The sequence below is a fragment of the Bombina bombina genome, chromosome 3 (genome assembly GCF_027579735.1).
Source record: "Bombina bombina isolate aBomBom1 chromosome 3, aBomBom1.pri, whole genome shotgun sequence".
Lineage (NCBI taxonomy): Eukaryota > Metazoa > Chordata > Amphibia > Anura > Bombinatoridae > Bombina > Bombina bombina.
The window spans coordinates 1,039,696,432-1,039,840,610 of record NC_069501.1 but is presented as its reverse complement, the minus strand read 5'-3'; positions in this window follow the sequence as shown (position 1 = coordinate 1,039,840,610).

The following is a 144,179-nucleotide window of genomic DNA, read 5'->3' as shown; positions in this document are numbered from 1 at the left end:
GGGTCCATTATATGTGAAAGGAAAAACTTTAAAGGGACACTGAACCCAATTTTTTTCATTCGTGATTCAGATAGAGCATGCAATTTTAAGCAACTTTTTAATTACTCCTTTTATCAAATTTTCTTCATTCTCTTGGAATCTTTATTTGAAAAGCAAGAATGTAAGTTTAGATGTTGGCCCAGTTTTGGTGAACAACCTGGGTTGTTCTTGCTGATTGGTGGATAAATTCACCCACCAATAAACATGTGCTGCCCAGTGTACAGAACCAAAAATTGTCTGGCTCATTAGCTTAGATGCCTTCTTTTTCAAATAAAGATAGCAAGAGAACGAAGAAAAAATGATAATAGGAGTAAATTAGAAAGTTGCTTAAAGGGACACTGAACCCAAAATTTTTCTTTCATGATTCAGATAGAGCATGCAATTTTAAGTAACTTTCTAATTTACTTCTATTATCAATTTTTCTTTGTTCTCTTGCTTTTTTTATTTGAAAAATAAGGCATCTCAGCTAAGGAGCCAGAATTTTTTTGGTTCAGCACCATGGACAGCACTTGTTTATTGGTGCTGTCCAATCAGTGAGGACAACCCAGGTTGTTCACCAAAAATGGGCCGGCATTTAAACTTAGATTCTTGCTTTTAAAATAAACATACCAAGAGAATGAAGAAAATTTGATAATAGGAGTAAATTAGAAAGTTGCTTAAAATTGCATACTCTATCTGACTCACGAAAGAAAAAGTTTGGGTTCAGTGTTCCTTTAATAGAAACGAAGATTATGAACAACAGTTCAAACTGTTAAAAATCTAACGGCTAGATTTGGAGTTTGGCGGTAGATGGCCTGCTAACGCTACGCGTGGTTTATGTCTAACGCACGGCATTGTTTGACTCCGGTATTTAGAGTTCAAAAAAGACCATCTAACGATGCTCCTAACGCGTGTATTTCACACGCGGAATCCTGCCCGCGTTAGACAGTCTCCCATAGAGATCAATGGAAAAGCAAAATAAATAGCTTTTTTTACCTAACACTCGATCTAGCGAGAAATACGCACAGCTCGGTCATATGACGCATACCACATCATGCACAACAATAACACGCCGCAAATGTCACAACAATCAATCAATCAACAAAGCACACAAGCATTACACATTCACAAGCGGGGGGATTTTTATTAAAATTTAATACAGGGAATACGCATATACTTTAAGATGCGGAAATACGCTAAATAACAACAAGGAATAAAAAATATATACATACACTAGCAAAATAATCGCATTCAATATCACTATATATTAGGACAAACATACATATACAACACTTCACTAATAACACACCATCGCAAATTCACATTTAAACATAATACTATTGGACAATGTTATAGAAAACGACCACTATGACATCATCGCATTCTACACATTCCACAAATACTAACTCCAAATGAGCATGCGCAAATTCACACAACTAATACACATTGCACTAATATTAATTGCTAATAAAGCACACCTGAACACAATTTACAACGGAAATTGGTACATCATTAAACATTTACACAGGGTATATAAGCACCACACAAGCATGGCTTCTTTGACTGTGTTGCTGGTGGGTCTTTGGAGATTGGAGGTTTAAGATTAGAGAGTTTGTGCATTATTGTGAGTGAGTTAGTGTTAGTGTGAGAGAGTCAGTTGTTAGTGTTATCGTGAGTGAGTTAGTGGGAGTGGGAGTTAGTGGTAGTGGGAGAGAGTCAGTTAGTGGGAGCGTGAGTGAGTTAGTGGTAGTGGGAGTTGTTAGTGAGAGTTAGTGGTAGTGTGAGAGAGTCAGTTAGTGGGAGCGTGAGTTAGTGGTAGTGTGAGTTATTGAGAGTTAGTGGGAGTGTGAGTTAGTGAGAATTAGTAGTAGTGTGAGTTAGCGAGGAAGTGATTTTTCTGTACACTTAACACATTTACACGCAAACACATTCAATACATACATACACTTATCAATAACACTACATACACTCCATACCCCATACCCCCTCATACTACACTCCATACCCCATTCCCTGTAGTCCCATTCCCTTTCATCCCATTTACTCTTATCCCATACCCCATACCCATCCCATACCCATCCCCTAGTTACATTTAGTTTACATATCCTCCTTTTAGTCTTCTTCTTCTTTTGGTTTATTTAAATACTCCTTACCCTCTTTGTTTTTTTAGATCCCTCTCACACTTTCAGCACTTATTTTGTCTTTTTAGTTCTTTATTTTGACCCCCTTTCATTTCATCACACTCACTTTTTGTTTGATTATTTGGGGTTTAGTTTAGGGAACAGATGGAGGGCAGGCAGGGGAGAGGTAGAGGGGGGAGGAGAGGGAGGGGGAGAGGAACAGGGCAGGAAGGGGGGCAGGAAGCGGGGGTGGAAGCGGTGGGTGGACCCAGCCACTTGGTTCAAGATGAACAAGTGGCTGGGCCCAGTGGCGGACAGAGTAGGGCTTCACAGTCCGGGAAACAGAGGGCATCGTCACAGGGGAAGGCCAAGGTGACTAGGGAGGCGAGGTTTTCGATGGAGGAGAAGGAGGCCCTCGTAGAGGCCTATATGGCCAGGTATAGGAGGCTGCAGCACCAGAAGACCACCCCGACTGAGAAGAGGAAGCTCTGGCATGATATAAGGAATGCAGTCAATGCAGTGGGTGGCCAGAACAGAGATATGGACTCTATAAAACATCGCTACCGGGACTGTAAGATGGATCTCAAGAAAAAGTTAAGCCTGGAGGCCCGACATTCCGCAGGAACCGGTGGTGGCCCTGCCCTGGAAATCGAGTACTGCCGATGGGAGGAAATGTTGCGGCCCAGCATCTCCGAGGTGGATGTAGTCGGTATCGGAGGAATTGATACCGGGAACCTGCCATTCTCATCTGACGGTAAGCTCATTTAAGAATAAATTCACATACGAATGTATTTCAAGGGACACTATACGCAAACCTTTACTTTCATGATTGAGGTAGCGAATACAATTTGACAAAACATTCAAATGTACTTATATTACCTAATTTGAATCATTCTTGAGATATATTTTAATGAAGAAATAGCCATGCACACGGTGAACCAATCACAGGAGGCAGCTATATTCAGCTAACAATCAGCATCTTCTAAGCATATTTAGATATGCTTTTCAGCAAAGAATATCCAGAGAATGAAGCTAATTAGATAAGAAAAGTACATTAGAAAGTTGATTATAAATGTATGCTTCTAAATCATGAAAGATAAAACATTGGGTTTCATGTCCCTTTAAGGATCAGATTAATGCTATTACGCTGTTTACACGCATTCACAATTACTTTGCGGTTACATCAGTATCTAGGTTATAGGTTAGGTGTGCATTTAAACAGACTGAAAACAAACGCTAAAACATTCAGATTGACCAGAGATATCACAAACACGGTTTAGAAAATGCGGAAATCGTATTGATTGTTAGATTTCAAAGTGGATTAATGATTCAGCATTTGTAATTGTATCGTAAGCTAAGTCATTTAAAGCTTGATTTGGAAATATGCTAATATATAGAGTCTGGGGAGTAGGCAGCACAACAAATACAGCCTCCTCCATCTCCCCGGGATGAGAGTGGTGGGGAGGAATTTCCACTTCGGAGGGAAGAGGCCCCCGTGACGAAGAGGGCACGGAAGCAGATGAAGAGGCCCCGGAAGCAGAGGAGGAGGCCGCGGAACCAGAGGCCCCTCAAGGACCCGCACCCCGCCGTGCGCCGTAAACATACTTAATAGAATAGAAGAAGGGCAAAACAGAATCATTAATCTACACCAAGAGATGTTTAATTTTTTCCGGGAGGCGCATGCTGGTCTGCCTCCTGGTCCGCCTCCTGCTGCTGGGCCTCCTGCTGCTGGGCCTCCTGCTGCTGGGCCTCCTGCTGCTGGGCCATCTTCTCCTGCCGGGCCATCTTCTCCTGCCGGGCCATCTTCTCCTGCCGGGACATCTCCACCTGCCGAGCCATCTCCTCCTCCTCAGCCATCTTCTCCTCCTCAGCCATCTTCTCCTCCTCAGCCATCTTCTCCTCCTCAGCCATCTTCTCCTCCTCACCTTGGTCGTCCCAGTACTCTTCCTTCCACTCTTCCCACAACATCTCCAAGGAGAACTCGTCAGAGTCGGCAGTTGCCCCTCCCAGAGCCTCAGCCCCGTGGGAAGAGGGGAAGGAAGAGGAAGTAAGTATTTGTTTTCATGTTTAATGTTTTTTTTATTTAATGTGTAATGGATAGGTATGTAATGATGTGGTTTTCATACACTTGTGGACCACACTCTGTATATAATCTACTTCTATGGGACCGGGTCCATGGAGGCAGATTGTTTGCAGAGTGTGGGTTATAAGTGTGTGAAAACCACATCATCACATACCTATCCTTGTTCATGATATTGATTGGTTTCTGTGATGTGATGTCCAAACTGTTTCCCGAATCGCAAACAAAATTACCATTACAATTATCCATGATGGCATATTACTGTTTGAATGCCAATAACACAGCTTAAAGGGACAGTCAGAAAATTATTGATTACAAAGAAAACACTGTATTACGCATTATCAAGTTGGAAACAACAAAACATGGAGAAATACGTGTGACTTATGTGCTTACCCTTGTATCTATGACTATGAAAAATGACCACTTATTTGTTGTTCTGACATAACAACATTTTAGATATCAATGATCAATACATGGTAAATAATATGCTGTATGAGCACAAGGTTTTACATATACAAATGCCTCCTGGTCCGCCTCCTGCTGCTGGGCCTCCTGCTGCTGGGCCTCCTGCTGCTGGGCCTCCTGCTGCTGGGCCTCCTGCTGCTGGGCCATCTTCTCCTGCCGGGCCATCTTCTCCTGCCGGGCCATCTTCTCCTGCCGGGCCATCTTCTCCTGCCGGGACATCTCCACCTGCCGAGCCATCTCCTCCTCCTCAGCCATCTTCTCCTCCTCAGCCATCTTCTCCTCCTCAGCCATCTTCTCCTCCTCAGCCATCTTCTCCTCCTCACTTTGGTCGTCCCAGTACTCTTCCTTCCACTCTTCCCACAACATCTCCAAGGAGAACTCGTCAGAGTCGGCAGTTGCCCCTCCCAGAGCCTCAGCCCCGTGGGAAGAGGGGAAGGAAGAGGAAGTAAGTATTTGTTTTCATGTTTAATGTTTTTTTTATTTAATGTGTAATGGATAGGTATGTGATGATGTGGTTTTCATACACTTGTGGACCACACTCTGTATATAATCTACATGGAGGCAGATTGTTTGCAGAGTGTGGGTTATAAGTGTGTGAAAACCACATCATCACATACCTATCCTTGTTCATGATATTGATTGGTTTCTGTGATGTGATGTCCAAACTGTTTCCCGAATCGCAAACAAAATTACCATTACAATTATCCATGATGGCATATTACTGTTTGAATGCCAATAACACAGCTTAAAGGGACAGTCAGAAAATTATTGATTACAAAGAAAACACTGTATTACGCATTATCAAGTTGGAAACAACAAAACATGGAGAAATACGTGTGACTTATGTGCTTACCCTTGTATCTATGACTATGAAAAATGACCACTTATTTGTTGTTCTGACATAACAACATTTTAGATATCAATGATCAATACATGGTAAATAATATGCTGTATGAGCACAAGGTTTTACATATACAAATGCTATCCAAATGCCCTCTAGTGGTCAAATTGTATAATGATTACATGCACTCTTCAAGCTCTAAGAAATGAGCACACGAACCTCATAGGTTTAGCTAGCAAATTAAAATAAACACAGACAAATGATTAATTGGTGAGAAACCTTTGATATCATTGATATTACAAAATTTACTTTTAGAATAATGCAAAACATTATTTGTTTTCTAAACTGTCCCTTTAACAAAATTACATATGCTAACATATATTTGAAGATTGTTGGTATATCTACATGTACTTGTTCAAACAATAAATATTGAAATCAGATTTATATTGACGTTTTAAATAAAGTCTATTTTCTTAAAGAGACATTATTGTGTTAATTTATTTTTAGAAAGGCATTTGTTTTAACAATGAATATGGTTTAAAGTCCTTTTAGGAGTGGGGGGTGAAAATATGCTAACAATAATATATTTGGAGATTAACCAATGTGGAACTCATACATGATACAAAAATAAACATTTGCATTAAAGGGACAGTATACTATATTTTTAACAGAACTGTATGTAATAGACACTACTAGAAACAACAAGATTAACATATACTGATATCAATATTACAAAGCTTTAAACACTTTCAAAGAAAATCGGGTTATCTCTATTGAAAATATAGATGAACCCCCATTACAACCGTAAAACAAGACAATACCCCATCATTAACATATGAAAAGACCCTTTACACAAACAGGAGAAAGCTGGAGATGGTACTCACATGAAACTCAGAGGCTTGGCGAGGAGTCTGAAAATTACTTACATTTTCTTTGAACAGAAGCAAAATGAAACGTGTATTTGTTAAACAATGGACTATCTAACTAGAGACAAAATAAAAAGTTTTGATTTATAATGTGAGTGTCTAATGAACCTTTAATAAAATATACGACGAAATTACATTTAGAAGAAGTCGGCATCATATATTTAGCATATGATAAAGATAAATGCATATTCATTACTTGATTCTAACACAATAGCGCATATTTATGAATTAGATATCTTTAACATTAAACACAACAGTCATTTTTCATAATAAGGAACATATTGTTGACAAACATATTAAACAACATGGACTATAGAGATTTGCACTTGCCTCGAAATATCTTATGCATGAAAACATTTTGCTTTCGTTCGTTTATTCAACCAGACATCCAGCAAAAGAGAATGTGGTGGTCTTTATCAGCTATGGGTCAACAATGTAACATGATGCAAACAATCCATATTCACAATGTTTTTAAACTTGGCTTCATTCACAAACGTGTTTAACGTGCACAAACAAATATTGCGGGACTACGTAATACAATCAGACGTTTTTTTACCTTTGCATGTGACGTCTTAATTAACATGGCGCTTCCTTGATCACGTAAGAACGCAATCCAATAAAAGGCACATTCCTGATCACGTAAGAACACAAACAAAAAAAAGGCGCATCCTTGATCGCGTAAAAACGCCATCCAATAAAAGGTGCATCCTTGATCGCGTAAAAACGTCAGTCAATACAAGGAATCATTGGACAGCCTGGCAGGTGATGTCTTAAGCAACATGGTGCATCCGCAATCGCAGAAAAACCGCAGCCAATACAAGGACTCAGTTGACAGCTTGGCATATCACTAAGAAACGTATTTATATTTTAGTAACTAGTATGTGTCTAGATTGCTATCTAGGAATGTCACGAAATCATGAATCATCTTTTTGGACTTGACTGTCCCTTTAACTATAGCTATGGTGTATATCTTTAACATTTAAAAGATACACATGAGAAATACATATGCCATTGATGTTTTAAGATATGTTTAGATTGTTTGGGAATAACAATAATGACACATGTATTGATCAAACGGGTCATTTATTCAAGTTGAAATATGGTCAGACTACCTATAGCCATATATGGGAGGAGAAGTATTTTTTAACAATATTTTGAACATATTCCTCATATAAAATATGCGCATTACACACAGAGATTGATTTGGTTACACTTTTACAATAAGATAGAATAGAAAATGAAATACATGTGCTGTCAACATTACAATAAGATTGTTTATTATTAAGATTATATGTCCTTGTTCATGTAAAAAGGACAAAAACACTTTAGAAATGGAAATACATTCATTAACAATTGTGCTCACCATCACTTAAAGGGACATGATTTTTATTTATAAAAAGAGGATACACAGAGACAATACTATTTCAATAAAATGAACACTTTACAGGGATTATATCATTGTATCAATCCTCAGATCATTTGTTAAAGGTGCATCAATTCATGCAGAGTTTATAAATACACACATGGATGTGAAATTTGAAATATACATATATAACAATCTTTATATACATATATAAAACAATTACTATGCTAATCATAATCATGCAATGATAAAGATTTTAGATAACAATATAAAGACAAAAATAAAAATTACATTGGAGATGTTAATCTTAAAGTCATTTCCAAATGTATTACATATATGATTCAGGAAACAACATTATTTTGGGTATGTCCCTTTAAGGATCAACCAGATAAAATAGAGATTTCAATCAATGACATGAATAAGGAGGACAAAGAATCGTGCAATGTCATGTCTTTTATTAGTATGTCAGAAAACAACAACGTTTATAAATAATATGGTAAAGATCTGGAAAATGGAGCCATATGACAAGGTAACAGAGTGCATCACAGTCCATGAAGAGAGTTGCCAAGGGCCACCATAGCCCCATTGGAGCCATATGACAAGGTAACAGAGTGCATCACAGTCCATGAAGAGAGTTGCCAAGGGCCACCATAGCCCCATTGTAGATATATGACAAGGTAACAGAGTGCATCACAGTCCATGAAGAGAGTTGCCAAGGGCCACCATAGCCCCATTGTAGATATATGACAAGGTAACAGAGTGCATCACAGTCCATGAAGAGAGTTGCCAAGGGCCACCATAGCCCCATTGTAGATATATGACAAGGTAACAGAGTGCATCACAGTCCATGAAGAGAGTTGCCAAGGGCCACCATAGCCCCATTGTAGATATATGACAAGGTAACAGAGTGCATCACAGTCCATGAAGAGAGTTGCCAAGGGCCACCATAGCCCCATTGGAGCCATATGACAAGGTAACAGAGTGCATCACAGTCCATGAAGAGAGTTGCCAAGGGCCACCATAGCCCCATTGTAGATATATGACAAGGTAACAGAGTGCATCACAGTCCATGAAGAGAGTTGCCAAGGGCCACCATAGCCCCATTGGAGCCATATGACAAGGTAACAGAGTGCATCACAGTCCATGAAGAGAGTTGCCAAGGGCCAGCATAGCCCCATTGTAGATATATGACAAGGTAACAGAGTGCATCACAGTCCATGAAGAGAGTTGCCAAGGGCCAGCATAGCCCCATTGGAGCCATATGACAAGGTAACAGAGTGCATCACAGTCCATGAAGAGAGTTGCCAAGGGCCAGCATAGCCCCATTGTAGATATATGACAAGGTAACAGAGTGCATCACAGTCCATGAAGAGAGTTGCCAAGGGCCAGCATAGCCCCATTGTAGATATATGACAAGGTAACAGAGTGCATCACAGTCCATGAAGAGAGTTGCCAAGGGCCAGCATAGCCCGATTGGAGCCATATGACAAGGTAACAGAGTGCATCACAGTCCATGAAGAAAGTTGCCAAGGGCCAGCATAGCCCCATTGTAGATATATGACAAGGTAACAGAGTGCATCACAGTCCATGAAGAGAGTTGCCAAGGGCCAGCATAGCCCCATTGGAGCCATATGACAAGGTAAAAGAGTGCAACAGGCACAACAATAAACTGAAAAAAGGCCAAATGGCAACAATAACAAAAACATCAACATGTGGATGGAGGATTCTTATCTGCGCCCTTGGAGCATCTCAAGATCCTCCACTTACTGGTCATCCTCTTCATCGTCCTGTGCATGTCCAGCTCCAGATTCAGGCCTTGAATTTAATTGCATGATTTGACGCAGAGTCAAATGCTGAACCCGGAGCTGGGCCTGCACGGTGTCGTTCATCCCTCTCAGGACAGCTGCGTTCCTCAACACGGCCTGCTCTACTCGTGCTATACCTTCTAGCATGAGCCATGCTGAGTCACAGCCTAAAATAAAGAATAAATAAAATATTAAGGATAATTACACAACAGAAGAAAAAATAAGCAAAGATACATTGTCATCATAAAGACAAATCATTCTTTACATCAATTTGTTGAAATTGATTCTTTAAACATTAAATATGTTATTCAGACAGACCGAAATCATTAAAGGGACAGTTTACTCAAACATGTTGTCCCCTTTAATTGGTTTTCGATGATCCACTTATACAGCTTGAGTGTATAAAATCTTGTTAAAGGATTTACATTGTACTTACATTAGCAATTTAAATATTTTAATTATACTGTGGTAGGCACACCTATCCTTAAACATTTTGGCGTTGAGGACAAGCTGTGTAAACATAGCAACCTGAAGAAATTACATTCCCACTGGGTTAGACAAGAGATAATGTATCAACATTTGTACATAAATTGTTGGATCCAAGTAGTGGTGATTGGTATATGTAGTGATATCAAATTAAAGGGACACTGAACCTAAATATTTAATTGACTGATTCAGATAGAGCATGACATTACAAATATGAAAAAATTACACATATTCTTTAAATGTTAGAATTCTCTAGCTAGATTTTGAATGCAAGAATGTAGGTTTATAGGGCAGGCCATATTTGTTTATCAACTTTGGTTGTCCCTGCTGGTTGATGGATACATTCATCCAACAATAAAGATATGATGTCCACAATTATTTTCTATTTAAAATTAATTCTAGGCATTTCTTTGTTTGAATAAAGATAGCAAGAGAATGAAGAATAATTCATAAGAGTAGTAAATTATAAATTTGATTAACATTGCATGCTCTATTTGAATCACAATAGAAACAATTTGCCTTCAGTGTACCTTTAAGTATCTTATAATGTGGATTTTGAATGATACTTACAGCTGTGCCTGGGAAGGACAATCCGACACCCAGGACAATGAAGGTTGAGACAGGGGGGAGGGATGGGATTGGGTTGGGGAGCGATGGGATTGGGTTGGGGAGGGATGGGATTGGGTTGGGGAGGGATGAGCTGCTGCTCCAGGGTAGGCCGTACAGCTGGGGAGTGGAGAGTTGGGGTCTGGGCAGCTGGGGTAGCTGTACGGGCCATAATACGGGGAGAGCGGCAAAGGGGGGTGAAGGGGCGTTTTTTGGGAGGGACAGGGAAGGGGCGTTTTTTGGGAGGGACAGGAAAGGACAAATGGGAAGGGCCGGCAGGGGTCTGGGCCTGGGCAGGGATCTTGGCCTGGGCAGGAGTCTGGGCCTGGGCAGGGGTCTGGGCCTGGGCAGGGGTCTGGGCCTGGGCAGGGGTCTGGGCCTGGTCAGGGGTCTGGGCCTGGGCAGGGGTCTGGGCTGGGCAGGGGTCTGTGACTGGGCAGGGGTGGAAAGCAGATGACCAGAGGTGGAGGATCCATCTGAAATAAATAATACAAATATATTAACATCTCATACATCATGAAATCAAATCAACGCATTTCAAATTGATTATGTTTTCAATATACTTAGAAGTGTGTTTGAATTTCTAAACAATTATGAAATGAGGATATGGTATGCATATAGGCACTCAGATGAATATCAATGACTGTCTGTACAATTATAACATTATTATTGTGGTTTGGCCTGGAATATGCATGTGACATAATGATGGCATGAATTATAAATAAAATAAAAATAAAAAACATCCAAGCATATTTTCATGCTGCCTGATATAGAAAGGGGGCAGTAGTGTATTTGAACAGACAAATAATATTCCTTTTTAAAGTGCAAAAGCTGTAGACTTTGAATGTCTTCAATAAAATGATTTCCAATAAAGCAACATGTTGTAAACATGATAGATATATTTCACATACCATCAGACTTCAAGGCAGCCTCTTCCTCCTCCGTCACACATGTTAAATCAATCTCTGTAAAACATAACATGTTGTGTACACGTTAAGATCAGATATTATAACATATGTTACTGTTGCTCAAAGACACACATCAATGTTGCATTAAAGATAAACACACACAAAGTTATGATTTACATCATTTTGATGGAGCATACAAATGACATTAGATTTGTTATTCTCAATGATTCAGATTTTATATTTATTGTTTGTATTAATTTTAAAATCATAAAAGCATAGTACATAGAACATTTAAGATTTCTCATGTGTGTATCACTTGATGATTGTTGTCAAAAATGAACATGGAAACAAACATATGCTATACATCTTCTGAATAACAAAGGTGTAGACTAAGAAAGTTTTAATTATTAATCTTTCAATATTCCAAGAAAATTAATATATAATCAGAGGAGTAAATTATATGTTTGTTTCAAATGTTATGCTTCATGAGAATCATGCTCATAATATTGATTACCAATACACCTTCAATGACATATAAATGAGTCAATGGACTTACCAGAAGACCGCAAATGCGGCTCTGTGTCAGTGCTGGATTCCTCAGGGCTCCCCACACCAACTCTCTCTATGAATGATATAGATATATATTAGTGAACACATTTGGGATAGCACTAAATCACATCTGTAGCGATTTTTAAGAATAATCAACTTGAAAATGTGAAGAATAGACCAGTCATTATCCAAAAAAATGCTTGATTGAATCAAGGGGATTCTGTTAAAAATGATGTATTGAACATATGTTTAATTTCTGACTATATTAGACATCAAAATCATCTCATACGATGCTATTGCATATCTAAATATACCCATTGATCAATGTTCTTAAAAGAATACACACAAACCACATTTTGAATAACAGCTGTTGACAAATATAAACAAAGACATGTGGCACATCGAGCCATTTGTGCAATGTACAGTAATCTTGTTTAGGACACAACACATATTTATCACAATACAAAACCAAATTGATTAGTACAAATATGTAATCATGGTGCTGTTAGAGTATGCTGATATCTATAAAGTAACTCCAACAGTGAATATGTGAATTATATATCAATATTGTCTAATCCAAAGAATGTAAAGATGAATGAATCTATTGTTTATTAAAGGGACACTGACATGATTTATTTCAATCATTGATTTCACTGTTCAAACTGTTCCAAATGATTTTACATTGACTCCTATTATAATTGGAATGTTGCTACATTTTAATCTTAAATGCAGATAAGCAATATTGGATTCAATAAATATTGTTTGTTGAAGGTATCCACCAATCATCAATCAAAACCCAGGTTGGTCAACCAAAATTGAGCTGCAGATAAATGTACATTCTTGATTTTAAAATACATTTAGCAATAGAATATTTCACATATGATTATAGTATTATATTTAAATGTTGATTAATATTGCATGCTCTATCTGAATGACAACATTAATAATTTTAGCTCAGTGTCCCTTTAATATAAAAATATATTGATTTGACAATGTTGGTGTTAATGAATTCTCTACTCCATATGTTGATGTAATGAATGGGATTGAGCATGCAATTCCAATCTAATATGTTATTTAAGGATATCCTAAGAATTATTTAATTTTCATCTATTAAAGGGACATGAAGCTCTAAATGTGTAATTGTATACTTTTTGAAACTATGTACTACTTTTATCTGAACACATGATTTTAACTTTTGTAAAAATGCCAATTTATGCATAAAAAAACAGCCGGATAATACCAGTAATGCATTGTTTAACCTAAACCAAAATCCATTTTTTTTAAAAGAACTAAAACAATAGACTGAACCAATGTAGCTCATAAAATGTTTAAACAAAACAATAAAATCACGTTTAAAAATCATTCTATGTAAAATTTAGTTGGCATGTCCCTTAAATGACGTGATCAATTTCAAAAATGGAATCTATATTTTAAAAATCTAAACATATGCAAAAGTGTGTGTATTTTTAAAAAATGTATACAAATATGATTAAGCAATACACAAGGGAAGAATATAAATTGGACATTCAAAGAATCTTACATTAAAATTAAGACATCCAGAATAGATGGGATATCTTACATTCCAAACAAAATCAGAGTAGTCTTACAATGTAATCCTATTTTTTTGTTTTATTTATTCATATTTGCAAAAAGTTTTAAAATCCATTTTGCAGATACATATAAATATTGAACAATGTGGATTTAGTATGTAATGTTCTGTCCATGTTTCTAAGACAAATGTCAATTAAAATGAGACATACCATACTGTGACAAGCCCTGCCTTGAGGATACAGCACCAACATCCAGATCTGTAATATATTAAATGAGGATTGGATATCATTAATACAAATCATGCCATGTTTAAAATCTTTACATTATTAGCAAATCAATTAAAAACTATTAATCCTTTGGTAGTCCCATGAGATAATTGTTTCCTCAATTAAATTCATGATAAATATATCCTGTACTCTTATTTTCAATCAGTTGTGTTGTTTACTGTAGCTTAAATTATTTTTTTGTGTTATTTCATTCTCATCAATTGATGTGCATATGTTATAATTTTTTTGGATTCTGCTTTTTTATTTTTTTATTATGTCTAATATTGAAAATAAGAATACAGTATTCTTCACATATATAATAATTCACATTTCATTTTGACCAACATGTGTAAAGCAATGCCACTTACAGCAAACCCATGTTAACGTGTATGCGCAATTCCATTTTCGCGATCATTGCGCAATGATTCCAAGCGTAATTACGCATCCGTCATTTGACCAACATGTGTAAAGCAATGCCACTTACAGCAAACCCATGTTAACGTGTATACGCCATTCCATTTTCGCGGTCATTGCGCAATGATTCCAAGCGGAATTACGCATCCGTCATTTGACCAACATGTGTAAAGCAATGCCACTTACAGCAAACCCATGTTACCGTGTATGCGCAATTCCATTTTCGCGATCATTGCGCAATGATTCCAAGCGGAATTACGCATCCGTCATTTGACCAACATGTGTAAAGCAATGCCACTTACAGCAAACCCATGTTAACGTGTATGCGCAATTCCATTTTCGCGATCATTGCGCAATGATTCCAAGCGGAATTACACATCCGTCATTTGACCAACATGTGTAAAGCAATGCCACTTACAGCAAACCCATGTTAACGTGTATGCGCAATTCCATTTTCGCTCTGTGACGCATATTCTGTAGAGCGCAAGAAACATCATTCCTATTTCATGTGTCACTAATCTAAAATCAGATATCTAAACATCATATGTAGTGTATGTTGCGAGATCTGTATAGGTTTAGTATCTGACTATATACACATTTTTTTTAAAAATTAAAATATTAAGATATTATATGAAGTTGGATAGTTACCTGGTTCAGATTCTCCATCATCTCCTCCCAGGCCACCGGACGGAGAAGCAGCTGCCCTGGCCCCCGCGTCAGGACTTTCAGATCCCGCAGCTGGGAGGGAAGAAGAGGAGGCCGAGGATGGCGAGGATCTAAATCTTTTGGGGACCCGGAGATTGAGGAGCTCGCATAAAGTCACCTCATAAGGGAGTAGGTATAGTTTCCGCGGGGCCTTTCTTTGGCCCCCTCTTTTACGGGCTTGTACCCAGTCCCTTATGAGGTTGACTTTTTTTGTTAAGCGCAACCTCATATCTCCGAATCTCCTCATGATTTGATCCTGGCTCCTCTGGACATCACACACCAATCTAACCGCATTGGTGATAGACTCCCAGAGGGCCTTCTTAACAGGCGCATCTGTCAACCTCCTCTTGTTCCCAAACAGCTGGGGATAAAAATCCTTGATGGCGTGGACCAGTGCAGCGCTCTCCTGCTTGGTGAACCTGGGAGCTGACATGCCTGCTGGGTTTACGGATATGCTGGATATATATATAAATTATATATACAGTACGCCTGCAGGCATTAGAGAACTGACAAAGATGGCAACGTGTAATGGACTTTTATATGGTGAAGTAAACATGAGATGCACCATGGGATAAGTTATCTGTACATCTGATTGGATAAAAGTTTGAAATATTGTTATAATGTCTGTGAGACCATCCTGACTCAAGTTGTGTTTGTGTGATGAACTCTGATTGGCCGTTCCTTAATGTTTCATATCTTAGTAACTTCCTTACACATACCTCCTGGTGGTGCTGTAACTTCATTTTTCATGTAGACTTATTTGTAACTCATGGGCCTGTCATGCGGATATGTGTGACGCAGATTTAATATCCGTGATCCGTTAAATATTAATGATAAAATTCTATTTAAAATCTAATATTGTCACATTATTAAATGTTGTATACATTTTTCGGTTTAATAACGGTCTGTTTCTTTAATACAAATACACATTTAATATTGTATGTCTTTATTGTTCATAAAATCCATTTCTTTACTTATTGTGAAGTATTGATAATGCTCTATTAAATGTATTTCATAATGCACATTGATTGTGTGCTATTGCGTGACATTAGACTCTAATGTTTAAAGATGCTAATCTGGTGTTTCAAGATGCGTTTCCCACGCAATATTTCTGAATGTTCAAATTCAGGTTATAATGTCATTAACTTGGATAATCTGTTTATAAATGTTAAACTACAGGTTTGTTTGTTATTAGTAAATAAACCTCGAGCTTGTATTTGTCTGAACTGCTCATATATGTTATTGTGCAATGGCGTCTTTATTTTTAAATAGACATTACAAACAAACAATTGTATCAAATGATCTGTAGAGATAGAAAATTGTTTAGACTTTAAAATGTAAATCAATTTATCTTAGTATTTAGATATCCTCAACAGAAGAAATTTAAATGCACATGGTTGAGCCAATCACATAAGGCATCTCTGTGCATCCACCAATCTTCATCTACTGAGCCTATCTCAATATGCTTTTCAAGCAAAGTATGTCAAGATAAGAAGAGAAGTAAATACACTCTTTAAATCTCTTATAGGGACACTGTCCAAACAAATTTAGCGTTCGTGAATCAGATTGAGCATGAAATGTTAAGCAACTTTATAATTTAATCCGATTCTCAAATGTTAAGAATTATCTTGTTATCTTTCTTTGCAAATCAATAATGATATTTTAGATTACAGACAATTGTTGCAAAAAACCTGGGTTGTCCTTGATGATTGTTGGATAAATTAATCCAACCAAAACAACCAAGTTCTGTCCAGAGTACTGAAGCAAATAAATTATCTATTTAATGCCTTATTTTTAAATTAATGATAGCAACATCACAAGGAACATTCATAATATGAGACAATTTTTAAAGTTGCTTAAAATAGAATACTCATTCAGAATGAATAAATCATAAATTTTTTAACTGTCTCCCTTTAAGTATATTTTGAGTTCATGTCCCTTTAAAGAGAAATTTCACAATAATGCTTGAAAAATCTGAAACCTAGGAACCTTCCTTTTGCTAAATTAGTATAACATATGAGTAAAGCATATTTAGATTAACTTCTGGATTGTTTTACACACTGACTGAAATATATATTGTAAAGGATGTATTTCGGAGTCTTCAGCTTAGAGGGACATTAAGTTATATGTTATGTATGCATTTTGGATAAGATTATAATATTTGAACAACTTAATATGTTTTGGTATTCAATCATTAGATTGTAATTATATATATTCTTGGATTAAATACATATCTACATAGGCTATTTTGATGCTGATTGTTGGTTGCACATAGATGCCTTATGTAATTGACTAAGATATGTGCATTGATGTATCTTTTTCGAAGTATATTTAAAGACTGAATGTAATTCTATAGTACTTTCTAAATATGTTTAAATTCTTTTATGAATTTTTAAAAAATCAATACACAATATACTTTGTGAATGTCCCTTTAAGGACCAAAACATTTTGAATGTTGATTTAACATTGTCAAAATAAACTAAAGGGGAATGAAAATTATATATAGATATGTGATGTCTAACCCAAGAGGTAAGATTTTAAAAACTACATAATATTAATAACTATAGTTAAATGACTCCACTAGAAAATGAAATCTATTAACCTGGCATCCAATAACTAGCTTGTGAAAAATATGAAGTTAAATGACCTACCATTTTTAAATGTAAAAATTAAAAAAGTTTTGAAAATAATGTTTTGAGATACCTAAGGAAGATACAAGATCTTATAAAATTAATTTTACATTCAACAACACTGTCACTTTAATGTAATTGAACCACTTCCCCTTCTTAAAAGTGAAACAAAATAATTTTTGTCAAATTTTGACTACATATCCGAAATTATTTTAACATCTAAGAATTTCAAAAGAAAAGCATCGATGGATCTCACTCCCCAATTAATTTTAAAAAGATAGTTTAATATTCTCTGAATCAGTGGCTTTTAAAAAATTAATGCATTATTTTATCTTATGCATGTGCTTGTCAAATAGCCAACTACCAGTCATGGGAGTCAAATTGTTTTTTATTGACAGATTATATGGATATTTATTATAATCTGTTCAAAAGAGTGTATTTAATAATAAAATGTTTATTATTACCATTTAAAAAATTAAAAGTTTCTGAAAAAAAATATATATATATTCCTGGAAGTCATCAGATGACAATCTGAAATTAAAAAAGAAAATTTTAACAAAGTTAATACACACGTTGTCAAATATTCATAAAATACATTTACAATCATCTTGTGTCTATGCTCTAACTTTGTTCAACATTTTATCAAGATATTTATTAATTAAATTTAAAAATAAAGAAAATAAACATACACCATTATATTGTGTAATAAAAATTAAATTTAAATATCTGAATTTCTAATTATACATAATAATGTATATCACATTTCAATAATATATATGTATGCTGAACATAAATGTAATATTTCATGTCCATTCAAATACCTCTATATCAACTATAATATGTATTCCTTTTTCTGATTGTGATCCCTAAATATCTAATTATGAACTAAATATGACTAATGTATGTAAGCTACTAATATTCAACATTCTTCCTGTGATTCTTAACTAGCATGCATTAGTACACCAACCTGGATAATGCATGGTCTTTGAAAGTCAATTCAGGGGTAAACAGTTGATCTTCAATAGGTGTCCTATTCATCAGTTCATAAAATAGAGGACTGAAATACCATCTAAAAAAGTAAAATCATCTAAGTGTCTGATTGTGATCCCTAAATATCTAATTATGAACTAAATATGACTAATGTATGTAAGCTACTAATATTCAACATTCTTCCTGTGATTCTTAACTAGCATGCATTGGTACACCAACCTGGATAATGCATGGTCTTTGAAAGTCAATTCAGGGGTAAACAGTTGATCTTCAATAGGTGTCTTATTCATCAGTTCATAAAATAGAGGACTGAAATACCATCTAAAAAAGTAAAATCATCTAAGTGTCTGATTGTGATCCCTAAATATCTAATTATGAATTAAATATGACTATTGTATGTAAGCTACTAATATTCAACATTCTTCCTGTGATTCTTAACTAGCATGCATTGGTACACCAACCTGGATAATGCATGGTCTTTGAAAGTCAATTCAGGGGTAAACAGTTGATCTTCAATACTGTAGGTGTCTTATTCATCAGTTCATAAAATAGAGGACTGAAATACCATCTAAAAAAGTAAAATCATCTAAGTGTCTGATTGTGATCCCTAAATATCTAATTATGAATTAAATATGACTAATGTATGTAAGCTACTAATATTCAACATTCTTCCTGTGATTCTTAACTAGCATGCATTGGTACACCAACCTGGATAATGCATGGTCTTTGAAAGTCAATTCAGGGGTAAACAGTTGATCTTCAATAGGTGTCTTATTCATCAGTTCATAAAATAGAGGACTGAAATACCATCTAAAAAGTAAAATCATCTAAGTGTCTGATTGTGATCCCTAAATATCTAATTATGAATTAAATATGACTAATGTATGTAAGCTACTAATATTCAACATTCTTCCTGTGATTCTTAACTAGCATGCATTGGTACACCAACCTGGATAATGCATGGTCTTTGAAAGTCAATTCAGGGGTAAACAGTTGATCTTCAATAGGTGTCTTATTCATCAGTTCATAAAATAGAGGACTGAAATACCATCTAAAAAAGTAAAATCATCTAAGTGTCTGATTGTGATCCCTAAATATCTAATTATGAATTAAATATGACTAATGTATGTAAGCTACTAATATTCAACATTCTTCCTGTGATTCTTAACTAGCATGCATTGGCACACCAACCTGGATAATGCATGGTCTTTGAAAGTCAATTCAGGGGTAAACAGTTGATCTTCAATACTGTAGGTGTCTTATTCTTCAGTTCATAAAATAGAGGACTGAAATACCATCTAAAAAAGTAAAATCATCTAAGTGTCTGATTGTGATCCCTAAATATCTAATTATGAATTAAATATGACTAATGTATGTAAGCTACTAATATTCAACATTCTTCGTGTGATTCTTATCTAGCATGCATTGGTACACCAACCTGGATAATGCATGGTCTTTGAAAGTCAATTCAGGGGTAAACAGTTGATCTTCAATAGGTGTCTTATTCATCAGTTCATAAAATAGAGGACTGAAATACCATCTAAAAAAGTAAAATCATCTAAGTGTCTGATTGTGATCCCTAAATATCTAATTATGAATTAAATATGACTAATGTATGTAAGCTACTAATATTCAACATTCTTCCTGTGATTCTTAACTAGCATGCATTGGTACACCAACCTGGATAATGCATGGTCTTTGAAAGTCAATTCAGGGGTAAACAGTTGATCTTCAATAGGTGTCTTATTCATCAGTTCATAAAATAGAGGACTGAAATACCATCTAAAAAAGTAAAATCATCTAAGTGTCTGATTGTGATCCCTAAATATCTAATTATGAATTAAATATGACTAATGTATGTAAGCTACTAATATTCAACATTCTTCCTGTGATTCTTAACTAGCATGCATTGGTACACCAACCTGGATAATGCATGGTCTTTGAAAGTCAATTCAGGGGTAAACAGTTGATCTTCAATAGGTGTCTTATTCATCAGTTCAAAAATAGAGGACTGTGAAATACCATCTAAAAATTAGAAAATAATCTAAGTGTCTCCAATAGGATGCCTCCACAGCCTTATTCTATCAAATAGTTGGCACTTACCATGTGAACATGTCTTTGTATGGTTTTCAAGGTCAGCAGATTTGAAAGATAATGCCAGACATGATCCCATTGGTATACTTCAATTTCAATCTTGGCTTTTTCCACTGTCAGTCTGGGCAATCTTCACTGTCAGGCTTCTTATTCTTCCCTTTCAGTCTTTAGATTAAGTCAGCTCCCTAATGGCAGAAAAAGTTTAATAAAAATTACTACAAGTGTGTGAATCAGTTCTGTACCCCTCTACCACCCCCCATTTCATAATCAATTTCTGTCACTAGCTTACTAAGCGTGTGTAGCATCTTGTGTTATGTTCTATCAAGTGTGAAGATGAGTCATATTGAGCATAACGAACCTCTAATGTGTGACATTGAACCATAGTCATGATAGAGGATAGTTATGCTAGAGGATCCCTTTCTGAGTATTTACATTTTAAGTAATGTGTAAACTAAATACTAGTTTACAAAATGTATGCCATATGATGTATTTGTGTACAATTCATGCCAGCAACAGTCCATACATTTATACTTACCAGCTGAAGTCCTCTTTAAAAACCAGGTGGCAAAGACTAGCTACAGGACCCAATGCCCAGAGCATCACCTATATTAATAAATGAAACACATTTTTAGCATTTGATGAACAATCCTAACATGTTTGCACAATTCTCTACTTGTCATTTCCCTAGAGTTCACATCTATTGACAATACTCCAGTCTAACTTCTATTATTTACCGTCTAAAGTGGCGGTTGATGATGTCTGCTCTGACATTGAGCCCCTCGTCCCGGAATGGCCCCTCTAGAACAGGATCATCCTCCTCATCTCTGAGGAGGTTTCGGTGCGCTGGGACACCCTGCAGCATCCCAGCCCGCTGTGCAATATTATGCAGGACGCTACAGGCTACAACGATCTTAGCCACCTTCTTTGGGTTGTACTGGAGGGCTCCTCCCAACCTGTCCAGGCACCTGAACCTCATCTTCAGGAGCCCGAACATCTGTTCAACCACCGCCCTGGTTCTCTTATGAGCCCTATTGTAGCGCTCCTCAGACACATCAGTCGGGCTACGCAAGGGGGTAATGAGCCAAGGCCGGCTTATGTACCCAGAATCACCTATAAATTATGAACAGAACATAATTCAAACAGAATCCTCAAAATAGTATTTGGAGTCCAATAAAACTTTTTGTACATGATAATCCACTAACAAATGTTTAATTTGTAAAAGAATAATCTAGTTCAATATTATTCTCTATCTTCCCATTTCAGCTAAGACATGCTACATATGCGTATTTCTCCTAAACCAGACCTTGTGTAAAATGGCAACTAAATGGTTACATTGCATTCTCTATCTGAGCATTTAAGGTAAGACATGCTACATATCTGCATTGAACTAAAAGTAGACATTAGCGGAAAGAGACAATGACATGGTTAAATTACATTAGCTAATATCTTCCCATTTCAGCTAAGACATGCTACATATGCGTATTTCTCCTAAACCAGACCTTGTGTAAAATGGCAACTAAATAGTTACATTGCATTCTCTATCTGAGCATTTAAGGTAAGACATGCTACATATCTGCATTGAACTAAAAGACATTAGCGGAAAGAGACAATGACATGGTTAAATTGCATTAGCTAATATCTTGCCATTTCAGCTAAGACATGCTACATATGCATATTTCTACTAAACCAAATCTTGTGTAAAATGCAAACTAAATGGTTACATTGCATTCTCTATCTGAGCATTTAAGGTAAGACATGCTACATATCTGCATTGAACTAAAAGTAGACATTAGCGGGAAAATAAAATAAATGGTTAAATTGCATCCGATAGCTGAACATTACGCTAACATTTTAAAACTACAGTGGCAATTGTCAAACTAATTAACCATGTTGTGCACAAATACTCACCAACGAGATAACCAGGGGGCATTTGTCTTTCCTCAAACGGTCTCCACAGGGACGACAGAGAGAGGATGCGGGCATCATGACTAGCCCAAAATTCGCACACACATGCATAATCCTCATCCGTGCGTCACAAACATACTGCACGTTGAGGCTATGAAAATGTTTGCGATTTCTGAAGGGCAAGTCATCAATTGGAGCACGCAGCGCAATGTGGGTACAATCAATGGCTCCCAAGACATTGGGCAATACAGCAATATCAAAGAATTCCCGCTTCAGGCGCCTCCAATCACCATCATTCTGTGGGAATCCTATGTATTGCTTACTGATACGTACCATGGCGTCCAGAAAGTTATCAAACACCACAGAGAATGTACCTTGAGCCAGGCCATGCATGTACATTTCTCCGGTTTGAAAACTCCCGGAGGCCAGGACGTATAGACAGCTTAGCATCTTACTCATGGCGGGAACAGCAGTCCTTATTCTTATACGTGGCTCCAAATGAGGTTTAAGAAGATCGTAAAGGCCAATGAGCTGTTCGCGATTGAGCCGATACTTATCATAAACCTCAAAGTCGCTCATGTTTTCCAAGGTGGGTCTCACTCTGTAGACACGAGGACCTCGAACCAGTCTCAGTCTGAGCCGCCGAGGCTGCCTGATTCGATCAACAGCTAGTTCGCCAATAGCAGCACCAACAGTGTCTACCATGTCATCGTCATCCATCTTTCAAAACAGCGTAACAAGGTATGCACTTGATCTGATGTGGATCACAAGTGATGCTTTGGCCATGTTGTTTGGTGGATTTATAGTACAATTAGTCCAATGGTATTGAGTTTGTAATGATTGCTAATTGTATTCACTTGTTTGTATGTGAGCGGCGTGAATGCTTTCACAGTGGCCGATTTTTTGTTGTTTGCTGAAATGTTGTTTTCCAACAATGAATCTCAATGTGAAAGTGTCAAATATCACACATACAGTGCATGTTTGTAATGTTTGATCATATGCGTAATCAATATTTCTTAAACGCGATCTTATAGTAACAAACACACGTCCAGGCTAACATGAATGAAAGTGCATAGTTGTCTATAATGTGCATCGAATGTGATTGATCAATGTTGCTGCAATATTGTTTGTAAACGATAAAGTAACATCTGCCATCTGTAGTATTGTATATATATATAAGTGATTGCCGAGCAGTCAATATTGTATGCGTCCCTTTAAAATCGCAATAATAATTCAGAACTTCCCGTCTGCCATCTGTAGTATTGTGTATATAAGTGATTGCCGAGATGTCAATATTGTATGCGTCCCTTTAAAATCGCAATAATAATTCCGAACTTCCCGGCTGCCATCTGTAGTATTGTATATATAAGTGATTGCCGAGCTGTCAATATTGTATGCGTCCCTTTAAAATCGCAATAATAATTCAGAACTTCCCGTCTGCCATCTGTAGTATTGTATATATAAGTGATTGCCGAGCTGTCAATATTGTATGCGTCCCTTTAAAATCGCAATAATAATTCAGAACTTCCCGTCTGCCATCTGTAGTATTGTGTATATAAGTGATTGCCGAGATGTCAATATTGTATGCGTCCCTTTAAAAACGCAATAATAATTCCGAACTTCCTGGCTGCCATCTGTAGTATTGTATATATAAGTGATTGCCGAGCTGTCAATATTGTATGCGTCCCTTTAAAATCGCAATAATAATTCAGAACTTCCTGTCTGCCATCTGTAGTATTGTATATATAAGTGATTGCCGAGCTGTCAATATTGTATGCGTCCCTTTAAAATCGCAATAATAATTCAGAACTTCCCATCTGCCATCTGTAGTATTGTATATATAAGTGATTGCCGAGATGTCAATATTGTATGCGTCCCATTAAAATCGCACTAATGCTGAATAACTTCCGGCTGTCATCTGTAGTATTGTATATATAAGTGATTGCCGAGCTGTCAATATTGTATGCGTCCCATTCAAATGGCACTAATACTGAATAACTTCCGGCTGTCATCTGTAGTATTGTATATATAAGTGATTGCCGAGATGTAAATATTGTATGCGTCCCATTCAAATGGCACTAATACTGAATAACTTCCGGCTGTCATCTGTAGTATTGTATATATAAGTGATTGCCGAGCTGTCAATATTGTATGCGTCCCATTCAAATGGCACTAATACTGAATAACTTCCGGCTGTCATCTGTAGTATTGTATATATAAGTGATTGCCGAGCTGTCAATATTGTATGCGTCCCATTAAAATCGCACTAATACTGAATAACTTCCGGCTGTCATCTGTAGTATTGTATATATAAGTGATTTGCGATCTGACAATATTTATTGATTGTCCCATTCAAATCTCCCTAATAATGCTGTTCCAAACTGTTATTTACGTATATGTTGTATTGTAGTATTGAGTGGTAAATTTCTGAAAGGGGCGGTACAGTCGTGAATCTGTGATGTGTATGGTTGAATCTTCTAATGACGTCATGATATTATTAACCTGCCTATGTAGTTCTGAAATCCTCATTGTGTTGTTGTATTGTGCTACATTGTTATTGTGTGCTGAATAAAATCTAAATGTGTGCTTTGTGGTTGCGTGATGGGTGATGCGTGTTATGTACATGTACGTATATATTGTGATTGTGTCCCAAATATGCTGACTTCTATATAGCGGTCTGGCATTGTTGTTCCTTCCCATAAAGTGACATCTGTAATCTGGTGTAATGATGTTCTTCTTGTACGTAATTCCTAATGGTTTCTGGTGATGGAATCATGATGTTAAAAGTACAGTAAAATCCATATGTTCTGTTTTGTGATTCCTAGAGAGAATGTAATGTGTTTTTCCCCCATCATTTGAATGCACATGTATGAGTGAATGTTAAAAGTAATGTATGTGCATCCATGACTGATCATGTGTTAAGCCTATGTAGATATGCTGTTGCTGCAAGCATATGAGTTGAATAAATGAAATGCAATAATAAAGATAAATGAGAGGTGTTTCCCATTGTGTACTGTTTGTGAATCCTGAAATGTTTTAATTATTGTTGTGTCCGTTTAAATGTTATTTTTTGGATAAAAAAGTTTGTTACTAGTGATTTGTAGTTGATGTAATGTAAAAGTATGAAACAATTTAATGGTGTTGTGAATATTCAATAAGTACAATCCATAAATCCACCATAGGGAAATAGTCATTTCTTGATCTATTTATCATAGCTGGGTCTAACGCATAAAAGCATGTATTTTCTAGTGCTGGTATTTGGAGTTTTTCCGGTCTACGCTATTTGCGTGCGTTAGGGAAATGTGGGTTTCGCGTGCACGAGCACGTCTTCCCAATAGAAGTCAATGGAGGCTCTAAAATTTGGTAAATTTATTTTTCAAAGACTGGTTTTCCTCGTAAAGTGAGTGACGTCATGAGCTTGTGTGAAAAAGTAACTAAATCGTGTTCTTTTTGTAATAAATAAATATTTTTTGTATGTCATGTGGTGTATATTGTTTGTATGCATCGATGAGTGTATATTTGTGATAATCTTATTAGTTAGATGTAGGTATATGAGGGTCTTTTCCCGTGTGTCAATGTAAGTCAATAGGAAAATGGATTTGTGTATTTTTTTTTCTAACACCCGAGATCTCGCAACTTTGATCCTTTGTATTTTGATGAAAAATTAATAAATCTGAAAAATAAATATAGTGTAGTGTTTGTATGAGTGTAAGTGTACTTTGTGTAATATTTGTTTTGTGATTCGTGAATGTTTATTTTGTCGGTATATGTTTACTACTGGGTCTGAGGTGTCGGTAGAAATTTGAGCGTTGGGTGATTTTTGAGTGTCGGTAACTGAACTCTAAATATCAGAGTCCGTAAGAAACCAGCGTTAGGGGCCTCTAACGCTGGTTTTCACGGCTAACGCCAAACTCCAAATCTAGGCCTAATTTTTAGAACAAGGCTATGAAGAGAAACAAGTAGAAAAAATAAGAGAGGAAATGAAAACACTGAATAAAAATGATTAACTCAAATATAAAGACAAAGAAAAGAATAAAATAAATAGTTCTGATACTTTAAATATTCCATTAATTAACCAATACAATGAAAATAAACGCACAATAGAGTATATTATCAAGAAACATTGGAACATTTTAAAAGAAGACTCTAAGTTAGGTCCCTTACAAACGCCTAGATTACGGATTTTGCGTTAGAGGCTATGCAGTGCTAACGAGCAGTTTATGTTCACCGCTCACTTACAGACAGTGCTGGTATTACGGGTTTTTACAAACCCGGCGTTAACCGCAAAAAAGTGATCGTAGAGCAAATTTTTGCTCCACATCTCACCTCAATACCAGTGCTGCTTACGTTAGCGGTGAGCTGGCTGAACGTGCTTGTGCACGATTTCCCCATAGGAATCAATGGGGGAGAGCCGGCTGAAAAAAAACCTAACACCTGCAAAAAAGCAGCGTTTAGCTCCTAACGCAGCCCCATTGATTCCTATGGGGAAATACATTTATGTCTACACCTAACACCCTAACATGAACCCCGAGTCTAAACACTCCTAATCTTACACTTATTAACCCCTAATCTGCCGCCCCCGACATCGCCGACACCTACATTATATTGATTAACCCCTAATCTGCTGCTCCGGACACCGCCGCCACCTACATTATACTTATGAACCCCTAATCTGCTGCCAGCAACATCGCTGACACCTACATTATATTTACTAACCCCTAATCTGCCAACCCCAATGTTGCCGCAACCTACCTACACTTCTTAACCCCTAATCTGCCGCCCCCAACGTCGCTGCCACTATATTAAAGTTATTAACCCCTAAATCTAAGTCTAACCCTAACACCCCCTAACTTAAATATAATTTAAATAAATCGAAATAAAATTACTATTATTACCTAAATAATTCCTATTTAAAACTAAATACTTACCTATAAAATAAACCCTAAGCTAGCTACAATATAACTAAAAGTTACATTGTATCTAGTTTAGGGTTTATTTTTATTTTACAGGCAAGTTTGTATTTATTTTAATTAGGTACAATATTTATTAAATAGTTATTAACAATTTAATAACTACCTAGTTAAAATAAAGACACATTTACCTGTAAAATAAAACCTAACCTAAGTTACACTAACACCTAACACTACACTATAATTAAATTAATTCCCTAAATTAAATACAATTAAATGCAAATAAATCAAATTACCTAAAGTACAAACCCCCCCCACTAAATTACAGAAAATAATAAACAAATTACAAGATTTTTAAACTAATTACACCTAATCTAATCCCCCTAACAAAATAAAAAAGCCCCCCCAAAATAAAAAAAAAGTCCTACCCTACACTAAATTACAAATAGCCCTTAAAAGGGCCTTTTGCGGGGCATTGCCCCAAAGTAATCAGCTCTTTTACCTGTAAAAAAAAGTACAAATCCCCTCCCCAAAATTAAAACCCACCACCCACACAACCAACCCTACTCTAAAACCCACCCAATACCCCCTTAAAAAAACCTAACACTAATCAGCCAATAGGATTGAGCTGGCATTCTATTGGCTGATTGGAATAGGATTTTTTCTACCTTAATTCCGATTGGCTGATAGAATTCTATCAGCCAATCGGAATTGAAGGGACGCCATCTTGGATGACGTCACTTAATGGAACCGTCATTTATTAAGAAAACTTCGATGGAAGAGGATGCTCCGCGCCGGATGTCTTGAAGATGGACCCGCTCCGCGCCGGATGGATGAAGATAGAAGATGCCGTCTGGATGAAGACTTCTGCCCGTCTGGAGGACCACTTCGCCCGGCATGGATGAAGACTTCTCCCGGCTTCGTTGAGGACTTCGGCCCGGTTGGGTGAAGACTTCTCCCGGTAAAGTGATCTTCAAAGGGTTAGTGTTAGGTTTTTTTAAGGGGTTATTGGATGGGTTTTAGAGTAGGGTTGGTTGTGTGGGTGATGGGTTTTAATGTTGGGGGGGAATTTTTACTTTTTTTTACAGGTAAAAGAGCTGACTACTTTGGGGCAATGCCCCGCAAAAGGTCCTTTTAAGGGCTATTTGTAATTTAGTGTAGGGTAGGGCTTTTTTTATTGGGGGGGCTTTTTTATTTTGTTAAGGGGGATTAGATTTGGTGTAATTTGTTTATTATTTTCTGTAATTTAGTGGGGGGGGTTTTGTACTTTAGATAATTTTTTTTAATTGTATTTAATTGTATTTAATTTAGGGTATTAATTTAATTATAGTGTAGTGTTACGTGTAATTGTAACTTAGGTTAGGTTTTATTTTACAGGTAAATTTGTCTTTATTTTAACTAGGTAGTTATTAAATAGTTAATAACTATTTAATAACTATTCTAACTTGCCTGTAAAATAAAAATAAACCCTAAGATAGCTACAATATAACTATTAGTTATATTGTAGCTATCTTAGGGTTTATTTTATAGGTAAGTATTTAGTTTTAAATAGGAATAATTTAGTTAATGATAGTTATTTTTATTTAGATTTATTTAAATTATATTAGGGGGTGTTAGGGTTAGATTTAGATTTAGGGGTTAATAACTTTTATATAGTGGCGGTGACATTGGGGGCGGCAGATTAGGGGTTAATAAATGTAGGTAGGTTGCGGCGATGTTAGGAACGGCAGATTAGAGGTTAATAAAATTTAACTAGTGTTTGCGAGGCGGGAGTGCGGCGGTTTAGGGGTTAATATATTTATTATAGTGGCGGCAATGTCCGGTTCGGCAGATTAGGGGTTAACATTTTTATTATAGTGTTTGCGATGTGGGAGGGCCTCGGTTTAGGGGTTAATAGGTAGTTTATGAGTGTTAGTGTACTTTTTAGCACTTTAGTTAAGAGTTTTATGCTACGGCGTTGTGGTGTAAAATTCTTAACTACTGACTTTTAAATGCGGTACCAGTGTTGACAGGAGAGGGTCTACCGCTCACTTTTTGACAGAATCGTAATACTGGTGCTATGCAAGTCCCATTGAAAAAATAGGATACGCAATTGACGTAAGTGGATTTGCGGTATTTCCAACTCTGGCCAAAAAAGTGAGCGGTACACCTGTACCTGCAAGTTTTGTAATACCAGCGGGCATTAAAAAGCAGCGTTGGGACTGGCCAATGCTGATTTTTAAGCCTAACCCAAGACTCGTAATCTAGCCGAAAGTATCCACATTTTTGTATATTCAAGAGCAAAAAAATCTAAAGAACATCCTAGCACCTACAACACATAAAAAGATGTTTCAGGGAATGTTTTGAAAGGATTTTTCCCCTGCAAAATTTGCAAGGCATGCAGACATGCAGAAAAAAATGACATTTCCTGTTTTTTAAAGGGACTTATATCTTTAAATAGTACATAATATCTTCACTGGTTGATACCTACACAGTACTAAATCTTTTAAGCAAAGTTGTAGGTTGGCCAACCATGTTCTAATATTGTTTATATATTAATAAAGTAAATTAAATGTTGGTTTCTAAACCATATATAGGTGTGTTTTATATCTATTTTTGTTAATCTGTATTGAGGTAATATATGCCACCAGAAATTGAACCACTAATTATCATATATAGGTTTTATTAGTATGTATCATCTGTGAGTATTTATCACTATTCTTTTTCCTTCATTATTTAGTTCCCAAGGTATTGCTTTTTTCTAGCGCTTTCTGAAAACCCTGCCTGTTTTGTCCAACGATAGTTAAATAGCAGCAGTCTTAAAGTGGCAAATTGAAATCGGGATGATTGACAGCCCCTGCTAGTGGCCGATTGCAATGCATGTACAATGTTAAATGCGGACTGGACTGCACATGCTGTCTGCTCACAGCGAGATTAGGCGGACATCATTCATCCACCCAACCTTTTTTTTTTTTTTTTTTTTTTTTTTAAAGTTTTTATTGAGGTTAAAATGATACAAGAACAAGCATTATTTGCCTTTGAAAATCAAATACAGACTCTCAAGCAAGATATAGTGAACAATGGCATAACTATTCTGTATACACACACATATATCACAAATATTACGTTGCCAAATGGTGAGACCACAATATATAACTATTTAACACACAATGATTGACTAGGTAACATAAAGCAAATAATTCATACCATAACCTCATTTTTAACATTATAAACGTATATATTTATAATAGACTGTACGCCCTCTAAATGTTCTCTGAGGCCACTCTTGGACCTCTCAATACTACACTGCGCCGTTACAGAGGGTATGCATGGTCCCAGGGAGGCCACTCTTGGACCTCAAACAATGAATCTCAGTTTTTTCTTTTTAGAATATAGTTCTTAAATGTATAGATGCTTAATAAATGAGACAACACTTTAAACTCTTACTAGAATTATAAGAAGTTAATAACAAAAAAAAGGATAAACAGACACCAAATAGAAATGTCATGCTAGATAGAAGGGGGGCACCACCATACACCAAGTTGGAAGTCAGTATAGGTTTTATATGGCATAGCTTCTATGCATATAGAAACAGGAAAAGTCCCATAACTCTTTAATTTATATAAAAGGGTGGTGGGCATGATATCTTAGGGACGCTGGTTGGCACTTTAGTGAGGGAAAGTGTATTAAGATTATCTCTCTTGACACATGTAACTGATTATATAACTCAAAGATCATTTGCGCCTGCAAGGTGGTACATGAAGATACATAGTGTATAGCTAAACTGTATATTGGGCAGCAAGTTAAATTATAGAATAATGTTTTTTGTGGGAGGACAGGTAGTTGGGACTGAATATGATGACAAGATTTTATACAATGATGAGAACAGTTTAGTGTCACTTGTAAAGTGCAGAGCCAACAATGGAACATTATATCAAACATTAACATAAACCCAAACCACCTAATACTGATTATATAAGCAATAACAGAAGAATGGCTGTCAACCACCCTCAGCTTTGGGTAAAACTTTACACTAGTGACTATATTACAGTAATGAAGACTATTAGTGTAGAGGGATATGTAAAACCAGAAATGCACAGCAGGGTAGAGTCAAACAGGATGGTTTAGCCTTAGCTGAGATCTAATCAGAAGGGTATTGCACAGGCAATTGACAAGACAATTATGCTATAATAGCTAACTACCAATATGCAGGAATAATAGCTAACTACCAATTGCTGTGTATTAAAAAAAAAAAAATATATATATATATATATATATATATATATAAAAGGGGGGGGGGTGTAGCCAGCTACCATATAGAATATAATGTAAACATGCTAGAAGACTGACAAAACCGACTTTCTTGAGCTGGGAGGGATAATGACAGCATTAAATCGGTACTAATTGAAGGTGGGGCTGGCACATGATAGCTGTTAACATATTACAAACAATGGGTGGCAACATAAAACTTAATGAATAATGTTAAAATGCTAAGTATAAAGCATGAGAATCCACAAAAACAAATATAGACCAGCAATATGTACAGTACTCTGTAAGTTTATCCGATGCCGAAGCATCCCAGCTACTGTATGAAGCATTCTAAAAATATTACGTTCCAGTATGTTTGTGAATTATGAAGGATCAGTTCAGCTTGCCGCTCCAGAGATAACGCAGCATAGTAAAGGGGGCTTCCACTGCAGTCTGCATTAGTTAGAAAACTTATTTATATATAAACCCTAAACATAATAAAAAATTCCCAGCACACAGAACAAATGCCATAACCTGAGGTTTTCCATCATGTTTGCTCAAATAGTGATAATAATATATCATGCCCCAACAAATGGACACCTCGCTAGCTTTCTCCCCCAGTGATAACTATTTTATATCGCCCCGGTCTCTGCTTAAAGATGTAACCTAATCAAAAGAGCAGCGTTGCGGCTAAATATACCATCAAGTCTTTTCTGAGGGAAATTCTATACATACGTTTTGGTCCAAGCTGTCAAAAGTAGAGCGTATGATAGCAAAAAGTTCCATATGCTGCAACTCTGTCTTGTCAGCCCACAGCATGCTCTTTCTGTTCCCCCATTTTTACTCAGCGTTCTATCCCACTCCAAGTCGTGGGAGGAGGTGGGCACAAGATGGGCTAAGGAGCTCATTAAATCGCTGTAGTGTGGAGTCTGGTACAAACCCTGATGTGCCAGTGTACCTGTAACTTCCAACAGGTCGGACATTTCGGAGATCACGGTGAGAGAGAGAGATCCGGCTTGCTGCTGCTCCCCCTGGCTGGGCCGGTCGCCTATTCTGCAGCCCCTTGAGTCAGTCCGTGACTGCACGAGATACGGGAACCACCAGGGCCCACTGTCTCAGCCTCCGTCTGCTGCGCCTAGTCCATCGAGGTGCCAGATCAACCCCTGGCCACAGCATCACAGGCGGTACGTTTCCATCGGCGGCCTGGATATCAGGTAAATGAGCCGCAGTACCGGGGTGTACTGAGGAAGCTTCTGCATTCTGTGGGACCTCCGGAGGAGCTATAAAGGGTTGGGTGCTATTATCCAGCGTTATGGGCTGAGGCTTGAGTCCCCTGATAGATAGATAGGTTGGCTCCTTTATCGAATCCGGCATTCTTGTAGTTTGGCCGGTGTAGGTAGGCTTTGGATTTAGGAATATGATACTTAGCTCGAGTTCTAGGTTTTTATAATGGTCTTCGATAAGCTGCGTCATCTCAGCTTCCCACCTGGCCAGGGCCTCCATTGTCCTTAGGAGCTACTCCACTATATGTATATTTGTTTACAGGCTTGGTGGCTCCCACAATAAATCTGCTCTAGTTGGCGTCTTCGTACAAAATGACAGTGATGTAACACTGCTATACCCCGTTTACCGGGGGGGGGGGTGTTGAGACCTCTCCTAGAAAGGGCCGCTGTAGGCCTCAACCCTCCGGATCAGTAAGATGATGCAGTCTCACAATAAACTTGACAACACTCAGTTGTGCCCAGTCTCCTGAGGTACAAACTAAAGGTTTTAGGGATAAAAGTAAAGAAATGCTGCTGGTAAAAAGCGAATTTCAACAGCAGTCTGCACGCAGCTTCCAATATTGCATCCATTCAAGATGCTGCCCAGAGACACGCCCCCACCCAACCTTTAATACAGTGCTTTCCAAACTGTGTGTCGGGACACACTAGTGTGTCGGCAGCAGTGTGTAGGTGTGTCCCTGCTTCAGCACAATTTTTTTTTAAATTTAATTTTTACATTTTTTTTTTTTTTGGTTTCTGACTCTCCGTCTGCCTGCTACGCATATCACATGGTTGACACATGATTGATACCTAGTGGGTCACAGATCATCTTAACCAATTGGCGCAGCTCAGTGGGAACTGAAACTATTCCCATTGGCGGCTTTGGCGGGACATTGGCTCCTGACTGCACGTGTAGTCTCCTTAATTGGCATGTGACTGCACGTGTAGTCAGTGAGTGGGACAGCAGTGTGTTTGCAGCATGGGCAGTAGTCAGTAGGGCTCACGGAACTCTGAGGGCGGCAGCTTAAATGCTGAGCTGAAGTCAGAGGGGTTTTTTTGCAGCTAGCTCCCAGTAGTGCATTGCTGCTCCTGCTCTTGATATATGGATAGGAAGGGGAAGCTTAAAAATGCTTGATGATGAAATGCAAGTGTCTTTATCTAATATTCCACCAAATATTCAGAAACTGTGTTCATCCCATCAACCTCATACATCCCATTAAAATAGTAAGTAGCTATTGGTGTTATTAAACTTTTTTTTTAATTCTTGCACATACATACTGTTACTTGTAAATACATATTATTATTACATAATTTATGTATGTGTCCGTATATTTTAAAACAAGTTAGTTTAACCTCCTTTTTGCTAGTACAACTGAATTAATTACCGTGTCGCGAAATGATTTAGGTCTAAAAAGTGTGTCACCAACATGAAAAGTTTGGAAAGCTCTGCTTTAATAAATGGAGCCCATTGTCTTAAATTTGATGACTTCTCCAGTGAAACAAACATCCATAATTCAAATGTTCCTCTTTGTATTAATGCTACAGAGCAATCTATTTCTCAAGATTCTTAGTAGATCTGGGCAAGTGCTTGCAAAAGAATTATTAAATTATATATATATATATATATATATATATATATATATATATATATATAAAACAGCAAGAATAAAATGAGCTAAAATGTTTTTGAACTTTTTTGTAGAAAAATATTTGAATCTTACTTGGAAGTTTACACAATGTATTAATATTACTAGTTGCTAAAACAAACAAAAAAATATCAATACATACAGTGATCTTTTGTTAAAACGTTGTCATTTTAATCGCGTAATTTTCTAACCGTTTATAGTGCATCAGACACTATTTATAGTATTGCATAAGAGAAAATGGGTCAAATAATTTGCTGCAGAAGGAGTGGGCATAGCTTTGCTCTGCAAGACTCTGCAGATTTCTCCAAAAGTAACGGCATTAAAAGTACATTAGCTGAATGAACTGCTTTTGTCAGTAAGTTGAGTCTGGCTAACAACCAGTAAAAACATCTGCTTAAGAATCAACAATCCCTATGTTTAAGTCCCTCCGCCTCAAATTTTGGCAATGCTGGTTAGAATGCCACCCTGCCCCAGGACATTCACACCCTGAGCACTTGCCTTGTTCTGACGCAGGCCGTAGGCCTCCTGGTGAGGTTTCAGGCGTCGATCTGGCTTGCTGCGTCATTGCTAAACCCAGTGGAAAAACTTGTTTCTGCTAATATTTGGACCACAAGTATATAAACTGCCTCTGTAATGACAAAACTATAAAAATATTGTATTTAGTTATAAGCTCTGCTTTGTTTGGTGCCGCATGTCTTACAAAACTATGATGCACAAAAAGCCATTATTTTACTATCTGTATCAATTAGCATTTTAATGCTAATTCAGTCAAAAGGGTAAAACTACTATCCCGTCCCTGTTGTTATTAATAAGCAAATAAGGAAGAGAGAAAAAATACAATGCTATGAACATTGGGGTGTTACATCCATTCCGTAGAAACCAATGTTTGTAAAGGATTTAAAAATATATAAAGTTACACTATAGGGTATAAGTAGCTTTTATAATTCCTATCTTGTTCTCTGCATACAATCCACAAATGTGTGCAGAGGTTTGTTCACTTGTTATGAAAACACATTTGAGTATTATAATTAATTGTATTTACTTAATTGAATGAGTTATCAAGAAGAGACAGAAACTTACATTTGAAAAAAAAAGCTACTATAGAGAGAATATTACTGGGAAGCTATTGTTTTTCTTTCCAAGTGATGCCTCTAGAAAGCACAATTATCTAATATATCCGGGAAATCAAGGACTTCCTTCGTTCCCAGGGTTTAACATGATTAAAAAAAACTTGATGATAAACAAAAATCATCAAAATGCTACAGTAAGTTAATAAAATTAGCAAATACTGAGATAGTAACTCAGTTAAATTAAATTTAGTATTATTTATACATTACAAGGGCTACATTACAAGTGGTGTGCTATTGTTTGCGCGAGCCGTGATAAGTGATATTGTGACCATGCTAACTTGCGCCCGTATTACAAGTTACAAATAAACGCGTTCACTTTAACACAAAAGAAAAACTATAAACATGTTGCATAATGGCTAAGTGTTAAAAAAAAATGTGCACCAAACACAAGAATCGGAGATTCGCTCTTGTATTACGAGTTGAAAGTAAAAGTTGCGCTCTTGCATTGTAACATCGCGGTAACAAATAGACTTTGAGAAGTCGTGAACACAAAATCGCATTCCCCATAGTCTTTAATGTCTGAGTCAAAAAAGTTGAAACCCACAAGCTGTGCAAACACGACCGCGGTTATTTAAAAGCGCAATATAAGAAGATAATATTGCATATTTCATAATCCAATGTTCTGCACATAATATTCTTCACAGAATATGTTCTATTTTTTCTTAAAGATATATTTAAATATATGTCTGATGGATTTTTGCACAAATATACATTTATACCTATATATTTATACATATATATATATATATATATATATATATAAATACATGATTATATATAGGTATAGATATATACAGATATATTTATTTATTTATAAAATATTTTACCAGGAAGGATACATTGAGATTTCTCTCGTTTTCAAGTATGTCCTGGGTCCACAAAACATTGCATTGATACAACAGGGTACAATAAAATACAAAAACAATATTAATACATCATATATGCAAAATTTAACATAGAACAGGTAGGAAATATTTAATCAACCATGACAGGTGCGTGCATTCTGTTTTGAGATATGCAGAGAGGGATCTCTTAAAGGATTTTAGACTTGGGGAAGGTTTTAAAGTGTACGGGAGGTCGTTTCATAATTGTGGTGCTCTGTAGGAAAAGGAGGATCGAGCTGCTTTCTTTTTGTATGGAGGCAGACTAAATAATGTGCTGGTACTGGATCAGAGGTTATAGGAGGTGGGAACAGCCGGGGAGAGCATTCTGCTCAGGTAGGGTGGGAGCTTCTCAGAAAAGCTCTTAAACACAAGGCTGTAAAGATGGAGGGTGCGTCTGGATTCCAGCGACAGCCAGTTTAGTTCTTTTAGCATGTCACAATGGTGGGTCCTGTAGTTACATTGTAGCACAAAGCGGCAGAATGAGTTATACAATGTATTAAGTTTATTAAGGTGAGTTTGCGGTGCAGGTGCGTATACTACATCTCCATAATCCATGATTGGCATCAGCATTTGCTGTACAATCTTTTCTTTTACTGTAGGGCTGAGGCAGTACAGGGAGTGCAGAATTATTAGGCAAATGAGTATTTTGACCACATCATCCTCTTTATGCATGTTGTCTTACTCCAAGCTGTATAGGCTCGAAAGCCTACTACCAATTAAGCATATTAGGTGATGTGCATCTCTGTAATGAGAAGGGGTGTGGTCTAATGACATTAACACCCTATATCAGGTGTGCATAATTATTAGGCAACTTCCTTTCCTTTGGCAAAATGGGTCAAAAGAAGGACTTGACAGGTTCAGAAAAGTCAAAAATAGTGAGATATCTTACAGAGGGATGCAGCACTCTTAAAATTGCAAAGCTTCTGAAGCGTGATCATCGAACAATCAAGCGTTTCATTCAAAATAGTCAACAGGGTCGCAAGAAGCGTGTGGAAAAACCAAGGCGCAAAATAACTGCCCATGAACTGAGAAAAGTCAAGCGTGCAGCTGCCAAGATGCCACTTGCCACCAGTTTGGCCATATTTCATAGCTGCAACATCACTGGAGTGCCCAAAAGCACAAGGTGTGCAATACTCAGAGACATGGCCAAGGTAAGAAAGGCTGAAAGACGACCACCACTGAACAAGACACACAAGCTGAAACGTGAAGACTGGGCCAAGAAATATCTCAAGACTGATTTTTCTAAGGTTTTATGGACTGATGAAATGAGAGTGAGTCTTGATGGGCCAGATGGATGGGCCCGTGGCTGGATTGGTAAAGGGCAGAGAGCTCCAGTCCGACTCAGACGCCAGCAAGGTGGAGGTGGAGTACTGGTTTGGGCTGGTATCATCAAAGATGAGCTTGTGGGGCCTTTTCGGGTTGAGGATGGAGTCAAGCTCAACTCCCAGTCCTACTGCCAGTTTCTGGAAGACACCTTCTTCAAGCAGTCGTACAGGAAGAAGTCTGCATCCTTCAAGAAAAACATGATTTTCATGCAGGACAATGCTCCATCACACGCGTCCAAGTACTCCACAGCGTGGCTGGCAAGAAAGAGTATAAAAGAAGAAAATCTAATGACATGGCCTCCTTGTTCACCTGATCTGAACCCCATTGAGAACCTGTGGTCCATCATCAAATGTGAGATTTACAAGGAGGGAAAACAGTACACCTCTCTGAACAGTGTCTGGGAGGCTGTGGTTGCTGCTGCACGCAATGTTGATGGTGAATAGATCAAAACACTGACAGAATCCATGGATGGCAGGCTTTTGAGTGTCTTTGCAAAGAAAGGTGGCTATATTGGTCACTGATTTGTTTTTGTTTTGTTTTTGAATGTCAGAAATGTATATTTGTGAATGTTGAGATGTTATATTGGTTTCACTGGTAAAAATAAATAATTGAAATGGGTATATATTTGTTTTTTGTTAAGTTGCCTAATAATTATGCACAGTAATAGTCACCTGCACACACAGATATCCCCCTAAAATAGCTATAACTAAAAACAAACTAAAAACGACTTCCAAAACTATTCAGCTTTGATATTAATTATTTTTTTGGGTTCATTGAGAACATGATTGTTGTTCAATAATAAAATTAATCCTCAAAAATACAACTTGCCTAATAATTCTGCACTCCCTGTATTTGTTTCTGTACAGGGCACCTAGTTTTGGATAAAGTTTAGATGCAATTATTTCTATGTGGAGGCCAAAAGATAGATTGGGGTCTAACAACAAGTATTTGAAAGAGTGGACTGTGGTCAGTGTGCAATTTGATTTTGTTTTGATGCGTAGATGGGAATTTTGTAGTTTGTGTAATTTAGGTACCGTTCCAAAGATCATTGTGACAGTTTTGTCAGTGTTTAGGAAGAGTTTGTTTTTTGAGATCCAATTTTCTACCTCTGTGAACTGGTCTTGGAGCACTGCCTCAAGCTGCGGCTGATCGAATTTGTTTGCATAGATTACTGTGTCATCTGCGTACATGTGTACAGTTGAGGATTTGCAGACATTTGGCAGATCATTTATAAATAATGTGAATAGTAGGGGGCCAAGAATGGAACCTTGGGGAACACCACACGTGACTGGGAGAGGGAGGGAGTCGCTGTCAGAAATGGAGACATACTGTGATCGATCCGATACATATGATCAAAACCAGGTTAGCAGACGATCACCAATACCTGAGCTTTTTAGTTTGAGCAGTAGTATGTCATGGTCTACTGTGTCAAAGCCCTTTGCAAAATCAAGAAAAATAGCTCCAGTTAGGTTTCCTTGTTCCATGCCAGTTTGGATGTCGTTGCAAACTTTTAGGAGGGCAGTTGTAGTGGAGTGATTCGGGCGAAAACCCGATTGAACAGGGGTCATATAGCTAGATTGTTGGTAATACTCACATAGTTGCGTATGGACGCATTTTTCTAAGATTTTTGACAATACTGGGAGCAATGATATTGGGCGATAGTTAGTAACCATGGTAACTCACCACTTTTATGGATAGGTACTACTCTTGCAGTCTTCCAAAGTTTGGGTATGTATCCAGACACCAGGGATTCGTTAATTAGGGTTGTGACAGGTTTAGCAATTTCCGGCGCACTTAGCTTCAACAGCATTGCTGGGATTTGATCAGGTCGAGACTGGCTTTTCATTTTTAGATCATTAAGGTGTTTCTTAACGACATATATGTAGGAATATCTATTTACAAAATACTCAAAGAACATATTCTGCTATGTGCAGAACATTGGAATATAAAATATTTACAGTAAATACATAGTTAAACACTTTATTAAATATTAATATTGCATGAATATGATTTTTCATGTTTTCATCAATAAACATATATATATATATATATATATATATATGTGTGTGTGTGTGTGTGTGTGTACACATATGTATTTATATGTTTATCTAGTCTGTAAATAGATGTATGCACATATAAATACATAAATACATATGTACACACATATAAACATGTATATGTACATACATGTACATATTTAGACATGTGTATGTATGTATCTCTAAGTTAAAGCCCTTTGCCTGCCTTTTGTTTTTTTAAACACCTGAGACCTCATATCTTTGAGCCCTCATAACTTTTTATTGCAATATGTTTATTTAATCATTTTTATTAGGTAGTGATATTATGGGTGTAACTAATTTAAAAGTATTTTTTATGTGTTTTGTGACACTTTTTTGACGAGCGTAACAGTTAACCAGAGATATGAGGTTGCGGTAATCCTTCTAGTATTATGCTCACATGTTCACATTTACTTTCAACTTGTAATACGAGTGGAATTTTACTTGCGCACAAATGGCCATGAAAACCCGATATGACTCTTGCGCTAAAGATAGCGTGCCACTTGTAATCTAGCCCTATGTGTATATGTATTTATTTGTTTATATATGAATATATATATATATATATATATATATATATACGTATATACACATACACATCTGTCCATAGAAAAACACTCACAGGATTTTAATAACACGTTTCCAACCATCTTTATTCTTCCATCCACACAAGTATGCACTTTATAACCTTGTTGTCTTGAAAAAGGCTGGAACTACAGCTGAAATGTTGACATGGTATTTAAAAATATGGAAAAATAAAGATTGTTGATGATTTTTTATTAAAATCCTGTGAGTGCTGGGGTCAGAGCTAACTACTACACCAGACGGTCGCATTGTACCAGAGCTCCGTGCATTTGAGATTAATTGGGTCAAATAAGATTAAAAAAAAAACAGCCTATAGCTCATATACAACTTGGCTACTAATTAGTTAAGGTACTTTGAAGGTCTGGCGATATAACTTGCAGCAGCGATCACCCATAGCAAGCAGCTACCGCTATCAACACCAAGATACCTGTTGCTCCGCTACGACGCAAGAGAGCCTGAGAGAGGAAGACGATTCACTGCCTTCTACACTTGGACACCGGAGGGTCGGGGCTCCGCTCTGGGTCTAGCTACTAAGCAGCTGCAGTGAAGGAATGCTACTTATGACCACCACACTTACTAAGAGCCTTGTCTCTCAAGAGGTTTTCCGAGTTCCAGTGCAGTTACCTACTGGATCCCCTACCAGTAGTAGCAGAAAGAGATCAAGGGGGCTAAACTGTCAGCATCTTTCCTGGGTAGAGAGAAGTCCCAGAATTTAGCGCAGTGGCAAGAACAGATGCCATCTTGCTTAGCCCTGCAGCTTAACTTTGCTCCAGCTGTGAGTGTTCACAATCATAAATAGCTACTCCGAATAAATAAATATCTTAATTAGAAGTGGGTAGAGTACACTAAGGTCTCCAAGAATCTTTCTTCCCTGCAATTTACCCCACAGACTTATGGGGTCTATATAATCCTGAGAGGTGACACACACAGAAGATATAATACTTGCAAAAGAAGCCACATGGGAAACAATCTTACCTGCCTAAAGGGCATCTAGCCCAGTATTGCGTTAAGGGGCCCAGAAAAACTCTTGGTTTGAAAATATAGTTAGGTGACTCCTTTCCATACAGCCCACGAGTAAGTTTTACTGACAGCTTTGCCTGTATTAAAGGGACATACACGGGGGCAGGCAGCCTACTCCTATACCTAATTTTCAGAGACCAGAGAATCCACTCATAAACTTGAGAAATATTACCAGACCTCCCAGTAGCAAACCAACACAAGTATCCTTAGGCACACTATATATTAAAGCACCTGGGACTTTTGCAAGAGTGATTTAGGGGACTTCCCTCCATTGCTCTCCCAACTTTATTATTGCATGCACTGAGTGTTATCAAAATTGATATATCTGGGTTATTTAGCACTATTTCTTAGCTAATTCCTGAGTCAGGCTGCCTAGGCACTTGAGGAGATCTGTGAATATTATACCTGGCCTATCATCCTGCAAATTTTACACATGTAGGCACTGAGACGTATTCACGCACTTGTAGACATACTCCTAAACAAGATGTCCGCAGATCTAATCTTCTCTCATAGGCTGATATAGAATACAATTTTCAAACAAGACTTTAACCTTATAATGTGGGGTTAAAATGCTCCAATAGGAGTGGGAGAACGCCCCAATTCAAGCACACTAAATAAGCTTATTTAAATGTTACTTTTAACTATTTTAATACTGGTTGCAAACTGAGAAACCTATAGAAATGTCCCATTCTAACACAGGGGAAAAACCAATCCAAAAAGGATTGTAGCAGATCATTTCCACAGTAAATTCATGTCTGAAAGAGATCTGTCCGATGAAGATTCCAGAGACTCTCCATCTAGACGGGGGGAAGATGAAGCACATAACATACGTAAACACACCCTGGACAACTCAGAAAATGTCTCTCTTAAAGAGCTCATTAACTCTATGTCAGCCAAAATGGACTCTCATCATACATACTTAAAACAGGAAATTAAATCTTCAGTGGCAGAACTTAAGAGGGACATTGCTACCCTAGGAGAAAGGACGGACATCCTTGATCGAAAGCACGAAGACCTAGTGACTGACCACTCTAACCTCCTATCTTACACCTAATAATTGGCTGAAATGATCTCAGACCTGGAGTTGAAGTTACTTGGAGGATAGGTCGAGATGTAATAATATACGTATCCGGGGCATACCCAAAAGTGTCTCTGCTAATGAGCTCCCTACATACCTCACTAAGCTGTTTGAAGCACTGCTGGACACACCACATGATCCGGACTCAAAGATCGATAGAGCTCATAGAGCACTTTGAGCCAGAAACTCCAATGAAGCGCAACCCCAAGAGATGTCATAATCAGGCTTCACTATTTTACTTTCAAAGAAAAAGTCCTGAAGGCAGCATACCTCAATAAGAATTTACCAGAACCTTATAAGTAGATCTTTATTTGTCGTCTCATTCTTTGTCCAAATGGATGTCTATTCACCCAATTACTCACACCTATCCTCAAAAATCCTTCCCTTGATCCAACCTCCCCATCCAACTACTGCCCTATTTCCTGCCTCCCTCTTGCCTCAAAGCTTCTCGAAAAGCTAGTATATGCATGCCTATCCCATTTTCTTACATTAAACTCCCTCCTTGACTCACTGCAATCTGGATTTCGTCCCCATCACTCCACAGACAGCAATCCTTAAGGTTACCAACGACCTACTTACAGCAAATCAAAAGGCCACTTCTCTCTGCTTATCCGCCTTGATCTGTCCACAGCCTTTGATACTGTTGACCACCCTCTTTTGCTCCAAACCCTCCAATCCTTCAGCATTAGTGACACAGCCCTCTCGTGCTTTACTTCCTACCTGTCAAACTGTACCTTTAGTGTAGCCTTCTCTGGGGCCTCCTCTGCCCTGACACCACTTTCTGTTGGGGTACCGCAAGGCTCTGTCCTCGGTCCCCTTCTATTCTCAATCTACACATCATCATTAAGTTCCCTAATAAAGTCCCACGGGTCCCAATATCATTTGTATGCTTACAACATCCAAATCTACTTCTATGCACCAGACCTATGTCCTTCCTTGCTAACGAGTGTCACTACCTGTCTTTTTCACATCTCTTCCTGTATGTCCTCTCACTACCCCAAGTTAAATCTCTTCAAAACTGAGCTCCTTATTTTCCCCCCTTCTTCCAAAATCTCCACCCCTAATCTCTCTATAACTGTCGAGAACTCCATCATTACCCCTACCCTGCATGCCCGATGTCTTGGGTCTTGGGATGTCTTTCACTCCTCACATTCATTCCATGGCTTAAGCCTGCCGTTTTCACCTTAAAAACATCTTTAAAATTAGGTATTTCCTTACACAAGACACAGCCAAGATTTTAATCCACTCTCTCATGCTTTCCCGCCTCGATTACTGCAACTCTGTCCACTCTGGTTTCACCAGCTGCCACATAGCTCCTTTACAATCCGTAATGAATGCCTCTTCCAGGCTTATCTTCCTTACACGTCGCTTTTCATCTGCTGCACCTCTCTGCCAATCCCTTCACTGGTGTCAGGGTTTTATGCCTGTTTTGTTTGCCATGTATTGCTGGCAGCCATTATACTCACCTCTCTTCCTGACTATGGTGCATTGTGGGGGATGCTGCTCATTTCCTGCACTTCCTTTTATGGCCAGACTGCTGTGCATCATCCGTGTGAGACAGGATGCAGTCTCAGAATTGTGATGTCATCACTTATTATTTAAAGGGCCCCTGTTCAGTATGCTTTGCCTTTGCATTGTCTCAGACCTGTTTGTGAGAGTTCCTGTGTATTACCTGGCTGCCTGATGTCCTTCCTGGTTCCTGATCCCTGGCTTGTTCCTGACTCTGCTGTTTTCCTTGTTCCTGATTCCAGCTCGTCTGACTATTTGCTTTGGCTCCTGACTCGGCTCATCTGACTACCAGCTCTGGTTTTGACTCCTGGCTTGTTATTTGACTTTTTATTATTTTTTGCTATTAATAAAGGTGTGATTATTTTTGCACTTCTCGTCTCAGTCTGATTCCTGGCACCCTGACATTACGCAAAGGCCATGAATCCTGATGGTGCTAATAATCCACCTTTACCTGCCATCATTTCCAGGATGGATGTACAGGATCACCGCTTGGATCAATTTGCACTAGCCCTGCAAACCCTGCTGACTCGCACTGCACATTTGGACCAAAAAGTCCCCCAAGTTATTGCTGCTCCTGTTTCCGCTGCTGCACCTATGCCTACCAGGAGCATGTCCGGTTCTGCACCTCTACATCAGCGATATGGAGGCAATCCTATTCAGTGCAGAGGGTTTTTGAACCAGGTGGGCATTTACTTTGAGATGTTACCTCAGACGTTTCCCTCTGACAGAGGTAAGGTGGGATTTCTCATCTCGTTACTCTCTGGCACAGCTCTTGCCTGGGCTAATCCCTTGTGGGAGACAAATAAATATGTGATTTCAAATTACCCTGAATTTGTGGCCTCCTTTCTAAGGGTATTTGATGTTCCGGCTCGCTCCTCCTCTGCTGCTAAATGACTCATGTCCAGTGGCGTCGCTACAGGGGGACTAGGGGGGCATTTGCCCCCCCAGAATTTGGCTGCCCCCCCCGCCAGCCCCCCCACCAGCCCCGGCACTTCTATAATGCTGGAGGAGGAGTATGAGTAGTATTTTGTGTTTGTGTATATTTTTTTACTCTGGTAACAGTTGCTTTTTATTTTGAGACAAGACAGATGCTAGATCAACAAAAATCATGTTTAGAAATTAGAATTAGTACTGTAGTAGCTAGTAGCAGTCACTCTGAGGTCAGATGAGGAGGGCTGAGGCTAAGGCGGGTAAATTGCGCAGCGGCAGCGCGCCTCCCAGTCACAGACCCCTGTGTTCAATTTAGATTCTGGAAGAAGTTGGAAACAACCCACATGCCACGACCGAGCATGTGCCTCATGCCGGCTCTCCACACAGCACTCCTACCCAGCCATGAAATAGCAAAATATGGCATGCATGCTGGCAATTGCTCCTCCTCCTCCAGATCAGTTCCAGACGGTCATGTTCCTTTACAGGCTCCACAGCACAAGGAATATGACCGGACTCCAGAGACTCTGGAGAGGAAGAGGGAGGAGGAGCCAGCAGGTGATGTGTCTGTGTGTGCAGATTCTGCAGTGTGGGGGAAAGAGCAGGCACTGGCTGAATGTGGACTGCTGTGGCGGCGCAGACAGTGTGGCACTGTCAGAAAGACCAGTCCCGGTCCGTGACGACGTCCAAAGAGAAGAGAGCTGATTTGGGGTAAGAGTAAGGATCATACTCAGATAGACAGAGTGTAAACCGTCATGACAATTTCTAAACGTTAAAAAAAATCCCCAAATTTGTAAATTTACTTTTTACCATACCATTACCAGGCATCAACTAACTGTATATCTACTTCCTTCTTGCCAATTGTGTGTAAGTTGACTTCAGAAGCAGGTCAATCTCATTCTCAAATTCTCAATCATTAAAAAAAATGTAAAAGCATAACCAGATGGGGGTAAGAACCGTAAGAACTAAGAAGAGAATAATACATGATGAATGAATGATTCACTCTGTTGATACAGCACTTTATTTCCTAAGCAGTAATCAATATTTATTATAACAAATTAGTTTGCATTCATATTATGGTAGACACAGAAGTGTGCATATGTATTGTGCACTATATGTATCATATTGCTACAAACATTTGAAAATATTGCTGCTATAGTGCTCAAGACACATTTACACTTCTGAGTCTTCTTCAGTATGCTCTCTTGGATACCAAGAGAAGAAATAGGTAAATAGAAGTAAGCAATTAGTTTATTTATTTTGTATTGTATCTGCTGTTCTTTTACTCCCATGATGCCTCTAAATAATCAAACTATGAGCAATCAGATCTTTTCTTATTCAAACCTTATTCAGTAAGACACCCTCATATGATGGCATGGCTCTGCACCCTTAAAAGGAATAGACTAGTCCAAATTAAAAATTCATGATTCAGATAGAGCAGCAATTTTTCTAATTTAATACTTTGATCATTTTTTTCTTCATTCTCTTGGTATCTTTTTTTTTTTTTTTTTTTAAAGTAAATATGTAAGCTTAGGACCTGGTCCATTTTTGGTTCAACACCAGGGTAGCGCTTGCTAATTGGTGACTACATTTAGACACCAATCAGAAATCCCTACCCAGGTTCTGAACCAAAAATTGGCTAGCTCCTAAGCTTACATTCTTGCTTTTTCCTCTAAAGATACCAAGAGAATGAAGAAAAAATTATATCAGGAGTAAATTAGAAAGTTGCTTAAAATTGCATGCTCTATCTGAATCATGAAAGTCTAATTTTGAATAGACTATCCGTTTAACATCCTGATTGTGAATTAGCTTGTCTTTTAAGTATTTGGTTGGTAGAATTAAAAGGTATCATTGCATATCGCATTACTCTGGTATTTTGGAATCTTATTTATATATTTTTATTTAGTTTATTTTCAGTGGTATGATTTAGTGGTGAAAATTATTAGTGTCCGCCCCCCAGTTTGACTGTGGTTTCTAATGTGCCCCCCCTATATATTTTTCCTAGAGTCGCCACTGCTCATGTCCATTCAGCAAGGTACAAGATCTCTTGCTCAGTATGCTATTGAGTTCTGTACACTTGCGCAGAGGAAGGTTGAAACAATTAAGCCCTTGTTGCTGCCTTCTTTCATGGGCACTCTGATGCGATTAAAGATGAAGTTGCTGCCAGAGATTTACCAGAGGATCTCGAGGCATTGGTGTCTTTTTTGATCCTAATTGACATCAGACTCAGAGAGAGGCCCTCTTTCAAGGAGTGCTTACGGAAGCCTCCTGTTCCGTTGTCTCCTACGTGTTCATTCCCACCCATGCCTCCCTTTCCTCCCATGCCTCCTTGTCCCGAGTCACCAGGTACTGCTGAGCCGATGCAGTTGGGATTCACGCATCTCTCCATGGCGGAGAGGGCCTTTAGGTGGGTTACAGGGCCACCTTTTGAAGTCTTGTCCTACACGGCCGGGAAACGCTAACACCTAAGGCCCTTTCGGGGGCAGACCTTGGGTGGTTTATCCTTGTCCCCGGAACCGCTTAAGGAGAAACCTTTGGTCACAGTTGTCCTTTCCTGGGTGGACTCCTCCATAGTCACTCAGGCTCTTGTTTACTCCGGTGCTGCGGGCTATTTCATTGACAGTGCTTTTGTATCAAAGCACTCCAATCCTGTTTTGCCTCGGTCCGTTCCGCTTGCTATTGAGGCCATTGATGGCAGGCTCCTTCAGCCCGTACTCGTTACTCAAAAAACTGCTCCATTGCCCATGGCTGTTGGGGCTCTCCATTTTGAAACTCTCCAGTTCCAGGTGATAAACTCTCCGCATTTTCCGGTTGTTCTGGGTTATCCCTGGCTCCAAAAGCACATTTCCAGTCTCAACTGGCGCAGGTCCGAAATTTTGTTGTGGTCCCCGCAATGTATTTCCACTTGTCTTCGGAAACCAGTTAAAATCTTGTGCACTTCTTCTGTATCTCAATTGCCAGAGCGGTACCGAGAGTTCCTAGACGTTTTTGACAAGATGCGTGCCGGTTCGTGGCCTCCTCACTGGTTTTACGATTGTGCCATAGACCTGCAACTGGAGCCATTCCTCCTCGGGGCCGGGTGTACCCTCTGTCTGTTGCAGAGAATTGTGCTATGGAGGAGTATGTTGCTGATGCTCTGTTGTGGGGGATCATCCGCAAATCCTGCTCTCCTGCAGGGGCTGGCTTCTTCTTTGTGAAGAAAAAGGGTGGCGAGTTAAGACCATGCATCGATTATAGGGGTCTTAATCGTCTTACCATTAAGAATGCTTACCCTATTTCGCTCATTACGGAACCCTTTGACCACCTCAAGGGAGCTACGGTCTTTACTAAACTTGATTTGAGAGGAGCGTAACATCTCGTTAGGATTAAGGAGGGCCACGAATGGAAAACAGCATTTAACACCAGGAGCGGGAATTATGAGTATCTTGTAATGCCCTTTGTCCTATGTAATGCTCCTGCTATTTTTCAGGAATTTATTAATGATGTTCTACGAGATATGTTGCAACAGTGTGTTGTGGTGTACTTAGACGACATCCTCAAACACTCACCCACACTTGAGGCTCATCATTCTGATGTTACACGGGTTCTTCAGAGACTACGTGAGAACGGCCTGTTTTGTAAACTCGAGAAATGTGAGTTCCATCAGACTCAAGTAACCTTCCTAGGTTATGTTATCTCCGTTGAAGGGTTCTCCATGGATCCTGACAAGTTATCTACAGTTCTGCAGTGGCCTCACCCAGTTGGTCTTCAGTCTATTCAACTTTTTTGGGGTTCGCCATTTACTATAGAAAGTTTATTAAAAACTTTCTTCCTTGGTCAAACCTATCACAGACATGACCCGTAAAGAGAATGATCCACTCCATTGGTCACCTACTGCCATTAAGGCCTTTGATAGTCTTAAGACTGCCTTTGCTGCCGCTCCAGTTCTGGCTCATCCTAACCCTGGAAAAGGTATAGTAGGCAGTAATATCCTGTCAAAAAATCCCCATAAGAAAATGTACTGTGTGGGGATAAAGTTGGCTGGTACAAAACGAATGTTCAAAATGTGGATGTAACACAAATAGTTAATGAGTCGGCAAAATACAAAAACATTTATTGCTTCACTCCACAGTTTATGTCCCGCCTGTGTGTGTATGCCAATGTGAGTAGAGTTAGAACAACGATACACAGTACAATCTGTGCAGAAAGATGCAAATGGTGCTGGGCTAGAACTGTTGTGATGCAGTATAATGCAGTAAATAATTCACAGCCTACTAGATGTTGCTTTACTCACAATAATGCTGGAGGGTATCAACGACTCCGGTGATCCTAGGCTGCCTCGCCTCCCTTACTTTGGGGTAAACCGCAGGTCCGCCTAACACCGCTCGCTGCAAGCTCCTCTCCTGGGTTCCTGTCCGGCTACACACAGGCTCTGATGTAGCTCACTCCTGATGATGCAATCTGTGAATGGCTTAATGGTGCACACCAACCTGTCTCCTATTAGATAGTGTGTACCAGCACTCGCTCCTTGGCTCTGACCCCCGTGAAAATGGCAATGAAATATCAAATGAAGAGCAAATCCGCGGTCAGAGTAAAAAATATAAATCTTTAATCAAAAATTGTTAAAAATAGAGAACCAACATGGGTACAGAAAAATTGAAAAAAAACCCTAATGCTGTAGCTTACGCTTTTCAGCCGTAGCCTTACTCATAGCTAATACTACACACACTAAGCTGTTTAATTTAAAAAGACCTCCCTGGGCTGTGATTGGTGTAGAAAGCAGTAGGCGTTTTTTAACTCTTTGTTAGTTTTGCAATAAAACGTTCACTTACTACTATACAAGTCGAGCTGGATATTGCAATTAGAAAATACAAAAAGGAGAAAGCGGTGTCTGAACTCTTAACTTTGTGTATATTTAAACAAAGTGATGGGGACTAATATTGTTAATAATAATATGTATTTATTTTAAAAACTCACATTACCCGGAGTTATATAGTTACCAATTGGTAAATATTTATAATTATACACAGTCCCTTTGGGTTCAAAAATCGCCTTGATGTTATTATGAACCTAGGTTTTATCATATGTACAGGAAACACTCATCCTATTAATGGCCTAATATTGGAAGGAAGTTCTATGATGTATCCTAAATATGTGAGGAAAGTATGTTTTTGCCTCATACATATTTGTGTGTGTATGTCTATACACATGTATGCAAAAAGAACCCTATAACAGGTTAATAATATAAAGTAAACCATTTATTGGGATGTCTCTTAGAGTCTATTCCCAAAAATTTATTAAGTCGTACTGGGAGTTTAGACCTCTAGGATGTCTGGTTTCCAGATGGAAATCCAGAACATTTCCCTTTTACTTAGCAATTTCTCCCTGTCACCACCTCTTTTATGGGTCACTACTTGTTCAATTGCTTTCCACCTTAGTGTTAATAGGCTTTTGTTATGTTTATTCACAAAATGTTGCACAATTGAGGTAGTTACTTTACCCACATTAATAGAGCTGAAATGTTCCCTCATGCGGGACCTTACGTCCCTAGTGGTAAGTCCTATGTACTGGATCTGACATTGTACGCATTCCAACATATAAACTACATTGCTTGATGAACAGTTAAGACATCTCTCAATGTCATATGTGTTACAGTTGACAGCGGAAGAAAAGGTTGATGTACTCACAAGGTTTATTATATCCACATTTGAACATACCCTTGTGTTGTAGCCATGAACTAGTGGACTTTTTCTCTGATTTTAATTTAGAAGGGGACAGAATGTTACCAAGTGTACAAGCCGTCTATAGGAGCACCTTAGCCCATTGTAAACGGTCTTGATCAATTTGTCATCTGCTCTCAACATGCTATAGTGTTTTCGTACTATGCTACATATTTGTTGGTATTGGGCACTAAAGGTAGTTACAAATGTGGCCCCCTTGTGTTCAGTAATAGAAGTTTTTCCTTTTTTGCCAGCAAGTAAAGTACTTCTATCTATGTGTTTGACCTCATTTAGAGCTTTGGTTATGTCTGAATTTTTATATCCCCTTTCTTTGAAATGTGTCACTAGGTCCTTTGACTGATTTTCATACGTCATTGCGTCTGAGAAATTCTGTTTCAAACGTATCAGTTGGCCCTTGGCTATTGCGTAAGGGACATGTTTTGGGTGACAACTTCTACCTTGCAACAAAGTGTTGCCCGAAATTGGTTTCCTGTAACTGTTAATCACAATGTTGCCATCCCCCAAGCCCCTCCTCATGATGTCAAGAAAATTTGTTTCATGGGGTTGAACCTCAAAAGTAAAAACAAGATTTAGGTCATTGTCATTGATCCAATTTATGAAATTAGGAACCATGTCAACATCCCCTTTCCAGATCAATAGAAGGTCATCAATGAAAAGTTTATAAAAAACGATTTCATTGATGTATGGATTATATTGTGTATAGACGTGGGACAGCTCCCACCAACATAAATATAGGTTCGCATAGGATGGTGCAAATTTAGCACCCATAGCTGTCCCACGTCTCTGCAAGAAAAAGTCCCCTTCAAATTCAAAATAGTTGTGGGTTAAAGAAATAGTGTTACCCTCAAAATATATTCCTGAAACTGTATGGAAAAATTAGACTGTTCTCTCAGAAAAAATCTTAATGCCTGTATCCCCTTGTTATGTGGGATGGTGGAATAGAAAGATGTCACATCTATGGTTAACCATAAGTAATTAATACTCCATTCCACAGATTCAAGTACCTGTAAAACATGTGAGGCATCTTTGAGATAACTTGGTAGCTGTAATACAATTGATTTGCAGTATCGCATCTAACCATTGAGAGACATTTTCGATGTATGACCCTATGCCACTCACAATGGGTCTACCTTTCACCCCTCCAAAGACTTGTGGACCTTTGGAAGGTGGTGAAAGATAGGGGTGACCGGGTGGTTGACCAAGAGATAGTCATATGTGTTCCTGTCCAGGAAACCACCCTCCAGGCCTTCGTCAAGAAGATCTTTTAGATCTTTGAAAAAAACAGATGGGGTTATGGTCAAGTTTTGTGTAACTCTCAATGTCTAATAGTTGCCTATTGGCTTCCTTTATGTAATCAGATCTGTTTAGAACTACTACCGACCCTCCTTTGTCGGCTGCCTTCACCACCAAGGTTTTATTATTCTGAATGGTTTTTAAAGCTACTCTCTCCTCTCTAGTCAGGTTACTGGTTGAACGTTTGTTAGTAGTTTTCAATTTCACAAGATCTTGTTCCACCCTTTTGTAAAATGTTTCTAAGATATTACCTCGTGAGTGGATGGGGTAAAAATTGGATATCTTCTTAAATCTGACATTTTTGTCCACAACTTGACTGGGGGACGTGGAGCCCTCATTTAGAAGACTATTGAGACTAATAACATCACACTGTTCTGAAAAAGATAACAATTGACCAAAATCAGCTGTTGAATTGCCTGTTTGAGTAGTGAGAGTCTCTGAGTCATGGAAGTGCTTGCGTAGGGTGAGATTCCTTATTAATCTGTTAAAATCTATAATAGTCCCAAAGAGATAAAAATCGCTTGTGGGAGCAAAGCCCAAACCATAGCTCAGTACTCTCATTTGCATATGTGTTAGTTCTGTATCTGACAGATTTATTACCTGAAAGGTCAATGTCTCTGTTGGGACCTGTTTGATCTCTGGGGGTATCTGGGTTCAGTTATGCCTGTTGCCCCTGTTCCCCTCCCCGGGTCTTGTGAGGGGATTGAAAAAACCTGTTCTATGGCTCTAGAATCTTGTGTGGTTCTATTCCCTGTGCCCATAACTCCCATGTTGGTATGTGTGTTTATAATGGGAGGTGGAAGATGGTAATTCTGATGTGACTGGCCACTCTGATACGTGATGGGTGCCATGGCCTGAGGTGCATAATCATATTGTATCTGTCTAGGCTGTTGAAAAGGTTTAACTGCTGAATACATAGTCTGTTGAACATGCTCACCATAGGGACCTGACCTATTGTAATTACCATTAGATGTTGCTTCTGCAATAGATCTATATGATGGTGTTTGTGTATTTTCTTCCGCTGTCAATGGTAACACATATGACATTGAGAGATGTCTTAACTGCTCATCAAGCAATGTAGTTTATATGTTGGAATGCGCACAATGTCAGGTCCAGTACATAGGACTTACCACTAGGGACGTAAGGTCCCGCATGAGGGAACATTTCAGCTCCATTAATGTGGGTAAAGCAACTACCCCAATTGTGCAACATTTTGTGATTAAACATAACAAAAGCCTATTAACACTAAGGTGGAAAGCAATTGAACAAGTAGTGACCCCTAAAAGAGGTGGTGACAGGGAGAAATTGCTAAGTAAAAGGGAAATGTTCTGGATTTTCCATCTGGAAATCAGACATCCTAGAGGTCTAAACTCCCAGTACGACTTAATAAATTATTGGGAATAGTCTCTAAGAGACATCCCAATAAATGGTTTACTTTATATTATTAACCTGTTATAGTTTTTTTTTTGCATACATGTGTATAGACATACACACACAAATATGTATGAGGCAAAAACATACTTTCCTCACATATTTAGGATATTTCATAGAACTTCCTTCCAATATTAGGCCATTAATAGGATGAGTATATCCTGTACATATGATAAAACCTAGGTTCATAATAACATCAAGGCGATTTTTGAACCCAAAGGGACTGTGTATAATTATAAGTATTTACCAATTGGTAACTATTAGTGATGTCGCAAATAGTTAGCCGGCGAATAGTTCCCGGTGAACATAGCATGTTCGCGTTCACCACGGCGGGCTAACATATGCGATGTTCGATCCGCCACCTATTCGTCATCATTGAGTAATACTTTGACCCTGTACCTCACAGTCAGAAGACACATTCCAGCCAGTCAGCAGCAGACACTCCCTCCCAGAACCTCCTACCTCCTGGACAGCATCCATTTTAGATTCATTTGGAAGCTGCATTCTTAGTGAGAGGAGGGACAGTGTAGCTGCTGCTGATTTAATAGGGAAATTGATAGCTAGGTTAGTGTATTCAGTGTCCACTACAGTCCTGAAGGACTCATCTGATCTCTGCTGTAAGGACAGCACCCCAAAAAGCCCTTTTTAGGGCTAGAACATCAGTCTGCTTTTCTTTTTTTTTTCCTGTGTAATCTAATTGCAGTTGCCTGCCTGTCAGCGTGTGTGTCAGGCTCACAGCGTATACTGTACCCACTTGCCCAGTGCCACCACTCATATCTGGTGTAACAGTAGTGTAGATTTAAAAAAAACCAAAACACTTTTTTGACTGTGTTAAATAATAGCAGTCAGTTTCCTTCACACGTGTGCCTTTCAGAGCCTGCCTGCCAGGGCACAGTGTCACCCCAGTGCAACCCATATCTGGTGTAACAGTAGTGTAGATTTAAAAAAAAAACAACAACACTTTTTTGACTGTGTTAAATAATAGCAGTCAGTTTCCTTCACACGTGTGCGTTTCAGGGCCTGCCTGCCTGCCACGGCACAGTGTCACCCCAGTGCCACTCATATCTGGTGTAACAGTAGTGTGGATTTAAAAAAACAACAACAACACTTTTTTGACTGTGTTAAATAATAGCAGTCAGTTTCCTTCACACGTGTGCATTTCAGGGCCTGCCTGCCAGGGCACAGTGTCACCCCAGTGCAACTCATATCTGGTGTAACAGTAGTGTAGATTTTAAAAAAACAACACTTTTTTGACTGTGTTAAATAATAGCAGTCAGTTTCCTTCACACGTGTGCGTTTCAGGGCCTGCCTGCCAGGGTACAATGTCACCCCAGTGCAACTCATATCTGGTGTAACAGTAGTGTAAATTTAAAAAAAACAACACTTTTTTGACTGTGTTAAATAATAGCAGTCAGTTTCCTTCACACGTGTGCGTTTCAGGGCCTGCCTGCCAGAGCACAGTGTCACCCCAGTGCAACTCATATCTGGTGTAACAGTAGTGTAGATTTAAAAAAAAAAAAAAACACTTTTTTGACTGTGTTAAATAATAGCAGTCAGTTTCCTGCACACATGTGCGTTTCAGTGCCTGCCTGCCAGGGCACAGTGTCACCCCAGTGCAACTCATAACTGGTGTAACAGTAGTGTAGATTTAAAAAAAAAAACACTTTTTTGACTGTGTTATATAATAGCAGTCAGTTTCCTTCACACGTGTGCGTTTCAGGGCCTGCCTGCCAGGGCACAGTGTCACCCCAGTGCAACTCATATCTGGTGTAACAGTAGTGTAGATTTAAAAAAAAAACACTTTTTTTGACTGTGTTAAATAATAGCAGTCAGTTTCCTTCACACGTGTGCGTTTCAGGGCCTGCCTCCCAGTGCACAGTGTCACCCCAGTGCAACTCATATCTGGTGTAACAGTAGTGTAGATTTAAAAAAAACAACACTTTTTTGACTGTGTTAAATAATAGCAGTCAGTTTCCTTCACACGTGTGCGTTTCAGGGCCTGCCTTCCAGGGCACAGTGTCACCCCAGTGCAACTCATATCTGGTGTAACAGTAGTGTAGATTTTAAAAAAACAACACTTTTTTGACTGTGTTAAATAATAGCAGTCAGTTTCCTTCACACGTGTGCGTTTCAGGGCCTGCCTGCCAGGGTACAATGTCACCCCAGTGCAACTCATATCTGGTGTAACAGTAGTGTAGATTTAAAAAAAACAACACTTTTTTGACTGTGTTAAATAATAGCAGTCAGTTTCCTTCACACGTGTGCGTTTCAGGGCCTGTCTGCCAGGGCACAGTGTCACCCCAGTGCAACTCATATCTAGTGTAACAGTAGTGTAGATTTAAAAAAAACAACACTTTATTGACTGTGTTAAATAATAGCAGTCAGTTTCCTTCACACGTGTGCGTTTCAGGGCCTGCCTGCCAGGGCACAGTGTCACCCCAGTGCAACTCATATCTGGTGTAACAGTAGTGTAGATTTAAAAAACCCATGATGTTTTAAAGCACGTTATTCTAAACAATTTAGGAATGTTAGGTGATTTATGCCCTTTATGTCTTAAAACCAGACTCTGCATCAACTATGTAATTTTCCATGGGAGTTTTGCCATGGATCCCCCTCCGGCATGCCACAGTCCAGGTGTTAGTCCCCTTGAAACAACTTTTCCATCACTATTGGGGCCAGAAAGAGTCCCTGTGGGTTTTAAAATTCGCCTGCCCATTGAAGTCAATGGGGGTTCGCCCGGTTCGCAAACTTTTGGGGAAGTTCGCGTTCGCTGTTCGTGAACCCAAATTTTTAGGTTCGCGACATCACTAGTAACTATATAACTCCGGGTAATGTGAGTTTTTAAAATAAATACATATTATTATTAACAATATTAGTCCCCATCACTTTGTTTAAATATACACAAAGTTAAGAGTTCAGACACCGCTTTCTCCTTTTTGTATTTTCTAATTGCAATTTCCAGCTCGACTTGTATAGTAGTAAGTGAACGTTTTATTGCAAAACTAACAAAGAGTTAAAAAACGCCTACTGATTTCTACACCAATCACAGCCCAGGGAGGTCTTTTTAAATTAAACAGCTTAGTGTGTGTAGTATTAGCTATGAGTAAGGCTACGGCTGAAACGCGTAAGCTACAGCATTAGGCATTTTTTTCGATTTTTCTGGTTCTCTATTTTTAACAATTTTTGATTAAAGATTTATATTTTTTACTCTGACCCCAGATTTACTCTTCATTTGATCATACTAACCCTGTCCTGCCTTTCGTTCTTGAGGTCGATGCGTCTGAGACTGGACTAGGTGCACTCTTGTCTCAACGTCCTACGCCTGACGGTTCCTTACATCCATGTGGTTTCTTCTCTAAGAAATTGTCTCCAGCAGAGTGCAATTATGAAATTGGTGACAGGGAATTACTGGCCATAATTTTGGCACTCAAGGAATGGAGGTATCTTCTCGAGGGTACTAGCGTGCCAGTGCTCATTCTTACTGACCACAAGAATTTAACTTATCTATCTGAAGCAAAACGTTTGTCGCCCTGACAGGCCAGATGGGCGCTATTTTTGTCTTGGTTTAATTATGTGGTCTCCTACCTGCCTGGTAGTAAGAATGTTAGGGCTGATGCCCTCTCTCGACAATTTTCGCCTCTGTCCAAGGAGGAGTCTGTACCTACTCCTGTTATACCTCCTGACCATATTTTCGCTACCATACGTACTAATTTGACTTCTCCCTTGGGGGAGGAGATCCTGGCTGCACAAACCAATGCACCTCCTGAGAAACCTAGTGGTAAGTGTTTTGTTCCTGAGAATCTTCTAACTAAACTTTTGCACACTTACCACTATCCTAAAGCCGCAGGTCACCCAGGCAAGAACCAAATGATTTGGTCTGTCACTCGACAATTCTGGTGGCCAGGTCTTCTTTCTGATGTTGCTGCGTATGTTGCCTCCTGCTCAGTTTGTACACAGAATAAGACTCCTCGACGTCTTCCTGTGGGTCTTCTTCAACCTATTGCTAATGGTGAGCGTCCTTGGACACATCTTTCCATGGACTTAATTGTCAAGCTCCCTGTTCCAATGGCAATACTGTTATCCTTATGGTGGTTGATCGTTTTTCTAAAATGTCACATTGCATTCCCTTGATGAAGCTGCCTACCGCTCAGGAGCTTGCTTCAATTTTTGCCCAGGAGGTCTTCCGTTTACATGGGTTACCCAAGGAGATAGTGTCGGACCGGGGTAGCCAGTTTGTCTCCAGATTTTGGCATTCCTTTTGTGCTCAAATGGGGATCCAGCTTTCCTTCTCCTTGGCATATCACCCTCAATCCAATGGGGCTGCAGAATGGTTTAATCAAGCTCTGGAACAGTTCCTCCATTGCTATGTCTCAGATCACCACAATAATTGGTCTGAACTGTTACCTTGGGCAGAGTTTGCTTGTAATAGTGCTATTAATGCTTCCTCCAAGTTATCTCCGTTCATGGGGAATTATGGGTTTCAACCATCCTTGTTGCCCGATTCATTCATGTCTCAGGGTTTTCCGGCTTTGGAGGAGCATCTCCGGCAACTCAGTTCCACGTGGGTGCAGATTCAGGATTGCCTTCATCGTTCTATGCAGCGCCAATAGTTCCAGGCTGATCGTAGGCGTCTGCCCGCGCCTTCCTACCAGGTTGGTGAGAGAGTTTGTCTGTCCTCCCGCAACTTGAGCCTTTGTGTACCTTCCAATAAATTGGCTCCCCGTTATGTTGGTCCTTTTCTAATACTCCGACGAGTTAATCCTGTGGCCTAAGCTCTTGACCTTCCTCCTGCTATGCGCATCTCCAATGTTTTTCATGTCTCCCTCTTGAAACCATTGGTTTGTAATCGTCTGTTGCCTCGTCCCCGTCCTATCTTTGTTGACAACCATGAGGAGTATGAGGTCAGCAGCATTATTCACTCTCGTATGTCCAGGGGCCATGTACAGTATTTGGTTCACTGGAGGGGCTACGGTCCTGAGGAGCGTTCTTGGGTTCCCTCCTCTGATGTTCATGCTCCCGCCATCCTCCATGCCTTCCATGCCCGTTTCCCCAATAAGCCTTTTTTCCTCCCACGGGAGGGGTCGTTGAGGGGAGGGTACTGTCAGGGTTTCATCCCTGTTTTGTTTGCCATGTGCTGCTGGCAGCCATTTTACTCACCTCTCTTCCTGACTATGGTGCATTGTGGGGGATGCTGCTCATTTCCTGCACTTCCTTTTATGGCCAGACTGCTGTGCATCATCCGTGTGAGACAGGATGCAGTCTCAGAATTGTGATGTCATCTGTTCAGTATGCTTTACCCTTTGCGTTCCTGGTTCCTGATCCCTGGCTTGTTCCTGACTCCAGCTGTTTTCCTTGCTCCTGATTCCAGCTCATCTGACTATTCGCTTTGGCTCCTGACTCGGCTCGTCTGACTACCAGCTCTGGTTTTGACTCCTGGCTTGTTATTTGACTTGTGGACTTTTTATTATTTTTTGCTATTAATAAAGGTGTGATTATTTTTCACTTCTCATCTGATTCCTGGCACCCTGACTACTGGCTTCCACTTGCCTCTAGGATTAAACACAAAATTCTCACTCTGACATACAAAGCCCTCAACTGCACTGCTCCCCCCTATATCTTAGACCTTGTCTCTAGATTCTCTCCCTCCATCCCCTTCGCTCTGCTCATGACCTCTTACTCTCCTCCTCTCTTGTTCCCTCCTCACACTCCCGTTTACAGGACTTCTCCAGACTGGCTCCCATCTTGTGGAACTCTCTGCCTTGCTCCACAAGAGTTTCCCTTAGTTTTAAAAACTTTAAGCCCTTCTTAAAGACTTTAGTGTTCAGGGATGCATACAACCTACACTAACCTTTCTTAATACCAGTTCCTCTCCTCCATTGCTATCCCATGAACCCCCTTAAAATGTAAGCCTAAGAGACCAGCTGTTTGTAGACCACCTTCTTAAGAACTGACTACAACAGAGCGACTATTGTCAGGGCCCTCTACCTGTTTAATACCTATAAATGTTTTGTTGTACTCCACCTTTGTATAGCGCTGCGGAATCTGTTGGCGCTCTACAAATAACTGATAATAATAATAATAATAATAATAAATAATAATGGGTCTGTAAGTCCCCTCCTTATTTGGAACTATGAACAGATTTTAATTAAACCCTTGATTTCTTTCCATCTCAGGATTGATTACTCCCAAATTTTTCAGGTCTTGAGTTGTTAACATTGGAAAAAGGCTAGTGCCTTTGACTGAAGTTTGGGTACATGTGACAGGAAGAACCTTTCCCAAGGAGGCCTGGACCAAAGCCCTATTCTGTATCCCTGAGATACAATGTTGAGTACCCAAGCTGACTGAAAAAGGCTTTATGTGCCCCCTACCAGGTCTGAGCCTGGTATATGGGTTGCATCTTCATTCAGATTTTGATACAGAGTAAAGTGCTTGGATTTGTTCCTAATATGGCTTGGAAGTCTCAGCTTTCAGGCCAGATGAGGAAGATTTCTAATTACTGGACCAGTGAAAAGAAAGAAAATGATAACCAAATCTAGTTTTTTCTTTGGACTTTTTGTCCTGAAGTCAATAAGCACCCTTAGCATCAGACACTGTGTCAATAATCCAAGCTAGGACTGAATAAAAATGTATCCTTAGAGAGGGAGAAATAAAAGTCTGCCCATTGATACCATATTTACAGACGAAGGGTCAAACTATCAAGCTCCGAATGGAGCTTGATGCCCCTGTTTCTGCACGGAAAAAGCAATTATGAAGCAGCGGTCTAAAGACCGCTGCTCCACATCTGATCCGCTTGCTCTTAGGCTGCACTCCGCCCGATCCTATACAATCATGCTGATTGACAACCCTGAATCTGCAGGGGGGCAGCTTTGCACAAGCAGTTCACAAGAACTGCTTGTGCAATGATAAATGCCAACAGCATATGCTATCGGCATTTATCGATGTGCGGCGGACATGATACGCTACATATTATCATGTCCACTCACACTGTAATAAATCGGCCCCCAAGATTTGAGCCACAAAACTCTTGTGAGAACCACTTTGCGGGATTTGCAATCGCATTTAGGGCTTCTGAATTTCGCTTGCAGGCTGATTCCCATGGGTCGGGTCTTCAACCGACGCTTGGAAGAACCATTGAAAGGTGGAGGTAGGAAAGGCAGGCAGATCAGAATCACGTCTGATATGAGGGAGGATTTGGGCGTGTGGCAACATTTTCTAGTGGAGTTCAATGGGGTGCTATTGTGGAGAGAAGGCCCCATATCCAGCCAGGCATTACACCTTTACACGGATGCAGCTGGCGCCTTTGGCTATGGGGCATACTTAGAGGGTGAGTGGAGTGCAGAACCGTGGCCAGCCAGCTGGGCCTAGCAAGGTTTCACAAAAAAACCTTACTCTGTTGGAACTTTTTCCAATAGCGGTGGCGGTGGAATTGTGGGGCGACAGGTTGAAGGACCATTCCATTATTTTCTGGTCTGACAACTTAAGCGCTGTCTTTGCCATAAACAGGTTGTCTGCCTCTTCTCAGATAGTGATTAAGTATTTGCGATACTTAGTACTGAAATACCTGCTGCTGAATATTAACTTCAAGGCGCGACACATGCTTGGAGTTAAGAACGTAGTAGCAGACGCCTTGCCCAGATTTCAGTGGGCGCAATTTAGGAGATTGGTGCCAGCAACTGTGATTAACGCCCTTCCATGTCCCCCTCTCATATGGCAGATCACAGGAGGTGGGATGAGGTGCTCCCTTTAGTGCAGGCGTCGCTAGCACCAGCAACATGGAAGGCATATACGCATCATTGGGAAGAGTGGGTACATTTCTGTCAAGAGAAGTCAGTCTTCCCCAATAATGGATCTCCGGTATTGTTGTTAGACTGGCTGTTGGCTTACGGAAGGAAGGAGTTAGGAAAGGTGGAGTGCATGGGAGATTGGCTGCCATGGCATTCTTTAATAGGATGTATGGCTGGCCGGATTTCTCAAGTACGTTTCTAGTATGCCAGCTTGTATAAGGTTTGGGTCGGCTAGAGCCATGTCAGCAGGATGTAAGGGAACCGATTACGGCGCAACGTTTGCGCGACTTAATACATATTCTTCAGCGAGTTTGTTCAATCAATTTTGAAACACGTTTGTTTAGCCTAGCATTTGGCCTTTTTCTGGGCCCTGCAGGTCGGGGAGCTAGAGTCTCCTTCCAGGCAGGCTTGTGGTAAAGGGTTTCCGGTGGAACATGTTCGGGTCTCTAATGAATCTCCTTTGGTTTTCTTACCTAAGTCCAAGACTGACCAGGAGGCAAGGGGTACGTGGCTGACGCTCCCTGCCCAAGCAGTTACTGAGATTTGTCTGATGGCACTAGCTAGATCATATCTTTAAGTTCGCCCTATGGGGTTTAGACAGATGCTCATTCATGAGGATCAGATGTGTTTGTCCAAATACCATTTTTACAGAGTGCTGGCTAGGGTGGCTGACTTAGCTGGGTTAGACTCTAAGAGGATTGCTCGGCACTCGTTCTCCTTTGGCATGGCTACTAGCACAGCAGCTTTAGTTTGGCCGGTTGAGTCAATGTTATAAGGTTTATATCCGCCCTTCTGAGCTGACTTAATGGTGTGCATGATTCTTTGCTTTCCCGTCCAGGTTGAATTCACCTTCCCCTCTTTACTATTGCATGGTGTAGTTCATAGTATAAGGAGTATGATTTAACTGCCCCTTTATCTGTTTTAGATGTTTCCCGACGCCCTTTCAGGGTATGGATAGTGTGGCATTTCTTTAATCACTGGGTCTCCATCAGAGCCATAGCCCTCCCAGATGGACAGCAGTTAGGATTTTCCCTATCTCAGGCTTCCTTGCGATGGCTGGGTCGCAGGGGACTGCAATGGAATGAACTTCCCCAGTTGCTGCAAGAAGCTCAGCGTAGGTGGGGGAAACCCCACTAAATCTTTCTGCATTTAGGAAGCAATGACCTAGGTTTGGCCCCAGCGTTAGATCTCATCACGGTTATGAAATCTCACATTCCATGGCTGGCTACTGCCTTCCAGGGAGTGAAGTTGGGCTGGTCTAATATAATAGCTAGACTTCAGTGGAGGAATTTCACACCAAGAGCTGCATATAGGGTGAGGAAGAAAGTGAATAGGGAGGTGGGGAAGGTGGTCATGGCCACTGGGGGGTTTATAGTGAGGCACGAGAACTTTTCGGCTGATGAGAGACACTTGTACAGACCGGATGGCGTGCATTTGTCTAATGAAGGGCTGGGAATTTTCCTATCAAATCTTAAAAGGGCCTTGCTTACCAAAGTTTAAGGGTTGTGGCAGCAAGAGCTTTCCTTATTTGATAAGGTAGTCTCTTGTTGCGGGAGGTCAAGTCTTAATCTGAGGGTGGAGCCCCTTAAAGGGGGGGACGGTCAAGCTAATGGGTGGAGCAATGTCCCTAGGCGTGGCCCTAGGGGTGTTCCACTCCACGGGCCTGCTGACCGTGCTCCTCTAGAGCGTTAGCAGCTCCTTGTAGGCGGGGCCTAACAGAGGTCCTGCATTTCGCTCAAAGCCTTGTCCTCTTGATGTTTGGGGTTAGCTAGAATGCTCAGATGCAGCCACTTATGTTGAAGACTTTGAGAAAGTTTACAGTTAATTGTTTTAAGTTATAATAAAAGTGACCATGACCGGTCTTAACCCAACCTGGTGTCAGTGTTTTTGTTCCAGGGGAAGTTAAGTATTTAATGGGGTATTAAGACAGGAATGTCCAATGGGGGTTCAAGCCCTTATGATAGTGTAGGGCTGCCTGTCAGCATGTAACGTATTATGGGCCTTACCCCCTGCCTGACATGGATCTAGCAAAGTGAGTGTGTCATTTGCAAAATTGTTGCAGTGTGGTGGGTCGGACTTAGTACTTACTATTTAACAGCTTGCAGGCCTGTCTTCAGCCTCTTTGGGTCCTGTTGGTTCAAGGTGTTTTTCCCCTCCCTCTCAAATTGTTAATGTTGTTGTTTTTTTGCAGATGCTGGGTCGTGGCGGCAAAGTAGATGTTTATTTGTTAGCTTTAATGTCTGATGTCATTTCCCTTGTAGGGTAGTATTAGTTGTCCCCTGATAGCGGGAAGTCAAGTCTTAATCGAAGGGGGGAGCCCCTTAAAGGGGGGAACAGTTGAGCTAATGCGTGGAGCGATGTCCCTAGGCGCGGCCCTAGATGTGCTCCTCTAGGGCGTTCGCTGCTCCTCGTAGGCGGGGCCTAGCAGAGGTCCCGCATATCACTCAAAGCCTTGTCCTCTTGATATTTGGGGTTAGCTAGAATGATCAGATGCTGCCACTTATGTTGAAGACTTTGAGAAAGTCTACAGTTAATTGTTTTAAGTTATAATAAAAGTGACCATGACCGGTCTTAACCCAACCTGGTGTCAGAGTTTTTGTTTGGGGGGAAGTTAAGTATTTAATGGGGTATTAAGATAGGAATGTCCAATGGGGCTTCAAGTCCTTAAAGTTTTACAGAATACAAATTAATATAGCTAATAGTTTTAGATTTTATCACAGAAAATAAGTTTTACATACACAGCATCCATTTTAGACTTTAAAAATGTTGAGAGGGGCTTGGAAAATAACTCACTGACATTTCATTGACATATTATATAAATATGTTAATTTTACACAGATTGTTTTTCTTGTTTGCAACAGTTTCTTCAGGAACGGAATGGTGGTGTAAACTAAGGGCAAGCTGTTCTGCTATTTGTTTTGATGAAAGCATCTGTTATTAATGATAAAGGCCAAAATGAAACAGATAAGCAATCCAGGAAGGGCTATAAAGCTTCCTGTAAAGACTAAGCTATCAAATACTCAAGATGGGCTAAATCATAGAAATTGTTTAGATGCATTTCTGTCTAGAAACAGAATTCAGGGATATGATTACTTGTGTTAAATTAACTGGAGCTTTTATTGTAAGTATATTAAAGGACCAGTCAACACTGTAGATTTGCATAATCAACAAATGCATGATAAGAAGACAATGCAATAGCACTTAGTCTGAACTTCAAATGAGTAGTAGATTTTTGTTAAATAGATTGCAAAGTTATGCCTATTTCCACTCCCCCTGTATCACGTGACAGCCATCAGCCAATCACAAATGCATATACGTATATGCTGTGAATTCTTGCACATGCTCAGTAGGAGTTGGTGACTCAAAAAGTGTAAATATAAAAAGACTGTGCACATTTTGTTAATGTAAGTAAATTGGAAAGTTGTTTAAAATTGCATGCTCTATCTGAATCATGAAGTTTCATTTTGACTTGAGTGTCCCTTTAATAGTTATACCAATAACTAGCCAATAGAATCAGCCAATAGAATGTGAGGTCCTACCTTAATTCCGATTGGCTGATAGAATCCTATCAGCCAATCGGAATTCGAGGGACGCCATCTTGGATGACATCATTTAAAGGAATCTTCATTCTTCGTTAGGACTTCAATTGAAGAGGATGGCTCTGCGTCGGCTGGATAGAAGATGGCTCCGCTCCGTTCCGGAAGGATGAAGATAGAAGATGCCGCATGGATGAAGATGTCTGCTGGTCTGGATGTCCTCTTCTGCCCGGATAGGATGAAGACTTCTGCCGTCGGTGACAGGCTGGGTGAACACGGCTCAAGGTAGGGTGATCTTCAATGGGGTAGTGTTAGGTTTTTTTAAGGGGGGATCGGGTGGGTTTTAGAGTAGGGGTGTGTGGGTGGTGGGTTGTAATGTTGGGGGGGTATTGTATTTCTTTTTTTTACAGGTAAAAGAGCTGATTACTTTGGGGCAATGCCCCGCAAAAAGCCCTTTTAAGGGCTGGTAAAAGAGCTGATTACTTTGTAATTTAGTTTAGGGTAGGGAATTTTATTATTTTGGGGGACTTTTTTATTTTATTAGGGGTCTTAGATTAGGTGTAATTAAATTAAACTTCTTGTAATATTTTTTTATTTTTTATAATTTAGTGTTTTTTTTTTTGTAATATAGTTTAGTTTATTTAATTGTATTTTATTTTAGATAATTGTAGTTAATTTATTTAATTAATTTATTGATAGTGTAGTATTAGGTGTATGTGTAACTTAGGTTAGGATTTATTTTACAGGTAATTTTGTAGTTATTTTAACTAGGTAGCTATTAAATAGTTATTAAAGGGACAGTCTACACCAGAATTTTTATTGTCTTAAAAGATAGATAATCCCTTTATTACCCATTCCCCAGTTTTGCATAACCAACACAGTTAAATTAATATACTTTTAACCTCTGTGATTATCTTGTATCTAAGCCTCTGCAAACTGCCCCTTTATTTCAGTACTTTTGACAGACTTGCAGTCTAGCCAATCTGTGCCTGCTCCCAGATAACTTCACGAGCACGAGCACAGTGTTATCTATATGAAATACGTGAACACCCTCTAGTGGTGAAAACTGTTAAAATGCATTCTGAAACCAAGATTTTCAATTTGGGTTCTCAACAGACGTTGGCTCAAGGTGGGAAGAACATGGACTAACTAGGGTGACACAAATGATAAATAGGGAACAAAATAGTCCAAAGGTTATAGACTTCGAGATGGCCCAAGAACAATTTCAATGCAGGAATACAAACTTTTACGCATATATACAACTAAGAGACTATTGCTCAAAACTTATAAATCTGTATGGGACAGACTGGGACTACTCAGTCCTACTACCAGTTTTTAACGCATATAAAAATAAGAAATATTCTATCTCACTTTTATATGAAGATCCAGTAGCTAAACTCACACTTAAATGGAAGGCCATGCACTTTCCTAATCTCACATCAGACACGATATTAAAAAGTATCAGAGTAGTAGAAAGAGCTACACTAGCAATGTCCCTACGTGAACAACATATTAAAATGCATTCTGAAAAGAGGTGGCCTTCAAGGTCTAAGAAATTAGCATATGAACCTCCTAGGTTAAGCTTTCAACTAAGAATACCAAGAGAACAAAGCAAAATTGGTGATAAAAGTAAATTGGAAAATTGTTTAAAATTACATGCTCTATCTGAATCATGAAAGTTTATTTTGGCCTAGACTGTCCCTTTAACTATTTAATAGCTATTGTACCTAGTTAAAATAAATACAAAGTTGCCTGTAAAATAAATAAAAATCCTAAAATAACTACAATGTAACTATTAGTTATATTGTAGCCATATTAGGGGTTATTTTATAGGTAAGTATCTAGTTTTAAATAGGATTAATTTAGTTAATTGTAGTAATTTTATCTAGATTTATTAAAAATAGATTTAAGTTAGGGGTTGTTAGGGTTAGACTTAGGTTTAGGGTTTAATAATTTTATTATAGTAGCAGCGACGTTGGGGGTCGGAAGATTAGGAGTTAATAATTGTAGGTAGGTGGCGGTGGCGGTGACGTTGTGCGGGGCATATTAGGGGTTAATAAAATTTACTATAGTGTTTGCGAGGCGGGAGTGCGGTGGTTATGGGGTTAATACATTTATTATAGTGGCGGCAATGTCTGGTCGGCAGATTAGGGGTTAATAATTGTAGGTAGGTGGCGGCGACATTGGGGGCGGCAGAATAGGGGTTAATAAATATAATATAGGTGTCGGCGATGTTAGGGGCAGCAGATTAGGGGTTCATAGGTATAATGTAGGTGGCGACGGTGTCCGGAGCGCAGATTAGGGGTGAATAGTATAATGCAGGTGGCGATGATGTTGGGGGCGGCAGATTAGGGGTTAATAAGTGTAAGGTTAGGGGTGTTTAGACTCGGGGTTCATGTTAGGGTGTTAGGTGTAGACTTAGAAAGTGTTTTCACATAGGAAACAATGGGGCTGCGTTAGAAGCTGGACGCTGCTTTTTTAAACGTGTTAGGTTTTTTTTCAGCCATCTCAGCCCCATTGTTTCCTATGGGGAAATCGTGCACAAGCACGTTTTTCTCAGCCCCATTGTTTCCTATGGGGAAATCGTGCACAAGCACGTTTTAGCCAGCTTACCGCTACCGTAAGCAACGCTAGTATTACAGGTAGAAGTGGAGCTAAATTTGCTCAATGATCACTTTTCTGAGGCTAACACAGCCATTCAGAAAACTTGTAATACCAGCGTTGTTTAAAGTGTGCGCTGGAAAAAAAAGGCTTGTTAGCCCCGCAGGTCTTTACCGACAAAACTCGTAATCTAGGCGTTTGTGTTTATGACCCTTTGACAATTGTGAAAGTTTTCACTGTACCAAGCTTCCATTTTTTGGGGATTAGTTGTAACCTCAATGCAAAAAAAAATAAACTCATAGATAAAGCACAGTACTTTTCAAACTCAAACATGTCTTTAATATAATTGGTTCACTGATTCAAAAGTGGTTCTCAATGTTTTTAATAGTATGTAAAAAATATGGATTTTCTTTGTGTATATGTTCCTAAGCGCCGAAACATGTAAGCCCATAGGTGTCTCGCCTGTCTTACACCTGCTTTCTTGACTGTTGCCCCACTTGCAACTTTTAATTACTTGTCGAAATAAAGAACTTTTTATCTTACTATATGGGCATCCGTTCCTCCTTGTTTTCATCATGGCTTAACACCAGATTACGGATACCCATTCTACTATAGCCCTGCTTACGTTGTCATCCCGGGTGAAGACTACCATGCCCCCCGACACTCACGCACGCACACGCTGAATGCCGAAGAGAGCAATTTGGATTATTGCCAATTCGTACGGATTGCCGTCTGTCCTTTTACTCAGCCTTTCCACAGGGACACCAGCGCAGATGCGGATGCGTTTGCATATGCTGAAGATAGGTTCCGGCTAGCACGCATTTTGGAGTTTCCCAGGTGGTTATTGGAGTTTCCTACACAAACGGACGGCTCACCCCCGGGTGGGTGAAGAGAATTAGCCTATCAGCTGAGCGGTGAGTGGGGGGCATTTGGACTGAAGTCCCGGGACCAACATTTCTTTGCATATTTTATGAGATATTTCAACTCTTTATGTGAACTGTTACCTTTCTAGCATAGACACATATCTGCGAGTGTACAAACCCTCCCTCCTTACTATGTTCCTTTGAGTGCATACTGTGGTACCTAATTAAGAAAGTGCAAGCGAACATGATCCGATATTGCGGATCATGTCCGATGCACATTGATAAATGCCAACAGCGTATTTATCATTGTACCAGCAGTTCTTGTGAACTGCTGGTGCAACGCAGCACCTGCAGATTCGTGGCCTATCGGCTGCTAGCAGGGGATGTCAATCGACCCGATCGTATTGGATCGGGTTGATTTCCGGCAATGTCTGTCCGCCACCTCAAAGCAGACGGACAGGTTATGGAGCAGTCTTTAGACCGCTGCTTCATAACTCGTGTTTCTGGCTCCATACGGAGCGTGATAAATATGCCCCTATACCTCTTCTTTAATTATGAAAAGCAGTATGTTATGATGGTACAAACAGTTTTATTACTTATTATTGACATTGTTTTTGTCTTCTAAATATTGTACAACTGGCATGTCAATTGTCAAAGTTTTCACTGTACAAAAAAGAGAAGTGCTTGATCTGGGAATGAACATTAGCATAATAGCTTGTTCTATGGCTAGTTACCACCCTAGGAGAAGCCTCTTTTTGCTCAACATGTGCCTTTCACAAAGAACTTTCCTGTAGTATATCAGTCTGGTCCTGACTAAACAGTACAGTACAGTCTCGAAAAATGCAAGCAATCCTAGTGCTAGCAGTGTAATAATGCACTTCTATGGTATAAGTTAACCAGGTTGCCTCAAATAATTCTTATGTTTAAACTTAAATGGAAGAATATAGAGTTTCAGCAGGTAGAGTCTCAAAGTTGAGTATTCATGCGTGGTGATTTAAGCTTATCCCCTCTGGGTACACATCACATCCACAAATTTGCCTTATCGTATAAGGTTGTAAAATACAAGTGGCAGGTCTCAAACCAACAGTGGTCACCAGGTATCCTAGTGTGGTGTAGATGATCTCACCTCTTTCACTTGTTGCTCCCAGTGCCGTTGTTCTAAAATAAGTTGTATACCATAAGAATGTGGGTACTACGTCACTTCCGGTGGTGTGAAATCAGTTGTTGGAGGTATGTGGTGCTCACTGTGCATGCGCAAGAGGTCCAACCTCCTCCAAACAGCTGTTTAAGGTGATTTATTTTAGAACAACGGGTCAAGGAATTCTATGGCCCGTAATCTTTATTGCACATGCCTTGGTTGTCAAGACAGTGACTACACGGACCAATCAGATAATGCAGTAACTCTTTTTTCCTATGTATTATCTGATCAGTCGTAGTCCGTTTGAATTGCCCACCTCCATTCAATTTACAAATTGGTCCATCTCGCACCGCCGACTTGCCGTGCCTGGGGGGGGGGGTAGGGGGGTGCTTATGGGGGTTACGTAAGTTACACAGGGGGTGCTTATAGGGGATACAGGGGGTACTGATGGGGCTTACGTAAGTTACACAGGGGGTGCTTATAGGGGATACAGGGGGTGCTGATTGGGCTTATGTCGGTTACACAGGGAGTGCTTATGGGGGTTACAGGGTGTGCTGATGGGGCTTATGTAGGTACCCCCTGTGTAACCCCTATAAGCACCCCCCTCTGGCACGGAAAGTCGGCGGCATGAGATGGGCCAATTTGAAAATTAAATGGAGGTGGGCAAATCAAATGGACTACAGACCGATCAGATAATACAAAAAAAAGTGTTACTGCATTATCTGATTGGTTCATGTGTCCATGAAGTCAGTGGCTGTACAACGAATAGAGTCATGTTGCCTGCCAGTGTGCCGCCTACGCCTTGTCTCTGATGAGTGAGGAGTAGGGCCGTGTGCGCATGCGCGGCATTGTTCACACCTGCGCAAACTGCGCAATGAAGATTACGGGCCATATAATTCCTCGACCCGTTGCATAGTTTAATCAGCTATTTTGAGGAGGTTGGGCCTCTTGCGCATGCGCAGTGAGCGCCACACACCTCCAGCAGCTGATTCACGTCACCGGAAGTGACTTAGGTCACGCATTCTTATGCGGTATACAACTTATTTTAGAACACCGTCTGATCCAGCGTGCTCACTGAGGTTGTGCAAGGGGGGCGTTGGCTGGTAACGGCCAATCAGAGTCCTCCTGTTTCCTCCACTGCCGTCTGCTGATCAAGCCCTGTAAAACTTCCAACTCTAGTGTAGCAGCGTCGGTCACCTGGAGGCACCTCCTCCAAAAAGATATACAATCCTGTACCAATGACTATCCTGTAGCAACAGCTACAAATGTTGGCGAAAAGCAATGGTTGCAAGGTGAAAGTCTGTTCCTGTAACCTGGCAGGCAAATAATTTACAGGCGAAAGAAGAAAGGAGCGACTTCCAAAGTTAAATACTTCGGTTAAAAGTAACAGAGAGTACACAAACAAGCGTAGCATGTGGACTGTCTGTAACTTTTAACTGGATGATGCAATAAATGCTAAGTTTTAAAGTATTTTACTTTGGAAGTCGCTCCTTTCTTCTTTCTCCTGTGAATCATTGCTTAAATATGTCATGTACAAAATTTGTAGCTGGGCTATATTTACTATACATTACTTGGAGACCTAGACAGATGGGGTATTCCTAAAATTAGGATACAATCATTAGGTATTTCTCTATAGCTACACTAGTTTTGTACGATAATAAAGAAAACTGTGAATTCTTTTTTCCTCCCATTTTCAGTATTTATTGTTATTTAATGTACAGATAATTATTGTAAAACCAATACAGAATAAAAATACCAAAATTGCCTCTATTTTCAAAGAAACTGGAAAAACCTTTAACCTTAAGTGATAAATGTAAAATCATTAAACATTTTACAGGAATATTAAACATTTCAAATTTCCTGTAGTGAAAAGAGGAGTATGATTTTCACTGTGATTGCTTGTAGCATCTTAAATGAAAATGTAGGGTTTAAGTTTCGATTTTCCTTAAAGGCACACAAAACCTCTTCTTGTTCCATTGAGTGAGGACAAAGGGGCGGATTTATCATCAGTCTGTCCGACATGATCCGCTCAGTGGATCATGTCCGACAGACATCGATGAATGCCGACAGCATACACTGTCCGCATTTATTATTGCACAAGCAGTTCTTGGGAACTGCTTGTTCAATGCCGCCCCCTTCAGATTTGCGGTCAATCGGCCGCTAGCAGGGGGTGTCAATCAGCCCGATCGTATAGGATTGGGCGAATTGAAGACGGCAGCCTCAGAGGCAGCGGATCAGTTATGAAGCAGCAGTCTTTAGACCGCTGCTTCATAACTGCTGTTTCTGGCGAGCCTGAAGGCTCGCGCAGAAACAGAGGCATCAAGCTCTATTTGGAGCTTGATAATTCGGGCCCCACAGTCTCTAGAATTAAAAACTCTTTGCCTTTGATTATGTAAAATATATGGGAGTATATTATCAACATAAAAGTACTAACAAGTCTTTTCTGATCCATTTTGTCCTGTCCTCTGGGTGTCCAATTTCCCTAAGGGGTCCAGTTTTCCTAACTTAGAATCATCAGTCTAAGTGAATCTATCTACTTCTTTAGGTAAATTATTCTTTAATCTCTTAAACTATGGCATTTCAATGTTTTAATTATGTTTTCAAACTTATATATCTTTCAATGACATGTGATTTAGTTTATCAGACTTGGCAGGCACAGTGTAATAAAGTGAAGGATTTAGGTACCAAAAACATGGCAAAAGTAAGTGGTTATATGTTAAAGGTGTAGTGTTTCCTGTCAACAGATTATATTTCCATATTACCTTTATATATCATTTGTAGTCATTGAGAAAAAACCCTCATAAATGTAAACACTTTTCCTGTAACATGTGCATCTAGCTTGTAAAATCAATTTATGGGTTCTTCCACTTCAAGAACTATATTACCATACTGAATTATTTTTGCTTGCACACTGGTAAAAAATATATATATTTTTAAAATGTTCTTTATTAGTTTGTTTAATAATATTTCTTATTTTTTTATTCTATTGACGTACATTACATAGCTCCAATACAATATTTCCTTTCTTAAACTTGTAATAAACCTGTAAACAAAGCACGGACACATAGCAGTATAAATACACACTGTGTTCACAATCTTTAAACATGGAATCAGTTGCTTGGCCTTCAAGGACGTTCATCAGGAACTTAAAACTAGTCTTGAGAAAGGCCTATATGCGAAGGCCGAAACGCGTTGACTTTAAACTGGTAACCCTTATTTCAATGTTCATTGACTTATAGAATCAATCTGCACTATTTTGTTCTACTTTTTCACATAAGGAGTCACAAGGAATTTTCATAGACCTCAGGAACGCTGAACTCGGATCCACATCACCAAGAACACAAGTTTGATATTTTTCTATTTTTATTTTATTTTTGTGTACACATTTTTTCAAGATTTTAACATTTTAAGTTTTTCCACACCAGAAGTGTTTACATTGTATTTTTGGACACGATTTTTGGACACTGTTTTGGACACTATCTCTAGTCAGCAAAATTTTTCAGCATATTTGGACAGTTAAAGGGACAGTCAAGTATAAATTAAACTTTCATTATTCAGATAGGACTTTTAATTTTAATCGACTTTGCAATTTACTTTTATCATCAAATTTGCTTTTTTCTCTTGGTATTCTTAGTTTAAACTAAACATAGGTAGGCTCATATGCTAATTTCTAAGCCTTTGAGGGCTGCCTCTTATCACATGCTTTTTAAATATCTTTTCAACACAAAGAGACAGAAAGTACACGTGGGCCATAGATAACACTGTGTTCAGGCACAGAAAGTTATTTAAAATCTAGCACAATACAATGCTAAATTTAAGACAATAGATAATAAACAGTCACAGTCATGTGATCAGGGGGCTGGAAGAAGGTACAAGGTAATCACAAAGGTATAAAGTATATTAATATAACTGTGTTGGTTATGCAAAACTGGGGAATGAGTAATAAAGGGATTATCTATCTTTTAAAACAATAACAATTCTATGGTTGACTGTCCCTTTAAGTCTAGCGCAGACCTTTAGAAGTATATCTCTCTGGGTACAGCTTTTTAGAATCCATATCAGATTAGAGCTGTTATTGCTTTTATTGTTGATATTAGACATATATATGTTTGTTATATACATGGATCCATGTTTTTAATTGTTTATATTGTTTGATTGCAATTTTAATATTTACATATTGTATTTCTCATCGGAATAAACACTAACACTGCCAATTTTATATTCCTATTCCCATTTTAACCTTCACACTCATATAGATTTGTATAGATCTTGTATAGCATTTGGATTTCTCTCTAAGTACCTTAGCCTTCTCTGGGTAGGCGCTCTGAACTTCATTCCCAATTTGTTCCCTAATAAAGTGAAGGATTTAGGTACAAAGAAAATGGCAAAAGTAAGTGCTTATATGTTAAAGGTGTAGGGTTTCCAGTATATTTCCATATTACCTTTATATGTCATTTGTAATCATTGAGAAAAAAAAGCTCATAAATGTAAACACTTTTCCTGTCTAAGTAACATGTGCATCTATCTTGCATATAAATCAATTTATGAGTTCTTCCTCTTCAAGAACTATATTACCATACTGAATTTTTGTTTGCTTGTACACTGGAAAAATATATATATTTTTAAAATGTTCTTTATTAGTGTGTTTCATAATATTTCTTATTTTGTTATTCTATTGACGTACATTACATAGCTCCAATAAAATATTTCCTTTCTTAAACTTGTAATAAACTTGTAAACAAAGCACGGACACATAACAGTATAAATACACACTGTGTTCACAATCTTTAAACATGTAATCAGTTGCGTGGCCTTCGGGGATGTTCATCAGGAACTTAAAACTAAACAGTTCAGTGTAGCTTTTTTTTTTGCCACACACACTTCCCCAAAACATATTTATTGTTGTCTCTAAAATATCTTCAGACTAATACCAAAAGCAAGAAATGATAAAATAAAGTTAAAGTTTATTGTCATAAAAGTAAAACTCAATATGTTTTTCCAGCCCAAAAGACCAGACTCTTAAGATATTGTGAGATTGTATAATGTAAATTTAGATATGGCTCTTTATAATAAATTGTATTTTATTTTTATATTTTAAATGAAAGTAAAGCAATTCTGGGTATCTGCATTTTATCTCATAAATCCAATTTATTTGATAGCATTTTATAACAGTCATTATGCTATCAACATTGGTGGAATGTGGGTGAGAGAGTGAGCGCTAAAAGCTAAAAAGGCTAAAATGACTAAAAGCAGTACAATTTATTAAAACAATTCCAATCTGCAAAATTAATAAAATATAGTTACAATGGCTAAAAACTACATGGATCCATGCTAAGTCTATACAATTACAATACACGTGTTGTACCAAGGTGATAGCGTACAAGATAGTATGCACAGCAAAGATAAAATAATACAAAGGTTAAATACAAATAGTGGGTTAATAACCAATCCTGTGGTATATGTAGCAAAAAAATGACTAGATGTGAGTAAAAAATAGTGACACAATAAAAAAGGGAGTGTGTCAAATATCAACAAAAAAGTGTCCAAATAAATGAAGTCCAAAGTGTCCAATGGTAAATATCCAAAGCGCTGCTACATAATGATCAGTCCACCTTCAATGTGTCGTGGAGGAGTGGAAAATACACTGTAAAAGATAAAAAATGCAAATATCAAAACAAATAACCAAAACAGTCAATGCAAAAGTCTAGTTCCAAATAGTGAATCCTATCAGTGCGGTGATATGAAAAGCAAAAAGTGGAAAAATATAAAATATAAAAATAAAATACAAAAATAAAAATACAAAAACAAGGAATATTCTTAACCTGCAATTAAACAAGAAAAAACAATAGTGCAATAACGTTTATACACTATAGAAAATAATTTGAAATAAGCTCACCAGTAGGTCAACGCATTTTGGCCTTTTCCATGCCTTTTTTAAGACTATCATATTATTTTCTATAGTGTATAAACGTTATTGCACTATTGTTTTTTCTTGTTTAATTGCAGGTTAAGAATATTCCTTGTTTTGGATTTTTATTTTTATTTTTGTATTTTATTTTTATCACGCATGAGCTTCTCAAAATCGTTGCTCAAGCATCTCCGCAGCTTCCAAATAACACAGATAGCTATAACGTTCGACAGGAGCAGCTAGAATGTAATAGTAGTAGTAACATATATTTCACATTATGTGCAGCCCAGAGCGCTCTTGTAGACCTTTTTTTTTTAGAGATGCTTAAAATAGTTATTGTTCTCAATCAATAGCTTTCAATTAGGCTAAAAAGAATGCTAAGGATAAAAAAAAACAATCCTCCACATACAGTTAAACCTCACATCAATAAACCTCAACAACCTTACCCATATCCCAAACTGCAAATAACCTTTTCCATAACAATTAACAGGGCAGTTAACACTAACCGTGGACTAAACGCTGTGCTCTGAACTGCTTTCAAGGCTTCCTCCTATATGACATTAACAAATTAGAATTTAAGGAAGGCAGTCTTGTCCATAAAGTATAGATTTTCTGTGTGTTTTTTTCCCCCTAGAATTAATTCTTTGTCCCAGATCCATTATAGCATTTTAATTGTATTCTAGTTCTAAGTACCCATTCACTGATTAATAAATTTGACTTTAATTATAACAACCTTCTCACATAAGAGCCTTCAATGGAAATTTTAACTTATATGGATTCAATTAAGTAGATCTTTTTTAAACAAACTTGTATTGCATCTAGTCTATAGTATTGATTTGAAGTCTCATTTTGATTTTTGATTAATTATGATTTTGTTTGTGTACCTTGCTTAAATATTGTCAGCAGTAAAAAAATTGTAGATGTTCCAATACTTATTAACGATATTCTTGAAAAGTTTTACAGTATGATTAAATTGTGTAGCTGGTGGATTCAAATATGTAAAGGTAATGCTTCAAGAAAAAATTGTTTCAAAGTCCAGAAATTTAAATGATGTTAGTAAAGAAAAAAATAATAATAGTATTGATATAAGATTGATAAATTCAATAATGTATAATAACATTTTTGAAAAATACTTCTCTAAATAAGTTTAAAAATGGCATTTTTAGCAAATTAGCTGATCCAAATGTTTGTAGCAGAAATGGCTATTTAGAGAACAATGATTTTAAGATCTGCTTTATTAAAATAGACTTCCAGTTTTTTGCAATTTTTAGAAGTTATTTTAAGTAGCTATTACTAGACAACTTTTGTGCTGCTGACAGTACAGAGGCATTGTTTATTGTAAGGAGAATTTAATACAAACTTAGAAGTCCCTACTTACCAGGAATATTTGAGGTGAAGGAGAAATTGCTTGAGGAAAAATTGATTTTTGAAAGATGTTTACAGAAAGATTAAATGGCTATTAAGCGCTGAATACATTTCCTTCACCCCCCTCTAATAATAGGTGCTGCCATTTTAGAACCTACACTGGTTACACTGCGGGGCCTATTTATTATGTGTCTGTCCGACATTATCCGATCAGCGGATCATGTCCGACAGACATTGCTGAATGCGGAGAACAATTTTATTTTAATTTTAACTTAGTGATTTTTTATTTTATGTAACTGGGGTTAATTTAGGGGGTGATAGTTTAGGGGGTTTAGTAATTAAATTAGTTATTTGCGTTGTGGGGGGATGGTGGTTTAGAGGGTTAATAGTTTAATTAGGTTTATCGCGTTGTGGGGATGGTGGTTTAGGGGTTAATAGGTTTATTTTATTAGTAGCGATGGGGGGGGCAGCGGTTTAGGCAATAATAGGTTTATTATAGTAGTAGCGATGTGGGGGGCCGGCGGTTTAGGGGTTAGTAGGTTTATTATAGTAGTAACGATGTGGGGGGCCGATGGTTAGGGGTTAATAGTTTTATTTAGTGTTGGCTATGTGGGGGGTCAGCGGATTAGGGGTTTAATATAGTATTTGCGATGCGGGGGATGGCGGTTTAGGGTTTAATACGTAGTTTATAGGTGTTAGTGTACTTTGTAACATTTTAGTTATGAGTTTTGTGAAACACTTTTTTTCGCAAAATCCATAACTACTGGTCTCAGATAGCGGAATGGATCGTGGCAGTATAAGCTATAACGCTAGTGCTATTGCCGGACCGCACAACCCGTAATACAGCCGCAATGAAAATCCGCACTCAAAATTTTTTTGGAGTGCAGAATGGAGAGTTGCATAAAGGCTAAAATGCTAGCGGTATAGACGTACTGCCACGACTTGTAATACGGGAGACTTGCATATTCCGCGTGCAATGGCCAATTTTTCAGCGTTATAGCCGTACCGCGCAACTTGTAATTTTGCTGTAAGAACCTTAGTTGAGCTCAGGAGCAGGCGAACAGCATACAATCCTTTGAGTTGAACAAGCAATGAATCAGGTGTTAATAATCCTTTTATAGGAAGTGGATAGGAGACTGCAGAAAACTTAAAGGGATAGTGAATGAATATGACATGTAACTATGGTATGATTAGTGGTCTGTTTCTTTTGGAAATACCTGAAAACTAATTGTATCTTCAGAATAAAAAGAAACATACATTACTCATGATCTAATATCAAGCAAATATAATGCTTTAGTGTATGTTTTGGAAATGTACAGAGTCAATCTTGCATAAACCTGCGACTCTAGTTAAAAAACAGCTGGTGACAGAGTTAAATCATCCTGATTAGATCTAACCAGGATGATTGACAAGCCCTGCTCTCACTTGATTGATTACATGACAGTAGGGGATGTGGCTGCATGAGCATTAACTGTGGGAGCTGGCCATTTGCTACAATGCTGATAGGACAGGTTCCTGGGAACAGACTTTCTCTGCCCATCATTTCATAAATTTCGTGTCTTGTTTCTGTTTTAAAAGTTTCAGAACTTGTTTTAGAGTTGGTGTTCCCCTTCTATTTATATTAAGTCAGAACCCTAATATCTTAAACAGACTCTAGAACAAGTTTGTCAGTGCAGTTTGTTCCTGTGTCACTCTTTATTGTGTAAGATCAAACAACTCAATAAATTAATTAAATGTATCTATTATTCCACTATTCCTCTAGATGTGATATGTGTGCGAGTATTTATGGTTGTACTGCTTCTGATGTCATAGAATCTTGCTTCCATCATAACAGTTTACACTAATTAATTTAGAATTGCTGTGCCACTCTACATACTGAGTTTTCATATCTGTAACTTCTACTTAAAGGGATAGGAAAGTGAAACTTAAACTTGCATGATTCAGATAGAGCATGTCATTTTAAGACACTTTAAAATTCACTTCTATTTTCAAATGTGCTTCGTTCTCTTAGTATCCCTTGTTAAAAAATGAATACGCACATATCATACACTAGTGGGAGCTGCAGCTAATTGGTGCCTGCACACATTTGTCTCTTGTGATTGGCTAAATAGATCATTTCAGCTTCCTGTCAGTATTGCAATGCTGTCCCTTCAGCATTGGACAATAAGATAATGAAGAAAATGTTATAATAGATTTAAATTAGAAAGTTGTTGAAAATTGTATGTTCTATCTGAATCCTAAAAGAACATTTTGGGGTTAACTATCCCTTTAAATGCCTATTCCAAAACCAATATATATTTCACAATATAGATGAATTTGAAAATGTACTTCACAAATCAAACATTACTGAAAAGTGATTGCTTACTTGAATCAATGTCCTTAACGCTATAGTTCTCAACCCATTACAAGATGCTTTTTACTTGACGACCATTCTCCATTCCTTCTTTGTGGCAAGCAAGGGCCCCTCTGGAAGAATGTTTCAGCACATTAATTTAAAACAACAAATATTGGCTGTATTAATCTGTTTTAAGTGATTGCTGAATGTTTGCAGAACATTCTGACATCCGTTACTGCAAACAAATGTTACATTCCCTGTTTTAAATGTAATATATGAAGAAAAAAAAAACATTAGGAATGTATCAAATGTAACATTAGAATGTTGATTCTCATAGTGGAAGTTCATTTCAAAATAAGCAAATCTAATATTTAAAACATGTTTTACCACTCAAGTGTAAAAAACGTTGCCATCTTTAGTAAAATCTTGGGTGATGTCTTGGTGTTGCAACCAAGCCTAGCACTCCTTCCCTGGCCTCTACTTCCCAGTATCCTGTATGGTTCCATGCCATGGGGTCACCTCATATGTGGGTGGGAGCAACAGCATCAAATTAAGATAAATACTTCCTATCTAAGGTGTTATGAAACTTATTACGGGACGGATTTTGAGTGGAGCGCTGTTGAGGAAGAATAAAGAGGCAAGTGAAAGATAGTTAGCTATAGACAAAGAAACTATAATATAAATATGGTAATTAAATATAAATATAGAGATGAAAAGATGAGGAAAGCTTCAGAGAATAAGAAGCAAACCAAAGAGCCAAAAGTAGTGACCCATAGACAAGATTAGAATGTACTGTATATGGAGTTGCAAAAATGTTAATGTCAGATACATCTGCTAGCTGATAACTTACATGATAGTTTTGCAGACCACATACTTCAAGAGAGTCCAGCATACACCTATGTAAAACACGGGGAAAAAGTATTTTGTGATGGGCAAAAATTGTGGTTATGACAGTTTTCAATTTTGACCGTCAAGAAACTGAGGATAATGAAGGAGAATGTGAGGTAATTAACATAATTCTATATATTGGCACGATGGCCCCTATTTAACAAAGTCTGGTGCAACGCCGCCATCAGCAGGGGGGTGTCAATCAACCCGATTGTACTCGATCGGGTTGAATTTCGGCGATGTCTGTCCACCTGCTCAGAGCAGGCGGACAGGTTATGGAGCAGCGGTCTCTAGACCGCTGCTTAATAACTGCTGTTTCTGACGAGCCTGCAGGCTCACCAGAAACACGGGGCCTCAAGCTCTATCCGGAGCTTGATAGATATGCCCCATTGTCTTTCTATTACAAAATGGTTTGTAGATAGCGTTACTAAACTACATAGAAGGCAAAATTCCTAAAGCTAACATGATGTGTTATAATTGAACTAATTGCAATAAAATGTATTCCTGGAACTTAAATCTCATTAAAAAAATGAAACATAGCAACTTGAATATTGTAGAATTCAAAAATATTTGTAATTAAACAGCTGTGAGTTTCAGATCAGAACCATTACAATTAATGGCATCTATCTCGCAACAATTACCTTTTCACCTTTACAATTAATGGCATCTATCTCGCAACAATTATTATTTCACCTTGTAGAACAAGTTCTACTTGTCAAGGATACTGGCATCACAAAAACACTTTTAAAACGTAAACATTTTTTTGAAAACGGTCTATAAAACCACCATCACTAACATATGCAAAAAAACAAAACAAACAAACACAAGGTTAAAAAAAGTTCAAGAGAATTCAAATACAAATAAAAATGGGACAACCTTGTCAGGTTTGAAATGGCAAGTCTCAACAATGGGATGGCACTAAACTCTTTATGAATTACCCACAATTAAACCAGGTTTAGGTAAAAAAAAGAAGGGGTGGAAAAGGAAGCGCTAAAGCTAAATTCTCAAAGGATGGGGGCGGAGCTAGCCACGATAGTGAGAAGACGCAACTGAACAGAGCTCTCCCGTTCTGAGAGAGAAAACAGGATTTATCTACCTAAAATACTACCTGCATATACTTGGTGGATATCATCCACTTCTTAACGGTCTCCTACAACTACCTAAGCAGTCCGGTGATCACAATCGGAGGAACAGGGACCCAGTACCTTAGGAGCCGCAACTCTGTGGTTGCCAGGCAGATCGGAGCTCTGGCTGGGCCTTGTAAACGACCGGACGAGTGGTGTCAAACGGCGTCTACCGAAGTTAAGAGTTGCAAAGAAACTCTGGATCCAGTAAACGGCTCCTTACCATTGCACTTTCATAGTGCTTTGGCTGCGAAAATCCACCATCTTGCCGTCAGGGACAAGACTTCAGGGATCGCCGCAAGCCCACTCCTGGGCCACCACCGGAACCTCCAGGCCATTATAGTAAGCAGTCTGCAGCTGTAAGTTAACCCCTACTCACATTTACATTTGGGGACACTACTGAGAGTTTGGATTTAGACCCTAACTATGCGACTGCACTATATAACGCCTCAGCCTTTTGGAGGCCTTCCCTAATGGCTGGATACTACTCAGTGGGGATTGATGTGCTATTAAGTTCAGCAGTATACCAAGTTAATAAAAACATCCAATTCTAGGGAAATGCAATGATATCCTGGTCATCCATGTTACTGGCCTTACTATCAGGAGGCAGTCACTTGCACTAAATACCGGTCTCAATTATTAGCGCTCTTCCTGGCCTATAATTTACACACAGACTAACACATAGCAGGGAATCTGAGATAACTTAATACATTATTACTGTTCCTGTGCACTTATTTTGAACAGTCTCTCATGTTTCCATGCGCTCTCTAATTAAGGCCTAGACACAGTGGGGAGGTTGAAGGCCTACTCTGCACCACTGTTCTATTAAAGCTCTGAACTTTAAGTACAAATAAATCGCTTAACTCTCTCGCAAACAGCACACCTAGGAGGACTCTGTTAAAGTAACTTATCGTTTCTAAAACATCTACAAAGACAAAGTGAATATAAGTACAGCATCTATCTCGCAACAATTATTTTTTCACCTTGTAGAACAAGTTCTACTTGTCAAGGATACTAGCATCACAAAAACACTTTTAAAACGTAAACATTTTTTTGAAAACGGTCTATGAAACCACCATCACTAACATATGCAAAACAACAAAACAAACAAACACAAGGTTAAAAAAAGTTCAAGAGAATTAAAATACAAAAAAAAATGGGACAACCTTGTCAGGTTTGAAATGGCAAGTCTCAACAATGGGATGGCACTAAACTCTTTATGAATTACCCACAATTAAACCAGGTTTAGGTAAAAAAAAAGAAGGGGTGGAAAAAGGAAGCTCTAAAGCTAAATTCTCAAAGGATGGGGGCGGAGCTAGCCACGATAGTGAGAAGACGCAACTGAACAGAGCTCTCCCGTTCTGAGAGAGAAAACAGGATTTATCTACCTAAAATACTACCTGCATATACTTGGTGGATATCATCCACTTCTTAACGGTCTCCTACAACTACCTAAGCAGTCCGGTGATCACAATCGGAGGAACAGGGACCCAGTACCTTAGGAACCGCAACTCTGTGGTTGCCAGGCAGATTGGAGCTCTGGCTGGACCTTGTAAACGACCGGACGAGTGGTGTCAAACGGCGTCTACCGAAGTTAAGAGTCGCAAAGAAACTCTGGATCCAGTAAACGTCTCCTTAACATTGCACTTTCATAATGCTTTGGGTGCGAAAATCCACCATCTTGCCGTCAGGGACAAGACTTCAGGGATCGCCACAAGCCCACTCCTGGGCCGCCACCGGAACCTCCAGGCCATTATAGTAAGCAGTCTGCAGCTGTAAGTTAACCCATACTCACATTTACATTTGGGGACACTACTGAGGGTTTGGATTTAGACCCTAACTATACGACTGCACTATATAACGCCTCAGCCTTTTGGAGGCCTTCCCTAATAGCTGGATACTACTCAGTGGGGATTGATGTGCTATTAAGTTCAGCAGTATACCAAGTTAATAAAAGCATCATTGCATTTCCCTAGAATTGGAAATTCTAGGGAAATGCAATGATATCCTGGTCATCCATGCTACTGGCCTTACTATCAGGAGGCAGTCACTTGCACTAAATACCGGTCTCAATTATTAGCGCTCTTCCTGGCCTATAATTTACACACAGACTAACACATAGCAGGGAATCTGAGATAACTTAATACATTATTACTGTTCCTGTGCACTTATTTTGAACAGTCTCTCATGTTTCCATGCGCTCTCTAATTAAGGCCTAGACACAGTGGGGAGGTTGAAGGCCTACTCTGCACCACTGTTCTATTAAAGCTCTGAACTTTAAGTACAAATAAATCGCTTAACTCTCTCGCAAACAGCACACCTAGGAGGACTCTGTTGAAGTAACTTATCGTTTCTAAAACATCTACAAAGACAAAGTGAATATAAGTACAGCATCTATCTCGCAACAATTATTTTTTCACCTTGTAGAACAAGTTCTACTTGTCAAGGATACTAGCATCACAAAAACACTTTTAAAACGTAAACATTTTTTTGAAAACGGTCTATGAAACCACCATCACTAACATATGCAAAAAAACAAAACAAACAAACACAAGGTTAAAAAAAGTTCAAGAGAATTCAAATACAAATAAAAATGGGACAACCTTGTCAGGTTTGAAATGGCAAGTCTCAACAATGGGATGGCACTAAACTCTTTATGAATTACCCACAATTAAACCAGGTTTAGGTAAAAAAAAAGAAGGGGTGGAAAAGGAAGCGCTAAAGCTAAATTCTCAAAGGATGGGGGCGGAGCTAGCCACGATAGTGAGAAGACGCAACTGAACAGAGCTCTCCCGTTCTGAGAGAGAAAACAGGATTTATCTACCTAAAATACTACCTGCATATACTTGGTGGATATCATCCACTTCTTAACGGTCTCCTACAACTACCTAAGCAGTCCGGTGATCACAATCGGAGGAACAGGGACCCAGTACCTTAGGAGCCGCAACTCTGTGGTTGCCAGGCAGATCGGAGCTCTGGCTGGCCCTTGTAAATGACCGGACGAGTGGTGTCAAACGGCGTCTACCGAAGTTAAGAGTCGCAAAGAAACTCTGGATCCAGTAAACGGCTCCTTACCATTGCACTTTCATAGTGCTTTGGCTGCGAAAATCCACCATCTTGCCGTCAGGGACAAGACTTCAGGGATCGCCACAAGCCCACTCCTGGGCCACCACCGGAACCTCCAGGCCATTATAGTAAGCAGTCTGCAGCTGTAAGTTAACCCCTACTCACATGTATATTTGGGGACACTACTGAGAGTTTGGATTTAGACCCTAACTATACGACTGCACTATATAACGCCTCAGCCTTTTGGAGGCCTTCCCTAATGGCTGGATACTACTCAGTGGGGATTGATGTGCTATTAAGTTCAGCAGTATACCAAGTTAATAAAAACATCCAATTCTAGGGAAATGCAATGATATCCTGGTCATCCATGCTACTGGCCTTACTATCAGGAGGCAGTCACTTGCACTAAATACCGGTCTCAATTATTAGCGCTCTTCCTGGCCTATAATTTACACACAGACTAACACATAGCAGGGAATCTGAGATAACTTAATACATTATTACTGTTCCTGTGCACTTATTTTGAACAGTCTCTCATGTTTCCATGAGCTCTCTAATTAAGGCCTAGACACAGTGGGGAGGTTGAAGGCCTACTCTGCACCACTGTTCTATTAAAGCTCTGAACTATAAGTACAAATAAATCGCTTAACTCTCTCGCAAACAGCACACCTATTAGGACTCTGTTAAAGTAACTTATCGTTTCTAAAACATCTACAAAGACAAAGTGAATATAAGTACAGCAGGCTCCATCTTCTCTGTTCTAATTTTGTGACTAATTTCTTCCCACTAAAGATGCTGGCATAATATACTTAAAGGGACACTCAAGTCAAAATTAAACTTCATGCTTCAGATAAAGCATGCAATTTTAAACAACTTTCCAATTTACTTCCATTAACAAAATGTGCACAGTCTTTTTATATTTACACTTTTTGAGTCACCAGCTCCTACTGAGCATGTGCAAGAATTCACAGCATATACGTATATGCATTTGTGATTGGCTGATGGCTTTCACATGATACTAGGGGAGTGGAAATAGACATAACTTTGCAATTTATTTTAAAAAAATCTACTACTCCTTTGAAGTTCAGACTAAGTACTATTTCATTGTCTTCTTACAATGCATTTGTTAATTATGCAAATCTACTGTATTGACTGGTCCCATTAACTGGCACCTGGGGGGACTGTGTGTTTATTATATTTATGCCTACTTTATTTGCTGTGAAAAGAGGACACTGTGTATATATTTAAAATCTATGTGACAGTACTTTGACATCTCCGTTGTTCATATACTATGTCCCAGGCTGCCAAAAGGGAACCTAAGGCAGTGCCCCACCCAAAAAAAAACAGTGGTGGACCACTTCAGAGATCATCCCATATCAAAGCCTTTTTCGCCCAGACACATTCATTCCTCACAAGATATGAACTACTCAGATAGTAGTATGGAATCTCAACATCTCTCAACAGATAGTATGGCCTCTAATATAGTGGAAATTTTGACTCATCACATGAATAAGCTGCAGGACAGTTTAACCAGAGAGATAAAAGGCTCAACGGCCGAACATAGCTGCTCTTTGTGAGCGTACGGAGGCCTTGGAGAGGAAGCATGAGGATCTGGCCATTGATCGCGAAAATCTCCTTTCATACTCACAGAATCTATCTACTCAAATATCTGATTTGGACCTTAAATTAGCTGATATGGAGGATAGGTCAAGGCGAAATAACCTAAGATTCAGAGGAGTACCAGAGGAAATTGTCTATGCCGACCTAGAAAAATTCATATCAGAATTGTGTCAACAGCTCCTACCCACTTTGGACCCTTCTAGTCTCATTCTGGGCAGAGTCCACCGAGTCCCAAGACCACGGAATGTCTCACAGGACAAACAAAGAGACAATCTGACTAGAGTCCATTTTTTCACGCCTAATGAAAAGATCCTCCGTGAAATGGCAGTATTGTCTTTCTTTTCTACTGCTTATCTCACTAGACTATAGCTTATATATGGTCTGTATTGTACTGTTTTTGCAAATGTCCTATATGCATTGGTTTAGCACTGTTATTTATTTGTTTAATTAAGATGGGCTATGACCCCTTCCTATATTAGTACATAGAGTGTAGTTCTGTATTGTTTTCACTAGAAGTTCTAGACCTATTAGTCTAGCACTTGTGCTTCTCTTAAAAAGAATGATTAACTGATAGGATTATAGCCCCTACTCCTATTTGTATCTAGACACAGAGAAGCTATCCTTGATAGGTACGTTCTACAGTTCCCACTGTTAGTTTTGTGAATTTTAGAATGCATTGAAAGTTATCCTATACAATACAACTTATAAACATAATAAGGTATAAAGGGACACTCAATCAAAATTAAACTTTCATTATTCAGATAGAGCATGCCATTTTAAACAATCATGTTTTCTAATTGTTACAGTTGTAATTATTTATTTTCCGTATTGATATTTACTTTCATTTTCTATGTAAGATATCATGTATTAGGGTGGTTAGGGACAGTACACAAACAAAGGAAAGCTCTCCTTTTCCATACACTTATCATATGTAAGCTACTTGACAAACAACCCACTTCTGAAGCCTAGCTTTTTAAATGTTAAAATCCATATTTTATTGTTGAGTTTTACATAGCACACAAACACTCATCCAGAACAGCTATTTTTTTTCTTTCTTTTTTTTTGTGTCAGCGGGCAGTATAACTATCAGAAGCATACTGCTTTCACTATAGAGACTGCACAATGGGGGGTAGTTATCAAGCCGTCAACCTCAAATGCGCTGGAATTCCGCAGCGTATTTGTGGCGAGGCTGATTCGCCTTAGTTATCAAGCCCTAGATACCGGCAAAAGTAGAATTTTGTGACGTAAGCTTTGATCCGCCGGACTCAGTTTGACACAGCTCGATTCTTACGTCACTCCAGATGTTCCGCACACAAGTGCGGCACAATCTGACTACTTTTGCTAGTTATAAAAAAACTAGCAGGTACGCTCGGCACTTTTCCGGCCCAGCGTACCTGGTTTTCAAACTTCTGCCCTGGAGTTGGCGGATCCCATAGGAATCAATGGGAGTCTGACCATAGCGAAAGTTCATGTTCGCTGCTGCCCGACATCCCATTGATTCCTATGGGAGCTGTCTACACCTAACACCCTAACATGTACCCCGAGTCTAAACACCCCTAATCTGCCCCCCTACTTCGCCGCAACTAAATAAAGTGTTTACCCCCTAAACCGCCGCTCCCAGAGCCCGCCGCAACTATATTAAACATGTTAACCCCCTATACCAGCGCCCCCGGAGCCCCCAGCAACTAAATAAAGTTAGTAACCCCTAAACCGCCACTCCTAGACCCCGCCGCAACTCTTATAAATGTATTAACCCCTAAACCGCCGCTCCCGGACTCTGCCGCAACCTATCTTAAACTTATTAACCCCTAATCTGCCCCCCCTACACTGTCGCCACCTATAATAAATTTATTAACCCCTATCCTGCCCCCCCCTACACCACCACCACTGTAATAAAATTATTAACCCCTATCCTGCCCCCCCTACACCGCCGCAACTCTAATAAAATTATTAACCCCTATCCTGCCCCCCCTACACCGCCGCAACTCTAATAAAATTATTAACCCCTATCCTGCCCCCCCCTACACCGCCGCAACTCTAATAAAATTATTAACCCCTAAACCTAAGTCTAACACTAACCCTAACACCCCCCTAACTTAAATATTAATTAAATACATCTAAATAATATTTATCTTATTAACTAAATGAATCCTATTTAAAACTAAATACTTACCTTTAAAATAAACCCTAATATAGCTACAATATAAATAATAATTATATTGTAGCTATCTTAGGATTTATTTTTATTTTACAGGCAACTTTCAATTTATTTTAACTAGGTACAATAGCTATTAAATAGTTATTAACTATTTAATAGCTACCTAGCTAAAATAAAGAGAAATTTACCTGTAAAATAAAAACTAACCTAAGTTACAATTACACCTAACACTACACTATCATTAAATAAATTATTCCTATTTAAAACTAAATACTTACCTGTAAAATAAACCCTAAGATAGCTACAATGTAATTAATAATTACATTGTAGCTATTTTAGGATTTATATTTATTTTACAGGTAACTTTGTATTTATTTTAGCTAGTTAGAATAGTTATTAAACAAAGCCCCCCAAAATAAAAAAAATCCCTACCCTATTCTACATTAAGTAAACAGCTCTTTTGCCTTACCAGCCCTTAAAAGGGCCTTTTGCGGGGCATGCCCCAAATAAAACAGCTCTTTTGCCTGTAAAAGAAAAATACAACCCCCCCCAACATTAAAACCCACCACCCACATACCCCTAATCTAACCCAAACCCCCCTTAAATAAACCTAACACTACCCCCCTGAAGATCATCCTACCTTGAGTCGTCTTCACTCAGCCAAGCACCGATGGAACTGAAGAGGAGATCCGGGCGCTGAAGAAATCTTCCATCCAATGAAGTCATCATCCAGGCGGCGCTGAAGAGGTCTTCGATCCGATAGAAGTCATCATCCAGGCGGCGTCTTCAATCTTCATCCATCTGGAGCGGAGCGGAGCCATCTTCAGAAGAGCCTACGCGGATCCATCCTCTTCTTCCCGACGACTAACGATGAATGACGGTACCTTTAAGTGACGTCATCCAAGATGGCGTCCCTCGAATTCCGATTGGCTGATAGGATTCTATCAGCCAATCGGAATTAAGGTAGAAAAATCTGATTGGCTGATTCAATCAGCCAATCAGATTCAAGTTCAATCCGATTGGCTGAACCAATCAGCCAATCGGATTGAACTTGAATCTGATTGGCTGATTGAATCAGCCAATCAGATTTTTCTACCTTAATTCCGATTGGCTGATAGAATCCTATCAGCCAATCGGAATTCGAGGGACGCCATCTTGGATGACATCACTTAAAGGTACCGTCATTCGTCGTTAGTCATCAGGAAGAAAAGGATGGATCCGTGTAGGCTCTTCTGAAGATGGCTCCGCTCCGGATGGATGAAGATTGAAGACGCCGCCTGGATAATGACTTCTATCGGATCGAAGACCTCTTCAGCGCCGCCTGGATGATGACTTCATCGGATGGAAGCAACGCCCCTTGGGAATGACTTCTGACGCTCCGGATCTCCTCTTCAGTTCCATCGGTGCTTGGCTGAGTGAAGACGACTCAAGGTAGGATGATCTTGAGGGGGGTAGTGTTAGGTTTATTTAAGGGGACTTTGGGTTAGATTAGGGGTATGTGGGTGGTAGGTTTTAATGTTGGGGGGGGTTGTATATTTCTTTTACAGGCAAAATAGCTGTTTTATTTGGGGCATGCCCCGCAAAAGGCCCTTTTAAGGGCTGGTAAGGCATAAGAGCTGTTTACTTTTTAATGTAGAATAGGGTAGGGATTTGTTTTATTTTGGGGGGGCTTTGTTATTTTATTAGGGGGCTTAGATTAGGTGTAAGTAGCTTAAAATTGTTGTAATATTTTTTAAATGTTTGTAACTTATTTTTTTTATTTTTTGTAACTTAGCTTTTTTATTTTTTGTACTTTAGTTAGTTTATTGAATTGTATTTAATTGTAGTTATTTGTAGGTAATTAATTTAATTAATTTAATGATAGTGTAGTGTTAGGTTTAATTGTAACTTAGGTTAGGATTTATTTTACAGGTAATTTTGTATTTCTTTTAGCTAGGTAGTTAGTAAATAGTTAATAACTATTTAATAACTATTCTAACTAGCTAAAATAAATACAAAGTTACCTGTAAAATAAATATAAATCCTAAAATAGCTACAATGTAATTATTAATTACATTGTAGCTATCTTAGGGTTTATTTTACAGGTAAGTATTTAGTTTTAAATAGGAATAATTTATTTAATGCTAGTGTAGTGTTAGGTGTAATTGTAACTTAGGTTAGTTTTTATTTTACAGGTAAATTTCTCTTTATTTTATCTAGGTAGCTATTAAATAGTTAATAACTATTTAATAGCTATTGTACCTAGTTAAAATAAATTGAAAGTTGCCTGTAAAATAAAAATAAATCCTAAAATAGCTACAATATAATTATTATTGTAGCTATATTAGGGTTTATTTTAAAGGTATTTAGTTTTAAATAGGATTCATTTAGTTAATAAGATAAATATTATTTAGATGTATTTAATTAATATTTAAGTTAGGGGGGTGTTAGGGTTAGTGTTAGACTTAGGTTTAGGGGTTAATAATTTTATTAGAGTTGCGGCGGTGTAGGGGGGGGCAGGATAGGGGTTAATAATTTTATTAGAGTTGCGGCGGTGTAGGGGGGGGCAGGATAGGGGTTAATAATTTTATTAGAGTTGCAGCGGTGTAGGGGGGGGCAGGATAGGGGTTAATAAATTTATTATATGTGGCGACGGTGTAGGGGGCAGATTAGGGGTTAATAAGTTTAATATAGGTTGCGGCGGAGTCCGGGAGCAGCGGTTTAGGGGTTAAACTATTTATTTAGTTGCGGCGGGGTCCGGGATACGCAGGATAGGGGTTAATAAATTTATTCTAGGTGGCGGCGGTATAGGGGGGGCAGGATAGGGGTTAGTAGGTATAATGTAGGTGGCGGCGGTATCCGGGAGCGGCAGTTTAGGGGTTAATACATTTATAAGAGTTGCGGCGGGGTCTAGGAGCGGCGGTTTAGGGGTTAGTAACTTTATTTAGTTGCGGGGGGCTCCGGGAGCGCCGGTATAGGGGGTAGAACAGTGTAGTTAGTGTGAGTGCTTAGTGACAGGCTAGCAATAAAGCTGTGAAAAAGCCGAAGAGCAGCAAGATCGGATGAGTGATAACTATCACAGTCCGCTGCTCATCGCCTAGTACTTGGTGCGCGGCTTTTTGACAGCTTTTTTGATAACTTAGGTGAACGTATTCAGGTCCACGGTGGCGATGGTAGGCGAGCTTAGGCGGGCGTATTGGGCCGGCGAAGGCAGGTAAAGTAGACGACTTCATAACTACCCCCCAATGTGTGCTTCTATATTCTCTGGTGAATCAAGGTAGCCTTACACATGTGCTTTTATGCTATCCATACTTAGCAGAGATAATAATGAACCTGGGGGGCAGTTGGAGGTTATTTTTAAATTCAACAGCACAATATTAAAAAAAGCTGGGTGTACTTCAGGTAGTTTATCGGGATAAGTGTATGAAAGGCAGGATTTTTGTTTCCTTCCTTTACTGTCCCTTAAATGTCAGGAACATCCACTAACAAAATACTACAAAAGAAAGGTCATTCAAGCCTTTTGAACATGATCTTAAAGGGACAATCTAGTCAAAATTAAACGTTCATGGTTCAGATAGTGCATGTGATTTTAAACAACTTTCCATGACTTTTATCATCAAATTTGCTTTGTTCTCCTAGTATTCTTTGGTGAAAGCTAAACCTAGGAGGAGCAAACTGATTTCTAAACTGTTAACAACGCCTCTTATCTCAGTGCATTTTGACAGTTTTTAACAGTTAGACAGTGCTAGTTCAGATTTTTCCTATATTCACATAACATTGTGCTCACTCCCGTGGAGTTATTTAAGAGTCAGCACTGATTGGCTAAAATGCAAGTCTGTCAAAATAACTGAAATAAGGGGGCTGTCTGCAGAGGCTTAGATAAAAGGTAATCACAGATGTAAAAGGTGTATTAATATAACCGTGTTGGTAATGCAAAACTGGGGAATGGGTAATAAAGGGATTATCTATCTTTTAAAAAAATAAAATTCGGGAGTAGACTGTCCCTTTAACAACAGAACCACTCAGCTGCTTAACAAGCATCTATAAATTTAGCCCATGATCTCTTCCTAAATATGTTTCACACAACTGAACAGTTTATTTCATAATTAAACTGTATGCAAAGAGTGGCATTATAAATCTTGTAATGATCGGCCATATTTTCAAGGGGAATATAACATATGGCTTGTTGATTCCATTATGTATTTATGTAACTAGAAGAGCAAGTTTACAACTGTCTTTTCTTTGACTTGTTTGATTTATTTGTGGCTTGGATAGATGACTTTTACGTTATGTTATGTAACACTACATCAATGATTTACAACTAAGAAACTGTTTATTACATATTCTTGCTTTTATAGTTTTCCCTGTGCAAGTAACAAGATCTCTTGCACTAACTGAACATTTTGTCTTATAAAAATATCAGAATGTTTTAAATGGATACATCTTTATATGTATTGAAGAGTTTAACCAGCACAGACTAGTGTTGCAATTCTCCTAATTATACAGTATCCAGCATAAGGAGTATAAGGTACAGCAAGACTATTCTAAGAAGCCTGAGAGAATTTAAGTTCTGATCTTTATATTTTGCATTATTAGCCTATTTCTATATACAAGCACATTTTTTTTTTTACCTATTTATGTATTTAGGACCACTCTCTTGGCTTCTAAGAATATGTGGGGGGTTCCTAAATATTTGTAACAATGCCAAAGTTAATCCTGGCTGGACCCTATGGCTAAGTAGTAGTAGTTTGTACACAGGCTGGGCACACAGGAAACAGTCCAGGGCATGACCCACAGAATGATGATATTGGTGGTGGTATGAGCAGAGGGCAAAGTTAATAACCTGACAGACTATGCTCAGGTTCAAAGGATACAGCAGAATGGAGACAAAATGTGCTGTAATTAGACAGAATCAAAGTCCAAAGAATCAAACAAGAGTGAGGTCACAGTTCAGGCAGGAGATCACAACTCATAGACAGTGTCAGGCAAAATCATCAGATAAAAGAGGAGGTCACAACTCATGGGCAGTATCAAGGAAAATCAACAGGTGGAGGTCACAACCCAGAAGAGTTGAGTCACAAACAAGAAGTGCATCAAGAATGAACAAAGTACACAAACGGGCACTAAGAGGCTGTATTGCATCAATAAAAAGCATAAAGGGTAAGTAAAAACATGTGATGATTCTTGATGGCCCCTAGTTGTTTTAAGATAAATTGCTAATTCTTAAAAAATAATGAAACATTTTTCGTTGTAATTATGCTTTGTTTCAGGCTCGCCGGAAACATAAGTTAAGAAGCAGCGGTTTTAAGACCGCTGCTCCTTAACTTATCCGCCACCTCTTAGGCGGCAGACAGCAATCAGCCGCAAATCTGCAGGGGGCGGCATTGCAGAAGCATTTCACTAGAAATGCTTGTGCAATGTTAAATGCTGACAGTGTATGCTGATCATGTCCGTCCGACAGTTAATAAATCGGTCACTGTGTGTCTTTCATTTTTATCTTATTTTTTACCATTCTTAGGACTGTAGTCATTACTTGCAAAATCATCAAATGAATTAAACTTCAACACAAAAAGTAGTTTTTTTTCCAAATGTTATTTTGAAAAATAAAATAAAAAACTTATTTGTGTTTTAAACTGGCCTGAGCAAAGTAGATAACACACTTTTAAAGCTAGGAATACTTAGGTTACAACAAGGTGATGTCCTTTACTTATACAGACTAAACTTTATTTATTTATTTTATTATTATTCTATGTTTGAAAAACTAATATAAGTTTAAAAACACATCTTGCCACAGCCTTATAATAATACTTCCAATAGGAGACATCTCTCCACTTGCTGGCACTGCTCCTGTTTTTTACAATAATTCCACCAGGGCAGCACCTGCGAGGGTCGGTGTGAAAAACCACATCTGTAATTGCAGGTTTAGATCATTGGGCCTCTAGTCTCATTATCTTTGTCTCATTATCAGAGGTGTGATATGAATGACATCTGCATAATGTTCAGACAGTGCTTAAATCTCTTTTGGCTCAATGTAGTATTCTTCTATGTTTATAAGTAATACTATATTGCTGATCTTAGATGCAGATGCAACAGTTTTTTTCACCATTATGTTCATCACATTTACTGAAATGATAGATTAGCATTAGTTCTACAATGGTTAAGTTATATTATTACTTGTGATATCTGAATTGGATCAACTGCCCGTGCTTGCATTTAATTTTTTACTTGTAATACTGCGCTAACTAGTGCGTTTGTGATACTGATATTGCGATTTGCGCTAACTTAGCTTGCCACTTGTATTCTAGCCCCATATCGCTCGTCAAATTGTTAATTTTATTCAGTTAGAACCAAACCTACGTGTATTTTGTGAGCTTAATAAAATATCATTCCAATCAGTATAGAAATAATTAAAAACATAATAATGTTTTTTCTACTCAACAAGTTGAGCTGTCTACCTTATTCACTCAAAGAAGGATCGCTGCTTCTTTTGATATGGATTTACATGAAGTGTAGGACCTCAATCAGTTCTTTTTTCCAGACCTGTAGACTCATTTTCTTCATAACAGCACCTTTATACAGTTAAAAATAAAACCCCTGCAATGTATGAAAGCATTCAGCATCATAAGTAATGTACGTAACATATTTGTATACTACTAATAAGGTACTTATTATATCCCTATTATCTCCTTTGCTAAAAAAAAAAAAAATAGATCTCATCATCATTTCAGCTCCTTAAAAAGAAAAAGAATGATGATCATTTTTCCTTTGCAGATGCAATGATAAGATATTTATTGTCATTTTTATGCAGAATGGGAAGTTTAAGAAAAACTGTCTACCCTCTGATGCATAGTTTTATATTTTGTCTCCTTAGATAGATTTCCAACAGTTATTTTTTTTTAACAGTGCTCTCTTTCATCTTTCCTTGTCGTTCATTTTTTTGGTTTTTCCTGTGGCACATGGTCAACCACACTTAAGTATATTATAGGAAGCATCCTTTTAACTGATTTGTAAACTGAATCAACCTTTCTCATCTTATTTTCATTATAAAGAACCACTAAAATATTCATGGATGAACGACGTATTGGAATATATACAACATACTCAGACATCTGTTAATTTTGAAATGTTAACAACAAATGAGCATCTTTTTCCAAGAAAAGCAAAGCTTATTTTATAAAGAAACTAGTTGCCAGATTACCAGATGAGACATACGTAGTGACGGCTGCTTTCCTTTTTGTGAATGTTTAGTTAATAAATTTGTTTTAATTTAAAAAGAGATTTTTGGGGATTCATCTTCTTGGGGTTTTTTTGTTGTTTTTTTTTTTTTTTTTGTCCCATTCCAAAATCTTTTTTTGGAACATGTCTATTTTTCTAGTCATGTGATAACTTGGGGTCAACTAAAAGTTTAAACTCAAAACTTTTTTTTCTCTAAATATACTTAAAGGGACATTAAACCCACATTTTTTCTTTCGTGATTTAGATAGAGCATGCCATTTTAAAAAACTTTCTAATTTACTTCTATTATCTATTTTGCTTCATTCTCTTGATATTCTTTGCTGAATAGCATATCTAGATAGGCTCAGTAGCTGCTGATTGGTGCCTGCACATAGATGCCTCGTGTTATTGGCTCACCCATGTGCATTGCTATTTCTTTAACAAAGGATATCTAAAAAATAAAGCATATTAGATAATAGAAGTAAATTGTAAAGTTGTTTAAAATTGAATTATCTTTCTGAATCACGAAAGAAAATTTTGGGGTTTAGTGTCCCTTTAACAGTTAGGGGTATAGTTGCTTGATGATGTTATACAATAGTGTAACTAAAAAAAAAACTGTACAATTAAGATATTGCAGATTATAATATAATTCCCTTTGTAAGTTACATAAACAAACAGACATTTTTAGAAATATCTAGAGCTGTGAAAAATTACAACTGGCTTCTATAAATTTTACTAAGAAGGGGGGACAATTAGGTATTGCAACTAATCACTGTACAAATAGAATACAATTTATATGTGTCTAAAGAAGACAAGAAAAAAGCTCAACTAATACAATCTCGAACTAGCTGAAAGCAACGGATGATGATGGGTGTTTTCCAAGTACGTTTTGATCCCAGCTGAGGTTCTGCCCAGCTAACATTAGGCTGAACACTGAGAAACAGCTATTTTGTGTTCTCCAGCTGTTCCATTTCACAAAGAAATATTTTATATCAATACTTCTACATGCCAACAAATAAAGGGAATTTTATAATGAAATCTTTAAACAAATGTCAAATAAACAGAAATGAATGATTTGACTAAATGTAAAACTAACATGCTTAGTGGGTGTTTGCAGCTCTATTAGTTTTAAATAAAAGAAACTGATTCTTTATTCTTCTTCAATTGTGCATTGTCATCAGATGTGATCTTAGTCCATCAAAGAATATTTTTTACAGCATTAAGGGCTGTATTATGAGTGGCACGCAATTTAGCACAAACTACCCTAGATTGAGAATATCTGAGTGCGTTGGGATGCACTTGTATTATGAGTTTAAAGTTAAAAGCTAGCGGCAAGCGAAAACCTGATGCTTGCAAAAAGTTGGACTTACAATATCGCAACCACGTTATCGTATTCCCCCATATACTTCAATGGAGCTTAAAAACTGCACCCATATTCTCTCGCTAACCCGACCGTGTATATTTAAGAGGAGTAAACCAACATGTAATAATATTATTTCACATTCCAATGTTCTTCACATAGAAGAATATGTTCTATTTATTCTTAAATAAATATTTCTATATTTATTATGAGTTTTTTTGGTAAACTATATATCTATATTTGGAACAGAGATCCAAAAAAGACAGCACTCACTGGACTTGAAAGTAAAAATTAACTTTTCATGCCTATCCCCAGAGTTAAAAATGGGGGATAGGCATGAAGTTTCGATGCTGTACTAGCACCTTTATCAAATGTCCCAAGGTGAAAAGGGTGTTGCTTCAGGGTAGGTGCACCATCAGCCTGATGTCCCAAGGAAGGTGTGTTTGAACTGGTGATACTGCCGTAATTTATAGCCCCTCCTGTCAGAAATTAGGATAATTTGTAGCTGTTTGCATATCCTCTTCACGCTATATTGTGAGGTATGCACAACGTTGATAGTTACAGCTGATTGGAGTATTGGATCTTGGGCACCGCCAATTGTTGCAGCATAGATACCTCATGGCTAATTAGCATATGCTACCTTGCGATCCTAGGTATACGCCCCTCAGGTGTGCGTCAGATGAATTAGAGAATCAAACGTCCATATCTATCACTAGGGATGTGTAAGTATATGCCCCTCCGTCGTGTGCCAGATGAATTAGATATCCACATCGGTCAATGGGGATGTGTACAGATACTACACATGGGCTCTTACGTCATTGTCATTATTGGAAGACGGTATTCAGAGGTCGTGTTCCACATATAGCGGAATGTTCCATTTCTTGTTACACCATCCTCTCCATTGGTCTGGTGTCAGTATGTATATAAACAGCTTGATTTTATCTGTCTGCGGTAAGTACAACAAAAGATAGAGGTGATACACAAAAGAAATCTAATGATCCTGTAATTCATCCTTAGATATATTTCCAGTTCGTGCCCCACATATAGCAGGTTCAACCGTAGGTTTAATCCCATAATCCCTAATTGATGTTTGGATGGTGGATGTCAAACTATATAAAGCGCAGTGTCAATGATACTGTGTACAAAAAACAGGTAAAAACACATGTAGTATGAGTTTCCCCCTGCACCTAATAGGAGAAAGCGAATCTTCAGGAGATAAAGTGATCTTATTATCTATGACAAGTATTTTTTAAATAGGCATCCATATTTTAGCCAATAAATGGCCCAAAATCAAGTTTTATATAGGAATATATATTTAAAAATACTTATAACATATTCCCCTATGCGAAGAACATTGGAATGTGAAATATTTACAGTACATACACAGTTAAACACTTTATTAAAAAAAATAATATTGCATAAATATGTTTTGTCTTGTTGTCATCTATTTGACTGCAAAGGGCTCCTATGCACACACACACACACACATATATATACAGTATATATATATATATATATATATATATATATATATATATTTCTATATATGTAAACATAGGTTTGTATGTGTTTATAAATACATATATACACATATAAATACATAAATACATATATATATTTACTGTATATATATATATACATATATATACACACACACACACCTGAGACTTCATCTCTTTGAGCCCTTATACCTTTTTAAGGCAATTTAAAAAAAAAAAAAAAAATAGAATCAGTGTTTTTATGAGTGTAACTGTACTATTAAATGTATTTGTGATTTTTTTTTGTACCATTTTTTGTCTCGCGTAACAGTTAACCCGAGCTCTGAAGTCGCACTAACCTAACATGCTTTAAATTCGACTGCGCTCAAGCGAAAGAGTTTACTTTCAACTCATAATATGCAGCTATATCCGTTGTGAGCAAAGAGCTGAGAAATAAATTATAATACATTGTATAGGGAGAATTAATACAAGAAGTTAGTAATTAAATGCCCGTAACATGACAAGCTCTAAGTATATTGTAGAGACCATTATTCTGTGTTATACGTATTTTGATTGTACCTCTTGTGCACAGGAATAACTTACTTCTACTATCAAATGTTCTTAGTTTTTGGTATTCTTAGTTGAAATGCAGGTAGGTAAGCTCAGGAACATTCATGTGTCTGCAGCACTATATAGCAAAAGTTGTGCAAGAAAGTTATACATTTTTAAGAGCACTAGCTGGTGGCACTTCTTCCTGCCATGCAGTGTCATAGACATGAGCAAGCTACCTAATTAGGTATCTCTTCAACAAAGAATACCATAAGGACAAAGCAAATTTGATAATAAAAGTGAATTGTAAATATTGTAAAAAATTGTTTGCATTGTCTGAATCATGAAAGAAAAATGATTACGAGAACAGCACAAATGTTTGCGCCTGAACGATAAGGGGTTTATCGCGGGGGTTGGTGCTCATCAGGCTTACCGCAGGTATTACAAATTGAAAGTAAACACGATCGATTGAGCGCAGTCGAGATTTATGCTAGAATGATTACCACAACTTCAGGGCTCTGGTTAACTGTATTGCAAAACATAAAATTTGCACAAAACTCATCAAAAATACATTACACAGTATAGTTACACTCATAATAACATCATCTAATAAAAAATATATAAAAAAAGTTATGAGACAGGTAAAGGGTTTTTAACATACCTGTCTAAAGAGGTATATAAGGTCGTATGCAAAAGTTTAGGCACCCCTGACAATTTCCATGATTTTCATTTATAAATAATTGGGTGTTTGGATCAGCAATTTCAGTTTGAGCTATCAAATAACTGAAGGACACAATTATATCTCAGTAGTGAAAATGTGCAGTATGCATCAAAACAAAATTAGACAGGTGCATACATTTGGGCACCCCAACAGAAATATTGCATCAATATTTAGTAGAGCCTCCTTTAGCAGAAATAACAGCCTCTAGACGCTTCCTTTAACCTGTAATGAGTGTTTGGATTCTGGATGAAGGTATTTTGGACCATTCCTCCTTGCAAAACATCTCCAGTTCAGTTAGGTTTGATGGTTGCCGAGCATGGACAGCCCGCTTCAAATCACCCCACAGATTTTCAATGGTATTCAGGTCTGGGGACTGGGATGGCCATTCCAGAACATTGTGCTTGTTCCTCTGCATAAATGCCAGAGTAGATTTTGAGCAGTGTTTTGGGTCATTGTCTTGTTGAAATATCCAGCACCGGCCTAACTTCAACTTTGTGACTGATTCCTCAACATTATTCTCAAGTATCTGCTGATATTGAGTGGAATCCATGCAACCGTCAACTTTAACAAGATTCCCAGTACCAGCACTGGCCACACAGCCCAACAGCATGATGGAACATCCACCAAATTTTACTGTGGCTGGCAAGTGTTTGTCTTGGAACACTGTGTTCTTTTGCTGCCAGGCATAACGCCCCTTGTTATGACCAAATAACTCAATCTTTGTTTCATCAGTCCACAGCACCTTCTTCCAAAATGAAGCCCGCTTGTCCAAATGTGTGTTTGCATACCTCAAACGACTCTGTTTGTGCGTGTGTGCAGAAAAGGCTTCTTCCGCATCACTCTCCCACATCTTTGGAGGTGGTCTGTGGGCTGTTTTTGACCGTTTTCACCCTCCTTTGCCTTTGCCTCTCCGATATTTTACTTCTGGCCTTAACAAGAACTGTGCCTGTGGTCTTCCATTTCCTCACTATGTTCATCACAGTGGACACTGACATCTTAAATCTCTGCAATAGCTTTTTGTAGCCTTCCCCTAAACCATAATGTTGAACAAACTTTGTTTTCAGGTCATTTGAGAGTTGTTTTGAGGCCCCCATGTTGCCACTCTTCAGAGGAGAGTAAAAGAGAACAACAACTTGCAATTGGCCATCTTAAATACCTTTTCTCATGATTGGATGCACCTGTTTATGAAGTTCAAGGCTTAATGGGCTCACCAAACTAATTGTGTGTTCAATTAATCAGTGATATGTAGTTACAGGTATTCAAATCAACAAAATGACAAGGGTGCCCAAATTTATGCACCTGTCTAATTTCGTTTTAATGCACATTGCACATTTTCTGTTAATCCAATAATCCTCATTTCACTACTGAAATATTACTGTGTCCTTCAGTTATTTGATAGATCAAAATGAAATTGCTGATCCAAACACCCAATTATTTATAAATTAAAATCATGGAAATTGTCAGGGGTGCCTAAACTTTTGCATTCGACTGTATATATATATATATATATATATATATATATATATATATATATATATATGTGTGTGTGTGTGTGTACAGATGTATGTATTTATATGTTTATATATGTATTTACAGACATATATACACATATAAACACATAAATACATATGTACACATATATAGACAGTTATGTATTATTATTATTATCAGGTATTTGTAGAGCACCAACAGATTCTGCAGCACTAAGTAGATGAAAACATGTTAAAGCATATTTATGTAATATTTATTTTTAATAAAGGTTTTAACTATGTATTTACTGTCAATATTTCACTTTCTAATGCACATAGCAGATTATGTTCTATGTATTTCTAAATAGATATATATATATATATATATATATATATACATATATCTGTAAATATCTATACATATATAGGTATAGATAGATATATATTGTACCAAAAAACATCAGATATATGTAGAAATATGTTTTTATATGAATAAGTGATTAGGTTTGCGCGAGAGTGTGGTGTTTTTCTACTTTTTTTCTACATTGACTTCAATGGGGGAATACATGAACGTGCATGTGATATTCTAACATTGGTTGGCTTGTCGGGTTAGCGCGAGAGTAGAAACAGTTTACTTTCAACTCATAATATGAGCACAACCAGGCAAGCGCAAAAAGCTTACTTCTAGGGCAATTAACGCTCAAGCAGAAGCGTTAATTTGCACTCCACTCGTAATCTGGCCCTATGTGTAGTTTTTTTTTTTAAGTTGGTCTCAAACTTTGCGACCCCTAAAGGACCTCCTGCCACCTGGGTATTTGGAGTTATAGGGTATTCCAGTTCATCGACTAACAGCAACACAAACCCCTTTTCAGGCACTCTATGAAATTCAGTTCAGACTCAATGTGGAAACCAGTGCAAAATGATCTCACTGTTTCTTTACATGTGAACACACCTTCAAATTATAATGAGCACACTGAGCCGCTGATAGAAATATCCGTTTTCAGCAGGATGTCAATCACAAATGCATCTTTTTCAGCCACTCACACCATGTGTGTGGCTTCCACTGGTTCTTCTGCAAACTGCCCCAATCTTCAGCCTGTGACACAATAACGATGTGACCTAGGCTCCAATGTATAGTTATGACTCCTTAGAAACCAGGGGCAAGATCTCTCTTCTTATGCATTGCAAAGTCTTCCCACAATGGCTCAATGTGCTCAATGGAAAATGAACAAGTGAAGGGGAGCCGTATATCAATTAATAAAAATGTTTTTTGGTTTTAAAAATTAGAGAATTGAAAAAAATATATATATATATTAAAAAAGTGCTTTTAATCGTATTACAACGTGATAGCTAAACTGATATTGAAAATACAGAATTTGTATATGTTAACTGATGAGTGTGGTGGTAAGAAAATAGAATTGTGGAGGTTAATATATGTAATAAAAAGAAAGGTAAGACATGGGTAGTGTACAAAATGTGACAATTTTTATATTGTACAATGTAGCAGATACAAGTTGAAACAATTACAAGTTGCAAAAAATACAGGAATACAAGAAATATGCTGGTTTAAAAAATGACAAATTAAAAAGGCATAAAATACATATTTACACACTGTATATGTGGCTTGTGTGTATCTCACTGCAGTGGATAAAAAATGGATAAAAAGGTTTTTTATAAAAAAGCTTTTGTAAAAAATTGTATAATACAGCCAAAGTAAGGTAAGGTAGTATTTATAAGGGCGGTTGATTATTAGGACAGTGCCTTTTAAACACTTTTGGTTCCCAAAACTACTTAGTGGTATAGTGGGATCCGTTGAAAGACATTCATGTGGATATGCTATTAGTAATAGCTAAAAAGGGTTCTTTTGTAGATGGTGGTGGTCTCAATACTATTTATCAGTATGGACTCCGGTCTGGTAGCAGGTATCTAATTCCAAATGGAGTTTTCTTTGTTAAAAAGTCTTGTGGGTTTTTCTGTAGCTTGCGGTGTCCCAATACTCTCTGTCAGTATGGACTGTAGTTTGCAGATGAAGTAGAAAATTCTTTAGGTGTTCCTGTGTCCCAATACTCTCTGTCAGTATGGACTTCTGGATCCTTAGCTGAACTAGTATATAGCAGCACCAGTATGTAGTAGCAGTTGGATTTCTTAGGTGAACCTGTGTATAGCAGCACCAGTAATGTAGCAGCAGTTGGATTTCTTACGATCCGTTTGGCGGCAAAAACGGGTTCAAATTTCAAAGTACCGGCTTTTTTTCAGATGTGACCGGCTATTTATAACTGAACGGTTTTTGCAAATAACTGTTTTTTTCAAAAACACCCGGTTAAAGGTACAATGTTTCAGAGTGTAGGCAGCTCTACGCGTTTCGGCCGTAGCCTTTATCAAGATGCCATTAAACACTCTGTGGGGCATTTATAAAGGGCAGTGTAGATTGCTATTGGATATCATTGGTGGGCAATCTGTGTTACTATTGGGTGCTTGTGACCACTGTCAGCCAATAGAACAGGCTATAGAAAAATTATACTGAAAAGGAAATTTGAAAATTGTAAGGTGATAAACCTGTGATGAGATTCACATTTTGTGTAGTAAAAAATGATGTGAAGTTTGTATCAGGCAAAGATTTTTATAACTATTTATGTTAGAGTACGGTATTTTGTAAAATGTAATATAAAGGTCCAAATGTCAAAAGTAAAAAATGGTATGAGAAAAACAATGGTATGAAAAAAACAATTAAATTCTTCATGCCTAAAAAAGGTTTCTACTAATATGGATCTAGATGCTCAATTATTAAGGCATTAGTGATTTTAGATAAAGCGTACTGTTGAGGGAAGTATTTTATTCTTAAAAAAGGTTTGTGATTGTTGTTCGTCTTTTTTATCAATCTATATTTGGGATGGTTGTTCTTTGTGTTTGATCGGTGTTAATAATATTGATTTTTATATAAAAAATTGAGATTTTTTTGGATAAGTGAAAAAGGGGCAAAATAAACTATTTGGTTAAACTAAGTATTAATGATTAGTTTTATATCCAAAAAATTATAGGATTTAGAATGGGCTGATTTTATGTAATATTTGATTCGTGGATCTTAAAATGGAGAAAGGGGGGCAGAGTAAACTATATTTTAATTAAATAATGTAAATATCGTTGTGTATAAGTTTATTTATTATTTGTTTTAATTAGATGAGAATTGATATTTCTAGGACGGTGTTATTAAATATTTACATTTATGTTTTCATTTATATTTTAATAGAGAATCTTCTTTAGACTTTATGAATTTTGTTTATAATTTGACTTTTATTTTGGTTTTAAATTAGAAAGTTTAGATCAAATTCCATGTTTAATCCATATGGATGGAGGGTTTTAAATGCATAGATATATTCTGCTTCTTTTCTTAGTAAAAAGTGTTCCATATTACCTCCTCTGGGGCTAATAAATACTTTTTTAATTCCCCAATATTTGAATTTGTTGACGTTTCCGTTGTGACATTCTGTGAAGTGTTTGTATAGTTCAGTATTGGTGGCTTTGTGTTCTATATGGTGTAAGTGTTCTCTAATTCTGTCCCTTAACATGCGGCTCGTTTGGCCAAAATATTGTAGGCCGCATGAACACTGTATACAGTAAATTACATTTTGATCTGAACAGCGTATGATTTCTTTGATATTTATGTATTGTTCATTATTATTTGATTTTATTGTTTTAATTTTTGAACTATGTTTACATGATTTGCATGCAATGCATGGAAAAAATCCCTCTATTTTTTCTTTTTTGAGATTTGTGTCTATTAAATTGTTGGTTGTTTTATTTTTAAATTCACTAGGTGACAGAATGTTTTTTAAATTTTTTGCTCTTTTAAAAATGATGTCCGGATGATTTTTTATTCTAGGTCCTAATATCTGATCTTGTTTGATGTAATGCCAATGTCTGTTGAGGATCTTTTTTATTTCATGATGTTGGGAGCTATATTGTGTGATGAATGGTATAAAGAATGGGTCTTCGGTTTTTTGTTTTTGTTTATGTTTTGTCAAATATTGTGTAGTTAGTATTAGCTCTCTGTTTTTTTCTTCTGCTTCTTTTTTGGCTTTATTAATAATGTGGGACTTATACCCTTTCTCTTGAAATCTCTGTGTGAGAATTTCGGATTGTTTGGAAAATTGATTGATATCTGAACAGTTTTTACGGATTCTTAGGTACTGACCCTTGGGTATATTTGTTTTCCATCTTGTTAGGTGGCAACTATCATTGTGGATATAATTGTTTGCGTCTGTTTGTTTGAAATAAGTTCTTGTTTTTATTTCTGTGTTAATGATTTCGATTTCTATGTCTAAAAAGTGGATTAGATTACTGCTGTACTCGTGTGTGAATTTGAGATTCATTGGGTTAGTGTTCATATCCTCTATGAATAGGTCTAGAAGTTCATGTTCACCCTTCCAGATGATGAATAGATCATCTATGTATCTATAGTAGTGCACAAGGTTCGCCCCCCATTGTCCTTCATATATAAAGTTTTTTTCGAAGAGACCCATAAACAGGTTCGCATAACTAGGGGCGAACCTTGTGCCCATAGCTGTTCCTTTGACTTGGAGATATATATTTCCATTAAAGAGAAAAGAATTATTGTTGAGTATGAAATTTATGCATTCAAGTAGAAATTGATTTTGATCTGAGTTTAAAAGGGGATCTTTGTCAAGAAAATATTTTATTGCTCCTAAACCTTTTTGGTGGTCTATATTTGTGTATAGCGAATTGACATCGCAAGTGACTAATAGAAAATTTTCTTTCCAAGAGAGATCTTTTAAAATATTGAGTAATTGGGTTGAGTCTTTCAGATAGGATGGTAGGGATGTAACATAATTTTGTAAGAAGAAGTCTACATATTGGGAAAGATTAGATGTGAGTGATCCTATGCCTGATATGATGGGTCGGCCTGGGGGTCTAGTGAGGTGTTAATGGATTTTAGGTAAAATGTAGAAAGTCGGAGTGATGGGATTTTTTATGTTTAGGAATTCATATTCATATTTCGTTAATAACCCAGTGTTAAATGCTTTGTCTAATAGTTGTTCTAGTTTTATTGTCTGATTTTTGATGGGATTATTTTTCAGTTGTTTGTAAGTGGTTTCGTCGTGAAGGAGTCTATTTGATTTGATTCAATGTGCTCAATGGAACGATGCGTTCGCCACTCCATTAAAGACAGAAAGCCAGCTGACTGCTTCTTCCCTAAATAGTTCTTGCATAATTTGGAGCTGTACTTTGGGTCATTGTCCTGTTGTAGGAGTGATGGCGTTCCTTCTTCAAGGACCCTTTTTTCCTGTATAAATCTCCCACTTAACCCCTACCAAAGCACCCTCAGACCAAAACATTGAGATCCATTTATCAAGCTCCGAACGGAGCTTGAGGGCCCGTGTTTCTGGCGAGTCTTCAAAAACACAGACCGCTGCTCCATAACCCTGTCCGCCTGCTCTGATGAGGCGGACAGGAATCACCACAATTCAACCCGATCGAGTACGATCGGGTTGATTGACACCTCTCTGCTGACGGCCCATTGGCCGCGAGTCTGCAGGGGGCGGCGTTGCACCATCAGCTCTTGTGAGCTGCTGGTGCAATGCTGAATACGGAGAGCGTATTGCTCTCCACATTCAGCGATGTCTGTCGGACCTGATCCACATTGTCGGATCAGGTCCGACAGACATTTGATAATTTGGCCTCATTGCCTTAACCATGCTTGACAGATGGGGTCAAGCACTCCTCCAGCATCTTTTCATTTAGTCTGCATTACACAAATGTTCTTCTTTGTGATCCAAAAACTTCAAACTTTTATTCATCTTTAACCCCTTAGTGACCAGAGCACTTTTCCATTTGTTGACCGTTTGGGACCAAGGCTATTTTTACATTTCTGCGGTGTTTGTGTTTAGCTGTAATTTTCCTCTTACTCATTTACTGTACCCACACATATTATATACCGTTTTTCTCGCCATTAAATGGAATTTCTAAAGATACCATTATTTTCATCATATCTTATAATTTACTATTAAAAAAATTATAAAATATGAGGAAAAAATGGAAAAAAAAACAATTTTTTCAAACTTTGACCCCCAAAATCTGTTGCACATCTACAACCACCAAAAAACACCCATGCTAAATAGTTTCTAAATTTTGTCCTGAGTTTAGAAATACCCAATGTTTACATGTTCTTTGCTTTTTTTGCAAGTTATAGGGCACTAAATAAAAGTAGCACTTTGCTATTTCCAAACCACTTTTTTTCAAAATTAGCGCTAGATACATTGGGACACTGATATCTGTCAGGAATCCCTGAATATCCTTTAACATGTATATATATATTTTTAGAAGACATCCCAAAGTATTGATCTAGGCCCATTTTGGTATATTTCATGCCACCATTTCACCGCCAAATGCAATCAAATAAAAAAAAATGTTCACTTTTTCACAAATTTTTTCACAAACTTTAGGTTTCTCACTGAAATTATTTACAAACAGCTTGTGCAATTATTGCACAAATGGTTTTAAATGCTTCTCTGGGATCCCCTTTGTTCAGAAATAGCAGACATATATGGCTTTTACGTTGCTTTTTGGTAATTAGAAGGCCGCTAAATGCCACTGCGCACCACACGTGTATTATGTGCAGCAGTGAAGGGGTTAACTAGGGAGCATGTAGGGAGCTTGTAGGGTTAATTTTAGCTTTAGTGTAGTGTAGTAAACAACCCCAAGTATTGATCTAGGCCCATTTTGGTATATTTCATGCCACCATTTCACCGCCAAATGCGATCAAATTAAAAAAAACTTTAAATATTTCACAATTTTAGGTTTCTCACTGAAATTATTTACAAACAGCTTGTGCAATTATGGCACAAATTGTTGTAAATGCTTCTCTGGGATCCCCTTTGTTCAGAAATAGCAGACATATATGGCTTTGGCATTGCTTTTTGGTAGTTAGAAGGTCGCTAAATGCCGCTGCGCATCACACGTATATTATGTCTAGCAGTGAAGGAGTTAATTAGGTAGCTTGTAGGGAGCTTGCAGGGTTAATTTTAGCTTTAGTGTAGAGATCAGCCTCCCACCTGACACATCCCACCCCCTGATCCCTCCCAAACTGCTCACTTCCCTCCCCCACCCCACAATTGTCCCTGCCATCTTAAGTACTGGCAGAAAATCTGCCAGTACTAAAATAAAAGTTTTAGGTTTTTAAAAAAATATAAAAAATAATTCTTCTGCTGTGTAGGACCCCCCTTAGCCCCCAACCTCCCTCATCCCCCCTCAAACAGCTCTTTAACCCCCCCCCCTCTGCCTTTGTTGAGCACCATATTGGGTACTGGCAGCTGTCTGCCAGTACCCAGTTTGAAAAATAATAATGTATTTTTTTTTTTATTTTTTTTAAATATTTAATTTATTTCTGTAGTGTAGCTGCCCCCCCCTCAACATCCAACCCCCCACCCTCTCCCTGATGCCTTGATTTCAAAATCCCACCCTCCCCAGTCCTCTCTCCCACCCTCCAGATCTACAGCATATTGATGCTGTTTTGATAGACATCACGTGCACGCGCGCGCCCGTGCATGCGCGTGCACGACTCTCGACCCGCACTAGATCCCTCCCCCCTCCTCCACCAATAACTGCCCACCCGCCTCCCTGGATGAGCTCCCACCCACCAACCATAACGGCCATCGGTAGTCGATGCAGAGAGGGCCACAGAGTGGCTCTCTCTGCATCGGATGGCTAAAAACAGTTATTGCAGGATGCCTCAATATTGAGGCATCACTGCAATAACATGAAAGCAGCTGGAAGCTATCAGGATCGCTTCCACTGCTTTCAAAGACCAACGACGTATGGGGTACGTCCTTGGTCATTAACTGCATTTTTTTGCAGGACGTACCCCATACGTCGTTGGTCACTAAGGGGTTAAATAACAATTATTTTCCAGTCTTCCTCTGTCCAGTGTTTTTGTTTCCTTTTTACGATCTTATGGCCAGATTATGAATGGTACACTATAGTTAGCGCAACAAGCGTAAATGCATTCACAATATCACAGTGTTCTTTATGCTCAAATACATATTACATGTGGCACTCTGTTTAAATTACAGCAAATTTGTTTGCATCCCACATATTTTCTATGGGCAGCATTGAGCGGCAATGTCCGCTAGTATTGCAAGTTATAAGTAAATGTGATCACTCGAATGCAATCACATTTAACGCTCAAACTTTTTAGAGTGTTTGGCCGGAGGAAACAGTTGCACTAAACTATTCAATTAACCCCTAAACCCCCACCCTCCACACCCCCATCGCAAAGTAACTCACTACACTATTAACCCCTAAAACACCACACACCCCATAGTAAAGTAACCCACTATACTATTAACCCCTAAACTGCCACACACCCCATTGGAAAGTAGCCAACTACACTATTAACCCTTAAACCACCACTTCCCCATCACAAAGTAACCCACTAACTTCTAAACCCTTTAACCTAACATCCCCTAAGTTACCCCAAAACAGACTAACTTTAACTGTAAAAAAATTTAAAAAATGAACCATTACCTTTAAAAATAAAAAAACTAACCTAACAAACTGGAGAAAAAAAAATACCATTACAAAAACAAAAAAACAAATGACCAAAAATTAATTAATTATATCCATAAAAGAGCCTTTTAACCATTACCCCCCCACACACACACAAAAAGCCTATCTAAACAAAACCAATCTTAAAATTGCTGACCTTTAAAAAAAAAACAAAAAAACCTTAATCTAAAATAAAATTCCCCAACCAAAAAAAAACTAACCCCAAAGATAGTACTCACCAAAGATGAATCCAGGCGGCGCTCCATCTTCATCCTGGCGGTGGTCCATCTTCATCTATCTTCTTATCTTCTGTTGCTGACGTCCTCTTCATGCGGTCACCAGCCGCACACTGAATTTTGAATGTGAGGTACCCCTTTATATAAGGGTACCCTTGCATTCCTATTAGATGATTTTCAATTTCAAATTCAAATCAGCCAATAGAAAAAGCTTTCATTCTATTGGCTGATTTGAATTTGAAATTAGAAACTCAGTAAATAGGAATGCAAGGATACATAAAGGGGGTACCTTGCATTTAAAAGTTCAGTGTGTGGCTGTTCACTGCAGGAAAAGGACGTTGGCTGTGGCTGTTCACCGGGATGAAGATAAGAAGATCGCTGCTGGGATAAAGATGTACTACTGCCGGGATGAAGGTGGAACCCACCGCCTGGATTAATCTTTGGTGAGTACCATCTTTGCAATTTAGTGTTAGGGTGTATTTTTTTAGATTAGGGTTTTGTTTTTAGTTTTTATTGGGTAGCAAAAGAGCTAAATGCCCAGCCAAATGCCCTTTTCAGGGCAGTTTTTAGAGTATTTTTTTATAGATAGCCTTTTTTTAGGGGGTAATTGTAGAGTTTTGTAGATTGATTTTTTTATGAAAAAGTGTTAACACTTTAAAAAAGACCCTTTTAAGGGCTATTTCCTTAGCTTAGTGTTAGTATAGGTTTTTATTTTGTGATGTTTTATTTTTAAGCAGTGTTTTAGAATAGGCATAACATTTTTTATTTTTAGTAATTTCTTTGCTGTTTTTGTAATGGTATTTTTTTTGTATTGGTAGTTTTTTTCAGTGATGTCAAGTTTGTAACTTTTAAGCTAAGGTTATTTTTTTATTTTTTAATGGTTTTTAATTTTAAAGGTAAGGTTAGAGTTTTTTTACAGGTAAGTTTTTTTTTATTTTTAAAGGTTTCCTTTTTGGTTCCTGATTCCGGCTTGTTCTCTGACTACCCTTTTGAATCTCCCTTGGATTTCATATAAGATTGAACTGATTTTCTGTTTACCGAACTTGGCCTTGTACCCTGCTTATTCTATTGGATACTTCCTGGATTTGGTGAATTTTCTCACTGCTCTCAAGTATCTGACCCTCAGCTTGTCAGTACCAGCCTGTCTTCTTCTCTTCTGTGCCATCATTCTGCTTCTCTGGGATCCTTTTCCTGTATCCAAGTCCTGCAGAGGACTGTCAAGTGCTTGTTTCCTGTTTCAGTGCCTAGAGGGCACTTGCCAAGTTCCCACTCTCTGCAGAGGGTATCTGCCAAGTACCAATCATCCGCTTCTGCATTCTGCAGAGTATCTGCCAAGTGCCAGTTTCTCTGTCAATCATCTGTGTCCTGCACCTGTCTTGGCCCCTAGTGGACATTCCTGTCTTGGCCTCCAGTGGGCATTCCTGTCTCAGCCTCCAGTGGGTATTCTTGTCCTGGCATCCAGTAGGCATTCCTGTCTCTGCCTCAAGTGGGAAATTCAGTCTTAGCCTTAGAGTGGGCAACTCCTGTCTCAGCCTTCAGTGGGCATTCCTGTCTCGGCTTCCAGTGGGCATTCCTGTCTTAAGCCTAAGTTGGCACTTTGTTTTTGGCCTTACAGTGGGCACTCCTGTTCCTGTCCTATTGTGAGAATTACCTCAGACTCCAGTTCTAGTGTGAACGCACCTGCTCGCCTATCCTATTTCCAATCTCCAAGTCTCCAGTTCCAGTACAATAAACTTGCTTGCTTGTCTGTTACTAAACTATGCCTAAAAAGGGTAATTCCATAACTAAGCACATACCGGTGGCCCCTTTCAGCATTCAAGACAGTCCTATACTTGCCACCACCTTGTAAATGCTCCTTACCCCAGGACCTGCTCCTCAGAGCTTGACAACATAATTTAACATGTGATGAATATACAGCCTTGAAAACTTTGAAAAATAATTTTAATCTGATTTTGAAACCGTCTGATAATGGACAGGCTACTGTTATTCTGGATAAAAGAACTGACAATAAAGTGTATGCTACTATAAATAAGGGTTTGGCAAGTGAAAATAATTAATTAATTAATTAGGTATGTGATAATGCAGTCAAACATGGGCTTGTCACTAAGAATGAAATACATTTTCTGATACCACAAGAATTTAAGACCCCTGTATTATAGACCGTACCTAAATTCATAAAAGTATGCAAGAACTGCTGGCCTCCCAGCTGTATCTAAAAATCATTATATTCTGATGAATGTATCTATATATTTAGACAGAATATTGAGGACATTTGAAAGACATAATGCCTCATATATTAAAGATACAGGTGGAAAAAATTAAATCAGTTATGATTCCTAATGGCACATTTATATTGTTTTCCCTCAATATAGTGAGTTCATATACATTGATTACTCACAGGAGTGGTATAGGATCTGTTGAGTATGTGCTATCCATTAGTGGCCAATATAGTCCTATGCAAATCCAGTTTATTTTACATTTGTTGTAGTTGGTTTTAAATTGCAAATATTTTCTATTTCAAGATCAGTATTATTTTAAAAAACAAAAAACAGTGAACTGCCATGGATTCTAATATTGCTCCCTCATATATGTGAATATTTTTATGAATTGTCAGTATATGGCAGGGTTATAACACAATATATTTAATAATTATCCTTTAATCTGAACCCCAATAAAATATGCATATACTAGAAACCATAAAATTAATATAAATTCCTGAATTCTTTTTATTAGTTGATATCTATAAACACATTGAAATATATTTGTAGGAACCAGAGTATGAGTCAATACTATACACGTTTAAGACTATTAAAATATGCTATGCAAAGTTCATAAAAGTTTACCTTTAAAACTAGCCTTATTCACAATAGCCTTTCAAATCAGAGTTGCATTTAAAATATCACAATGAGACTAAAGATAGCAGCTACTAACATTCAGCAATACAATTTTAACAGTGCTAAGTTAAAACTATAGGACAATATACACTCTAATTGAAATACCAGAGATTATATATATATATATTATATATGTGAACAGTTAGTTTAAACTACACAGACTATGAATACAAGGTTAAAATACAATTTATTTCTTTAAGTCTGCTACATACAGTAACAATGGATGTTTGTTTTAAATGTTTTGCATATAAAAAGGCAAGCTTAAAACTACACAGGACTATGAATGTAAACAAAAATATAAATATGCTCTTTAAATTTATTTACTACAGCAACAAGGAATGCTTATCTTAAATGTTTACCTATATCTTCAGCAATCTTTATATATATATATATATATATATATATATATATACTTTACCAAAAAGATATTCAGCTTCAAAACTTGTCCCACCTCATATAAAAATAAGTGTATTTGCAATAGATAAGGAAGGTATAGCCAAAATTTGCTTAGAGTCTTGACTGTCTCCCACGCAACCAGTTATCAGTCAGTTTAGCAAAAATCAGCTCCCAGTCCCATCCTGCATTCCAGCTTATATTGTTTAATCATAGGTGAGAAATATGGGTGGCCCTTCGGAAACTTGTCCCTTCTGATTGGACAACCTGGGATATATGGTTGCTAGGGAAAATGCATCTTTGTTAACAGCCAATTGTTTTTTGGTTGTAATTTCTTGCATCGCAACACCGGGTTTTGGCCATTGGGGGGCAGCATGACAAACAAACAGATTAATTCCTAACATTTTTAGCAATTTAATACATTTTTATAAAGTGATCATTTATCAGACCATAACTTTTTGCATCAATCACTTACAACCTAAATTCCAGATAGGGTAGCATCATGTCAATTTCTTGATTATTTTAATATGAAACATCAAATTCTTTTTAATATCATATTACATTAAAGTAATTTATATTACTAACTATTCCAAAATTAATAGTATTTAAAATCCTGATATATATATATATATATATATATATATATATATATATATATATATATATATATATATATATATACAAATACAGCATGTCTTATATTCAGTACTGCACTGTATCTCAACATGAATATAATATATTTCATATTTTTAATAACCTTGAATGCATGAATCTTGTCTATGCATAATCTGAAACAAAAATAATAGGGTTATTAATCATTGCTTCTTAGGTCCACAGATATTCATATTCATATGCTTAAAAACACAGAGGCTAAGACATTTTATGCTTTTTGTCTGAAGTATGTTTTACTGAAATCTAAGTACAGTTTGTTTTTTTTAAACAGTGAACTTTTAAATTATAATGCAAGCCATGTGCTTTTGCTTTATGTTATCCTCCCCCAGATGTATGTCTGCATTACGTATACTCAAGTGTCAGTAGTCATGGGTCTCTGCATCTCATTTGGCTTCAAACGCTTCAGTGAGCCATTGCATTGTTATCACATGTGTCTGTTAGCATTTGTTTCTTTTCAGATTAGAAAGATTTAGTGAAGAATTCTATGTTTATCTTTGTTTGACAAGATAATTGAGTTGCAAAACACAATCCAGCTATTTCTTTGACATAGTGTCAATATATATCCCTGCATGGGGTTATCTCTCTTATAATCTGGTTCTCCTATGTCCTGTTCATCAGGAAGGGGAATCATTATGTTTGATCCAGGATTTATAATGTACCAAAATAAACATGGCCATTCCTTTTGAGCAAGTTGCCTTTCTTTGAAATGACTGTTTAAATAGACCAAATGTCTCCTCTAAGATTACTTTGAAAACATTTCTTTGTTCTGCAAGTAATTTATTTGATGAGTGATAGAGGGGGCTGGTTTACATACAGTGTCCTTTTTGGTCCCATAAACAAAAATAAATTATTTGGTGTACACAGACATATTATTATTTATAAGCATACATGTGTATATTATTTTATGATATTCTTACCCTGACAGAATGTTTTTGAAGAAAAATGTATTTATGCATAAGTTGTTTTTTCAATGACCTCACATGGTGGCACTATTTTAATACTATTTTTAGTGTGTGGGGGATGACATTGACTCATTGGTAAAGTTTATAAAGGATCTTAATGCTGTATCATAGCACATATAGTTTGAGTTGGTTCATAGTAAAATTAAGATTGATTTTCTTGAAACTAAGATATGTAAACAGAAGGATGGTTTCATTACCAATGTTTATAAAACAAATTATTACAATTTGATAGTGCCCATCCTTCCATCTAGTGAAGAATTTACCATAAAATCAACTCCTATGGGTAAAAAACAATCAACTAGATTTAGAGTTTGGCGTTAGCCGTCAAAAGCAGCGCTAAGGGGTCCTAACGCTGCTTTTTACCGCCCGCTGGTATTTAGAGTCAGGCAGGAAAGGGTCTACCGCTCACTTTCTTTCTGCGACTCCAGGCTACCGCAGATCCCCTTACGTCAATTGCGTATCCTATCTTGGAAGAAGTGAGCGGTAGACCCTCTACCGACAAGACTCCTACCGCCAAAAAAAGTCAGTAGTTAAGAGCTTTATGGGCTAATGCCAGAACATAAAGCTCTTAACTACTGTGCTATAAAGTACACTAACACCCATAAACTACCTATGTACCCTAAACTGAGGCCCCCCCCCCCACATCGCAAACCCTTTAATAAAATTTTTTAACCCCTAATCTGCCGACCGGACACCGCTGCCACCTACATTATAGCTATGAACCCCTAATCTGCTGCCTCTAACATCGCCGACACCTACATTATATTTATTAACCCCTAATCTGCCCCCCACAACGTCGCCGCTACCTAACTACAATTATCAACCCCTAATCTGCCGCCCGGACCTCGCCGCCACTATAATAAATGTATTAACCCCTAAACCGCCAAACTCCCGTCTCGCAAACACTATAATAAATTGTATTAACCCCTAATCTGCCCTCCCTAACATCGCCGCCACCTACCTACAATTATTAACCCCCAATCTCCCGCCCCCAAAGTCGCCGCTACTATAATAAAATAAATAAAAGTTATTAACCCCTAAACCTAAGTCTAACCCTAACCCTAACACCCCCCTAACATAAATATAATTTAAAAAAAAACGAAATAATATTCCTATAATTAAATAAATTAATCCTATTTAAAACTAAATACTTGCCTATAAATAAACCCTAATATAGCTACAATATAACTAATAATTACATTGTATCTATTTTAGGATTTATATTTATTTTACAGGCAACTTTGCATTTATTTTAACTAGGTACAATAGCTATTAAATAGTTAGTAACTATTTAATAGCTACCTAGTTAAAATAATTACAAAATTACCTGTGAAATAAATCCTAACCTAAGTTACAATTAAACCTAACACTACACTATCATTAAATTAAAGGGCCATAATACCCAAATGTTTAAACACTTGAAAGTGATGCAGCATAGCTGTAAAAAGCTGACTAGAAAATATCACCTGAACATCTCTATGTAAAAAAGAAAGATATTTTACCTCAAAAGTTCCTCAGTAGCCACCTCCCATTGTAAAGGATTTCTAAGCAGCATTTTAGTGTGTCTGTCCTAGAACATCTTAGGGGATGAGCCTCGTGCACTCTCATATTAGTTCACCAATCAGGTAAAGGAATCTTACTATGAAATCTCATGAGAGTTAAGTCAAATCTCATGAGATCACAGTAAGAGTTCATGACCTCAGCACTGCTGATGCTGATTGGCTGCTTTTCATTTCTTCATTTTTTTTTTTTTTTACCTGCAGCTGGGAGCAGGTGAAGTATAACTTTTTACACTGAACTTACTCTGCTGAGCTGAGGAGATTGTGAGGTAAAATATCTTCCTTTTTTACATAGAGATGCTCAGGTGATATTTTCCTGTCAGCTTTTTACAGTTATACTGCATCAGTTTCAAGTGATTTAGCATATGAGTATTATGTCCCTTTAATTAAATAAATTAACTACAATTACCTACAATTACATTTAATTAAATAAACTAATCTATAATACAAAAAAACCCCACTAAATTACAGAAAATAAAAAAATATTACAAGAAGTTTAAACTAATTACACCTAATCTAAGCCCCCTAATAAAATAAAAAAGCCCCCCAAAATAATAAAATGCCCTACCCTTTTCTAAATTACAAAAGTAATCAGCTCTTTTACCAGCCCTTAAAAGGGCTTTATGCGGGGCATTGCCCCAAAGTAATCAGTTCTTTTACCTGTAAAAAAAAAATACAACCCCCCCAACATTAAAACCCACCACCCACATACCCCTACTCTAACCCACCCAAACCCCCCTTAAAAAAACCTAACACTAACCCCCTGAAGATCTCCCTACCTTGAGTCGTCTTCACCCAACCGGGCCGAAATCTTCATCCAAGGTGCGCAGAAGAGGTCCTTCATCCGGTAGAAGTCTTCATCCAGGCAGCGTCTTCAAACTTCATCCATCCGGAGCGGAGTGGAGCCATCTTCCAAGGAGCCGACGCGGAGCCATCCTCTTCTTCCGGAGTCTTCTAACACAATGACGCCAATCGGAATTGAGGTAGGAAAAATCTGATTGGCTGATTCAATCAGCCAATCAGATTGAAGTTCAATCCGATTGGCTGATCCCATCAGCCAATCAGATTGAGCTCGCATTCTATTGGCTGTTTCCCCATAGGAAACAATGGGGCTGCGTTAGGAGCTGAACGCTGCTTTTTTGCAAGTGTTAGGTTTTTTTTGCAGCCAGCTCAGCCCCATTGTTTCCTATGGGGATATCGTGCATGAGCATGTTTTTCCAGCTTACCACTACCGTAGGCAACGCTGGTATTGAGAATTGAAGTGGAGCTAAATTATGCTCAACGCTCCCTTTTCTGAGCCTAACGCAGCCACTCAGACAACTCTAAATACCAGCGTTGTCTTAAGGGTGCACTGGGAAAAAAGCAGCAATTGTTTCTGATGAGGAGGTATTACCCCTATGATTATAAGATATTGGAGAGATGTTTATTGATAAAAGGTACACTAAATATTTGATTGTTGAACAAATTAATAAAGTTTCTAGTATCCACAGACAACAGTTAATTTGTGTTAAGGAGAAGGAAAACACTAAGGCTAATAAGTGTATTGTTTTGTCTCTTAATATTACAAATAAAGTAATATGATCATTAGTATAATTAATAGACATTGAGTGATTTAAAAAAAAAATGTCTTCTGAATAACTCTATCTTTCATTCCTCTCCTATGCCAGCTTTTAAGAGATCTAAAAACATTAAAGGATTAATTAGAACATGTGGATATTGGTTCATTGAAATGAGTAAACAAACTTTTTTTGGCTAAACCTAAGCTTAACTGCTATTCTTGTTCTGGATGTAGAAATTGTAATAATATGATTAAGGGATGATTTTTTTAATGATCCGAAAAGTGGTAAGAAGTATGAAATATCAAGATATTTTACTTGTAACACTGAGTTCGTTATATATTTGATTAAGCCCCTGTAGAAAAATCTATATAGGGGAAACCACTAGGAGAGAGATCGTATTATAGAACATAAATGTAACATCAATAATAAAGATGTATCAGCTTTAGTAGCTTTTAATTTTGTATGTATCTTTGAGATTACAGGTTATTGATGATTTATCAAGACCGCACAGAGGAGGTGACAGACAGAAGTTTCTTAAATGTAGGGAGAACTTCTGGATTTATACCTTGAATACTCTACAACTTATTGGTATAAATAGAGACATTGATTGCTCTCCTTTTCTTTAAGTACCTTGTTTTGAGACATGCAATAATAGAAGTCTGTTTGTTAAAAAAATGATTATATTTTTTTAAATTTATGTTTAAACCTGATGTGTTTAAAATATATGTGGATAGCAGAGGAGAATTTTATTCTTATTAATTGTTGTCCTCTAGATCAGCGGTCGCCAACCAGGGTTTTTACCTGTTTTGTTTGCCATGTGCTGCTGGCAGCCATTGTACTCACCTCTCTAGCAGACTATGGTGCATTGTGGGGGATGCTGCTCATTTCCTGCACTTCCTTTTATGGCCAGACTGGTGGGCATCATCCATGTGAGATGTCTCAAAATTGTGATGTCATCACGTATTATTTAAAGGGCCTCTGTTCAGTATGCTTTGCGTTTGCGTTGTCTCAGACCTGTTTGTGAGAGCTCCTGTATATTACCTGGCTGTCTGACGTCCCTCCTGGTTCCTGATCCCTGGCTTGTTTTTGACTCTGCTGTTTTCCTTGTTCCTGATTCCGGCTCGTCTGACTACTCGCTTTGGCTCCTGACTCAGCTCGTCTGACTATTCGCTTTGGCTCCTGACTCATCTCGTCTGACTACCAGCTCTGGTTTTTGATTCCTGGCTTGTTATTTGACTTGTGGACTTTTTATTATTTTTTGCTATTAATAAAGGTGTGATTATTTTTGCACTTCTCGTCTCAGTATGATTCCTGGCACCCTGACATTACGCAAATGCCATGAATCCTGATGGTGCTGATAATCCACCTTTACCTGCCATAATTTCCAGGATGGATGAACAGGATCATCGCTTAGATCAATTTGCACTAGCCCTGCAAACCCTGCTGACTCGCACTGCACATTTGGACCAAAATGTCCCGCAAGTTATGGCTGCTCCTGTTTGCGCTGCTGCACCTAGTCCTACCAGGAGCATGCCTGGTTCTGCACCTCTACCTCAGCGATATGGAGTCGATCCTAATCAGTGCAGAGGGTTTTTGAACCAGGTAATATACAGGAGCTCTCACAGGTCTGAGATAACGCAAAGGCAAAGCATACTGAACAGAGGCCCTTTAAATAATAAGTGATGACATCACAATTCTGAGACTGCATCCTGTCTCACATGGATGATGCACACCAGTCTGGCCATAAAAGGAAGTGCAGGAAATGAGCAGCATCCCCCACCATGCACCATAGTCTACAAGAGAGGTGAGTAAAATGGCTGCCAGCAGCACATGGCAAACAAAACAGGTAAAAACCCTGACAGTGGTCCATTAACCACTGGTGGTCCATGAGAAGATGTTGGTGGTCCTTGACACCATGAAGCAGGAATAAATCTCCTCTGATTGTGTCACCCCCCGTTGCACCGCAACTCCCTACAGTGCCTGGCTGGACATCAGTGAAAACCGACGGAGGAGTTAAATTACAATCTCCCTATGCACGTTGCGTAGTACTGCGCACCTTGTTTAGCTAGATTGTATTTTTAAATCTTACCGCCTGGCGCGCTGCTCAGAGGAAGATGCTTCCATTCTAAAGCCAGCAGAGGTTGGTATAGTCTTGGCTTGAAATAGTGGAATTAAAGTATATAAAAAAGATTTTTTTTCTCATATTTCATTTATTTTCTTCCCTTTACCTGTCTTTTTGTGGTAGTTTTCCTAATTCCTTCAGATGGACTTACATCAATGTTTGTCTTCCTTCCCTCCATCTTCTTTTTTGTATTAAATATTCATTCTAATAATTTTCCCATGCACAAAACCATTTCACCTGAATCCCAGTAAATTGCCATCCAGCAGATCAGCAATATACCACCAGTATTATAGTAATTGCCAGTAACATCAGTCGTTATTACTAGCTCACATCCATATTGAGAGCTTTCTGATATAAACTTAATTTATGACTCCAATGTCTGTCCATGATCATAAGTAGTTTTGAATATTTCCTAACTGGGGAGGTAACTTGGAAGTCTTGTGGTCCTTTTAAACATAATTATTTTTTCCCACTTTCTGCCTCTCTGTTTCCAGCTAAAATGTTGTCACTCACCCTGCATCTGTCATTTGGAAGTATTCTCTTAGTTCTGTCATTCAGTTAGTTAATTCCAAAAAATAATTCTTAAAAATGTGTAAATATATACATAATGTAAACTTAGCTATGGTTATACTAGTTATGTACAGTGTGTGTGTGTGTGTGTGTATATATATATATATATATATATATATATATATATATATATATATATATATATATATATATATATATATAGCATTTCTACATTTGGATGGGCACCCTGGCAATCATTTGATTTAAGAAGGACTGTGCTTATCCTGTTGGGACTTTGATACTATATATATCTATTTATAGATAGTCTCCCACTCAACTTTCATTCTCCTGAAATGACAGGTGAAATCACTGATCAGCACATCCTTCCATTCACTTAACCCTATAGAATACATACCCTCTCTCCCTACAAGTAACTATATATCACACCTCAATGTTATATACTTTTTTTATTTTTTTTATTTTTTACTATTTGTGTTTTTGTTTTCATCTACACACCTCATACCACTAACATGAATCCAAATATGGCCATACTGTTATTCGTAATAAACCTTTTCTCACTCCAATTATGTTCACATCACTACCGCCATAAGCACACGCCTCAAACTGGAAAACAAATTATCATACACCATGACCTGCTCTGTTGCCATAACGTATCTGCCGAGTGCTGGTGGAGAGTTATAAAAAACAGTCCCCCTACCCCCACCTCACAAAATTATAAAGTATCCCATTCACTTTATGGTCAATCAAAAATGATGTCCAAATTCCTATTCCTTATGTTACTTGCTTTTGCAAATGATGTAGAGTCTAACCCTGGTCCTCCAACAAATTCCATTCCTAGCCTTCCAACTAAAAAAGGCCTCTCCTTTGTGCACTGTAATATCCGCAGCTTACTACCAAAAATCAATGCACTGCAAGCATGGTGTTCACATTACAAGCTCAAAATCATTGTGATCTCTGAATCGTGGCTAACCGTAAAAATACCTAACTCTGCCATTGCTATACATGGGTATTCATGCTATAGAAATGACAGAGCAAAAAGAGGAGGCAGCATTGTAATTTATGTTGACAATTCCATAAAGTTTACCCCCTTACAAAAATCTAGCTCTCCTGCCACCTTTGATTTCCTTTCTGGCACAATTGAGATCCCGTGCAGTAAATCAATCATTGTTGCAGGAATCTACTGCCCACCTAGCTCCCCTGTGCATTCCCTTTCTGACATTGCCAATCTCCCTAGTGAAACCATAGCTCAAAACACAAAAAGTAAAATTTTGGTCTTAGGAGATTTTAATATTGATTGGCTGAATCCTAAAAACAATAGTTATTGCTCACCATTTAAGACTTTGCAGCTAACGCAATTAATCTCCTCCCCAACTCGCATAAACATTAAAAGCCATAACCACACCCTCCTTGATTGGATTCTCTCCCCTTCCCCTGACCGAATCCAGGAGGCAGCTGTTTTCCCTAACAGTTTCAGTGACCACTGCTTAGTATACTGCGTGCGCAAAATAAGGGCTACTAAATCCTCTCCCAAGGTTAAAATCATGAGGTCCTTCAAAAAATTTAATCTTCAATCATTTCTAAATTATATCAAGAGCCTCCCCTGGCACAGATTAAACCTAATTCCAGATTTAGACTCTGCAGTTGAATTCCTTCAGTCCGAACTCCTACAAGTTTGGAATTTGCATGCCCCGCTGCGTAAGGTGAGAGTAAAAGGAGTGCATATGAATTGGATCACAGCGAACCTCATTCAAATGTACCAGTTTCGGGATCAGTTTCATTGTGGTCAAAGTTCAAGAATACTGGCTCTATGAACGATCACTGTGTATATAGAAAATGGCAAAATATATGCACTAAACAAACAATATTGGCCAAGGCCCAGTATTTCTATGAAAATCTGAAAAATAACATATTAAACCCTAGAAAGTTTTGGAAAGTCATAAATAACTTACACACGCCCCCAATCTACTCCCAACCCTCCACTGTCAAAGTGGACAACCAAACCCTGCAATTTCCCTTAGAAGTAGCAAATGCCTTTAACAATTATTTTGTCAGATGCTCCACCACCCTGATTGACAAACTAATAAATGACACACATCCTGAAACTACAAATGTGGATCAGGCCGCACTAAATCTACAAAGATCCAATATAGAAAAGTAAAATTTTAGACCTGTACCCATCAATGTCATTAAGAAACATGTTAATAATCTAAAAATGAAAAACCAGTCTGGACCTGATCAAATCCCAGCAATGCTGTTGAAGCTCAGTGCGTCAGCAATTGCTAAACCTGTCACAACCCTAATTAACGAATCCTTGGTGTCTGGATACATACCCAAACTTTGGAAGACTGCAAGAGTAATGCCTATCCATAAAAGTGGTGAGTTAACCATGGTTACTAACTATCGCCCAATATCATTGCTCCCAGTATTGTCAAAAATCTTAGAAAAATGCGTCCATACACAACTGTGTGATTATTACCAACAATCTAGCTATATGACCCCTGTTCAATCGGGTTTTCACCCGAATAACTCCACTACAACTTCCCTCCTAAAAGTTTGCAACGACATCCAAACTGGCATGGAACAGGGAGACCTAACTAGGGCTATTTTTCTGGATTTTGCAGAGGCCTTTGACACAGTAGATCACGACATACTACTGCTCAAACAAAAAACTCAGGTATTGGTGATCATCCGCTAACCTGGTTTTGATCATACAGTATGTATCGGATCGATCACAGTATGTCTCCATTTCTGACATCGACTCCCTCCCTCTCCCAGTCATGTGTGGTGTTCCCCAAGATTCCATTCTCGGCCCCCTACTATTTACATTATTTATAAATGATCTGCCAAATGTCTGCAAATCCTCAACTGTACACATGTACGCAGACGACACAGTAATCTATGCAAACAAATCTGATCTGTCGCAGCTTGAGGCAGTGCTCCAGGACCAGTTCACAGAGGTAGAAAATTGGATCTCAAAAAACAAACTCTTCCTAAACACTGACAAAACTGTCACAATGATCTTTGGAACGGGACCTAAATTACACAAACTACAAAATTCCCATCTACGCATTAAAACAAAATGCTTGGGTATGTTGTTAGACCCCAATCTATCTTTCGGCCTCCACATAAAAAAACTTGCATCTAAACTCTATCCAAAACTAGGTGCCCTGTACAGAAACAAATCCTGCCTCAGCCCTACAGTAAAGGACAAGATTGTACAGCAAATGCTGATGCCAATCATGGGTTATAGAGATGTAGTATATGCACCTGCACCGCAAACTCACCTTAATAAACTGAATATACTGTTTAACTCATTCTGCCGCTTTGTGCTACAATGTAACTACAGGACCCTCCATTGTGACATGCTAAAAGAACTATACTGGCTGTCGCTGGAATCCAGACGCACCCTCCATCTTTCCAGCCTTGTGTTTAAGAGCTTTTCTGGGAAGCTCCCACCCTACCTGAGCAGAATGCTCTCCCCGGCTATTCCCACCTCCTATAACCTCCGATCCAGTACCCGCACATTATTTAGTCTGCCTCCATACAAAAAGAAAGCAGCTCAATCCTCCTTTTCCTACAGAGCACCACAATTATGGAACGACCTCCCGCACACTTTAAAATCTTCCCTAAGCCAATAATCATTTAAGAGATCCCTCTTTGCATATCTCAAAACAGAATGCACATGTCATGGTTGAGTATATATTTCCTACCTGTTCTATGTTAAATTTTGCATATGTTATGTATTAATATTGTTTTTGTATTTTATTGTACCCTATTGTATCAATGCAATGTTTTGTGGACCCAGGACATACTTGAAAACAAGAGAAATCTCAATGTATCCTTCCTGGTAAAATATTTTATAAATAAATAAATAAATCTAAATAAATATATATATATATATATATATATATATATATATATATATATATATATATATATATAGTCAAAAGAAGAAGAATTCATACAACTGCACAACAAAATAAAGCAAACACTCTGCATAAAAACCTCTTCCCTCTGCAGTTCCCGCAAAGTCCCAATGTGCTGACAGCAAAACACTGCTGAACTCGCTCAGCAAACAGCCATACGTCACCGGTATCAGTCTATTCGACTTTGGCGGTACAAAAGTGGGACCTTTCAGGACAGCCCGTGCCCAACACAGCAATTGGCTGTGCCCACTCACAGCTTCTTTTGTGTCTCCTTCGACTTGATGTGACCGGGATCTCCTCTTGGCCGTACACACTGTTGCGGTGTTCCGCTGTGGCGCCGGGAGGCGTGTCTCCTCACGTGGTCTCCACTAGCCAACCAACGCCTGTCTCAGTCACAACTGGGTAATTCCAATCCGGGGTTGAATGTACTGCTGCAGGGCACAGAGTGCAGAGTGTGCGAGCTTCCCTTTGCTCTTGGATGTCCTGGATAGTGTACAGACTTGAAAGGTAGATGATATCCAAAGCAAAGTTTAAAACAAAGTCCTTTATTGAATTCCACTTATGGTAAAAACAAACATGGGAGTACCATAAGCACATAAAAGTTTAAACACACAAGAGCATTAGGCTGACATGTTTCGGCCTTCTGCCGTAATCGTAGCTGGCATTAGGCTAACGTGTCATAGATTTAAAGGGATATCTGTTCTCTGATAGGTTTACAAATTACCAATCACCATGAATCACTTCTAGTGCTAAAATTAACCTCTTATGTACTCATTAGTACACACACACATTATAGAGGTTAGTACCTTTTTAAAAAAAATAATGTTAGTGGTCCATGGGATTCAAAATTTTGAGTTCAGTGGTCCCTGAGGTCCGAAAGTTTGGCGACTCCTGCTCTAGATGACGCTAGATATAATGATAGCAATTGTTTTATAACTACATAAGGGGTTAAAAAAATAAGAAGGTGAAGCTTTTTGCAAAATGGCTATCTGAGGATATAAAATTGTGTACTAGTATGGTATATATTAGGGCATGAATAAGATCTGTTGAACAAAACATCTTTTTTAGCGGAGTTCTGAATAAAGATTAATTTTATTTGAAGTGCTGCTCCGGTGGATTGGTTTTTTTGGTTGCAGCCTGCACTCAATGTTTACACATGTGCTGGATTGAGCTTTGGGTGTTTGTTTCACATTGCTGGACCCGCCAAGATTGGTAGATAAGAAGATCAGTTCAGTAGCATGAATATGCACATCACTTGGATAATGGAAAAAAAATATTTTAAACTAGGGGACCACTACAAAAGCAACCATGTCACCGAGTGTCAATAGTACAATGATAGCAGAAGCGACTCTGTTATCCTCAGTTCCAGCCTCCAGATTCCACTTTAGCCCACATACCCAATCAACAGCATAAGCACCACAAGGGGATCAGTTGACTTTATAAACCTATGTAGGCTATTCATTAAAACAGGAGGGATCATTCTTTGCGCCTGCTTCCTCTCCATTGCTTCTACACTTGTGGCTAGCTCATCACATTGAGAGAAGATTGGATCAAAAATGTTACCCCCAAAGGTAAGTTATCATGGGTGGTGGAGCACTCTTTCAGGACCTCATCAGTTTCCAGCTGTGCCAGATTATTAGTAAACAAAGTCCTCAGGGAAAAATCAAACTTAGTCATTTATAAAGCTAGAAATCTCTGTATAAACATTAGTTAAATGTGTATTGAAACCCCAAATTGTAGAACAATGTATAGACTGTATGTTTCGGTTTTCTTCAAATGCAATTTCTCATACATTTTATACCCTGCAGCTGGTATAACAAGTAACTGGAAATCCATTAAGGGAAAAACTATTTTACAGTATACTGTCCCTTTAACCTCAGAAATTTTGAATAGAATCAAGGCAGCTAAGGAGACTTTTGGTACATATCTGTAACAAACAGTAAACTGTTTTCCTGGTTGGGCTTCCGTCTTCACCAGCACAAGCTGGAGTACTGTTGTTCCAGAATTAAACAAGCTGGAATCAATGGCTGGGAGGCCCAATTAATGACATAGCCTTTCTGGGTCACTGCAAGTTAAACGCAGTAGCAAGCAGGAGCTAGGAGTAAGAGAACAATGAGGCTAAACTTAGTAGCAAATAAGTACTATCACGTAACTGTGATAAATCGAATACGAAAGGAAAACATACCTTAGTAAAAAAGTTTAGTCTTGCTGTCCAGACAAAGACAAACTGGCATGGGTGATATAAAAGCAGATCTGTTGATAGCAGAGGCATCCAAAGTAAAAGGCACTGGTAGTTCAAGTAACAGCAATATTAGTGCAAAAGGAATGGTCAAAAACAAAAACAAACTGCAAGTCACTATGCTAAGGTAAAAAAAAAAAAAAGTAATTTTTATGGGAATTGCGCAATTGATAGTGCGGTCTCCAGTGACAAGAAAGGAGGAAGGGGGGTATAATAGCGTGGTTCCGCCATGGTAAGTCATGGTCCTTAAGTGGTTAAACAACTTTCCAATTTGCTTTTATCATCAAATTTGCTTTGTTCTCTTGGTATTCATCATTGAAAGCTAAACCTAGATAGGCTCATATGCTAATGTCTAAGCTCTTGGAGGCCGCCTCTTATCTCCGTGCATTTTGTCAGTTTTTCACAGTTAAACACTGCTAGCTCATGTGCTCATGTGTGTCATATAGGTAACATTGTTCTCACTCCTGTAGAGTTCTTTATGAGTCAGCACTGAATGGCTAAAATGCATGACTGTCCAAAGAACTGACATAAGGAGGTAATGCAAAAACAGGGGAATGGATAATAAAGGAATTATCTTTTTAAACAATAACATTTTTGGTGTAGTCCCTTTAACCCATTCCCGCCGTTAGGACGTTCCATGCCGTCCTAACCGCTCTGGGCTTTAGCGCCGTTAGGACAGCATGGAACGACCTAACCGTTCTGCTGTACTAAAGCAGTAACGACTAACTGGGATCGTGATCCTAGTATCACAGACACTCCCCCCTGACCCAATCCCATCATTGAAATCACTCAATCACATGTACGATTGCGTGATTTCAATTTTTTACTTATTTGTTTACATCGGAACTTTATTGCAATGTAACAAATAAGAACCAGCAGGAAGGGGTTAATAAAAAAGTAAAGTTGTCGAAATTCAGCTGAACTGAATAACCCCATAAATTAAAATAGGAAAACAGATATTTTTTTCTGTGATAAATAATTAATTTAAATAAAAGAAATCTGTCTGTGCACACGTCTATACTGCTACGTATTTGAATAAAATTTATCGGCACTATTTGGGTGAAGTAAAACTTGTTTGTTTGCTTCTAGAATTGAATAAGATATGAAAAGATAAACAAGATGTGTGATAGCTTTTAGATAATTAGATTATGTGCTACAAGAATGCTTTTTCTCTTCAGTCCTTGATTTGTGTTTAACATTCTGCAGCCAATTTCTCCCTGGGAAAACAAAAACCTGGAGCAGTTAAGACAGATAGAATTAATGTGACAAAGATTAGTGAAAAGCATTCCTACCCCCTGAAGAGATGGCAGATAGCCTAGAATATGAGTGGAGATTAGGGAGGAAATATTCTGAGCAGGGGATCTCCATTTGAGGTTTAGGCCAGACCATTATAGGGCGGGGATACCCACAAATATAGGGAGAGGGAGGCCAGTAAAAGAGAAGAACAGACAGAAACTCTTAGCTGCTTAAACAGCCATAGTATTTCAATTCGTAGGCTTAAATCAGACACAGTTTGTCATTCCTATAATGGTGGTGTGATATCTTGCTGGCTTATTAAGCAATCAAATGTTTATCTATTGTTCTTCAAGTCAGAGATTAGTTTATTGTAGCTATAATTTATAACATTGTGATCAGAAGTAAAATGCAAAAGCTAAAATAAAAATCTGTAACAAACATTTTAATAATATAAAAATTAAGCCCAAATTTTGTTTAGAGAAAGGAAACAATTATCTTGCTAATACATTAGAGGGTTCAATGTATCAAATCACGAACAGACAAGGTTCCCTTCGTGGCAATCTGTCTACTCATGATCTCGGCGATCTGTAAATCCGCTGCTCACATTTAACATTGCGCAAGGAAATCTGCTGCCCCTAACATCGCCGCCACCTACATTACATTTATTAACCCCTACTCTGCCACCCCCAATGTCGCTGCCACTATACTAAAGTTATTAACCCCTAAACCTAACCCTAACGTAACCCTAAGCCTAAGTCTAACCCTAACACCCCCTAACTTAAATATAATTAAAATAAATCTAAATAGGGGGGCGGAGCCAGCCATCGCACAGTATGGCTGCAAAAAGCTAGAGCTCCGTGATACCGGACGCTTCCAAGCAACATCTTTCCCATTACAAAGGTGTTAGCCGAATTCCAGTAACAGATATCTACACCGGAACTCACCCGGAGCACAATGATCATACCCTGAGTGAGCTAACTTAACGGAAAGCTGCGCAACGCAGTAAGAGTAAGAGGACAGCACATCAACTTCGGCCTAGCTCTGCGACACGCCACAAGCCTGCACAGATGCGGTAAAAATATGACGACACCGGCGAAGGAAAAAGCCGAAGGTATGAAAACTTCAACACAAGCCTAAACACAATGGCATAACACCCCTCATAGAAACACATTAGATCCTAAAGGCCATGACATCGCCTTACAGAACAAAGGCACATTAGCACCCTGCTCAAGCCTAACATATTGCCACGTGGGAAGAAACTTTAGACAACGCCTAATCTTACGCCACTGCTCCCTCCATCCCTGGCAATGCAACTTTACAAAATGTGCACTTATTGAGGAGAAGCACACTCGCCCAGTATACCGCAGCCCGTAGGGCACTAGACACCTTGCTATAGCGGAGCACCGCCATTATCACACGCGAGCAGGCCTGGGCCTATAACGCTGCATCACCGCACGCAGCACAACATTCAGACACCAGACAACACGCTGAGCTACTCCTAGAGAAAACCACCCATCCCCTGAACAACATATAAAAATGACATCCAAAAGGATATCTAAGTCAGACAAGCCAGCGAAAACCCAGTCAGCTGCAACAACTAAACTTAACTTTTTCAAAGTGCTGGAAACACCGGATCCAGAATCTCCCACATCACAAGATTCAGATGACATGCCACCAGCTACTAGACCTAACGCTCAAGGCACCCTATCAGAAGAACCCCTTACAAGAGCGGACATTGACAATCTCCCTACTAAGGCAGACTTTGCAACTTTAATCTCACAAGTGGGTAAAATGATAAAAGATGGCCTCAGGGAAGAAACTTTAGACAACGCCTAATCTTACGCCACTGCTCCCTCCATCCCTGGCAATGCAACTTTACAAAATGTGCACTTATTGAGGAGAAGCACACTCGCCCAGTATACCGCAGCCCGTAGGGCACTAGACACCTTGCTATAGCGGAGCACCGCCATTATCACACGCGAGCAGGCCTGGGCCTATAACGCTGCATCACCGCACGCAGCACAACATTCAGACACCAGACAACACGCTGAGCTACTCCTAGAGAAAACCACCCATCCCCTGAACAACATATAAAAATGACATCCAAAAGGATATCTAAGTCAGACAAGCCAGCGAAAACCCAGTCAGCTGCAACAACTAAACTTAACTTTTTCAAAGTGCTGGAAACACCGGATCCAGAATCTCCCACATCACAAGATTCAGATGACATGCCACCAGCTACTAGACCTAACGCTCAAGGCACCCTATCAGAAGAACCCCTTACAAGAGCGGACATTGACAATCTCCCTACTAAGGCAGACTTTGCAACTTTAATCTCACAAGTGGGTAAAATGATAAAAGATGGCCTCAGAGAGGTCAAAAAAGAACTATCAGAGTTGGGAGAAAGAGTTGTACACCTCGAGGAGGACATTGACCAAATTTACAATAATACTGACATTCAAAACAGATCTTTTGAATCCCATGACACTCTAATTCAACAAATGCAAATGCAATTGGAAGATCTGGACAACCGAAGCCGTCGCAATAATATCAGAGTGAGAGGTGTAACAGAGAAAATTGTGCCCAACCAAATTACACAACTTCTGCAAGGACTTTTCAAATTTCTATTAAGAGATGAAGAATTGCCAGACATGCCCATAGAAAGAGCCCACAGGGCACTGAGACCGAAGCCGCAAGATAACAAACCTCCTAGAGACATTGTCTTAAAAATGCAGGCATTCACAGACAAAGAGAAAATCATGGAAGCCTCCAGGAAACTACGCCAGATCACATACGAAGGGGATAATATTCAAATCTACGCAGATCTAAGTAGCATCACCCTTAACAGAAGGCGAGAAGCCAGATACCTAACCCTACATCTACAAAACCTGAAGATTCCCTACAGATGGGGCTTTCCTTTTTGCATCAAAGTTCTGCAAGGTACGAACATAGCAATATACAAATCACCTGACGACCTAGAAGAGTTCTGTAGCAAACTGACTATCCCACAACCCTCACCACAGCTTCTGGGAAGACCAGCACCTGAGAAACCAACAACCTCTTCCAGCATGCCGAAACCCCAAAGGCCGACATGGAACAGAATAAACAGGAAAAGGACACAACCATCCAGCAGCCAATTCAACCCAGAAACTGATCCTACATGAACATTCATAGCCACTGTTGCCTGTGGTAACTTGTATTACTCTTAATAATTGCTTGCCTTGCAGATATACCAACTCCAAGACTTTCCTCAGATACAGGTATAAGAACTTGACTCAGAATGTCTGCAGGTAAAGCAAGTGAGTGAGTACACCTAACTTTAATGTTGTTTAGAAATTCGAAGCCATTAAAAATAATTGAAACACCTTGTTTAACAATATAGAAAGTGATCTATACTCTCATGTTCATAAAATGTTGTGAACAGGGTAGTATACCCTTAAACACCTGGTATTGTATATGTACATATGCAATTGTTGTATATAAGTTATATGTTATGAAGTTTATTAATGTTTGTTATACTGGAACTGGAAATTTGATTCTAATAACTGCTATGTCTGAGTTGGCTTGGCAAGTGACACTTACTGACGACCAGAACCCATTGAGTGTATCACAGCACATACACCCCTTTACCACTAAACAGCTCAGAAGACAGCTAAAACCCAAACACATACTCTAATGAGCGCACCACAAATCAAGATCATGAAACAAAACACAAAGGGCCTAAACTCTCCCACAAAAAGATCTTTAGCTCTCAATTGGTTTTCTAAATCTAAAAATGAAATTATCTTCTTGCAAGAAACACATTTTAGACACAAAGAGGAACCGAAGTTCCATTCTAAAAACTTCCCAACCGTATACTTTTGTTCGCACACACAGAAAAAGATAAACGGTGTGGGAATCCTATTTCATAAATCCATGCATCTCCACAATGTTACCACTCACACTGACCCAGAAGGCAGATACTTGATATTGGTTGGAGACCTTTTCAACAATCCAATTACGCTAGCGAACATATATGCACCCAACACCGGCCAAGCGAAATTCTTCAAAAAAGTCACAGGGAAAATATTAGAACTAGCAAAAGGAACTACCATTATAGCAGGAGACTTTAATATAGCACTCAACCCCAGACTAGACTGTTCAATGACCAAAAGCTCCCAGACCATAAACACTATCAAAACAGTCACACAAAGCCTGAAATCCCTATCTCTTCTAGACGTCTGGAGAGTCCACCACCCGACACAGAAAACCTACACCTTCTACTCGAACCCCAAGAAATCTTACTCCAGATTAGATTACATTTGCATTGACCAATCAGGGCTGACACTTACTAGGGATTCAGACATCATCCCAACCCCATGGTCGGACCACTCATCAGTATCACTGACCCTTGACTGGCCTGACAAGCCCATCACAGATTTTAATTGGAGGTTAGACGATACTCTACTTCTACAGCCTCAAATCAAAAAGAAAATAGACAAAACACTTACTGAATTCTTTCACTTCAACAAACCCCCTCAATCCCACCCAATAACGATCTGGGAAGCACATAAAGCGGTAGTTAGGGGAGAACTTATTAAACAGAAAGCCATTCTCAAAAAAAAATACAACTCAGAATACAAACAATTACTGGACCAACTTAAAGTGGCAGAACTTAATCACATGCACAACCCCGAATCGAATGACACCCTTACTACTCTTACTAAGATAAGACACAACCTGAATAACTTACTAGCGACTGAAGTACATAGAAAAGCTTACTACCTAAAGAAACTCTATTTTGTTGAGAGTAACAGAGCAGGGCCCATACTAGCCAAAGCACTGAAACGGAAAAGCTACGCCAACTATATAAATAAAATTCAAGACAGTACAAACAAAGAAACATATGACTGCAAAGGCATAGCAGACACTTTTAGCAGATATTATAGTCTTCTCTACAACATCCCCACAGATGATAGCATCCATAAGAAGACCCTTATAGATAAATACCTAGAAGAAGCAAATCTACCTAAATTAGACGAACCACTTAGATCAGCCCTAGATGACCCCTTCTCGGAGCAGGAAGTAGCTAAAGCTATCAATAGCCTACCTACTCATAAGAGCCCTGGCCCAGATGGACTGACGAACGCCTATTATAAACATTTTAAGCAAATACTAACCCCCCACTTAACAAATTTATTTAACTCCCTAGAAGATGATTCCCCCATATCCCCACAACTACTCGAAGCACATATCACCGTCATACACAAAGAGGGCAAACCGATAACAGAGCCCAGCAGCTACCGACCAATCTCATTGTTAAACAGCGATATAAAAATTTATGCAAAAATTCTAGCACTAAGAATCAACTCGGTCCTACCTGACTTAATCCACTTAGACCAGGCTGGGTTCATCCCATTCAGAGAAACAAGAGACAACACTATTAGAACTACCCAACTTATAGACTTTGCCAACACTCATAAAATCCCTATGATCACAGTAGCCACAGACGCAGAGAAGGCCTTCGATAGGGTGGCCTGGCCATTCCTTCGAAGTGCACTTCACAGTTATGGATTTGGAGATGGAATAATAGGTAAAATCTTCCAACTATATTCAGCTCCTTCAGCAAAAGTCAAGGTAAACGGAGTACTATCCCACCCATTCAAAATTGCAAATGGAACAAGACAGGGCTGCCCACTCTCCCCACTCCTATTTGTGCTTACCATGGAAGCTCTAGCGGCTCATATTCGAGCTAACCCAAACATAAAGGGAGTACATATTGGCCCAAATCAATACAAAATCTCAATGTTCGCCGATGACATTCTCCTCACATTGACTTCCCCCACAAGCTCATTAACAGCCCTAATGGAGGAATTTGACACCTTCAGCCACCTATCCAATTTCTTAATCAATAAACAGAAATCAGAGATCCTAAACATCTCCCTTCCCCAAAGAGAACTACAACACATTAAGAATATATGCCCATATAAAGTAAAGAACTCCCAACTAAAATACTTGGGGGTCCAGCTGACCCCAAAAATCTCACAACTATTTGACGCCAACTACAAAACTTTACTAACCGCTACCCAACACACCCTAAAAACTTGGAGTGACAAACCCCTATCTTGGTGGGGGAGAATACAGGCCATAAAAATGACGATTCTCCCAAGAATAATTTATATTTTTCAAACCATACCCATATCCCTCCCAAAGCACTACATCCAACAGCTCCAAAGGAGCATCAACATGTTCATTTGGGGAAAACAAAAGCCTCGTGTAAACGCGACCACATTACACAGACCAACCAGAGGGGGGGGACTAGGGGTACCGAAGTTAGAAATGTATTACCACTCAGTGACCCTGCAACGCATCCTTGACTGGCATAGCAAAAGTAAAGCTAAAGCATGGATTTCCCTAGACTCTCAAATATTAAAAGCGCCCAAACCCGGCTCAGTGTGCTGGATTCCCAAAACCTTAAGACCTGTTGTTTGCCAGACCTCCCCAACCTTTAGACACATTTTTGATACCTGGGACTACCTAGTACGAAAATATCCAAAACTATCCTCACAACACTCTCCCCTAACACCAATATCACAGAACATGGAACTCTCCGGAGGGTATGAACCCCTAAGGAACACTAAAGCTACTTGGGAATTACAGGACTCTGTTCCCATAATAACACTTTTAGATAAACGATCACTTAAACCCAGAAATAGCTTGACAGATGTGCTGGGGGGAGCTTTCTCCTCATGGTTAAAATATTCCCAACTCAACAACTTTATATGCAATAATCAAGCTAGGGAGAACTTACTAAGGGCGCCCACTCCCTTTGAACAATGCTGCCTGTCAACAATTCCCACCAGAGGCACTTTATCACTTGCAAAAAAAATGCTAGAAAATGTAGAACTAACCCCCCTCCCACCTTATACTGCTCACTGGCAACAAGACCTAAAAATAGAGCTAGATGAAAAAGACTGGAGGAAAATTTTTAACAACACACGAAAGTCATCAACCTCCACCAGATTTATAGAACTCAACTTTAAAATACTAACACGGTGGTATTTAACACCACATAGACTACATAGAATCTACCCCTCATCTTCAGCATCATGCTGGAGAGGATGCGGGGAACCAGGAACAATGGCACATATATGGTGGCATTGTAACAAGATAACACCTTATTGGAAGTCAATAGAACTTCACCTAAAAAACATCTTAGGTAACGAATTTACATTACCCCCCACACTAGCGCTGTTTAACTTAAGACCAGGGATTCCATGCAAGATACGATCGACACTGTTGACAATATGCCTAAACAGTGCGAAAGCCTTAATAGCACAAAATTGGAAATCCCTCTCTGTCCCATCTAGCCAACAATGGCTATCAAAAGTAACAGAAACCATACAACTAGAACAGTATGGATATTACAGACGCAACCAACTAGATCTATTCCTCGATGTCAAGTTTTATTGGGAGACACTCCTACACACCCTTAACGCTCAATAACCCCCCCCCCCCAAAACATTGTGACACCTCCGACTAACACTAGGACCTAACATTAAGGTAAAACAGACATGCAGACCACTACCAAGACGCCAACTAAACTCCATATCCACAAAGACAAGACGAAGACTGACCACCTTATAGTCACAAAAGCCAGTCTCCAGTTGTTACCTTTATATTCATGTTATAGTTTGACAAGTTATATTTATGCTCTTTGCCGAAACCAACTATACGGTTTCCCTCCCATTACTCCACAGTCCACATAAGAACTCTGCTCACCCAGTCTCAAAACGAGATTGCACAGGATACTAACTGAATGGACTGGAAAATACACACCTGTTGTACCTTTGTACGATATACTTTATATACTTTGTGGAAACCCTCTGTACTATTGTATTATCTATATGGAAAATTAATAAAAATCATTTTAAAAAAAATAAAAAAAATAAATCTAAATAAACCTTACAATTATTAACTAAATAATTCCTATTTAAAACTAAATACAAACTTACATGTAAAAAAAACTAAGCTAACTAAAATATAACTAATTGTTATCTTAGGTTTTATTTTAATTTCACAGGTAAGTTTGTATTTATTTTAACTAGGTAGACTAGTTAGTAAATAGTTATTAACTATTTACTAGCTACCTAGTTAAAATAAATACAAAGTTACCTGTAAAATAAAACCTAACCTGCCTTACACTAAAAACTAACTTTACAATAAGATAAATTAAATTATTAAAATACAATTTTCTAACTTACAGAAAAATTAAACACTAAATTACAAAAATTATAAAAAAAAAATATCAAAAATAAAAACGAATTACTCCTAATCTAATAGCCCTATCAAAATAAAAAAAGCCCCACCAAAATAAAAATAAACCCTGGCCTACACTAAACTGCCAATGGCCCTTAAAGGGGCCTTTTGCGGGCATTGCCCCAAAGAAATCAGCTCATTTACCTGTAGTAAAAAATACAAACACCCCCCAACAGTAAAACCCACCACTCACCCAACCAAACCCCCCAAATAAAAACCTATCTACATAAACCTAAGCTAAACATTGGCCTGAAAAGGGCATTTAGATGGGCATTGCCCTTAAAAGTGCATTTAGCTCTTTTACATTGCCCAAAACCCTAACCTTAGAAAAAAACACCCCAAAACCATTAAAAAAACCTAAAACTAACCTCCGACGATCCACTTACAGTTATCGAAGTCCAGACAACGATCCTCATCCAGCCGGCGAAGTCCTCATCCAAGCGGAAAGAAGTCTTCATCCAAACGGTATCTTCTATCTTCATGCATCCGGCGTGGAGTGGGTCCAGTCTTCAAGAATGAGAGTTCAATCCTATTGGCTGATTGGATCAGCCAATAGGATGCAAGCTCAATCCTATTGGATGATTGCAACAGCCAATAGGAATGTAGAAATCTTTCAGCCAATAGGAATGTAAGGGACGCCATCTTGGATGACGTCACTTAAAGGGAACCTTCAGTTTACAGCGACAACTGTAAGAAGAGAATGCTGCATGCCGGATGTCTTGAAGATGGACCCGCTCCGCGCCGGATGGATGAAGATAGAAGATGCCATCTGGATGAAAACTTCTTTCCGCTTGGATGAGGACTTTGCTGGCTGGATTAGGATGGATGTTCGGACTTTGATAACTGTAAGTTGATCGTCGGAGGTTAGTGTTATGTTTTTTTAGGGTTTTTTGGGTGTTTTTTTTTAGGTTAGGTTTTTGGGCAATGTAAAAGAGCTAAATGACCTTTTAAGGGCAATACCCATCCAAATTCCCTTTTCAGGGCAATGTTTAGCTTCAGTTTATTTAGATAGGTTTTTATTTGGGGGGTTTGGCTGGGTGGGTGGTGGATTTTACTGTTGGGGGTGTTTGTATTTTTTATTTTGGTAAAAGAGCTGATTTCATTGGGGCAATGACCCGCAAAAGGCCCTATTAAGGGCCATTGGCAGTTTAGTGTAGGCTAGGTTTTTTTTAATTTTGGGGGGGCTTTTTTATTTTGATAGGGCTATTAGATTAGGAGTAATTCGTTTTAATTTTTGATAATTTCGTTTTTTTATTTTTTGTAATTTAGTGTTTATTTTTTTTTGTAAGTTAGAAAATTGTATTTTAATAATTTAATTTATTTTATTGTAAAGTTAGTTTTTAGTGTAAGGTAGCTTAGGTTTTATTTTACAGGTAAATTTGTATGTATTTTAACTAGGTAGCTAGTAAATAGTTAATAACTATTTACTAACTAGTCTACCTAGTTAAAATAAATACAAACCTACCTGTGAAATAAAAATAAAACCTAAGATAGCTAAAATATAACTATTAGTTATATTGTAGCTAGCTTAGGTTTTTTTACATGTAAGTTTGTATTTAGTTTTAAATAGGAATTATTTAGTTAATACCTGTAAGTTTTATTTAGATTTATTTTAATTATATTTAGGTTAGGGGGTGTTAGGCTTAGGGTTACGTTAGGGTTAGGGTTAGACTTAGGGTTAGGGTTACGTTAGGGTTAGGATTAGGGGTTAATATATTTATGTAGAGTTAGTGATGTGGGAGGTCAGTGGTTTAGAGGTTAATAATTTATTTTAGTATATTTCTTTGTGAGGGGCTTGCGGTTTAGTGGCTAATAGGTTTATTATAGCGGCGGTGTGGGTGGACGGCAGATTAGGGGTTAATAATCTTTAAATAGTGTTTGTGATGTGGGAGGGCGGTGGTTTAGCGGTTAATAGATTTATTATAGTGGCGATGATGCCGGGGAGCGGCGGAATAGGGGTTAATTTAAAAAATGTAGTGGTGGCGATATCCGGAGCGGCAGATTAGGGGTTAATAATTGTATTTCAGTGTTTGCGATGCAGGAGGGCCTTGGTTAAGGGGTTAATAGGTAGTTTATGGGTGTTAGTGTACTTTTTAACACTTTAGTTATGAGTTTTATGGTGCAGCTTTGTAACGTAAAACTCATAACTACTGACTTTAGATGGCTGTATGGATTTTGTCAGTATAGGGTGTACCGCTCACTTTTTGCCTCGTAATACCAGTGCTGTGGGAGTCCCATTGAAAAAGTGTGGCACTGATGTTGTGTGATGGCCAAAAAGGTGTGTGGTACCCCTATACTTACAAGACTTTTAATAGCGGCGTTAGGGAAAAAGCAGCGTTATGAAGCATAACTATGCTTTTCACTCATAACGCAAAACTTGTAATCTAGCTGATTGTTAGTTTTCTTTGTATCTATATTAATTTAATTGTTGGAAATAACAACTAGTATGTTATATGTTCCATCAAGGATTGCTCTCTTCTTCATTCTTACTACGCTAAAGGAAATTTGCTTTTCCAGCACCACAGTCAGCAATGAACTTAATTTTACTTAATATGTTCTGAAAAACTGCTAATTCATCAACATGAAGTATTATCTTGTAAATACCTGTTACTTACCTTATCATCTTATTATCTAATCATCCATTTATCGAATTGTCTAATTATTTCTTAATTTCTCAATAAAATTATTATATTATACATGTATCTTGCTTATCTCTCAGGCTAAAGAAAAGAAAAAATCATGATTTGTCCCAATGCATATTACATATGTGTGAATTGTATTTATAGGTGATGGTAGTCAGCTTGAAAAATGCAGTAAGCTGGAGAAGACAATTTTCTTAGGTTGGGTTTTCCTCTGACTTTGTTTTCAGTGAGATATTTACAAATGCCTAGTATTTCATTGACACCAGGAGTGGGTGGGTGTCATGAAGGCCTCATGATTTTAGAATGTTAGTGGTTAATTTCTTTTTGCTTTTCCTTCTCTGCAGTTTAGAACCCTGTATCAGAAATGCCTAAAGGAATCAGACTTATGGGACCACTTTAACAGGATACAAGGGGGTTATTAAGTATTTGCACTACAGAGATTTTTATGATCCAAAGATTGCAAAGACAGTGAAAGAAAACAGTGTCTCCCGCAAGACACAGGGTAGGTCAATCAGAGGTGACACTATGATATCTTGAAACATGCTTATATCACATATATGACCCTGGCTAATAGAAATATGACAACCATGTCATATTTGGTATCAAACTAATCGTTATGATGTCATAAGGGCATTGCCTTTATGTACTGGATATTTATAACAAAATGTTATAAGTTGTTCTATCATTCAGCCAAGTATTTAGAGTTTTATGACATGCTATAAAGGAGAGGGGTGGTCAGTCTATTTGCCCTCTCTGAAAAGAGGCCTGACCAGAAACCTGATCTTAGAGAAAATGATATATGACTTTGATTTTAACAATATAATTTTTTCATTCTACATGGGAAGCTGTTCATATTCTGACCAATTTCGATTCCATTTCCGTGAAACACGGTCTATATTTCTCTGGGTAAAATTATAGGTTATGTAATATTTTCTCCTTTTGTTTTAAAACGGTTTGCTGTGTGTAATCTTGTTTGTTAACACATTTTTCTTATATAAATGCACTGTGGCTCTTTTTTATATGCTCATAATAAATGTTACTGAAAGAAACTGAGGATAATAGTACTATGTTTTTTCTTTAGCTTATTTTTTTCTAAATTGTATTTTGGGATCTTTATGTGTTTTTCTTTACAATTGTCCATATAATAATGTTAGGTGGCTGGAGCTTAGAGATAGTTTAGTGTGGGTGGCATTAAAGGAGATTTTTGGGCATTTTATCTAGGTCTAGAACAGACTAGAGAGTGCTTGTTAACCCTTCCACTCACTGACATAAGTCACAGGCTTGTCTGGAATGGCTAAACTGTGACAAATTGGTTAAGGAGGAACGGGTCTGTTATCCCTTCCTGTGCCAAACAAGTGACTGGTGCAGAGTTGGTTAACTCTGTATTTCACAGCGGGCATAGTCAGAGAGTTTAAAGTTTTGGCTTTCAAATCTTAAAACTTATTTTTTATATATATACAGCAGACTAATCATCATAAATGGAATTCTTGAGATTTGCTTATGATCTGATATATTTTTGGAAGCTGCAGTTTACAGATACAACATTTATACTTTTATTAAAGTGCCATAAAACAGGTTGAGATCTGTGTATATTCTAAAAGGGATAATTGATTTAAAATAGTGCTGGCAAGTAAATAATTTTCAAAAACAAGCAAAATTAATTACATAGCTAAACTGCCTGGAGCAGCTAACTCCACCCCTCTTATCAGTGTTTAGACACAGCCAAAAGAACAATACACATAGATAAAGCCATAAAAGGAATTGTGTGTGTGTGTGTGGGGGGGGGAGTTAGAGCTTTACAATTCAGAAACTAAAAATAAATGGTTAATGGCGAGGCACTGAAGTATAAATTTGCAGGTAAAGTAATTAAAGTGCATATTATATTTTGTCTCTATCCCAACTTGTTTTATGTCCCTTTAATATGTTTCGCTTGCGGTAGCAATAACCAGTCACTTGTAATGGCTGATTAATTATCGCTCGACCGCAAACGGGCAAATTTAGCTGTTTGTGGGCACGCAATATTTAAGTGGTCCACTTGAAATCTAGCACAAAATAAACACAAAATAGCTATTTATAAACAATTTAATACACTCCAGCAGATAAAATTGTTAATTTTTGGAACACATTAAAGAGAAGATTTTTTTGAAGCACACTGTCCTTTTATTTTACAACAATAGCTAGCCATAAAAACAAAAACAAAAAAGTTTTATAGTAATGAATGAAGCCTCCACAGCTGCTGACAAAGGTAGAAGAGAACTGAATAATACCCCCCCCCCATAAATTATATATTGGAAATAAAAAAATAAAAGATATCAGTTATAGGTTAAACAGATACAGAAAGTCCAAATTTCAATAATGTATTTAAAAAAAGCATATAGGAAATTCTCCCTATGAACATTGATTGGTGTTCTGAAATGTAATATGATAACTATATTTAGGCAGCACCTGAAGTCTTACTAATCAAATAGTAAAGTACTCAACTAATTGGCAATATGGCTGCATTAATTATTACAAAAAGTAATAAAAAAATAAGGCAATGTGCCTGCATGGGTAGTTAAAAGACAGGAAAAAACAAAAACACTTGCCTGCATCAGTGATAAAAAAAAGAAAAAAAAAGGCAATGTGCCTGCATAGGTGGTTAAAGAGATAAAAATGCAATATACCTGCATTAGTGATTAAAAAAGAAGAAATGCTATGTGCCTACATAGTTAAAAAAAAAAAAAGAAAAAAAGGCAATGTGCCTACATTGATGGTTAAAAAAAAAAAGGAAATGTGCCTGCACTGGTGGTTGAAAAGAGAAAACTAGAAATTTTCACCCAAATATAAGCAGCGCCTCAAGGGGGGAGTGAACAGAACCATCCACTCCCCCAGTTACCTAATAAAGGTAACAGTGAGACACCACCCCTTCCTCCTCCTAGTGAAGTCCAGCCAAAATAGGTTAAACCGGGCAAAAGGGAGGGAGCCTGATAAGTATTACTCAGGGTATGGGCCAAGATATAGAAATAACTTATATTTGGGTGAAATACAAAAATGAACGCCCAGGACACTGAAAGAGTCTCACAATTTTATTAAGTTACAACAGAGGACAATATTTTCCGTACAAATCTAGCAGCTGCTAACTGACAAACAACAAGCTTGTAGTGAGAGAGATAAAGGTATTATTAGACTTCCAAACTGCTGCTTGACAGATTTCTTCAGGTGTTGCATCCACTCGAAAGGCCTAGGAAGCTGAAACTGCCCTATTGGAATGTGCCTTAAGCCCATCAGGTACCTTTTCTCCTTTTTATTGATAAGCTTTGGAAATAGCCTAAACAATCCATCCAGAAATTGTTGTTCGGGAAGGTGCTTGTCCCTGACGAGGTCTTTTAGGTATTACAAAAAGCTTTTCAGTTTTCCGAATTTCCTGGGTCCTTGAGACATAGATATGAAGACATCAAACCACATCTAGCCGATAAAGTGGTTTCTATGAGGATCTAATTTCCCTGGGCAAAATGAAGGAATCACAATATCCTGATTGTTATAAAAGTCTGACACCCCTTTTGGAAGGAATTCTGGCACAGTACGAAAAAACACTTTATCCTGATGAAAGACAATAAATGTCTCCTTGACTGAGAAAGCTTGAAGTTCTGATACCCATCGAGCTGAAGTGATGGCTACCAGAAAAAAAGTTTTCATGGTAAGAAACCACAAAGATTTCACATAGAGGTTCAAATGGTGAATTCAAAATAGAACCCAAAACTAAAGGAAGATCCCATGAAGGAACTCTTGTCTTGAAAGAGGGATGGATATGGGCCAAACCTTGAAAGAACTGGACCATTAAAGGGTTTTTAGCCCATCCTGAAGTGTGCCGAATGCACAAATCTACAATTCAGGCATACTACATACATTTTTACCAAGTTATTCATACAAATTACTTTTTTTTTTTTGTTTAAAGTAATGTAGGCACATTATCCATAACATATTTTAAAGGGACAGTCTACTACAGAATTTTTATTGTTTAAAAAGATAGATAATCCCTTTATTACCCATTCTCCAGTTTTGCGTAACCAACACAGTTATATTAATATACTTTTTACCTCTATGATTACCTTGTGTCTAAGCCTCTGCAGACTGTCCCTTATTTCAGTTCTTTGATAGACTTGCATTTTAGCAGTGCCCTCTCATAAGTAACCCCATGAGCGGGAGCACAATGTTATCTATATGGCACACATGAACTAATTCCCTCTGTTGTTATTAAAAATGTATAATGGATTTTTAATTTATACTAAATCTAATTCGAAAACCACTAAACCAATACAAGTAAGTTGTGAAATAAACACTATAAAAGGGTCTCCATTGCTTCCAAAGAGTTTATTATGAATCAATATGTTAATAATTAGATAAATATTTACATATATATATATATATATATATATATATATATATATATATATATATTTATATACACACATATATTTTACAGCAAACCATTCAAAACAATTAATACAGGGCAACTCTACCACAACCCCAATTTGTGCAACACTGCTAAAATAATCACATAATATTATCCATATTCGCCAATGTGTCCAACATCAGCCATCTTTTCAGCAGGAAAAATATAAGAAGAGAGCAATAAAGAAAGTGTTAACCAATTTGTATTCTCAATTTAAATGGGTTTGGTCTATTACATGCCAGTCAAGGCAAATGGGCCTAGCTCAGGCAAGGTGTATCTGGGGGGGAAGGGATTTTAAAACCAGCTATGTGAATATGCCAGGGATAAAATCTGTTAGCTATGGTACCACACCCTCTAGCTGTGAAAAACTGTCAAATGCATTCAAAGGCTACTACAGGAAAGTTCTACTCTGTGAAAGGCATTACTGGGCTAAAAAGCTGCACCCAGGTGGTAAATCGCCATAGAACAGGCTAACAATGTTATTGAGCCAGTTGTTCGTTCCTGTGAGTGCACTTCTCTCTGTATGTATTTAGTCTCCCTATGGAAAAAAAGGGGCAACAAGACGTGGTCTCCTTGCTCAGTGTGCTTAGAGGAATATAGCTACACCTCACTGACGAGGCCCAATAAAGGCCGAAACGATCGTCTGGGGTTGCTGTGTTCCTTGTTCGGAGAGGAATTGCCTGGTATTTCGGCGCTGGACTGACCGTAATAGGCGAGATCAGACTGATATACTACAGGAAAGTTCTACTCTGTGAAAGGCATTACTGGGCTAAAAAGCTGCACCCAGGTGGTAAATCGCCATAGAACAGGCTAACAATGTTATTGAGCCAGTTGTTCGTTCCTGTGAGTGCACTTTTCTCTGTATGTATTTAGTCTCCCTATGGAAAAAAGGGGCAACCAGACGTGGACTCCTTGCTCAGTGTGCTTAGAGGAATATAGCTACACCTCACTGACGAGGCCCAATAAAGGCCGAAACGATCGTCTGGGGTTGCTGTGTTCCTTGTTCGGAGAGGAATTGCCTGGTATTTCGGC